The sequence below is a fragment of the Mercenaria mercenaria genome, chromosome 15 (assembly GCF_021730395.1).
Source record: "Mercenaria mercenaria strain notata chromosome 15, MADL_Memer_1, whole genome shotgun sequence".
Lineage (NCBI taxonomy): Eukaryota > Metazoa > Mollusca > Bivalvia > Venerida > Veneridae > Mercenaria > Mercenaria mercenaria.
The window spans coordinates 20,090,092-20,234,270 of record NC_069375.1 but is presented as its reverse complement, the minus strand read 5'-3'; the positions used below and the strand labels follow the sequence as shown (position 1 = coordinate 20,234,270).

General features: G+C 35.7%; 3 protein-coding genes and 3 long non-coding RNA genes across 9 annotated transcripts; 4 read left to right on the top strand and 2 right to left on the bottom strand.

Annotated features, from left to right (window-relative positions):
- Nucleotides 1–24,284: 24,284 nt before the first annotated feature.
- LOC123547928 (uncharacterized) lies at nucleotides 24,285–57,489 on the bottom strand. Of its 2 annotated transcripts, none has more exons than XM_053524725.1 (12): nucleotides 57,419–57,477; nucleotides 52,068–52,243; nucleotides 51,397–51,552; nucleotides 49,929–50,063; nucleotides 46,861–46,932; nucleotides 42,559–42,658; nucleotides 41,142–41,307; nucleotides 36,851–36,955; nucleotides 34,332–34,434; nucleotides 30,588–30,761; nucleotides 29,520–29,623; nucleotides 24,285–24,677 (listed from the first exon to the last, which is right to left on the bottom strand). In XM_053524725.1, the coding sequence occupies exons 2-12, from the start codon at nucleotides 52,237–52,239 to the stop codon at nucleotides 24,486–24,488; spliced, it is 1,479 nt and encodes a 492-aa protein (XP_053380700.1). In that variant the 5' UTR covers nucleotides 52,240–52,243; nucleotides 57,419–57,477; the 3' UTR covers nucleotides 24,285–24,485. The 2 variants fall into 2 exon arrangements, with proteins under 2 accessions (XP_053380700.1, XP_053380699.1); XM_053524724.1 differs by having other exon boundaries at nucleotides 24,297–24,677; nucleotides 57,339–57,489.
- A 22-nt stretch (nucleotides 57,490–57,511) lies between these two features.
- On the top strand, nucleotides 57,512–67,508 carry LOC123547953 (caspase recruitment domain-containing protein 9-like). The gene is made up of 5 exons (XM_045335200.2): nucleotides 57,512–57,641; nucleotides 58,109–58,182; nucleotides 59,133–59,217; nucleotides 59,942–60,062; nucleotides 64,712–67,508. The coding sequence occupies exons 1-5, from the start codon at nucleotides 57,597–57,599 to the stop codon at nucleotides 65,080–65,082; spliced, it is 696 nt and encodes a 231-aa protein (XP_045191135.2). The 5' UTR covers nucleotides 57,512–57,596; the 3' UTR covers nucleotides 65,083–67,508.
- Nucleotides 67,509–71,621: 4,113 nt separating this feature from the next.
- Nucleotides 71,622–81,853, bottom strand: LOC123547965 (microtubule nucleation factor SSNA1-like). The gene is made up of 3 exons (XM_045335211.2): nucleotides 81,697–81,853; nucleotides 76,240–76,439; nucleotides 71,622–75,326 (listed from the first exon to the last, which is right to left on the bottom strand). Exons 1-3 carry the CDS (start codon nucleotides 81,746–81,748, stop codon nucleotides 75,225–75,227), a joined length of 354 nt encoding a protein of 117 aa, XP_045191146.1. The 5' UTR covers nucleotides 81,749–81,853; the 3' UTR covers nucleotides 71,622–75,224.
- A 12,475-nt stretch (nucleotides 81,854–94,328) lies between these two features.
- LOC128548951 (uncharacterized) lies at nucleotides 94,329–121,885 on the top strand. 3 transcript variants are annotated; one of them, XR_008367374.1, is made up of 6 exons: nucleotides 94,329–94,401; nucleotides 107,208–107,461; nucleotides 117,361–117,427; nucleotides 119,105–119,589; nucleotides 120,547–120,613; nucleotides 121,562–121,885. It is a non-coding gene; the product is annotated as an uncharacterized LOC128548951 (long non-coding RNA). The 3 variants fall into 3 exon arrangements; XR_008367373.1 differs by lacking the exon at nucleotides 121,562–121,885 and having other exon boundaries at nucleotides 120,547–120,645; XR_008367372.1 differs by lacking the exons at nucleotides 120,547–120,613; nucleotides 121,562–121,885 and having other exon boundaries at nucleotides 119,105–120,173.
- A 2,368-nt stretch (nucleotides 121,886–124,253) lies between these two features.
- LOC128548680 (uncharacterized) lies at nucleotides 124,254–127,529 on the top strand. Its single transcript, XR_008367225.1, has 4 exons — nucleotides 124,254–124,772; nucleotides 125,334–125,511; nucleotides 125,814–125,911; nucleotides 127,097–127,529. It is a non-coding gene; the product is annotated as an uncharacterized LOC128548680 (long non-coding RNA).
- A 3,510-nt stretch (nucleotides 127,530–131,039) lies between these two features.
- On the top strand, nucleotides 131,040–138,908 carry LOC128548950 (uncharacterized). Its single transcript, XR_008367371.1, has 3 exons — nucleotides 131,040–131,168; nucleotides 133,529–133,610; nucleotides 133,931–138,908. It is a non-coding gene; the product is annotated as an uncharacterized LOC128548950 (long non-coding RNA).
- The last annotated feature ends 5,271 nt before the right edge of the window (nucleotides 138,909–144,179 follow it).

Below are 144,179 nucleotides of genomic sequence, written 5' to 3'. Positions count from 1 at the left end.
GTAGCAAGACCCTTACATATCCTTCAACTTCAGTTTTAAAACCTTAAAAAAACAGCATTTTTGATCCTACAGCCCAAAGAAACGACCCTATTTAGTTCATACTCACACACAACAAACCTTGTGACAAGAGCTATCGATGACCTTGACCTTCATATGATCTTCAACTTTAAACTTCATTCCTCAAAAAATGTCATTGATCATATTAGTACACCCGGAAGCCTGGTTAAGCGTTTTGAAAAATGCAGATCATTCTATAAATTTTCATTTTAAATAATTGGAAGTCAGTTAACAAAACCAATATTCTGGATTCTGCAACTGTTCTTTTCACAACACAAACTGATTTTTGCAAACGCTTATTTCTCTTGCATATCACAACCTCCGACAGCACTTCTATACTATGCAGGTCTCGCATGCATGTAGCCTTCATCAACGTGCCTGTATCATTGTGGTAAATCAGATACCGAGCCTCAGTGTCGGAGATTAGATTGAAGACTCATTATGCTTCAAACATGCAATTATCTCAGGTTTTCCCACATAGTATCACCCTTTGGAACCAACTGACTTGTGATATCGCAAAACCTTAATTCAATATCAAACCGCTGTTCCATGTTTCTTACCTTACTTTTTACCCTTTTCTCACTTACAACTTAAAATTTTAACGTCTGACTGAAATACTTTCATGGACATTTCTGACTTGTATTTAGTCAAGCCTCAAGGGCTGGTAGTATCCCTACTAATCAACCTGGGCCCTTGCAAAGAGTAAATACCTCTCTTACTGTCTTTGTTTCAATTTGTAGCATCAATAACAGATATATTTATATTAAAGTTTATAAAATGGCTTTACACTCGTCTAGATTTTCGTAGATTTTAATAAAAAACTGTCGCAAACTAGTTTCCCGTGAACGGCTCATCAGTGTGTTTAATTATATATATCACTAGAATTTGAAGGTATATATTACACTAGAAATGTCAGTGTAACAAGGGACGTAATTTTGACGTCGAACGGTAATTATAGGTATGTTTCTCAGTGAAACGGTATACAACGTACTTCAATAAATAACAAAATACCTCTAAAAGGTATCATTAATACGGATTTATGAATATCACATTTTTATTTTGAAAACATGCGACGTCTTTGATATCTTGCATAAGTGTTTATTGTGTTACGAATACATATTTTCATGCAAGGGTCTAGACATTGAAAACTGTATCGAAATTCTATTCTTTTCTTTGTTTCTTTATAGATAATGTGTAGCACTCTTCCACCTTTACTAGCAAGACGCAGATGTCGTAGGAAAACTGGTATGTTTTTGCAACTTTCCATGTTCAATTGTCGACCCTCATATCTCTGTGAAAGGCTAAAATAAACGGTCGATGAAACAAATTAATTGTTGGACTTGTAACTGGCCCACCACCAAAATATGAGGGGGTCAGTATGATAAATAGAGGAATACGGCTAATGCCTCAATCAATTTTCATAATACTGATCCACATATTTCCAGTGTGGGTCTGCAACAATTGCCCCTACCGCACCACTTCGTTAATCACATTGATCTCATGTTTCCTTGGAAATGTGGTAGCAACCGTCTCTACTCAATTTATTATTTTGACCCAACATCTTCCCAGGTAACAATTGCAACCCCAGTCAGCTCCATTTATAATATTGACCCCACACGTTTCCACAGAGGGTCAATAATAATCGCCCCCATACCATTTATCATACTGATCCAAAACGTTTCCACGGAGGATCTGTAACAATCGCCACCACTACATGGTCAGTAACAAATGGCTCTACTTTATTTATTATAGTGATCCCCGAGGGTCATCATTAACACACTCCATTTATCATAATGTTCCTACAAGATATCGTGGTGTCAGTAACAATCGCCCTACCCCATTTATCATACTTTCTATATTTCCTTGGAGGGTCAATAACAATCAACCTCATTCTATTTATCATACTAACCTCAAATGTTTCCCCAGAGGGTCAGTAACACTCGCCACCATGACATTTACCATACAGAGCCCCGATGTTTCCCCAAAGGGTCAGTAACACTCGCCCCCATGACATTTACCATACAGACCCCCGATGTTTCCCCGGAGGGTCAGTAACAATCGCCCCCATGACATTTATCACACTCATCCCACAATTTTCTCCAGAGGGTCAGTAACACTCGCCCCAATGACATTTACCATACAGACCCCCGATGTTTCCCTAGAGGGTCAGTAACACTCGCCCCCATGACATTTACCATACAGATCCCCGATGTTTCCCCAGAGGGTCAGTAACTTGCCCCCATGAGATTTATCATACAGATCCCCGATAATTCACCAGAGGGTCAGTAACAATCGCCCCCATGACATTTACCATACAGACCCATATTTCCCCAGAGGGTCAGTAACACTCGCCCCCATGACATTTACCATACAGATCCCCGATGTGTCCTCAGAGGGTCAATAACACTCGCCCCCATGACATTTACCATACAGGTCCGACATGTTTCTATGGAGGGTTAGTAACAATTGTCCCCATGAGATTTATCATTAACTAATCCCACATGTTTCCGTGGAGGGTTAGTAACAAATGTCCCCATGAGATTCATCATATACTAATCATATACTAATTCCACATGTTCCCGTGGTGGGTAAGTAACAATTGTCCCCATGAGATTTGTCATATACTAATCCCACATGTTCCCGTGGTGGGTGAGTAACAATTGTCCCCATGATATTTATCATATACTAATCCCACATGTTTTCATGGAGCGTTAGTAACAATTGTCCCCATGATATTTATCATAAACTAATCCAATATGTGTCCATGGAGGGTTAGTAACAAGTGTCCCCATGAGATTTATCATAAACTAATCCCACATGTTTCCATGGAGGGTTTGTAACAATTGTTCCCATGATATTTATCATGTAGTGCCCGTGTACGGTCTGGATAGCCTGAATCCGGCACAGCAAGAGTGATTTCCCTTGGCGCGGGCAGCACAAAAAGACGTTGCTGGTGTTGCTAGTCAATATTATTTGGCTATTGTTCCGAGCAGCATAAAGTACAGACTGATTCTACCTGATAAGTTTCCCACAGTTACAATATTGGTGGCAGCGGTTCATTTAGAACCCATATTTCGCCGACCAATAAATCGCTACCGAACTTCTGATTTTTAGGCTTGGCCAACTTGCCAGTCTAAAAGCGGTTGTGACTTGTGTTGGATCAGGGACCAGGTGAGGCGTAATTGAATAAAGTCGATTACGTTCTTAATCGAAAGCTTAAGTGTTATAGGTTGAATAATTGAAAAATTATTCGACATTTCCAGACAGTTTGTTGGGACTTACACCATCGGAAATCCCTATAGTTGGCATTGTAGTTTACCTTGGTTGAAGTTTAAGGATCCTTAAAAAAAATTGTTTGGATCATTCTAGAATTGAAATAATTAAAATTATTTCTGATTTTGTTGTTATTATTTTGATTTTCACCAAAGATATCACAACAAAAGAGTCCAAAAGGTATGTCAGTTACATCTGGTATTAGTGCACAAGTGGTTTCAATTAATTTTGCTACCACTGAGCAATTGAGAACGATACCTGGAATTAATACAAAGATTGCCAGTGCAATTTTGTCGGTGCGTGAGGCAACGGGGAACATAAGCCCGGAAGTCTTGTCCGTGTTGTGTCGTAAGAAATTTACAGAGTCTGAGCTGGGTCGAATTGATTTTACCTAGAATAAACTATGGCCACTTCAGGACAGTGATAAGGAGCCTAAGGCTAGAAAAGAGCCCAGTGCTTGGTCACATGTTAAGACCGGATATACTCTAGCTAGGCCTGGAGACTTGATCACCCCTAGACTGAGAATGCATGTTGTATCTTCTGGTATGCACAGGCCATTTTTGAAAACTCCAGCTGAATTCCTTGGGACACCAGCATCGGGCAGGAATAAGGTATTGTTACCAGAGACGAAACTGAATTTCAACCTTGGTGAAGGTAGCACTCCTTTTGGTGATGATGGTAATGCCAATGCAAGTAGGCCATCATCAGATGGGGGAGTGGGAGCCGACTATTGTCAGATGGCAAAGAAATTAAGTTCTTTGCAAAAGCATTTGACAATTGATGGTAAGGGCAGCTGGGAAGCTTTTGATTTAAAGTTTACCAGATATGCTGAGGCATGCGGATGGTCAGATGCTGAGAAATTTGAGGGCTTGTGTCTTACCGGCAAAGCTATGGACTATTATGTACTGATACATGATAGTGGTGAGGTGAACTCCTACCAGAGTTTACATGGTAAGCTTGAGGCGCGGTTTGGTGAGCACGAGTTGCCAGCTGCGGCTCAATTGCAATTTCAACAGGCTTGCCAGGAAGAGGGCGGGTCGTTAGGTGATTTTGCAGACCGGCTTTTGACACTTGCAGCAAATAGCGTTCAGAGGCCTGCCAAATTCGTTTGTGACTAATCAAGTCATAAGTCGTTTCTGTCAGGGCCTGTTAGATAAGGATGCAGGCAATCATGTGTTTATGCTTGATCCTACGAGTATCCAACAGGCCAAGCAGGTAGTCCGTAAATAGCAACAGGCACACATGGCTATATTTGGTATGTAAAAGCACCAACCTAAGTCGTTGGAAGAGGAGGAATGGTGCGAAGAGAAGGAACATGCTTTTGCAGTGGGAGAAATGGCCGGTAGTACACAAGGGGCACCAGATAATAGGACTGTCATGGGGGCACTTAAGCAATTAGAGCTTAAAATTGAAGAAGTCATGACAGTCAGATCCAGTAGAGGTGGATCTGATGAACTACCATAGAGGCTTTATAAAAGCAGAATCTGTTTTTGCTTTGACAGGCAAACTTCGGTTTGTGTGGCGGGGAGAGTGGGACAGAGCTTTTGAAGTTTTGATAAGAGGCTCTGATGCAACCGCCTGGGTTAGCCTTGCCGATGGGAATGGATGAGTTTGTGCTTGACACCAATGCATGGAATAAATAGATTAGTGCATGTGTACCATAGGTCCAGAGCAGCAAGGAGAAGGTCATTGCATATGGTAATTATGGTAGTTATGTTCTTATTTGGTAGACTGTATTATACAGAATGACCACTCAATTTTAAGGTGATTCATGGGGTTCCAAGAGTCTCAAGGTCAACTGGTGAGACGGTGGCCGGAGGAGCTGTCTCGGTTGAATATTGTACTGCAGCACGGGGTAGGTCGTGAGCATGATAAAGCTAACGCAATGTCTTGAATGCCGGCTGGAGGCATTGCAAAGAGTATCATGCTGGGACACGACTGGAGCAGTTATCTTGTGACAGGTGTAATTACTGTTAAGAAGACAACGAAAGTTAGGGTCCTTTAACCTTGTAGACAACGCAGTGCCGTTGGTCATAGGGGACACCGAAGCTTACATCATAGAGCATTTGAGGGACCTAAGACCAACAAGGGCATGGGTACGACTGTCTACGGGTATCTTGATGTAGACGACGCAGTGCCGTTGGTAAAGGGGTTACCTGGACTTTACATTACAGAGCATCCGGGGAACCTGAGACCAACAAGGGCATGGGTACAACTGTCTACGGGTATCACGATGGAACCACAGATGACACCGAGGATAAGAGTGGCAAGCCAGTCCTTACAATGGTAGTCTCAGATGCGGGATGACCCTTCTGAGAAAAGTAGCCTACCAGATGAAGTAATTTTCGGTGCTGGTAACAGTGCATGGTATACTTCCATGGTCTAAGACACCATGGTCTACTTCCATGGTGTATGGACTACCTCCTTTCAATAGGACGGGGAGGAGTGTAGTGCCCGCGTACGGTCTGGTACGGCCTACGGGGCGATAGCCTGAACCCGGCACAGCAAGAGTGATTTCCCTTGGCGCGGGCAGCACAAAAAGACGTTGCTAGTCAATATTATTTGGCTATTGTCCCAAACAGCATAAAGTACAGACTGACTCCACCTGGTAAGTTTCCCACAGTTACAATAATCATAAACTAATCCCACATGTTTCCATGGAGGGTTAGTAACAATTGTCCCCATGAGATTTATCATATACTAATCCCACATGTTTCCATGGAGGGTTAGTAACACTTGTCCCCCAGAGATTTATCTTATACTAATCCCACATACTAATATTTCCATAGAGGGTTAGTAACAATTGTCCCCATGAGATTTATCATATACTAATCCCACATGTTTCCATGGAGGGTTAGTAACAATTGTCCCCATGAGATTTATCATATACTAATCCCATATGTTTCCGTGGTGGGTGAGTAACAATCGCCGCCATTATATTTATCATACTGATCCCCGATGTTTGCGTGGAGGGTCAGTAACAATCAGACCGTCCCCTCCCAGCCTCTCTCGACTCCATTTATTATACTGACTGCAAAGTTTGAGATTTTCGGATGAAAACTTTAGGATACAAATTTATAAAAATGAAAATCTCCATTCGTAAAATTATTGCATCGGGTGTTCACTTTATGATATACATTTAGATCTTACAATGAAACAAACAAACAAATGTCCTCTTTACCTATGTGTTAATGCACCTGTGCATGTTACCCAGTAGACATCATTGTATAATGTGTTGATGAATGTCTTTTAAGGGCAAGGAATGCCTGACAATAAGTTAATTTCATATAAAAGCCATCCTAATGTACTATGTCATGTTATTGGTACTGATAAGTTTCTCAGCTATAACATTTCGGCCTGTGTGGTTCCAATACTACCGCTTTCATATCTTTTGGTATTGTGTAATCACGTCATAGATATGGTGCCTCCTTTTTAATTTTCTCTTTTGGCAGTTTCTTTGATATGCAGGCTCCATAACCTAAGATTCCCTTTCTACATTCCAGTTTGTTTATTGTTGCCCATTGTTTTCTCGTTAGTGGAAACCCATTATTTTAACTGGAGACCATGGAATTCTATGGAATTACACGCAAGTGTATCACTGAAGGTTCCATGAGCAGCGTCGTATGAACACATCTGCGGATGTCGCTAAATTGTTGTTTTCTTTTTTTTTTTACTTGTAGCATGTCAAAATATTCAGTTCTGCTTAACCCAGGGCTAGAGGTCGTGGACGGTATCATGCAATTCCACTACCATCTATGAACAGACTCAATCAAACCGGGCCTGTAGCATTTTCATTTTTGTCGTAGTGAGCGACCTGTGAAGTTTCCACATTTTCTATTTCATAACGCTGAAAGAATTGTTAAAATCGAACCACTACTGAAAAAGATAAGACAGTTCGAAATTTAAGAAAATGACTGATCATAGAGGAGGCCATTTTAGTGTGTTTGTGACATCACTTGCACACTGCAGAATTATTTATTTAGCAAATAACATTTTAACAATGAATAAATTCATTTCATATTTTCCTTGAGTACAACATGTAAAACATGGTAATTTTTTTCATCATAGCTGGAAAAAGTCTGTTACAGAAATAAATGAATAAAGTTCAAGTATGTATCTAAAAATTTGATAAATCTGCCATTTTATTTTTGTTGTCATAGAGACAAAATGGACGCAATTTTGATCAAATATTCAAATGCTCATAACTTCCTGAGTTTTAAAGCGATTTGGAAAATTCTTTTACATCTTTAAATGATTTACGAATTCCTGGCAGATGGAATTAACACGAGAACAACATTGCCATTTAAAATGGTTTATACCAATTACACCAGTTTTGCCAGCGCAACGTCATATCATATCTTTAAAATAAGAACCATTGAAAAGCATGATATAAAAGTTGCTATTCCATCAGAAAAGAATAACTTTTCTACGAAGTTGCATTTTTTCCAAATAATGATACTGACACAATGGTTTCGTAATGCGTTTTGAACACGTCAATCATTCGATGGCGCTGGTTCCATCTCGTCTGTCAAAAGTGCATACAGGCGAATGTAAACTGTCAGCAACGTGGACAAATTTTTAGTAATAAAGTATATTTTTTTTCAAATTAAACGGTACTGTTTGTCTCAAATCCTTAACAGTTTCGAATCGGTCCTGTTTCATCATTATCAAAAGTATTCTTATAAAAAACCGTTTTCTATGTATATGTAAGGTAGGCTCATTTCTAAGTGGAATTATATTCCCCGTTTATTGAAATATGGTTCCAGATTCTCACAGAAAGAACTAAAACAATTCATCCTCTTGGTTTGTTTACTTTTTTGCATTCTGCGCCTCCTCGGAAGTATCATTGGCACTGTCTTGAACTCAACTCCAAAAAGAGATGGAGCCAAGGCACTGTGCACAAGCCGTATGTACAATAATGATACACCCCATTTCAAGTAAAGAGCTTGAAAAATAAAGTAAAATATTACTGTTGCAGTTATTTCCTCTTATATTTCAAAGAAGAGCTATTAATTCTGATACAAAGCACTAATCAATTTTATTACAATAAACAGATATATGCGAGCCAAATCCATGTCAAAACGGCGGTCAGTGCATAAAAGGAATCCAAAATTATACATGCACGTGCCAACCTGGTTTTACCGGCGATAACTGCGGCGAAAGTATGTATTTTTCTGATGTATAATTTGTCTTTCTTCAGACCAGACTTATACGGAAGAGCATTAGTGCCAGATGCGTTTTATCTTTTAACTCGACTATGATTTCGAGATACTAGCTCGAAATATCGAGTTAGCAAGTCGAAGTTCCGTAGCTCGAAATTTCGACTAACTATCTCGAAATTTTGAGTTACTATTTCGAAATTTAAACTTACTAACTCGAAATTTCGGGTTATTAACTCGTACAAAAGCCTTTTGGTTTAAGATGATTCTTCTGTCAGTTTTTTTTAGATTTCTTGGACTTGCAGAAGTGAAACTCTAAATAAAATACTTAGAGGTTTCAGTGGTCGAATGGTTCAGGATGTTGTCTTCAAATCACATACACCTCATTGCTATGGACTTGAAACGTCATTTTGGGTGTAGAATTCCTTCATGCGAGGAAGCATCCTGTTGGCTTGTGGAAAGTCAACAGTTCTACCCAAGTGTCTGTTCATGTCTGAAACTATATAATACGAAGAAGCACCTGGGGTCTTTCTCAACTATGAAAAACTGGGAAGTCACCAATGACGTATAATGTGGGTGTGATGATCAACTCAACCAAAACAAGACACAATAGATAAATTATTTGATATTCTATGCTCAGCTAGATGACTTCCGTTGTCATAAGGTCAAAGGCAAAATTAACCACATACTAAGTAACTGGGGAGCCTCAGATAGGCTAGATCATACTATGAAATCATTATACCAATTCTTTCCCAATATGGGGGTATGTAGGAGGTCGGTCTGTTTTGTTTGGGTGGGTCGGTCGATCCGTTCTTACCCGACATTTTGAGTTAGTTACCCGAAATTTCGAGTTAGTAACCCGACATTTCGAGTTACTTAGTCGATATTTCGAGTAACGTAAATCGAAATTTCGAGATAGTAAGTCGAAATTTCGAGTTAGTATCTCGAAATTTTGAGTTAATAAATAAAACGCACCTGGCACTAATACTCTTCCGTAGACTAATATCAAATCAGAGAAATGTATAATAAGTAAGTGTACTTCTGCATGTTGGATAAGGTTTTTATACGCCCATGAAATGGGATTCATATGTGATGACCTGCGGTGGGCAGCAGGCTGGTGACGTTCACTGAAGTTGTCCGCTCTTTAACTTGAGAAGTTCTTTGGCCAAGTTCGATAAATAGCTGGATTGCCCCAAAGTAATTGAAGTCCTTGAAGTAACTGCCCTTGAACTAATATATACTAGCGGAAAAAAGAAACTGTGCATGTGTAAAATGTTCATGTATCGCTCAATTTTATAAATTTAAAGCTTGAAACTTTACACAGGTAAGCTGTGTATCCCTCTCGGTCATTTGCTGATGCAATAACCATGTCAACTAAGCTGGTGTTAAAAAAAGGTCAGATAAAACCCTGTTGATTTGTTTTGCGATTTCTTATATACCTCCTAAGTTATAGCATATTATACCCATGCACAGTTTCTTTTTTCCGCTAGTATATAAAAACAGTAAAATAACTAACTGTTTACTAAATGTAGTTTTCTCTTTCCATGTAACGTAAAAATTTCTACTATTTCAAGCATCTAACACTAATTAAGGTCATTCACAATCTTTAATTAAAGCGACTAACCCACGCATTGTGGTATCAGATTTTAAAAAATCAAGCTTTTGCTATATTCACCTATATGCTGCATATTCGATGTTCTTACAAAGTATTTTTCACCAAATTCTGTTGAAAATCGTTGATTTCCTAAAAAGTCAAAAACATTCGTCTAAAATTTTCTGATAAGGGTTTCCTGGTTTATAATCAAAGTACTGAAAGTACAGAAAGGCTGGCTACCACAAAACACTAAATAACTGTGTGGAGGAAAATATGTGCAAAATCTGAAATATTATGGGTTTTCCGTATCAAACTAGGGCGAGTGTAGGGTACTGTTAAGAGGAATCATCTTAATAGACTTGAGAAAGGTATCGTTAGGATATTACAGATAATAGATGGTGAAAATCACATAGTGTTCGCTTCATTGAGGATAACACAATTAGTGAGACAAACAGAACGCAATCTTCACTTGAGATCCTGAAAAAAAGAAGACAAAGATTAATATCTATCAGGAAAAGTCAGGTTCCGAGAACGCATCCCCCGTCAAACCGCAACCCCATAGCAGTGTATGTATGGATGTGTACACATAAACATATCTAAACTTAATAGACGGAGTAAAACTTATAGCGAAGAAGACAAAATGAACAACGGAAGGAACACAATAGGGCACTATCTTGTAATCGTCTATGGTAAACACACCTTTGGTAAATTTAAACCATTTTTGCTGCGTTTGTATCCTTATATTTGACCCCAACCATGGTTCCAAAGGCAACACTTAAAAGGCATGTTGAGTCGTTGAGTTTAATATAGACTTGCATATAAATAAGTAATTTTATAGTAGAAAAAAGATCATATTGATATACCGATAATCATGTTTAGAAAACTATCCAAAGGACAATGAAATTGCTTACAATGTGTAAGTTGTAAGGGGTACAAACAAGAAAAGTATTGAAGAGCAATACAACACTTCCTAGTGGTTAGGAACAATGCAGACAAAATGAGGTATTATAAAGAACAATAACTAGAAACAGAGGAACTAAAAAGGAAGAAGTAAAGATTGTGACAAAAATTACCTTACGTTGCCAAAATACTACCAATTTCATACGAAAATAAAAAAAAAACAATAAATTAGAAACCAGAGAAAAACAAACTTACACAAAGTATATAATGCAAACTGAAACAAAATGAAAATCGCACTCCCAACGAAAAGTATAATACAAATACCGTAACCGCTCGGCCAACGGTGTACTTCTAATATTGGAACGGGCCGTTATTTAGGTAGCGTTATTCGGTACGATAGTGGTTCTTACCTAAATAAAGCAAAGAAAAGCATGCTCACTTCCCTAATCGGTACACGAGTATATAAATTGACCCATCCGAAACTACATGCACACTTTAGTTTGCAGCCCACGTGATGATAGCGTCTAAAATACTGTCGCGTCTCGTTCTATATTTAATTTAAACATATTTTATTTCAAACATATGTGCATACTACATTTTACAATTTACAATATCGATATTAAACATGTTGAAAAAGGATACGATCCAAAAGCTAAGCTTATAAAGTTCTTCTCCTATATGGGATAAATTACAGTAAATTTGGCGGTATTATATAATTTGTTTGAAATGTGTTATCGAACAAACATTAAGCTAATATGCATTGAATAGAAAAATGACATGAAACAAAATATAAGTATAAAGTTAGGAATTAGCAAAGTTTTGAAAAGAATCGAGATTAGAAATCGAAGTTTATAGTATATATAACATTAAAAAAAGAGAGGAATTTTATGTATAAGAAGATTCCGTCCGTTAGTATGAACTGCTTAGACAAATAAATAATATTAGTATAATATAAAGCGTCCTACAGAAATGAGTGGAAAAAAGAAATAAATGTATGAGGTTTGATTTGGATTGATGAAGGTTTGGTACAAACTGGAATGTTAGTTAATGTAGTTTTAAGTACATGGAAAACGTTTACTTTCCCTGATGTAGTTTTAAACTGCTAGGAATATGCTACTGTTGATGTCGTCGCTAAGATTCTGGTCACCATACAGGAGTGTGTGCAGAGTGACAGTGCAGAAGCTGGAGGCTGTTTGAAGGAGTCATCTACGGATATCATTGTAATATGGACATTCAGAAAAGAAATGATGATTGCTCTCCAGTGCTTCCGCACTGACAAAGGGGTGAAGGAGAAATGTTTTTCTATATTTATCAGTGTTTACAAAATATAGCGTTGTAACGGTTTATAAAAGTTCATGAGAAAAACTGCAAAAATTCAAATGTTCCCGTAATTCTGGAAACTATAAACTAGTCAACCATTATGTTTCATGGAAATATATGAAACAGTGGCGGCATTTTGCCTTTCGGTGATAATTTATTTTAAAATTACAATTCACAATGTGTGGGTTAGTCGCTTTAAATGTAAGCATTTTTTTATTTTCACGTATATATGCGAGTTTAATACCTACTGATTATCATAATAATGCTAAAATATTCCAACTTAAGTTTTCACATCCGAGTTAACTACGCTGTTCGAAGACGCTCTTCAAAAATGTTCTACTGTTCTGTTTAATAATTATTGCTCTTAAATATGCCAAACCCGTAAGCACTCAAATTTTTATCTCTCTTCTATGGTTTCTCGAACAGATATAAATGAATGCAATCCCAACCCATGTCAAAACAATGGTCAGTGCACAGACGGAATCAACAATTACACATGCACCTGTGTACTAGGCTATCATGGGTATAACTGTGAAACAGGTTTGTTTTGTTCCTTATTTGCATTAATTTTATATTACGTGTTTATTTCGAATAAATGAAACTACTGAATTGATGCAACAGACAAATTCTTCTGTTCAACGACGTTTACCTTACTTCCTTCGGCAGGTCAGTGGAATAAAGATATACGGCGAATTACTATAGATTATAACTTGGTGAAAACGAACCACTTGCTTGCCCTTTCGAAGGTATCAGCAGTGTTTCATGTACAACAATATTTGGATTTTTTTCACTCTTAAAATATTATGATTACTTTTCGCATATTAGCCTCATAAGCGTTTTAACAAAAGAGTAATTAAAATACATGGGAACAGAATATTCGAGTACACACCAGAAGTAAATGTCTTTTCCCTGAGCCTTTACAAATTTCTGTATTTTGGGAAAGTTATTAAAACAAGCATGACGCAAAGAAATTACACTTGCATTGCTAGCGGAATACAGAATTTTCTGCGCGAGTATAGCATCAAAGTTAAAGGTAAAATCAGTTTCTTGTATGTTCAAGATTTTTGTCTCTCAATTCTCTGGCAAGCCTGTGTCCTTCGTGATAATGTAACAGAAGACAATACGTCTCAATCCCCGGACAAGGCGTTTATCCCCTGTCATAATTTAACAGAAGTCAGTTGGTTAGAATCCTCGGGCGAGACGGAACTCCTCCGTCACAATTCAGCATAAGACAATACGTCTGAATCTCCGGACAAGGCGTATGTTCCGTGACAAGAGAGGACAATGTGTATCAAGCTATTTCGTTCTCCGCCTGATCAATGTGGAAGTCTTCAGCTAGCTGCAGAAAATACGTTGGTATTTGTACAGAATTAGGCACACTGTTCCGGTTATCTTAAATTTGTTACAAAATTGAAATAACGTACATCTAAAACTCTTAAAACTCTAAAGAGAGATGATGTTTTAATTTTCAGAAACATATATAAACTTTGCAAAACTAAGTTTAGATACAGGTTATATTTATATTGCGTGTAATTTTTGAAACGCATACGGAATACTACGAACTCTTTCTCTCTCTCTGTTCTTTCTAATACTGTATCATTTTCAACAAAAAAGATTAATCATCAGTGTGTATTTCAAACCTGTATTAAATCACTGCTTATTACCCTAGCGAAAAATCAGCTTCAAACGGGTCTACGAGGGCACTATGTAAAAGATATAACAAATTGGCAATTGATTTGTTCCTAAAATATACCTCAATCCTCAATGCAATGAGTAAACAAACTACTTGATTAAATGTCCAGCCTTTTTCGCAAAAGAGCATTTTAATGTATGGCTCGAAGCAAAAAAGTAATGGCAAACACGTTAGACAAAGAAGCCTTTATAGCCAAACCCTTTCGTGCGTACATAGTTCTAAATTTTTGGACTCGTGGCAAAAATTTTGGAAAGAAAATTTTTTTAAAAAAAAAGCATTTTTGTTTAAAGGCCAATTTATAGAAATTTTTTAAAAACCGATCCGACCGGGAACCCACAAACTAACCCAAATCATAATTATGAAAATCACTGTAGGGAAATTTAAAAAGAAAAAAAGTTTCATTTACCATCAACAAAACACTTATTTAAACAACTTAAGAACTGCTATAGCCACATACCTCGCATTACATGTATGTACTTCATTTCAGTAAGCTATAATATTACTACTGCTATCATTCTAAACAAAATACGTTTCAGCACCATGCAGTAGGAACTATTTCTTTTTCCCCCTGTTTTTCCCTTCAGTTTTTCCCCCCAACGAAAAAATCAAAAAAACATTAGGAAACTTTGAAAAATTTTAACCCCAAAGCGTTTGCATCGTGTTAAAGCTTGTTTGTTTTGGGGGTTTTATAATGTTTTCTCCCTTTACAGAAAATTACAAAAGCTTTTTAAAAAAATTTGGGGCGCCATTTCTAAAAAAAATTTTTGCGACTGTTAAAGCTATCGTTTTATAAAATTTTCCTTTTTTCATGTTTGAAAATTTATCAATGAAATTTAAATTTAACCATTTTGCAAAACGATGTTTTACCATGGTCCCCCGGAAATTTCGTTGGGAAACCATGTCTGAATTTGAGAAGGAGAATTTTAAATTAACAAAAAGATGGTATTTTTTATTTTTATATTTACAACGCGGTGTTCAAAGTGTTACGAATTCACGCTAAAGGAGGGGCCAGAAAGGGGGGTACCCTGAAACCGTTAGCAAAACAAAAAGAACAGTGTGAGAAACATGACCATAATATCTTCACGCAAGGATATAATTCAAATTACCCAGGAACTGGTGGCTGCTGGTGTATACAACCAAAAACTGAATGAGAGTGATAGGTTTATGATTTTTTTTTAAAGAGAAAAGTATTTTTTAAAATAAAAATATGTATGATTTTTAAGGGAAAAAAAATTATATCTCACCCAGTGTTTTGCCCTTTGAATAAATCATTTTTTGGATTTCAGTTGCGAATGAATTTATCACGAGGGCAAAACCCCTCGTGATATAAAAAATTCCCGAAATTCTAAACCCGACAAACAATGATTTATTCAAGAGAAAAATCACTAAATGAGAAATTTTTTTGTTTCAAACACGTTACCGGTTTTTTTCAGAAAAACCTTTGACGACTTTCATTAAATTTTTCCCACTTTTTAAATTTCGGTTTTTTTTGGGAGCGCGCCGTTATGCTTTTGGACGCCTGACGAAAATTATTGTGACGCCCAGAAACTTTTATTTGTTCACTGTTTTCTGCCTTTTTTGGGTTTAAATAGGAAAATAAATTTGGTTCGGGGTTAAATATGAAACTTAAGAGGCATTTTGAGAAAAATTCGCCAACATGACGGGGGAAAACTGAATGAGTTTCTTTTTTTTAACCTTGTACAAACGGGCAGAGAAGGATAAAATTTGTGTTTAATTCTAAGGCCCTTTTCGAAAAAAAAACCTGGATTTTGACCCAGACCAGTTAACACCTAAGGCTGAAATCTACCAGCTGCTATGTTTACAACTTTATTGTCTTATTTTTACCCTTTTCAATATAAGGCTGGTGCAGTTTTGTCCTCGCCCCTTTATCCGTAAATTGACGAGGAAAATAAATGGGGGCCCCCTTCACGGGGACCCGAAAAAAAATGTCTTTTTTTTTACTTTTTACTTTAAAAATTTAATTTATTTTTGATTTTTTAAAAAAAAAGCCCCCTTTACTGTCTTTTTATTTTTCTTTTTGGGAATGACGAAAATATCTGCTTTTAAAAAACTTTTTAAAACACTGATAAAAATTTTTCCTTTTTGTCTTTACTTTTCATCATCGACACGGGTTTTCAAATTCCTTTCAACGATGGGGAGCGACCCTGAGCAGGGGTAGATTCTTTTACAAATTTCGTCAAAAAATCAAAAAAAAAATTTCTGAAAACCGGGTTTCTCAAAAAGGGGGGCCGGGGGTCTGGGGGGAAACACGTTTGATTTCAATCCAGAGGTCCGAGCTTCAAATTTCCGGGTTTCCGGGGCACTGGAAATTTTTGAGATGCTCTTGGTGTTTTTCCACCTAATTTTAAGAGGCCTGTACTGGTTTTTCCCCGGAAAGACGGCTTCGCGTTTTTGTGGGTGTAACCCCGGGGGCAGACTGTCTATCCGCTAAGATTTTAGGCTAAGTTACCCGGGCAAGCTGATCTACAAAGGATTTTTTTTCTCTTTTTTCTTACGTGTCCCTCGGGGTTCGGGCCCGCAGTCGAGGAGGGAATTTTTGCCCCCCTGTTTTGGCTGCGTTTGTATATGTAAAGCGCCTTTAAACCGTTTTTATAAATGAAAAGGGCGCTATTTAAATCGGGTAAAATTCAATCGTTTTAAAAACTTAACACAAGGCTTCTCCCCATATTTGATTGTGTTATTTTTCCCTTTTTTCCTTCGGGATATGGAGTCCATTAATTTCTTTTGTTTGTTTTGGGTTTAACCCCCGTTTTTAAAACTTTTTTTTCCCCTTTTAATAAAATGTATCGGGGGATTTAAACCCAAACCCAGTTTTCAGGTTTCTGTACCAGTTCAGACCTTTTTTCTCCCCTTTGAACTGCCAACTTCCCCACATAAATAAGGGGTTAGGGAAAAAAAGTTTTCAGAACGATGTCTTTTATAAAATTTCGTCAAAAGCATACCCTCGCCAAGAGCTCGAACTAACGGCCCCGGAAAATCCTTTAGATCTGCGCTCTCCCTTTTAAAGCTAAACGGGGGGCATACTTAATATCTTTGTCTCAAATTCCATTTAAAGTCAGTGCTATAGGGGGCTGTGGGTGTTTCATTTTCCCAATTTAAACCTTCAGGTTTTTTGGATTTCCCGTTCCCCAGGGAACAATCTTGGGGTCATACAATTTTCCCAGTTTTGATGGTGGGGGAAAAACCCCGGGTGCCCAAAACGTGCTTTTATTTTTCACCCCAACTACTTGGTTTTCCTCCATAAAAAATTCAACGCCCGAGGCTCGAATCACGACCCACTTCGTGGGTTTGGTTTCGGGAAAAAATGAGTCTGCTATTATTTTGTTTGGTTTCGCGTGCTTGTTTCCCAAACAAAAAACTCTTAATATAGACTTTATTAACTGTCACAAGAGCAATCTTAGATGCTGCTGTATGGTGGCCATAAAAGTCTCACCGTACCTGGATTTAGTGTTGTTATTTTCTGATCCTTTGGGACCATGGAGCCCATTCAAATCAAATATAACAAAATTTCCCGGCTTAACCCCGGTTTGCAAGAGCGGTAATGGTATTGCACTTCTTATTTTTTCTCATGAAAAGACCTTTTTCCCAAATTACCTTTCCTTTGAAAAGAATCAACCAAACCAAGTCGAATCTTTTTTTTGGTTTGGGTTTTGCATTCTCACAAAAAGGGGTTGGGGGTGGGGGTGGGGTTTTTAAAAGCCTTATTCGGTATCAGAAGTTGGCCTCCCCGGGGGAAATTACAGAACTCTACCTTTTTTTTTTTTTAAAATTGATGACACTTTTTTACAAAAAAATCTTTTTGAAATTTTTTCATTAAGGACTTTTGCTAAATTTTAAATGTTTTACGATGCTTTAAAAGGGGCACCCCGAGGAAGGGGCTCCCCTTAATTGGGTGTTAAAGGGTTTTCCAATGTGGATGACGATAGTGGACAATAAATTTTAAAACCCCGAGTCAAATTTTATTTTGTAATAAAAGATAGTGTGAAAGTGTAGGGAAAAACCCTTCCCTTTTTCAAAGCTTTAATTAAAAAAATAAACGGGTTTTTAATTCATGGAATATTTAAGCAGGAGTAATGCACTACGTTTTATATCGTGTGGTTTTTTATTGGGGGAATAACTTTTTTAAATTAGAACCCAATTCCCCATTTATAACTGGGGAGTTTAAAAAAATTTTTTTAAGCTAAAACTCTACGAAAAAAAAGAGGGAAAATTTAAAAAAAAACACTGATGCCACCCTTTAAAAACCTTCTTTTAAAGATAAAAAACAGTAAAAAATTAAAAGAAAAAAAAATAAATTTGTTCCCGGTTATAGCCTTGTGTCATTAAATGTATTTGATAATGGGAACAACTACTTTGGGGTTTGGAATAAAAACTCTTTCTTTTAATAATAGAAAAAGGTGAAATTTTAAAACCTGAAATTCTAAGAAAAAAATTAAGCAAAAAAATAATGAAATCCCGGGTGAAAGGGTTATGACCTTTTGTCCCTTTGTGTTATGGTTTGATGATGCTGAAAAAACTATTTTAGAAATACAGAGATAAAGAAAAATGATAAAAAACTACAACAAAAACTGTGGTTTTGGGAAAAGGGGCCCCCAGCGGGGAAATGCCAGGTCCTGTAGCATAGCTCTCAATGTGTTTTTTAAACGTTTAACTTAAAAAATTTTATGGGGAACAAATTAAAAACCCCTTTTTAAAATTGTTTCTTTTTTTACATCTTGTCTGGTTGAGGGGAAACCCCAAAACCCCAAAAAATGCCAGGTGCCCCTATTTCAAAATGCGGGAAAAATTTCCTATAGGACATCATGATCCTAGGTCAACTATTCTTGGGAACATTTGTTACGAAAGTTTTTGGGAAATTTTTTTCGCTTTTCTGAAAAAAAGAAAAGGGTAAAAAAATCGGGTTTGGGCCGAGTGAAATAAAAATTTGTTGTGTAAAAAACAAAAAAAACCTAATAGATGGGGAAAGATACTGGCAAAAACATTTTTTTTCAAGTTTGGTGAAAAAATGGGGATGAAAAATTGTTCGACTTAAGGTGGGGAAAAACTTTGTGCAGAAACAACACACGGGACGGGAATTTAAATCAATATGTCTCCCCCACCACTGTGTGGTGGGAGACATAATGAAGCTGCTATTGGCAGACAAGTCAAAATAGATAAATTTTTGGGCCCTTTTTGGGGCCAAACTCTGGAACCAATAATGGGATCTGACCGTTCAAGAAAGGAAAAAGAAAATCTTATGGGATAAAAAGTTTTGGGGGCAAGGTCGGGTTTTAAAATTTAAAAAAATTAACGAAGTGCTATTGTGCAGACAAGGTCAAAATAGCTATTCTGGGGCCCCTTTTGGGGGGCATAAATCTGAAACCGGTTTCTGGAATTGGCCCCGTTCAACAAAGGATCCAAAATCTTATAATGATTTCAAGTTTTGTGCAAGTTTGGGAAAAACCCAAAACATAATTAAAAACTGCTATTGGCAGACAAGGTCCAAAAAAGCTATTTTGGCCCTTTCGGGGGCCCTAACTTTGGAAAAACCCCTAATGGGGTTGGCTAGTTTAAAAAAAGGGAAACCCGATCTTTTGGTGATTAAATTGTGTTTTAAATTTGGTTTAAAAAAAAATCATAAATGAAACCTCTATCATGCAGACAAGAATTGTTTTTTGGAACGGACGGATGCCCGACGGACACATGCATGGACGGGGGGGGATCACAAAAAGTCACCCTTTTCACTATATGGGCGGTGAGCTAAAAAAGGGGGGCAGTATAAAGATCTTAAATTTCAGTTGGGGGTTTTTTTTTTTTTTAAAATATGTAAAAACAAATTAATTTTATTGTTTTTTTTGTTGGGTTGTAAGTTACTTGACCCCGAAACTTCGCTTTTCCCTGAAAAGGGGTGTCCCAGGAAAAACTCCAGGAAAATTTTTTAAAAGGGACAAGCAGGCCCTAGGGAGGGCCCCCCATTGTTTTTTCAATGAAACAAGGAGTGCGGTTTAATAAACCCCTTGTGCCCGCAATGGGATCCCGCACCTTTAAATCCAAAAAAGAGGTCAAGGGGCAAACTGAGGGCAGGTGATGTTTGAAGTTTTGGAAAGGTTAAAAGGTTACATCTGTATTTTGTATAAAATTTATTCTTGTAAGGGGGATTGTTGCTAGATGAAATGGTCCCTTTTTTTAACCAAAAAGATTTGGGCCCATATAAAGCAACCCAAAGGGCCAAAAAAGAGGTCAAGATCAAACGGGGGGTAAAGGTTTAAAAGGTTTAAAATAAGGGGAATTTTTCAAGGTTACTTTTGCATTTGTATAAAAGTCATTTGGGAAAGGGTATGATGCTAGAAAGAAACGGTCCCATTTGGTTAACCTTTTTACGGGCGGATGGGCAAACGAACGGATTTGGGCGGAAGGACAGGGGCAATCACTATATGCCCCCTGATTTAGTAGTTTATGGGGCATTTTAAAAACACATTTTGGTGAGAAAGGGGAAATGATCTTAAGGGCAGCGGCAATGGAAGCCCGTTTTTTTTTTTTCTGTGTATTCATACTCACTCGGGGAAAAATGGCTCAATCCCGTGTATCCCTTTAACAAAAAAAGGGAAAAGTATAACCTCCCCCGAGCAGACCTTCCCTTTTTTGCATAAACCTCTTTTTAAAAATCATCAAAAATTTCCCCAAGCGGGAAAAATACTATAAAATTTTTCCTCTCCAGAAAAAACAACCTTAAATAAAAGTTTAAAAATTTGTATCTCCAAAAAGGGGGTTGCTTACAGAGGTTGTACTGTATAACCTTAATGAAAATTTACAAATTTGGGCCCGGTTTCTTTTTGGGTTTTTTCTACTTTTTTTTGTTATCTTTTGTTAATAAGAAATCATTCCCTTTTTATTAAATATTAGTAATAAATTTAAGAGTGTTGTTAAAAATTTCAACCAAAATAATTAACAGGTTATCAGTACTTTTTAAAAAATGGGGCACAATGGTTTGGGGGTTTCCCGTCAAAAAAAAAAACAATTTTTTCTTTAAAAAAAATTTTTAAAAAAGAAACTTTATAAAAATTCATTTTTTTTTTTTACTACCCAAAAATGTTTATTTTACAAAGAATTTTTTTATATAAAGATAAAAAAGAAATGCCCCATTATTTATTTCGTTTCTTCCCTTTTTTAATTTATTCTTAAGTCTAAAAAATAGGTTTTCCCGGCCGAAAACTGTCAAAAATGGTGTATTATGGGATTTTACGACTATTTTATTTTGGTTTGGTTCGACGTTTCAACAAACAAAAAGGGATTGGGGGTCCCTTTTGGGGCAATCGGTTTTAAAAAGATTTTGATAATGAAAAAGTTTTTTTGATGTCGACTTTTTCCTTTGGTAACAGCATGGGGGGAAGTAAAGTTTTCGTTTTGTTGACTTTTTTGTAATGTCCCTTTTTTACCCGGGCTTGTTTTTTATCTGTGACACTGTTCTTTTTTGGGTTTTTCTTTCCTTTTTTCTTTTTTATGACTTTTAACTGCACTTTTCAAATTTTACATTAATTGCCAGAATTTGTTTCTTTTTGTTTTTTCTTCAGGGAAAGTCTAGTGTTTGATTTTCCAAGGGAAAAAAACTCATCCCTTTTTTAAAAGGACTTTTCTTTTTCCAGTTTCACCACCAATGTTTGGGGAATCAAAATGCTTATGTAATTTTAAAAACCTTTGCCCTGTATATTTTCTCCGAATGTTTTTTTTAAACCCCATGGGTTTTTTTAGCATGAAAGTTCTTAGATGGTTAAAGTTCTCAGCTTTAATTTTTAGCTGGTTTAGCACATGCAATTTTAAAAAAACTTGTCTGATTTTTTGAAATATTGTTTTTTTCTTCAACTGTGTGGGCTCGTCTGCTTCAAAATGCTTTTAATTAAAATCAACAAGATGGTTTTTTTTCAATTTCAATTTGCTCAAGGGCCCCTTATAGACTGGATAAAGAATATTCCTTTTTTCTTTGCATGGGAAAAAGTTTTGGGGAAGCTAAATTTGACAATGTTAAAACCCCTGGTTAAACACTGGAAAAACTGAATTTCCAATTTGATTTTTTGATCATCACCTGTTGAGTTTCCACTGTTTCTGCCTATGTCTGTTTTTTTTCAATTTTGACACAAAATGGGGAAATCTGACAAATGTCTGGCTTTAGGCCCTTTAGTTTCTATGGGCCTGAGAGATTCTGGGTTTGGTTTTATCAGAAAAATGAAAAAAAAACTTTATTCCCAGGGTTATTGAAAAAGGCCCCTGGGGAGTTCTTGGGGTTTTTTCGAATTTTCCCTAGAATTTTTTGACTTTACTGCATTTTGTTCATTTATTTCTTTGTCAATAGAAAGAAAATTTTGGTTTTTGGGCTTTAAAACCCTGGGGTTGCAAATTTTTTTCCTGACAGGTTGGACCAAATTTCCAAATTTTGTACAAAAGGGGTTAGAAAAGTTTGTGTTCTCTAGAATTAAATTATTTTCTTTATTTGTACAAAAAAGCTGTGAATTTGTCACAGCAACATCTTGACTTGTGTTCACTGGCATCAAAGGTTGAGTGACAACATACCTGCGGGGAAAATAATTTTTTTGAGAAAAACTGGGTGGGTTTCTCTCTGTGGAGCAAGTCTGAAAAAAATTATTTTGTATCTGAGATGGAAATTTTTTCCCCGCAAAAAAACATTTGTGTTGGAAAAGGAAAAAAAGGTTACTGGGGACAATCAGGTGTTTGATTCATTTTTGAAAAAGTTTTGGGGTTTCCCTTTGGGTTTGCTACACTTTCTAGAGTACTTGGGGGAAATATTTTTCTACTGACCCATTTGACAAATGTATTCTGTTTTACTCGATAATTTTCAGGACTTGACTTGATGATTGTTTTCAGTAGCCTTTGCTTTTGTTTTGCCACCCTTTTGGGTTTTTGATGGGTCAAAATGCTTGTTTTCAGTAAGTTTTTTCAAAAACAGGGACAGGTTGGGCTATAAAAATTTAACCGAATTTGTATGGAAAAAAAACAGGTTTTGTTTTTTATACTTTACTTGCAAAATTTTTCAGTTGAGTGATTTATCTTTCTTGTGTTTCAGGTTAAAAAATTTTAAAATAAAAAAAATTTGGGGTTTTATTTTCATTTTATCCTGCCCTGTGATGATGAAAGAAATCTTTCGGAATTGTCAGGTTTTCTGATCAGGGACTAGTTTACCTGTTCTCCACTTGTTTGGTTTATGCCCGAATTTTGGAAATTAAGTAATGTATCCCTTGATATTTGCCATTTGATTCCCGTCCCCCCCCCAAAAAAGTGGTGAATTTGGTTAAATAAGGAAAAATTTATCGTTTTTAAAACAAGAGCCCCTTGTATTTTTGGAGAGATTTGATTTGTAACATGACTTCCCATTTGATTATCTCTTAGCTCTAAGTTTTGAACAGTTTCATCTTGAGGAATTTGTGAAGGCTTAGCATGGCTGCCATTTCGATCCTGCGTTTCACTTACTGGCCCATGGCTGGGAATCATCTGTCCTTCTGGTCCATGTTTAAACACTGGTATAACAGGAAGAACCTGCTGGTCCCCAGTCAGCAAGTAGTTAGTCCCCGGTTTACATTTAAGGAAAAATTTTAAATGGATTGGTTCCACTTTTTTTTTTAAGTTTACTCCTTTGGGGAGGAGGCGGGAGCAACACTTGTTTTTACGTGAAACCCTTTACCAGAATGGGTGATGACTTGGGCCTGTTATAACATGACCTTTCCACCAAAAAACAGTTGGATTTAAGCCAAAAACAGCGGAAAAAAGGGTTTTGTTGTAATGTTCCCAAAGATAAACTGGTTGCCCTTTTTTCAAATGATTATGAGAGATTTCATCGGCTTGTACTGTTGTTGGGAAGATTGCTTTACAGTTCCCAAAATTTTCCCAAAAAAAAAAATTTTAAGAAAATAAATATTCATTTTATCCAAATAAATTAAACAAAATTATTAAAACAAATTACTAAATCTGGCCCTTTAAAACCTTAAACCCCAAAAAAAATTAAAAAAACCCCTTTTTAAAAAAATAAAAAAATAAAAACCTTTTAAAAAGGAAAAAAACCCCCTTATCCTCCATTTATAAATAAAATTTCTTTTCCTTTAAAATTCAATTTTAAAACTGTATACATTTTTAGAGACACACAATCTTCCCTTTAGCCCAAAAATTTCATCAATGACTTGAGATATCTACAAAAAGAATGCAAAACATGTCATGGGAAAAACAAAATACAGTCCTCAAACATTAAAGTTTTCTGCAATGTAAATCTGTGTTTACTACTGCATAATAAAACAAGTAACTACAGTTAAACCTGTATATAAATGCCATACACTTGGAAGCAAAACATTGTGTAGGAGATACTTATTCACTGGATATTAAACTGTTTAAATGAATGCGACAAAGTCTTTAGGCTCAGGTTATCTTTGTTCACAAAAGGTCTTTAACACAAATCTAACTGTATCTTATATACAAAATGCTGAGACATTTATCTGAACAAAAATATCCTTAAAGAAAACATCAAACGTTCAGAAGTTACCTGATACTGGTCTGGAACATTCACTTTCTTTTTGTTCATCATTAGATTCTGTAGATGCAAGGCAAGTTGTTGTTGTTGTAACTGTTTCTTGGCTATGTCCTGCATCCAGGCCACCTTATGTTGTCTCACTGCATTCAAAGTCTGTTAAAGTAAGGAAAATGTTTTGGTACTATTTTAAGCTTACATTATTTGAAATTATTTCATATCTATTCCTATTTAGTATTAACCTTTAGCCTGCTGCCAGCAAGTAATTCTGCCTTTGCAACCAGTGCAGACAAGATGAGCCTGCACATCCATGCAGTCTGATCATGGTCTGCACTGTTCGCTATTCGGTCTGTAAATTTTCAGTGAACACCCCTTCGAATAATAAATGGTAGTGCTTAAATTGAATGATGGACCAGTCCATTTTAGAAATTTAGCAGGCTAAATGTTATGCTACAGCTAAGGTATGATATCTTTCCTGCTAGAATGGATATATAAGCCAGATGTCTCTCTTTGCAATTTTTCAGATATAGGTAGGAACAGGGCTAGCACAACAGACCTTCAATAGAATACAGCATTCAGATTATCCAACAAAGACAAAATGTTTTCACTGTATAACTATTGAATTTTTTTTGCCACGAGAAAAATTGATGATTAAGCTGTAGCAAAATAAATAGTTACTAAAACCAATGGTATGGCTTGACAACCATGTACAGACAGGTACTATGTTAATTTCTTTTTATTAGACTAAGGATAATTGCAGCCTTAGTGTTTGTTTTATTTATTCTATTTAAGGCTCTGCCAAACTGTGTGGCAATCATAACTACATGACCATAACATACCCCTAATGCATGTTTTAGTTATTTTAGTGTTTGAAACAAGCAAATTCGATGAATTGGTATCCCCCGCCGAAAGTGCTTGTGGTGAGGAATGGCCAAAAAATATATCCAGCAAGAAGTTAAGGATGTAACTAAGAAGCAAGTAATTTCATTAGCCAAAATCATTTTAACAGAATATGAATGTTTTTCTTGGGGGAGAGTTGGGGGCAGTGGGGCTGACCAGGTGAGGGTACAAAATTTCACATGTTGATTACAAATATTGATGGAAAATTAAAAATGATGATTTTTTTTTGGGGGGGGGGGGGGGGGGGGGGGGGGGAGGTGACCAAGGCAAGGTGGTGACCAGGTGTGGGTACAGAAATTCACATGTTTATAATAAATTTTCATGGAAAAGAATGAAAGAAGTTTAATGAAATTCTACCAATTGGTTGGTTTGTTATGTACAAATCTGTAGATTTTTTGAACAATTAAAGGGCAATAACTCTAAGGAAAATTAACCAATTGAACAAAAAAATGACAGGCATCATCGAAGTATGTAGGTTCAGATTTATTTCAAGTTATCTTGAAATTCTATCAGCTTATTACTGAGAAATGGCTTCAGACATGGATTTTTCATTAAATGAAGGGCAATAACTCTAAGGGAAATTGACCAATCCAAAAAAAACTTGATGGGCATCATCGCAGTATGTTGGTGCATGTTTTCAAGTTTTATGAAATTCTACCAGATAGTTACTTAGAAATGGCTGCGGACGGACATTTTTTGGAATTTTTCATTAGATCAAGGGCAATAACTCTAAGGGAAATTGACCAATCAAAAAAAAACTTAGCCAAAGAACGTATTTTTCATTCCAAATATTAATCATCTAGTTGTGGTCAATGACACCCGAAGTGTTCAGTGATATTAATGGTGGCCTTTGTGGTGGTAAAAGTGTTGCCTTGACTAGTTTGGAGTGGTGTACGGGTTTGTGTACCACCTGACTGTGATAATTGCAATCAAATAAACAGTAACCAGATAAGGGTTTAAGGACAGACATATAAATAAGCAGTGATATCTTTCGCAGAATTTGTTCAGGAGCATAATAATAACAACCGCCCCAGTAACCTAGTGGCAGAGCGCCCACTTCAAGTGTGGAAGATTGTGGGTTTGATCCCTGGCTGCATCATACCAAAGACGTCAAAACTGGTACTAGTAGCTTCCTCTCTTGGCGCTCAGCATTAAGAGGATAGTGCAAGGACTGTTCAGCCCGTAGTTATTATAATGTGTTTGGGTGTGATATCTTGTCACATGTCTACGGCGGAATATTCCAAAGAGGCAGCACTATAAAGCTCTGCTACAAGTAGACACCGTCGTTTATATGACTGAACAAGAGAGTCAGAATGTCACATTATATGCCCGTCACAGCTAATTTCTTTACACTAGCACCTGTATTTGCAAATGGAATTTTAATTTTTGGTTGTTTAGTAATTATTGTAATTCTTTTTTTTTTTAAATCCACATAAAAACTCCTTACCAGGTAGAGATACTTTAAAATACACCTAAAATTTGAAAGTAACATCTATGTTGTACCACAGAAAAGTGGTCTTGGTTTTTCCCTACGGTCAATTATAAAAAAAAGTTACAATATAAGTTATTTATAGTAACAACTAAGAGAAGTTGATCTAAAAAAAAAAAATTCCCCCCAAAAAAATTGTAGGTCCACACAAAAATCCTTACCAGGTAGAGACAGGTCAAAATTGGATGTAACATGCATGTTGTACTACAGAAAAGTGGTCTCGATTTTTCCCTACGACTAGTAATGAAAAAGTTACAATATAAGCTATTTATAGTAAAAACAAAAGGAAGTAATTCTAAAGAAGGGACCTGCGCATGACACTTCATCTCATGATGGTGTACAATTGTGCCAAGCTACATCAAAATCCCTCCATGCATGAAGAAGAAATGTTTCGGACAAAGTCATTCTTGTATCAGACCTTTAGCCTCTAAGTGTGACCTTGACCTTAGATCAAGGGACCTGGTTCTTACACATGACACTCCGTCTCTTGGTGGTGAACATTTGTGCCAAGTTATATCAAAATCCCTCCATGCATGAAGAAGAAATGCTCTAGACAAAGTTTTAATTCTTGTATCCTTTGACCTCTGTGACCTTGACGTTAGACCTAGGGACCTGGTTCTTCCACACGGCACTCCGTCTCATGATGGTGAACAATTGTGTCAAGTTTCATCAAAATCCCTCCATGCATGAAGAAGATATGCACCGGACAAAGTCATTCTTGAATTTGACCTTTGACCTCTAAGTGTGACCTTGACCTTAGACCTAGGGACCTGGTTCTTGCGCATGACACTCCGTCTCATCATGGTGAACAACTGTGCCAAGTTTCATCAACATCCCTCCATGCATGAAGAAGATATGCTCCGGACAAAGTCTGTGGACGCCTATGGCAAGCCAATCATCCATTAATTACGAGAACCCCGGTTCACGGTCGAAAAACTAGGATTAACGATCGATAAACTAGGTTTTTCGAATGTAAAACTAGGTTTTTCAAATACTAACCTATATTTTCGAGCGAAAACATAAGATACCGGGCGTAAACCATAGTTTACGCTCGTGAACCCAGGTTTACGTTCGATAAACTAGGTTTCTCGATTGAACAATGAATTTCGGTCGTTATCCTAAGTTTACGAGCGTGAACCTATATTTACGAGTTTAAACCTGGGTACACACGCGTGAACCATGATTTACGAACATGAACCTATGTTAACGACCGTAAACTTGGGTTTATGACCGTGAACATGGGTTTACGACCATAAATATAGGTTCACGTTCGTGAACATAGGATAACGACCGAAATTCATAGTTCAATCGAAAAACCTAGTTTATCGAACGTAAACCTGGGTTCACGTTTGTAAACTATGGTTCACGCTCGTAAAACCAAGTTCACGGTCGTAAACATAGGTTCTCGCTCGTAAACTATGGTTCACGGCAAGCCAATTATCCAATAATTACGTTCTTGGCCGAAAAACTAGGATTATCAAATATTAACCTATATTTACAAGCGAAAACACTGGATAACAGGTGTAAACCATAGTTTACGTTCTTGAACCCATATTTACGTTCGATAAACTAGGTTTCTCGATTGAACAATAAATTTCGGTTGTTATCCTAAGTTTACGAGCGTGAACCTAGGTTTACGACGTGAACCATAGTTTACGAATGTGAACCTAGGTTTACGACCGGAAATCATAGTTTTGTTCGAGAAATCTAGTTTCACGGTCGTAAACATAGGTTCATGCCCGTAATCCTACGTTCACGTGCGTAAATATAGATTCATGTCCGTAAACTATGGTTTATGGTCACGGCCGTAAACCTAAGTTCACACTCGTAAACCTATGTTCACGCTCGTAAACACAGGTTCACGATCGTAAACATAGGTTTACGGCCGAAATTGATAGTTGATTTGATAATCCTAGTATATCGATCGTAAACCATGGTTTACATTCAATAAACTAGGTTTTTCAATTGAACTATGAATTTCGGTCGTTATCCTATGTTTACGACCGTAAACTTGGGTTTACGAACGTGAACCTATGTTTACGAGCGTGAACTATTGTTTACGACATTATCCTATGTTTTCGCTCAAAAAAAATAGGTTAGTATTCAAAAAACCTGGTTTTATGTTCGAAAAACCTGGTTTATCGAACGTAAACCTAATTTCACACTCGTATACCCAAGTTCACGTTCGTAAACATAGGTTCACGTTCGAAAATATAAGTTCACGTCCGTAAACTATGGTTCACAGTCGTAAACATTGGTTCACGTCCGTAAACATAGGTTCATGGCCGTAAACCCATGTTCACGCCCAAATTTCATTGTTGATTCTATAATCCTAATATATCGACCGTAAACCATGGTTAACGTTTCATAAACTAGGTTTCTCGATTGAACTATCAGTTTCGGTCGTTATCCTATGTTTACGATCGTTATCCTATGTTTATGCTCGTTTACGAGCGTGAACCTATGTTTACGACCGTGAACTTGGGTTTACAATTGTGAACCTACATTTACGAGCGTGAACTATGGTTACGTCCCGTTTTTCAAAAACTGTTGAATAAGATGTTAAACCCAAACCAACACACTCAGGAACATAATAAAGTTTAACATACTGCTGCATCAATAACTGTGTTTTGATTGGTTTGTCCATGTGATGATGTCACTTCCTGTGCTAGACTTTCAGCAGACACGGTACTTGAACTTGTATCCTTGTTTCCTGAAGTAAATAAAGACTGACTGCAGTAATAAACTGATCACTTATAAATCCAACATTTGCGAATAAATGACTGTGCATTACATAAATAAATATGTACAGAATAAATGACTGTGCATAAATTAAATAAATATGCACAGAATAAATGACTGTGCATAAAATAAATAAATCTGCAAAGAATAAATGACTGTGCATAAAAGAAATAAATCTGCACAGAATAAATGACTGCGCATAAAATAGATAAATCTGTGCAGAATAAATGACTGTGCATAAAATAGATAAATCTGTACAGAATAATTTACTGTGCATAAAATAAATAAATCTGCACAGAATAAACGACTGTGAGTAGTATAAATAACTGTGTGCAGAACAAATGACTGGGAGGAGAATAAGTGAAAATAAATCAGACCATCTTTTAATTTATACTTGTATATTTTAGCTCAATTTTGATGAAAGCTTTAAGCTTATTAATACATCCCTCTCAGATCAACTTCCTAGAAAATCTGCAATAGTGTCAGATCCTAGTTGGACCCATACCCACCACCTCTGATTTAGCTGCCGACACCTTAAGTTAGATAGGCCACCTCATCCCCTTAAGCATATTTATAAAATATATGATTACTACTGTGTTGAAAATCTCTTCCTATCTGACAAATACTGGATATTTTTTAATGATTTTTCACTTAAATATGTAAACATAGTCCTGTTGTATTGGTCCACCAGATAAAGCTGTACAAAAATGGTTACTATATCATGCATATTCAAAATTTTGGAGAATTGTGATTCCTTTGTTAAGCTGATTTAAGGTGATTGTCACTGCAAGATATAACAATTACTCTGTTACAACTCTTTAATATGACCCTTCCAACTTGACATGGGATTTTATATACTTTACAATTCCTACTTTCATTTATTTCATTACTTGTATCACATTTATTTCTTGGTTCAGGTTTGCTAAAAGACAAACCTTCAGATGTTTTGGTTTGTTTATAATGTTCCTGCCAGACTCGCTTCATGCCATGTTCAGGTGGGTCTCTTATCCCTCCCGTGTCAATCATTTGGTTATATACCCTAGCAATCGTCGTCTGTGAGCATCCCGTTACCATGGAAATAAAACTATAACAGTTGATGTGTGTAGCACCTGAAAGCAGATAATAAAACATAATTGCTTGGTGTTTAGGGAGCCTGTTTGATTATATTTTGACCTCTCATAACTCCTAAAGACTTCACTCACCAGTTAAAAATGGTATGGGATGGTGGTTCCTAAATAGAACGTGCATATAAAAGGAAGTAGAAGAACAAATCATTAAATCATCTTTAACTTTGTTTTGATCTGTAAAATAGTTTCCTTAACTTAATTAACTATATTAACTAAAATGTAATTACTTGCTGAAACCACATGGCAGTTTTTACTTGATATTTTAATGACATAAAATGCACTCTAGAATTTTTCATGGAAACTTAGGCCCTACACCACCACTACAAATTAGAGTTGCTTATTGACTAGACTTTACAGTGTATTTGTTTGACTGAAAAGTATAATAAAATCTGCGAAAAGCCTCTTTGTAAGCATAGACTCCACCATCTTTTGTTTTATTTAATCAGTGACAACTTTCTTCAAGAAAATGCATGTTAGAGACATTTAATATAGGTCCCGCTGTGTTCTTCAGTCCCTGGAAGTACAGTCAAGCCTGTAATAAGCAGTCAGTCAATGGAAAGATAGAGTCAGGCTGCTTAAAACATTTTGCAATTAGAACAAACTATAGCTATCACTAATGGTGATGAATGTAAGACCCACATGCACTAACACAGTACATTGCAATATGACGCACACAGGATTGCATAATTATGTGGACTGTATGCATATAGACTGTATATATACAGTATAGTAACAAACAAGAGCTGTCTCCGTAGGATGACACATGCCCCCGATGGCACTTTGAATGAATAGTTATGGCCGATGTTAGAGTTTAGGACCTTTGACCTACAGACCTGGGTCTTGCGCGCGACACATCGTCTTACTGTGTCACACATTCATGCATAGTTATTTTAAAATCCATGCATGAATGACAAAGATATGGACCGGACATGCCCATCAATGCACTATCATGAAAAATGATCTTTAACGTCTAAGTGTGACCTTGACCTTTGAGCTACGGACCTGGGTCTTGCGTGTGACATGTCGTCTTATTGTGGTACACATTCATGCCAAGTTATTTGAAAATCCATCCATCGATGACAAAGATATGGACCGGAAACGCCCATCAATGCACTATCCTTTAACGTCTAAGTGTGACCTTGACCTTTGAGCTACGGACCTGGGTCTTGCGCACTGCACGTCGTCTTACTGTGATACACATTCATGCCAAGTTATTTGAAAATCCATCCATCGATGACAAAGATATGGACCGGACACGCCCATCAATGCACTATCCTTTAACGTCTAAGTGTGACCTTGACCTTTGAGCTACGGACCTGGGTCTTGCGCACTGCACGTCGTCTTACTGTGGTACACATTCATGCCAAGTTATTTGAAAATCCATCCATCGATGACAAAGATATGGACCGGACACGCCCATCAATGCACTATCCTTTAACGTCTAAGTGTGACCTTGACCTTTGAGCTACGGACCTGGGTCTTGCGCACTGCACGTCGTCTTACTGTGGTACACATTCATGCCAAGTTATTTGAAAATCCATCCATCGATGACAAAGATATGGACCGGACACGAAAATTGCGGACAGACCGACAGACCGACAGACTGACAGACCGACAGACCGACAGACGGTTCAAAAACTATATGCCTCCCTTCGGGGGCATAAAAACAAAGTCCCATAACTATGCAGAATATTTATCTAAAAGAACGTAACATGCACCATGCACAATTAGGGTTGGTACTGATCACTTGTGTGAAGTTTCATTAAATCGTGTGCAAGGGTTCGGAAGATTAGGCGTGCACAAGATTGCATATGCAGACTGTATGTACACAGTATGCTAACAAGAAACAAAGTCCCATAACTCTGCAGAATATTTATTTAAAAGAACGTAACATGCACCATGCACAACTAGGGTTGGTACTGATCACTTGTGTGAAGTTTCATTCATTAAATTGTGTGCAAGGGTTTGGAAGATTAGGCGCGCACAAGATAGCATATGCAGACTGTATGTACATAGTATGTTAACAAAAAACAAAGTCCCATAACTCTGCAATTTTTTTTCAAGAACCTAACATACCCCATGCACAACTACTGTTGTTACTGATCACTTGTGTGAAGTTTCATTGAACTGTGTCAAGGGGATGAGGAGAGATGATGCGCATAAGACTGTGTCTACGCACAGACGGACAACCTGAAACCAGTATACCTCCCCCCGCACCCCCACTTACAATTTTTTTGTTTGGAGGTTACAAAAATCAATTTGCAAACTTAGCTGACCAGCTATTTCAGGCAAGTGGCTGCTTAATACAGGTGGCCACTAATGCAGGTTTGGGTGTATATCAGTGTTTTATAGAATACTTGCTGGGTGTGCTTATGCCTAATTTTAGAGTAATCATCAAACTTCATTCGCTCGATCTCAACACCACCAGCAAAATTTGTTCTAGTTATCGGTAGTTTGAGCCATCGAACAAAATACAATATACTGGAATTTTGCCAGGACCGGACAATGAGTTCAAGCAAAGACTGGTGTACAAATTATCAGAGTTCGAGCAAACGAAGTTTGACTGACTATCTTAATGAGAATATTTGTATTCTTTACTTCACAGCAGTTAATACAATCACTTTCAAAGTCAAATGATCTAGACGTCTGACCTGTCTGGAAAAGTAAATGAAGGACATCTGACCTGTCTGGTAAAGTAAATGAAGGTCCTGGCTGAATGCAAGTAGGAAAACTGGCAAGAGCTAAAATTGTGTATGGTTTCCCCAACAAAGCAATTAGAATTTAATGCAGATTATCATAGCATAATAGTAAACTTGCAGCTTTATTTGTCCAGTAAAATGATATAAAGTTGGGTTTTTTTGTTTTCTCTTCATCTTATAAATATTTTTGCATTTTCTGCCTAGATCACGTGTCCAAAGTAAGGCCATAATGTATTTTTGAAGGCAAGTGAGAATTTACTAAAATCACTATCATTTTTTTTTCTAAAATATGTTATATAATCTATTCTATTTCAATCCAAGAAGCAACCATTTGAAACCACAATGATATGGTCTTAATGATTTCTTAAAACCACTAACCTCTTTATACTATCCAAATGTGTTTATTCCAAGACCTACTTTCCTGATGATTCAATCAATACAAACAGAAACGTGGATTAAATGTTTTTAATTTATCTTCAGAATACATAATAGTACTATTACCTTAGTTATGTATCAGACAGAAGTTATTATCTTATCAGCATACATATCATACCCTTAACTACAGTGAAGTCAGTCTTAGGCTGCCACACAATACAGCAAGTAAAACTGGTCTTTAAGTGAATTTGACTGTTAAATAAAGGTTAACATAAAAACATGAAAAGAATATCTAGAAACAGGGACTTTGAAAGCACAGCTGTATATTACAAGAAACTGTTTAATGAAGATGGCCACCAGAACTTGGGTTTTTTTTTTTTTGTTTTCTCTTCATCTTACAAATATTTTTGCATTTTCAGTTACAAACAAGTATTCTCTACAGAGACATAATTGATCCTTAGTTGAAGCCAATACATACCTGCTGGGGTTAACATCTCTGCCATTACTCTACGGGCTTCCTGTTGTCCTTGTAACGCCCGATCCCTCCAGTCCTGTAACAGTCTTTTATGTGTCAATGCCAACTGAAATGTTAATACAGAGCATCACATACATGTATTTGTTGTACAGATGTTGTTGCTCTCAAGAGGTTATTTGACCCTTACCGTGCTAAACTGACCATCTTCCAATGTGGACAGTACCATTAACTATTAAAAGGGTGCTTACCAAAAAGATACTGACCAAATGATAAACAGTGCAGACCATGATCAGACTGCATGGATGTGCAGGCTGATCATGGTCTACACTGGTCACAAAGGCAGAATCAATCGTGTCTAGCATGATAAGAGTTAATAGAAGTTTACTAAAAGTTTTGCTGACAAAAAGATCTGTCTTTAAGGGAGGATTTTGCTCTTGAGAAGTGTCATTAAACGAGGGTATACTTTACTTATAAACTTCTGATCATTGCTGTAACATGCACTGCCCAGAAACTTCTATTTGTTAGGTTGTAACACAACTGAGATCATCTTAAAAAGAACTCAATTTCCACTGTCAGTATTCCTTTAGGCAAGGATGGCCATGTATAAACTTAAGTTGGATGGCTTACTTATATGAAAAGAAACTGACTCCTGATGAGGCTGAAATCAAATGGTAATAGGACAAGCAAAATTCCCAGAAACATAGCAGGTAACTCTTAACAACTGAGAGAGTGATTCTCAGTAATAGAAGCAATTATTCCAAGTGACAGAGCAAATGATTCTCTGTGATAAGGCAAGTAATTCTCAGTAACAGAACTACAAGAACTTCAAGTTGTTCTCAGTAACCGGGCAAGAAGTTCTAAACTAGATGCCCACGGGCAACATGTCGAGCCCATCAGCTGTCAAAAGGACTGGGAGTAAATGCACACAACACTCTGTCTCATTAAGGCATACATTTATGCCAAATAAAAAAAAAGTTACAATATTAGTTATTTGTAGTAACAACAAAGGGAAGTAAATCTTAAAAAAAAAAAAATTCTAAGTCCACACAAGATCCTTACCAGTAGATATAGGTCAAAATACACCTCAAAATTGGATGTAACATGCATGTTGTACTACAGAAAAGTGGTCTTGATTTTTCCCTACGACCAGTAATAAAAAAAGTTACAGTATAAGCTATTTATAGTAACAACAAAGGGAAGTAATTCTAGGTTCTTGCACATGGCACTCTGTCTCATGATGGTGAACAATTGTGCCAAGTTACATCAAATCCCTCAATGCATGAAAAAGAAATGCTCCAGACAAAGTCATTCTTGTATCTGACCTTTGACCTCTAAGAGTGACCTTGACCTTAGACCTAAGGACCTGGTTCTTGCACATGACACTCCGTCTCATGGTGGTGAACATTTGTGCCAAGTTACATCAAAATCTCTCCATGCATGAAGAAGAAATGCTCCAGACAAAGTTGTCATTCTTGTATACTTTGAATTCTTAGTGTGACCTTGACCTTAGACCTAGGGATCTGATTTTTGCGCAAGACACTCCGTCTCATGATGGTGAACAATTGTGCCAAGTTACATCAAAATCCCTCCATGCATGAAGAAGAAATGCTCCGGACAAAGTCATTATTGTATTTGACCTTTGACCTCTAAGTGTGACCTTGACATTTGAGATAGGAACCTGGGGTTTGCGCATGACACTCCGTCTCAATGAGGTTAACACTCACACCAAATATACAAGATTGCTTCATGCATGTCAAAGTTATGGTCTGGACAAACAAATCCGGACAGACGCATGCACACATGCACATACACCGAACAGCCATTTGGACAACTATATCTTCACTTCTGCAAGCAGGCTCGACAAAAATAGGGCAAGATATTCCAAGTGACAGATCTGACAGAGCAAGTAATTCTCAATATAAATAGCACAGGTAATTAACAGAGATATGGCAAGTAATTCGCAGTGACAGGGATGTAATCAGGCAAGTAATTCCTAGTGATACAACAACTGATTCTCTGGAATAGGGCAAATAATTCTCAGTTTCAAAGCTGCAAGTAGTTCTCAGTAACAGGGCAAGCTATTCCAAGTGACAGGAAGTATTCTGAGTGATAGGACAAGTAATTCTCAATATAAATAGCACAGATAATTCTCAGTGATATGGCAAATAATTCTCAGTGATATGGCAAATAATTCTCAGTGATATGGCAAATAATTTTCAGAGATATGGCAAATAATACTCAGTGATACCACAAACAATTCTCAGTGATTTGGAAAGTGATTCCCAGGGACAGGGCAATTAATTCTCAGAGTGCAACCATAGCCACTCAGCCTCACCAAGTACCTTTTCTCTCCTAAATGCTCAAAAGTACTGGTTTATCTATATGACAGTGGCACCTTGTTAACTGTGATGGCTGATACTACTTCACAAGGGGAACATTTAACTTTGTTTAGATTGTAAGAGACTTTTTATCTGATAAAGTACAGTTACTGATATATCATACACTAGATTTGACAGACATACCATGACACAGTTATCAGAACAGCAATGGCGATCCATCATGGTGTGTAAATCTGGCAATTGTCCTAGAGCAGCTTTCCCCCTTGTTCTCTCTACTCTACATGGTCTCTGAAACAACATCATTCACATCTCCAAATTTGTGTCAACTCTTTTTCTTAAAATCTGGATAATACATATACTTTAATTTAACACTTCTCCCTAAAATTCAAGCCTAGCTAGAGCCCTGCATTATCACCTTCACATCAAGAAAAGCAAACTTTCAAACAAGAGGGCCATGATGGCTCTAGATCGCTCATCTGAGTTACACTGCTTGCATGAACAGTTTTGGTACATGGTTCTGCAAGGAAAATGTCTGTGAAATTATACTGAAATAGTGCCAGTGTTTTCTGACAAGAATATTTCAAAAGTATCTACAGAGTAAGTTTCAAAGACCGCACACCCTCGGGACTAGAAGAATAGTCCGGTTTTTTGGGAGTTTCCGGTATTTGGAAGTACAGAGTGTTTTGGACAAATACAACTGCATATCATAAGTCGTTCTTTGTAATTTGGAGCAAGTTCAGACTTGTAAATTATTTTAATTTTGTCCTGGGGACAATTCAGTTTTACCGTGTTTCTATGTTGTCTTAATAACCTTAATTATGAAAATGATGAAGATTTCGTAAAAAGCTGGGATTCTACAAGAGCTGTCCATAAGACAGCGCGCTCGACTTTTCTCAGTGCTTGACTCTGAATTAGAGCTTTGCCAGTAAAAAAAATTTCAAGTTAAAAAGGGACATAACTCTGTCAAAATTCAAATCAGAGTTATGGGAATTGTGTCTCCTGGTGTAGACCTTGATGGTTAATAAGTATTTTAAGTTTCATATCAAAAGCTTTAATTATAAGTAACAGAGATATTTGACTTTATGAAAAATTTTAAACAAAAATTTTAAGTTAAGAAGGGGCATAATTCTGTCAAAATTCAAAACAGAGTTATGACGATTGTTTTTTCCTGGTGTAGACTTTGATGGTAAAAAAGTATTTTAAGTTTCAAGTCAATAGCTTTGATAGTAACAGAGATATTTGACTTTATTAAAAACTTTAACCAAAAATTCTAAGTTAAAAATTCTGGTCCAGTGGTGAGCATGCATGCTCTATATGCGCGAGGTCCGGAGTTCGAATGCCCACATATGCCCTTTATTTTTGTCTATAAGCCCAGTATATTTGTAACAAATTTTGGAGCAGAAATCTTTAATGTGTATTGTTTACCAATGTAAACTTTGAACAAAACTTTAGATTCAAATTCAAAGGCATGGAAGAGCATGTGTTGCTTATCTCCCTTTCACAGCCCTAGACTTTTATGAGTTTGGTAAACAGCAGAATATAAACTGCTAATCAATTCTTTAATGAAAGATCATTATCTACTTATCAAGATCTTTGGCGTTGTTTGATCCTTTGATTGACAGATTGTGATTCTAATGCGTATCAATATAATCAGTCAACACTAATTGGTATACAATGGAATCACAGAATGATAAAATTTTCCCGTAGGCACAGATTTGCATTCGAACAAATATCTACTTGTTTGTGTCTTGCGATTTTTGTAAGTTCTGGTATTTAGAAGTACAGTCTATATAGGAAATAGAAGGAGAAAAATCAGCACAAAAATGCCATCTAATTTTCAGAAGTTTCCAGTTTTTCGAAGGTCATTATTCAGAAGTTCCACTGTACTAAATATATATGGGCAGGTAATGTGTATGCGTGTGTTGGCGAGGAGGTGGGGTAAGAAGTTGGGGGAATGATGTGATATGACAATATCAAACAATTGAGTTTTCCACTACATATCAAACATGAAGAGTTTTCCATTACATACATATAAGGAAATGTGACCACACACACCAGCTGCCATTTTTTGATGAAACAGAATAATTTGTACAATCTTCATAAAAGGTCACACAAGAAACATTTGTGTAAAATTGTTTTAAAACTGGGTCTGCTATTTCTGACAAGAACATTTTTAGTTTCCAACATATACATATAGGGAAAAATTGTCAACTCCCCCTGATGGCCGTGTTTTGCAACAAATCAAAATAATTTGAACAATCTTGGGAGAAGGTCACACAAGAACCATTTGTGTGAAATTATTTTAACATTCTGAGCAGTTTCACACAAGAAGATTTTTGAAGTTTCCAATATATACATATAAGGAAAAAATGTCAACTCCCCCTGGTGGCCAAGTTTTATAACAAATCAAAATAATTTGAATAATCTGGTTATCGGGTCACACAAGGATCATTTGTGTAAAATAATTTTAAAACCTGGACAGCAGTTTCACACAAGAAGATATCTAAAGTTTCCACTATCTACATAATTATAGGGAAAAGTGACCATGCCACTCGGTGGCCATATTTTTTGACAAATCAGAATAATTGATTAATCTTAGTAGAAGGTTACATAAGGACCATTTGTGTGAAATCATTTCAATATCAGACCAGCAGTTTAGAAGGAGATGTCATTTGAACTGTTTGAACACTTTTGGTAGAGCACCACCAAAGGAACATCAAGGCCAAGTTTCAACAAAATCCATTCAGTGGTTTTGGAGGATAAGTCAATTAAAGGAATTGCTGAAGACTGACAGATGCATCATGGATACAGCGTAAAAATTCCTGGATAACTTGAACATTTTGTTAATTCTTTTGCAGTATTAATCAATCTGTGTTGTACTGTAAATAATACAAGAAGATCATGATGACCCTGGATCGCTCACCTGAGTAATATGAGCTACATGTTTCAAATGTCAAACTGATGATTTTTAGAAAAATTTTTGGAAGATTTTCCGATGTACAATCAAGTAACCCCTAGGGCAGGGCCAATTTTACCCCGGGGTCATGATTTGAACAAAGTTTGTAGAAGTCTACTAAGCAATATTACATCTCAAATATCTAAGATCTAGGCCTTCTGGTTTATGTTTAGCAAATTTATGAAGATTTCTCTATGTACAATCAAGTAACCCCTGGCCTGGGTCAATTTGACCCTAGGGGGTCAAGATTTGAACAGATTTTGTAGAGGTCCAATAGACAATGCTACATGTCAAATATCTAAGCTCTAGGCCTTCTGGTTTATTTTTAGAAAATTTTGAAGTTTTTCTATGTACAATCAAGTAACCCCATGGGGTGGGGTCAATTTGACCCCGGTCATGATTTGAATAAATCTTGTAGAAGTCTACTAGGCAATGCTACATGTCAAATACCTAAGATCTAGGCCTTCTAGTTTATTTTTAGAATTCTTTTTAAGATTTTCCTATGTAAAATCAAGTGACCCCTGGGGCCGGGTCAATTTTGACCCCGGGGGACATGATTTGAATAAATTTTGTAGAGGTCCACTAGGTAATGCTACAAGTGAAATATCTAAACTCTAGGCCTTCTGGTTTATTTTTAAAAATTTTTTGAAGATTTTCCTATGTAAAATCAAGTGACCCCTGGGACAGGGTCAATTTTGGCCCAAGGGTCAAGATTTGAATAAATGTCATAGAGGTCCACTAGGCAATGCTACATGTGAAATGTCTAAGCTCTAGGCTTTCTGGTTTATTTTAAGAAAATTTTTGAAGATTTTCCTATGTAAAATCAAGTGACCCCTGGGGCGGGGTCAATTTTGACCCCGGGGTCATGATTTGAACAAACTTGGTAGAGGTCCACTAGGCAATGCTACATGTCAAATATCTAAGCTCTAGGGCTTCTGGTTTTTGAGAAGAAGATTTTTTAAGACTTTCCTATGTAAAATCAAGTGACCCCTGGGGCGGGGTCAATTTTGACCCCAGGGGTCATGATTTGAACAAATTTTGTAGAGGTCCACTAGGCAATGCTACATGTGAAATATCTAAGCTCTAGGCTTTCTGGTTTATTTTAGAAATTTTTTGAAGATTTTCCTATGTAAAATCAAGTGTCCCCTGGGCTGGGGTCAAATATTGACCCGGGGTCATGATTTGAACAAACTTGGTAGAGGTCCACTAGGCAATGCTTCACATCAAATATCTCAGCTCTAGGGCTTCTGGTTCTTGAGAAGAAGATTTTTAAATTTTTTCTTTCGGTTGCCATGGCAACCAGAGTTCTGCATGGAATTCAATTCTTTGAATAATTTTGAAAGGGGGCCACCCCAGGATCATTCCTGTGAAGTTTGGTGTAATTCTGCCCAGTGGTTTTCAAGAAGATTTTTTTACAAATTGTTGACGCATGACGCACGACAGACATCAAGCGGTCACAATAGCTCACCTTGTCACTTTGTGACAGGTGAGCTAATAATATATGGAAAAGCCACTTACATTTTCTGTTTTCAATCTTTTATGAAGAAAGTTGTTGGAATACATCAATATTTTTTGTGTAGCTCTCTCACAAAGCCTCATGTCTTCCTTCAATACACGTCTTTGATTGAGAACAAACTCTTCATAACGTTTCGATTTCTTGTGACCATTCCCTAATCCTATAAGCCTGTGAGAAATATGCATATATTTTCTTTAAATAGTGAAATCTGATGGGTAAACAAAAAAATTAAAAAATCAAACCTGTATATAATGAAAACTGATTATCAGTTAATCTCTCAAAATAGGTAAAACAGTACTGCTTAAAGGAAAACAGGACAAAAATGGTGACATTTAATGCAGACTGTGGTCTCCATTAAAAGAAAAGAGAGAAATAATTCTGAACAGGTTAAACTATTTTGTTTGTTTTATTGTTTTTGGTTTAACACCGTTTTTCAACAGTATTTCAGTCATGTAACAGCAGGCAGTTAACCTAACCAGTGTTCCTGGATTCTGTACCAGTACAAACCTGTTCTCCGTCAAGTAACTGCCAACTTCCCCACATGAATTATCAGAGGTGGAGGGCGAATGATTTCAGACACAATGTCTTTTATCAAATCTTCACGGAGACCATACGCCCCGCCCGGGGATCGAACTCGCGACCCCGCGATCTGTAGACCAACGCTCTCCCTACTGAGCTAATCGGGCGTTAGGTTAAACTGTATTGCAACAACATAGCTCCCTTGTAAAAATCAGATTTTGCCGTTATTCACTCTACAGCTGTTTGTCTTCAAATTAACTATTTACCAAAGAGATATTTTGCTACTTATAGTCTTGTCACAGTGTTTCAACAGTAAGTCATGTTTCTGTGAACATTTTACAATGTAAAACAATTTTTATTTGACAAGTTATAGTAAAATTTTGGTGTTGACAAAATATCTGATTTTACAGTAAGTCATAGACTACTTTTTCCATTCACATCTTAAATTATTGAGTTATTCATCAGAAACAGCTGTAAGACCATTTAAATCTTCATTGATCAATATCCAATTATTCTGGTTACCTTTAAACTTTCATATTCTGCAAAGGAAAATATGTTTTGAATTTTTCTCACCAAGGTGTCATAGACAAAATGTTTGCTATTTGAATACCATATGTTCATTAAATAATAATGCAGTCCAAATCTGTTCCCTTTAAATCAAATCTATTCCAATTCCTTTGAGTCTTTTAACCGATATCAAATACATTAAGAGGTCACCTTGCCATATGAGAAAGGTAGACTCAAGCAGATTTTGCCCATTTAAAGCATATGTTGTGATTCATCATTAAAATATCTGCTAATCCAACATGCTGATGTATTACAGATCTTTATGAAAACTAAGATTTAAACTTCTTAACATAGTAAAACAACATAAACAGTTAAATATGCAACATATCTTACTTGACTTTCTTGTTATCCTCTGTGACAGGGTAAGACTTCTCCTTTCTAAGTTCTATAGCTTCTTTCATCAAGCTGATAAACACAGGTACATGTGAATTTCCTAAGTTAGAAAGTAACGATGCATTTTTTCACTATGATAAGAACTGTCACTGCAAGAGATACAAGCTCAAAAGTAGGATTTGACACAAAAACCTGATCAAATGACAGCAGTAAAATTGACATAGAATAAGTAAAACAAGAGATCACAGAGTGATCTTGGCGCCCACCATTGAGCCATTTTTGATTGTTCCAAATTTCAAGACTAGCTCAAGGTCAAAATCAAGGTCAAATTTCATTTCAGTACACATCACTGTGCATGTGGTCCATGCATGTGGTCTAATTTTGAAAGCTGTAGCTTCAGAAATGTGAAAGTAGGTCACAAGATCAATTTCAAGGTCAAAGTTCATTTCGGTATACAAAACTATGCATGTGCTTCAAATTTGGAGGCTGCAGCTTGAGAAATGTGAAAGTAGGTACTAGATAAATGATAATAGGTCACTAGGTCAATGTCAATGTCAAAGTTTTTTTTTGGTAAACAAAACTATGCATGTGGTCCAAGTTTGAAGGCTGTAGCTTGAGAAATGTGAAAGTAGGTCGCTAGGTCAAAATCAAGGTCAAATTTCATTTCGGAACACAAAACTATGCATGTGGTCCAAATTTGAAGCCTGTACCTTTAAAAATGTGAAAGTAGGTCACTAGGTCAATGTCAAGGTCAAAGTTTTTTTCGGTGCACAAAACTATGCATGTGGTCCAAATTTTAAGGCTGTAGCTACAGAAATGTGGAAGTAGGTCACTAGGTCACTGTTCATCTTGCCACTCAAAACTATACATGTGGTCCAAATTTGAATGTTGTAGGTTATTGACAAGAAGATTTTAAAAGCTTTTCCCTATACAGGTCTATATAAACCATGTGACCCCCAGGGCGGGGCCATATTTGACCCTAGGGGGATAACTTGAACAACCTTAGTAGGAGACCACTAGATGATGTCACATACAAAATATTAAAGCCCTAGGTCCTGTGGTTTTGAACAAGAGGTTTTTCAAAGTTTTTCCCTATTTAAGTCTATATAAACCATGTGACCCCCAGGGCGGGGCCATATTTGACCCTAGGGGGATAATTTGAACAATCTTAGTAGTAGACCACTAGATGATGTCACATGCAAAATATCAAAGCCCTAGGCCCTGTGGTTTTGGACAAGAGGTTTTTTCAAAGTTTTTCCCTATATAAGTATATATAAACCATGTGACCCTGGGGCACGGCCACATTTGACCCCAGGGATATAATTTGAATCATCTTGGTAGAGGACCACTAGATGATGCTTCATACCAAATATCAAAGCCCTAGGCTCTGTGGTTTTGGATATGAAGATTTTCAAAATTTTTCCCTATATGAAATCTATGTAAATTATAAAAATAAACAAAGGGCCATAACTCACTCAAAAATTGTTGAACCAGTCTGATTTTCAGGGGGACACAACTAGGGTACCAATACATCATTCTGATAAAGTTTGGTCAAAATCCCCCCCCCGTAGTTTCTCAGGAGATGCGATAACGAGAAATTGTTAACGGACGGACGGACGCACATTCCTACAGATTAACCTTTATTGGGTATTTCTTTTGTTAAAAAGTACCCAATATGCTACAAAAAGTACCCAATAAACACTACGGAATGAATAGAATTGACCATTACCTATTGTTCTCTATACCCAACAAATGTTCATTTGTGGGCTCGGAATGACGGACGGACGGACCACGGACGCAGAGTGATTTGAATAGCCCACCATCTGATGATGGTGGGCTAATAAGTAAACACTGTCTTTATCAACCCGAAACTAATTTGCAACTAAAGATCACCAAAACATTTACCTCAGACCTACAGATTCAGTCATGAACAACTTGCCGATGAAGTTTGAAATTTTTGGAATGGTGTGTTCTTTAGGTATTAATCAGAAACCAATTTCTAGCTTAAGGTCACCACAACCTTGTCCTTGGGTAACCAACCTCAAAATTAATAAGGGTCAGCTGCCAGTAACAACCAACCTGCCTAACAAGTTTGAGGATCCTGCATCAAAGTTATCTACTGGAAACCAACTTTCAGTCTTACAGTGACTATTGTTCAAGTTTGCATATTGCTGCATTGTCCACAGAACTGTATACCATTTTTCTATTTTTTATAGTCTTTATTAGAAAAAAAATGTGTGTGTTAAAAGAAACAATACAAGGGGACCAAAGTGGTCATAAGTAAAGGCTCCCATTTAAACAAATTTGAGAAAGAACATTAAAATATTCTACAATCCAAGTTTAATGAAGATGCATACAGTCATTCATGAGAAGCTGTTTAAAAATATTTTTTTTCTATTTTTAGCTGTTCAGCCCCTAAAAATGGCCAAGTGCCCCCATTTTAGCTTTAAAAGTCTTAAAAGGGGCCAGGTGCTCCAATCTGAATAAAACTGAGAGAGGACCTGGTAATGGTGCTAACAACCAAGTTTTACGAGAATCCATCAACAAATTTAGGAGAAAGGCATTTACAGACAGTTCCATGTTTACCTACAGCAGCCTCTAAAAAAAACCTCGCTACTTAATTTGAACAAAATTGATAGAGGACCTTATAATGATGCTACAGTCCAAGTTAGATGAAGATCCATCAAGCAGTTCATGAGGAGAAGTCTTTTACAGGTTTTTCTATTTTTATTTCAAGTGCCCCCATTTGAACAAATTTCAGAGAGGACCTTTTAATCATGTTACAGACCAATGTTGATAAAGATCTATCAAGTGATTTATGTGGAGAAGTTGTTTGAAGGTTATAATGATGCTACAGATCAAGTTTGATGAAGATTCATCAAATGGTTCATGAGAAGAAGTCACTTGAAAGTATTTCTATCTCTGGCTCTAACTACCCCTAAAAAGGGCAAAGTGTCCCCATTTGAACAAACATAAGAGAAGACCTTATAAATGATGCTACAGATCAAGTTTGACGAAGATCCATCCTGTGGTACATGAGAAGAAACTGTTTAAAGGTGTTTCTATTTGAAATTCTGGCAGCATCTAGAAGGTGCCAATTGGAACTACATTTGTATTTGAACAAATTTGAGAGGGGACCATCCCAGGAGTCTACACACCAAATTTGGTGTAATTTTGACAAATAGTTTCGGAGAAGAAAATGTTCAAGTAAAAACTACGGATGCCTGACCATCCACCTGTACTAATATGGTAACTCACCCTGAACAAAGATCAGGTGCTAAAAAGCTAAACAGAGGATAAATCATCTACATTTTCATCAGTAAAATGATCTGTAATAGTTATTTTGTTCAATCATCAGCATTAAAAAAAATATAGTCCTACAAAACTGAAGTATCGTTTTGGGCATTTTTTGTTCAACATTAATTTGTTTGTTTGTTTGTGTTGGGTTCAACAGCATATTTAAACAGTATCTGAGTTATGTAACGGAGGGCAGTTAACCTAACCAGCGTTCCTGGATTCTGTACCAGTACAATCCTATTCTCCGCCAAGTAACTGCCAACTTCCCCCCATGAATAAGAGGTGGAGGATGAATGATTTCAGACACAATGTCTTTTATCAAACCATCACAGAGAACATACGGCCCGCCCGGGGATCAAACTCACAACCCCACAATCCGTAGATCTGCACTTTCCCTACTGAGCTAAGTGGGCGGTCAACATTATATACATGTAGTTTCTGTACAAAATCAAGGTTGAAAATAATTCTAACAGATTTTCAAATTGAATATTAATATATTTTATGGAAACAACCAATAGAAATGTCCTTACATCAGAATATTCTCTTTGTCTGCCTGGTCATTTCAGTAAGCAAAGCTTAAGACACTAACTCAAAAGCTTGCTAGTCTTATCCCCTGGAAGATCAACTGTTTTCCATGTATATTTGACAAAAGTTAATATTTTCTGAAAGCTTTCAGTTCCCTGATTAACGCTTAGAAGTTGTCTATTACTTGCAGAGAACAAATCATGAAGATGTAATATCCTGGAATACTGATTTAAATTGGGTACTGGCCACTGTTCTATAACTCAAATACTTTTGAGAAATAATGTTTAAACAGAATCACAAGCAAACTGCCAGTGACTATGAAATTCTTTATATTCACTACACAATTTTTTTTTTTTCAAGATTAGCCTTCTTTAAAGAGACACATATTTCAATATGACTTAACATTTTGGAGTATGATAATGAGAGTTGTGATAATCTATAGCATCTGACATGTTTATTGTTATGGGAAGTTCCCCATACCTGTAGACTGGATATATTTCTGCAAACATCCACAGAGCTTCTTCTGACTGAGCGGACAAAACAACTTCTCAACTGTATAATATAAACAAATAAATTTAGTTACATACATAATACACAACGTAATATCAAAATTTATCCTAAAGTCCATGAAACTGTAAAAAAAAATCAAAACAAAATTTTTTTTTTTAATATTTCTTATTTCAGACTATTAATGTCAATACTGTAGCAATTAAAAAAACAAGAGCACCGCCGTGAGGGTGCTGACGCTCATCTGATTTTTTTTGTATAATAGAACTATTGTCCTACCCATGATTTTCTAAGTATAAAAAGGGCCATCATTCTTGCAAAAAGCAGGATAGAGTTATGTTTCTTGATGTACAGTGTCCACTTATGATGGTGAAAAACTGTTGCAAGTTTTAAAGCAATAGCTTTGATAGTTTATGAGAAAAGTATACTTAAACATAATACTCAACCAAGAAAATGATTTTCTAAGTCCAAAAGGGGCAATTATTATTGCAAAAAGCAGGATGGAGTTATGTTGCTTGCTGTACAGGGTCAGCTTATGATGGTGAACAAGTGTTGCAAGTTTCAAAGCAATAGCTTTGATAGTTTAAGAGAAAAAGTTCACCTAAACATAAAACTTAACCAAGAAATCTGATATTTTCTAAGTCCAAAAGGGGCCATAAATCTTGCAAAAAGCAGGATGGAGTTATGTTTCTTGCTGTACAGGGTCAGCTTATGATGGTGAACAAGTGTTGCAAGTTTTAAAGCAATAGCTTTGATAGTTTAGGATTAAAGCTGACCTAAACATAAAACTTAACCAAGAAAACTGATTTTCTAAGTCCAAAAGGGGCAATAATTCTTGCAAAAAGCAAGATGGAGTTATGTTTCTTGATGTACAGGGTCTGCTTATGATGGTAAACAAGTATTCCAAGTTTCAAAGCAATAGCTTTGATAGTTTGATAGTTTAGGAGAAAAGTTGACCTAAACATAAAACTTAACCAAGAAATCTGATATTTTCTAAGTACAAAAGGGGCCATAAATCTTGCAAAAAGCAAGATGCAGTTATGTTTCTTGCTATATAGGGTCAGTTTATGATGGTGAACAAGTATTCCAAGTTTCAAAGTAATACCTTTGATAGTTTAGGAGAAAAGCTGACCTGAACATAAAACTTAACCAGGCAACGCCGACGCCGACGCAGACGCCGACGCCGATAACCGTTCAAGTGATGACAATAACTCATCATTTTTTTTCAAAAAATCAGATGAGCTAATAACATTTGATTTCAAAATTTCAATCCACCTGCCTAGTGCCCATCTGCTTGCATAATGACTTTCAGCATTCTAATAACTATTGACAATATCTAGAGCAATAACTTAACTGAAGCATGTAGGTTCTAGTTCTTAAGTTTCAACGCACCATAGTGTCCAACAACACAAAATATTTCGCCAGTAAAGGTAGTTGGCATTACCACAAAATGATATTTTGCATTAACAAGACCTGTCCATAAGACAGCCAATGCTCCACTATTCGAATTATTGTTCCAGAAGCAGGAAAATATTACCCTAAATGTTAAAATATCTATAGAGTTTCAATCAAGTATCTGCATTAGTTTTGGAGATAGTAACTTGCATGCAAAGCTTTAACCAGAAGTTTTAAGTTCAGAAGGGGACATAATTTGACCAAAATGCATGTCAGGGTTATGGGACTTGATGCAATCAACTAGTTTTATAACTCCGAAGGCACATGTGAATTAAGTTTCAATTTAATATCTGGGTTTGTTCTGCAGATAGTAACTTGCATGCAGAATTTTCCAAATCCAACAGGGGGCATAATTTGCCCACACATGTCAGAGTTATGGTACTTGACCCTGTGAGGTTGATAATAATTATTGATCTAGAAAAATAAATAATAAGTTTCAAATCTATATGCCTTTAAGTAATAGCTGTATGTACTTGCACGCAAAACTTTAACCAGGATTTTCTAAGTCCAAAAGGGGGCATACTTCAGCCAAAATGAAAGTCACAGTTATGGGACTTGCTGCTATCAACTAGTTTTATAATCCCGAAGACACACTGTGAAATTTCAATTCATTATCTGCATAAGTTTTGGAGATAGTAACTTGCATGTAAAACTTTAACCAGGAATTTCTAAGTCCAAAAGGGGGCATAATTTGCCCAATATACATGTCAGAGTTATGGAACTTGACCCAGTGAGGTTGGTAATTGATCTAGAAAAAGAAAAAAATAAGTTTCAAATCTATATGCCTTTTAGTAATAGCTGTATGTACTTGCACGCAAAACTTTAACCAGGATTTTCTAAGTCCAAAAGAGGGCATAATTTGGCCAAAATGCAGGTCAGAGTTATGGGACTTGATGCTATCAACTAGTTTTATAACCATGAAGACACATGTAAAGTTTCAATTCAATATCTGCATTAGTTTTAGAGATAGTAACTTGCATGAAAAACTTTAAGTCCAAAAGGGGGCATAATTTCCTCAAAATACATGTCAGAGTTATGGGACTTGACCCAGTGAGGTTGGTAATTGATCTAGAAAAAGGAAAAGTAAGTTTTAAAGCTATATGCCTTTAAATGATAGCCATATGTACTTGCATGCAAAACTTTAACCAAGGTGTGACGCCAACGCCGACACCAGGGTGAGTAGAACAGCTAGACTATTCTTTGAATAGTCGAGATAAAAAATTAACAGAATATTCTAGCCAATTTCTGTTTCAAACTATTGGCCCTAGAAATCTGCCAATGTGTAGTTATAGCAGTGTACAATTCAGATTATCTTTTATATTTTGTTTCCTGTGCTCTGCCCAACCCAAAGAGTTTACCATTTTGTTCTCTGCAGGTGACTGAATGTTTTACATAGCTTGAGTTTGTGTATCTGTTTAATTTCTCTGCCACAAATTATATTCATTGCAATTTTTGTGCAACTAATGTAATCTTCGTTTTTCAATATCTGGCCCTGGTAGAATTCAGAAAATACTTCCTGTATTTTCTAACAGTTCTCGCCGCCCATTTATTAGTGATGGTCTCACTGAAAATCCCGAACAACTTACCTAATGGATCATCAAACTCTGTCTTGACTGTTTTGATAAAATGATCAACTTCCTGAAGGTATTCTTTCTTTTCTTCCTCTGTTGGTACAGTAGCAGTCTTGACAACTCGACGCTGAGGACGATCAAATATTTGAACTGAAATATACCAGCATCAAAAGAAAACAACTCAACACTAAGGACGTTCAAATATTTGAACTGAAATGATGCTGAGGTTGATCAAAATTAATATCTAAATTGAAATTTATCAGCATCCAAAGGAAAAGGGCAACTTGCAATGCCCCAAAAAATTTTTAGGGGGCAAAAAAATGCAAAACATTACACTTTCTGCTAATAGCCCTTTTATACTGCTAAACTGGTGGAATGCTAAATTGGTGGAATGCTGTTTGTCGAAACAAACTATGTTTTGAGAAAATTTCGTAAAACATGTAACATAACTCCATGGCATGACAGATTCACTTTGTCTGTCTGAGCCATGCAGCATAGTTTCCTTTCTAATAAAATAGTAGTTTATGACAATTGTCAAAACTAGAATGTGTACTTGCAAGAATGTAGGAAATGTTTGTTTAAAACCGTTCACTATTCTGATCTTAAGCCACTTGGTTGAATATATATATTATAAGATTCTTTCACTGGCGGTAGGTGCAGATGGAAATTTCCGCCTCCAGGGTGGTAATGTTTTTGGTGGTAACGCGGCTCTGCCGAGTTACCACTTAAAAACAGTTACCCAAGAGCCACATATTTCCATCTGCATCTACCATCAGTGACTGGATCTTTTTCTTGCATGCCAATGATGTCATATTCAACAGATAACAGTAAAAATAAACTCAAACATATGGTCTTCTTATAGCACTTTTTTCTTACAGTAACGTATTAACAAAACGCGGGATTTTATGACTGTAAACAGGAAGTACATTATAACGTTACAAAGACGAAAAAAACGTAATAGGTCTGGAGTTTTTATATCATCTGCAGTAAAAGGCTCTGTTTTTCTTCATAAAATTATGTTTTTTGAATCAACAAACACATTACAAGGTACAAAGAGAAACTATCAAGGTACATGTATTTGATTTGTATCCTGTTTTACGTAAAACAAAATTATCACTACACAATTCTACTATATAGATTTAGTTCGTTCTATATCATTTACAGCATGAGAGTCATCTTACACCATGACTCTCACACCTCAGGGTGTAAGACAGAGTTTTCTAGCACTGGTGAAATCACTAGAAATCCCAGACTGGTATGCAAGAAAGACAGTTCTGCAATACAACTTACTGTAAAATCATGATAGGTCATTGGGATGTTGTGGTTACTTAAATCTATGCATAATTCTTATTCAAATGAAATAGCCAGTTTGGCCAAAGTCATTAACCTTTATCCTGCTAAATTCTGAAAGGGACTGGTCTATCATTCAGTTTGGGCAGTACCATTTAGGATGTTCACTGAAAATTTACTGGGTTCTACATACCACATGCATTACACAACATCATCTCCCTTCCTGTGTTTCTATCTGTCCGTACTTTTGGAAGAGGTGTATGCCTTGATCGTCCAGTTTTCTTCACACCTTTTGATATGGGATTAACTACATATGGAGACTTGCAAAGATGACAGGAAAAAGGTTCTCCTAAATTGAAGAAAGGAAAACATGTCCTTTGATACAAACTTCAAAAATAGAATGCCAAAATTTCTGAGCTTATTTTACTGACATAAGTATAAATTGTATATTCTAAAAAGGTATGATTTTTTTTCCCCAAAAATTTCGTTCATTTCTTCTTAGGATATGATAGGTTTAAAAGTCAAACTGATATAACAAGTTACCTTTTAAAAGTCAAATGGATTCAAAATCTGCATGATTTTACAGTTACCTTTAAAAAGTCAAACAGAATCAAACCTGTGCTTTTACCAGTTACTTTTAAGAAGTCAAACAAATTTAAAACCTGCATGCTTTCACCAGTTACCACTGAAAAATTGTTTGATTAAAAAACTGTGTGATTTAACTTTTTTTGTAGAGGTATACCACATGTAGATCTTATATCATCACTGTTGCTAAAATATGGAACTTGGCAGGTTAAGACAAACAAGAGCCTAACTAATACATTTCATTGTTTTTACTTAGACGAGCTAAAACAAATCGAATACCATTTGGGAGAACATCATAAAGTCTGTTGGAGTACAATTTTGATCTGTTCTGTGACTTCTGGCCTTCAGGTTTGTTCTTTTTTCCACCTTCTCTCTTTCCTTCTGGGGAGTAAGATTCTTTTCTTTTCCTTTTTCTTTCACTTCTTCTGCTTGTCCCTTCAGATGACTCCATTATTCTAAAACAACAAGGCAAAGTTATTTAAGCATTTTCTTACTACCAGTTCATAACCTTTTGTACTCAACTCTTCTTTATAATTTCCATCCAATTCAAATATAGGACCGGTATCATTTGACAGAATGGTTACAGAACTGTTAATTGATACCAGGGATTCATAGGTAGGTGCTACTTTAAAAGCTTAATCCACAATTGTTTTCTAGTAGTTTGAAAACATGCTGAAATTTACAAAATAAGGGCCCAGACAGTTGCAGTCAAGAAATCTCATCTCATCACAACTACAAACCTAAATTACTTAATCCCCATGTGTCACACTCAGTACTTTTCTAACTCCTACTTTCCAAGGACCATCCAACTCTGGAACTCCCTACCAACCTATGTCAAATCTAGCTCCGGTTTCAGTATTTTTAAATAGAGGCTGGCAGTGGTCAATTACATAACTGCATTGCTTCTGTCCTATTTTAACTGTAGCATACTGTTTTTAAGCTTTTATTCTCTTAACATTTGTAAAATATCATTTCTTTAACAACAGCTACTGTTTCTCTGACAGTGCAGCCGAGATGTAGATGTACAGTCAACTCTCCAATAGCGGATCACTGCCAATAGCAGGTCACTTGAAAATAAAATGAGCATCTCTCTTACACGTAGTAGAGTATACAATATTTAAGTATCCAGTTATATAGACTTACCACCCAGCAATTCTTAGACAAAAGAAAATGGATATAATTTAATGTGTTTGAGTTCCATGAGTAGATAACTCTTGCAACCATGTTTCCTCACTTGGATTTTATCACTCTTGAATTCTTCAAAGTAGAATATTTTTTATCATACCTCAAAGTTTCTTAGATATTTTAAACCATACAAATTTGGTATCATTTTGAAGAGTGAAACACACTTTCATAGGAGTAATGTGATTATGAATTTTTGATTGACTTCAATGAGAAAAGTGCCATCAAGCAGAGGCCGCCATATTCAACCAACAGAGAAACACCCAATTCAGGGATAATCAAAAGTTTGTTTATATTCTGCTTAAAAGTACAAATCAATGCTTGATTTGATGTTGTAATGGTTTGAACTGGCAAATTAAGTTAAATAAATAAGGTTCTGTGCATCAATATTTTGATTTTAGTTTTAGATTAATAGTTGGTGCCAATTTAAAAGTAAGGACGTAAAAAAAAACACTCGCCCGATCGTCCGAGTACACAGCGAGGTCCACTCGTCCTACTCAGACTTAACTCGCCAATGCGAGCAGGCGAGTGGAATTTTACACCCTTGTTAATGCCGATAAATGTGCGGCAAAACACGATATTTTGCACGCGTTAAACTCCCTTCCTGTGAAATTACGTCCAGGTGAATACACTAATTTTATTTTCTTTGGGGCTGTAAACAGCCGACCGGCGGAAAAAATAAAATAAAACTCGGGAAAATGAGTTTTAATTTTATTCCACTTTTGCAATATTTAGGACCGGCGCTCCCGTAAAACGAAAAATAAAAAAACTCTGGCCTTATGCATAGAAACACAAATGTGAAAACTAGCGCTGTAGTCTTTTACCTAGTATCTTCCATTTTTTAAATGGCAGAGGCGTAGCCAGCGATACACACTTACGCACGTGCGTAACATCAATTTGAAAAGTGAAAAAATAAATATGGCTAAAAATGGCATCAAAGTCCTTAATGCCTGGAGCCATGGGAACTGTTGATTTCTAAATCTTGATTAAATCTACTCAATACAGTAATTTGATCTACCGGGGGGGTTGAACCTCTATATGCAGCCCATCTGGGCATACCAGAGGCTTAAAGCACTGGTATTGGCAATAGGGGTAAATCGACTTCAAGGGGAGGGGTGCGGTCATGGCTGTTTGTTACAATAAGGCTGTAAATATATCATTGTTCATTGATGATATCGTTCTAATAACTATTATTTTTATTATTATGTACAACGCCATTGAATATATCGTTTATAAAAAAGGTGTTTCATCAAATGTTCAGTTTCAGTTTTGTGATTGAATATGTCATGTTTTGTTATTTTCCTACATATCTACGATATATCACGTTTAATTGTAAAGCGCCTTTGAACGTATATTCCATATGAAAAGGGTGCTCAACAAATCTGGTATAATAATAATAATATAAAAATAATCTAATCTTGTAGATCTAGATCTTGGTTCTCAGTAACATTCAACTTAATCTGTGCCATTGCATGACATATTATATATTTGAAACCAAGAAAGGTAAGCTGTCTTTACAAAATTTAATCAAGTATGTGAGAGTTGTCCTTCTTGAAAAGTTTGTGAGCGGTAAAATTTAAATATCATCACGGTAAACCCACCATATCCGGATGTGTTTGCCAAGAAAACGCTGCCGCTGACTGCTTTGGTAAAGAAAATGATATTGACCTCCAAATGGAATGATGTACACCAGTTCGGATTTCCAAGGAGATCTAGCTATTAAATAAAATTAGTAAATTCTACTGGTCAAACTGGGATGTTTACCTAATGCCTGAAGGGACCTTACTGGCGGGTCAACATGTATCTATCATTTGTTGACCATTTACTGACAGAACTTCAGCAACAACTTCTACATGGAAATCAGAGGTATGCCACACAGTACCTTCTGCCAAAGCACATACGTGATCTTATTGACCAACAAGCCAAGGCGATCTTTATAGCAACACAGGAAGACCTGACCATCAACAAAGAAATGTTTGAGAGAGAATGTCAGAGTTGGAAAACCCGATGTGAGCATACACAGATTCAACCAACACTGTCTCTGGTAAAGCGTACTGAACGATCTTCTGGAAACCCTGTACCCAAATGTTGCTCACATAAAAATTTCCATCTATTGCTTGCAATGCCAGTATCGACTGCCACAGCAGAACAATCATTCAGTAGCATGTAACATCTCAAAATTTCACTTGAGATCCAACGTGATTACTGAATGCATGTCTGGGCTGTCAATCGAATGTTCACAGAGACAGAGAACTGAATATGCAGTTTCAGTACTGTTGTACACCGATTTGCCCAGAGGAAGAATAGGTGTCTGGCCTTAACTGAAAAGAATGATATCAAGATAAAAGATAAAAGGATGGACAGATAAAGTTAGCAATAGCTTTTAAAAACATTTAAAACCCGTGTGCTACTAACTTACTAAGCCTAGATAATAAAACCAAGCACTCGGTAACTACAAAGTCAGCGGCTTAATAACCTATATAATTCGCATCTCAAAGTTGAAAAGAAAAAATAAAGTCTAATAAACTTTAATAACGGAGTTATAAAATCAAATAAATGATTCAAAAAATTAAATCTTATTCAGCGCCTCCAATTAATCCCTCCAACCTCCTCCGTCCATGCATAACATTCATTCGAGCCTGGCTACGCCCCTGAATGGATAGGAAATATGATTAACTAGGTGACCCCCTATTGGCATAATTAAGTGATCCCTATTGGTGAATCAGACAGGTTCAAATATTTCATCATTACTAATCAGACATAAAAGATAGATTCAAATTCAAAAATTTATATGAATGTGAGCAGGAATAAGTTTGTATATATCTATTTAAATGCCCCTGATGCGAGCAATTGTTCTTAGTGTTATTAAGTTTAGATATCATGAAAGTCTAAACTTTTCACTACATGCTAAAAGTGTAGTGACCAGCTATATTGGCCAGTATCCCTGTTTCTCGTATTCTCAGGGTTTCTCATATTCACGTTTTTTGCCTTAAAGTTGTCAAATAATTTAATGTTTGTTATTTTCTAGACAGGAATGGTACAAATTTGACACAATGAAAATTTCAAGTGATTTGAACGCATCTTGACGAAACTATTAGCATTTTTCCAAAAAATCCTTATTTTTTTCTGGTGGTGTTAGCAAATTTGCCATAAATTATTGATTATGCAATTAATTGTCATATTTCTTGATGTATTTACTACAGAATATATCTTTTTATTACACAATGGTAATTTTAATGTTTTAAATTCTACAACTTATTTGTGATGAAAAGTCAAATTTAAATCCATGGGAATACAAGAAACTCTTGCTCCATTTCTGCGGGTGAGGGTGGTATCAAATACAGTAACAAAATAATTAAATGGGATTATTTCTGTAGCATTTTATGACTCCATCTGAAAGACATGTGAATTTTCTACAAAAAAACACCCGAATGCTGTTTAAGAAATGGTTAATCTGTTACTGGGAATAAAAACAACCCCTTAAGTCCACGAGAATATGAGAAAACAGGATAATCTGTAGAATTGATACAAAATGCGTTTTATGATTTATGATTGTCACCTATACTCAGAAGTTACATGTTAAAATGCAAAGAAATATTCACTTAACTGAACCAGGTACGAAAGACAGGAGAGTCCTAACCCCAAGTGTCTCATATGGATTTTGGCAATTTGGCACTGGTAATAACTAACTAAAATATGTGTAGTGGTATACTGGGTATACCAATTACCGTGAGTCTTATATTCAGTGTACTCTATTTATAACAAAACGGATGTATGAAAGGATAAATTTTGTTCTGTTTAATTAATTTATATTTTAGCTTTAGACTTTTGGCAAAAAAATCATCAAAACACCAGGTAAAAGTTCCACTATTGTCATTTAAAGAACAGAGGTGGGCAATTTTAGCATTTTCTGGCATATACCTATTACCGTGAATTTCAACTTTCAATCTAAAGAAGTTGTTAAATTGATCTAAGACAAAGAAAGCAGTTCTATTTTACAATAGGCCAAACTAAATATGAAACAGATATGGCAGAAAAAAGCAACTTCATTGAAAAAATTGCGGAGAAAAATTGCAAAGTTTAACTATAATGACCAGTCAATTAGCTAAATTCCTTATTTTCTGGGATCATTGTGAAATAAAGAGAAAGACACTCCAATTTTCAAAAATAGTTTTGCTAAAAATCTAAGCACATTGAGCATGAATAATGAGAGAAAAAATATAAAGCACTTTTCATGTTAAGTGTCAAAATGGGACATTCGCGGTAATATGTATATCCCGGTAATTGGTATACCCAGTATACATTAATAGAAATCAAAACTTTAAGCTTGTAACTGGACTTGCAATTGAAAAACACAACAAAATCTACCTTCAGAATGATATGCGAGCAGATGGCAGATATGCATAACCACAAATGAATCTTAATCGTGTAATATTCAATGAATTTACATATGTTTTTATTCTCCTAACCAGAGCTGCAATGCTTGACCTTCATCCGGGAATTTTCAATAAGGGAAGTTACCTAAAATTAATATACACAATAGAGTGATGTCCCTTTACAAACCAGGAAGTAAGAAGTTTTGGAAATATGAATCAGTTTCTATCCCGATTTACACTTACTTAAAAGATGTCATGCTCTGATGAAGAAATACTGGCTTGTTTGAAAGCTAGTGTAAGTCATTTCCTGCAACAAAAACTCAGATCTTTCTTAAATTTCATGAAAATCATCTGACAAGACTGTTAAATGGGAATGATTTTTTGAAAATGCCTAGATCCTAGTTTGGCTGAAATAAATGGGGAATTTTGGGTCCTACTGGGTGGAGTAAAGCATGGATAATTCAAACATTTACTCAACAGATGATTTTGTTTTTTCAGTTGAGTTCCCCCATTATCCTTCAGTTACCGTAAAGTCAACTCTGGATAATATTTTTTAGGCAGTGGTTAGGGGTCCAGTGACCAGACCTCTAGACCCGTAGCCTGTGGTAAAAAATTATGTTACTTTATTAAATAATGTTATTTTCCTGATCTTATATAAACTTTGTCAGAATGTTTGTCATCAAATCTGAAGAAGTAACTCAGGTGAGGGATACGGGGCCTTCATGGGCTTCTTGTTACCTAATGTTTTCATATCTCTTTCAGGTTCTAGATGAAAACAGGCCTCTGCTGTGCAAAACCTTGGATCCAAAACTACATTACCCTTACCTGCGGTCAAAGTAAGATAATCGGTGTTAATACAGATTTTATTAAAATTTGGTGCACTATAAATATAAACAGAGATAAAACAAGGCTCACTTATATGACACAAAATACAGGGGTCATGTATAGGCCCAATCCCAGTGTTTTAGTATGAACCAGTCATAACAAAAATCAGAGGCAGGACTAAGAAACGGCCTGCTTTGTTTATTGTATAATATCAACCTGTTTACAAAAGAAACATTGTTTGAATTATTAGACAAAGAATAGATAAATATAGTATGTTAAAATCATAATGTTCAATCACAGTAGATGAAATGTAGAAGCGCTCTTTCTTTGTTGCAACAAAGGTTTTGACGTCATCGCACGTTAATGTGACATCATTCTGACGTAAGAGTGTTTTAACAGAGATAAGCAGATTAGAATGTACAAGATATGTTTTATTTCAAAGTGTCTTTTTATTATTTTATATTATATATAGTTACTGATATTTTCTTATAATTTTCAACCCAACAATTAGTCTCTTTAAGTCTTTTTTTATACCAGTATCTTTGCTTCTAAGTACGTCTGTCTTTATTAATGGTTTTCTGAAGAAGATAAAGGTAATAGTATTAGACATAAATTTATATCAATAAATACTTCTCAGTGTTTTCCATATCAAATTTAATATTCTACAGTCCATAAAATAAACAAATGTGTTTATAAACATGGACGGATCCAAACGGAAGGAAAGAAAATTTTTGTAGAAATATTTCGATGGCAGAATGCAATACATATCTGTAGCGTGGACCAACTTATAAACCGGGCCAGTCTATTTTATAAGTACAACAACACGGTTGACCCATTTAAATGAGTTGTAGCTCATTTTCCTGCTATTACATAACTGAAATACTGTTGAAAAACAGTGTTAAACTCGAAACAAAATATACCTCATTGTATATTATTTTTAAAGATGTTTAAATGTTTTCAGGTACGTGTTGAGTGAAGATGATGAGGAACTGATAGAAGTACAACAACTGAAGAAACTCAAAGTCCACAAATTTATTGATATTCTGGTAAATCTTATTTTTATTATGCAGCTTAACTAAAACTGAAATATGGGGAACTAAGTTTCAAAACTTCCTTGTCTTGATTGTTCACTTTTGAGCACACTTTTGAAATTAACCTTGTCTTGATTGGTCAATTTTGAGCCCACTTTTGAAAGTAACTAATGAGAAGTGAAAGAGTTTAACAACTTTTGACAAAGACAGAAAACTCCAGGATACATTAACAGATTCACCTTGTTGTTTGCCACTGAACTTGATCAAAATTAGACTTGATTATTGCTAGATGCAGTTTATTAAATCAGAATTTTTCGATTTATTAATTCTAGTTAATTTAAGAGTTTATTTCATGCATTTATTATACAAGTTTTACAGAACAGTTCACAACAGTTACTGGAAATAACGATCTGTTTTACAATATGCCAGATGTGCATGCCCTAGGGCCACCATGGCCAAAAAGTGCATGCCCTAGGGCCACCATGGCCAAGCGATCAGACTAAGAATCAGTATCCCTTACCCTTTATGCTGTGGATTTAAACTTTAACCCTGCAAGGGATGTAAAATATTGATATCAGAGGAAGCCGCAGAAGACAGGTAATGTTAAAGATGAGACCTATAATTATGTCAGTGTTACACAAAATCCACCAATACAGTTGCCAGAGTTAACATACACACACATTCTTAATCAGTTATAAAGATATAAAGTATAGAGATAAAAAGTCAGTACCTTTTGCAGATGAAGAAAGGAAGAAAAGGATTTGATGAGTTGGTCATATCTATTATACAGGAGAGAACACAGATATTTCTTGCAGAAGCACTTAATAAAGCTTTCGAGGAGAAAAGAAAAAGACTGCAAGGTAACATCAAAACACATGTTTATATGAGCCGTGCCATGGGAAAACCAACATAGTGGGTTTGCAACCAGCATGGATCCAGACCAGCCTGCGCAGTCTGGTCAGGATCCATGCTGTTCGCTTTTAAAGTCTACTGCAATTAGAGAAACCGTTAGCGAACAGCATGGATCCTGACTAGACTGCGCGGATGCGCAGGCTGGTCTGGATCCATGCTGGTCGCAAAGCCACTATATTGGTTTTCCCATGACGTGGCTCATATAATGCTTGTGAATAGTAGCCTAGGAGATAGGCATCAGTAATCAGATCTCCCCATTTTAAGCTCAACTGAGCGTCCATCGCCATGTGTCATCGACAGTTTGACAGTTAACACTATAGAGGTTACAATTTTAGTCCAATCTTATTGAACCTTGGTCAAAATGTCACCCTCAATAAAAATTGGATGAGTTATTTAATTATGTGGGATCAAATACTAATAATTAATAGGCAAACATTGTTCATACTCTAGAGGCCACATATTGTACTTTATCTTTATGAAACTTTGTCAGAATGTTTGTCTCTTTAAAAGCTAGATGGATTACCTGAGGTCAAAAACTAGGTCACTAGGTAAAATCATAAAAAAAATGTCACATTTTATGTTTGATCTTCTTAAAACTGTGTCAGAATGTTTGTCGTTATTAAATATAGGTCAGGTTTCAAACTGGGTTACCACCCTTACAGAAGAAAAAGGCCTGCTGCGTACTCTTGCTGTGTACATACAGCGTATATGATGCGTACATGATGTGTACTGAAATCAATAGTACGCAGGATATACACCGCACATACACCGATAGTACGTTTGTAGTACACTTTTGACATGCAAATGAGCTCTGCCGCGTACTACTTGCTGCGTACATGCTGTGGACTACATAGTACACAGGATGTACGCTGGAGGAATTTAGTATGCGGGAAATAGTACGCAGCATGTACGCGGCACATACACTTTTCACATGCAAATGAGCCTGCGGTGTACTACCCCTGCAGCGTACATGCTGTGTACTCCTGCGGCGTACATGCTGTGTACTCCTGTAGCGTACATGCTGTGTACTCCTGGCCCGAGTCCTGCGGCGTACATGCTGTGTACTCCTGCTGCATACATGCTGTGTACTCTTGTGGCGAAACTGCTGTGATAATGTAAATTCCTTACCCCACCAACTTTCGTATGCAAATGCTGATCATTTGGACTGAAAAAAACAGAAAAAAGATAAGTGACATGCATCAATAAGTACTTACCCTTACCAAAATAATGTAGATTGATGTTATCAAATAAATTAGTATGCTTTTCTCCATCCACTTTTCAATGAAATAAATCAATTTTTGTAGCATGTAATTTGGTAAACATTTGAAGAAAATGGCGTAACTGCATCAAGGGGAAACAACTTTAATGCAACTAAATATAAGTATTATGATTTATTATAGACGATGTGTGCGTAGTATGTATTTATTTTGATTAAAATCCATCTGAGAAAATCTAGGACTGGAATTATATAAGCATTTATACACTTTTACGTCTGTAAAAAGTAGCGCACCAAAAAATTTTGGATTGATTTTTTCCAATGGGGCGAGCGCAATTAGCCAAAAACGTTCTGAAAATATACGAGCGGCAAATCCGATGAACAACTTTTTAATTTGGTGAGGCCTTAATGAGTTAACATAATGAGCATTAAAGCCTTTATAAAACATGATAGAATGGTGTTTTGCTTAAGAGTATTCAAAAAACAGTGAGAGCTATTAATTCTTCTGATTCGGGCACTATTGAGACATTATCTTGGTAATTATTTCATGTATTACAAAATGTAATGCAACGAAGTTCAAATAAGGCTTTTCAATTATCCAAGTTAGAAAGCTCCAGGATTAATTCAAAATGAAAAAGAATATATTTTTACACTGCATGCAAGGTGCAGCTCAGAAATCACTAAGATGTAAGCTTCACAAATGAACATTGCAAATAGTTCGACAAATTTTCATTGTTCAGAATACCGGTAATCTGAACTATTCTATGCTATTAAGATAAAAGTTACACGGAAATCAAGTTCTTGCTTCCAAAAAAAAAAATGTACAAATCCTTCCTGCATGAAGTGTACTTCAGACTTTTACCTAAAAAATTCAAAGTATAAACACCAAAAGAAAATGAACAAGTCCCTCCCGCATATATGAAGTTTACTTCAGACTTTAACTTATAAAAAAAAAAACTAAGTATAAATGCCAAAAGAAATTGTACAAGTCTTTCCCGCGTATATGAAGTGTACTGCACAAATTTCAAAGTATCTGCGGTGTACATGCAGTGTACTATTTTCTTGTACAAGTCCCTCCTGCGTACATGCAGTGTACTCCTTAAATTTTCAGAGTCTGTGCTGCGTACTTGAAGTGTACCTCCTGCGTACATGCTGTGTACTCCTCGAAATAGTACGCGGCATGTACGCGGCATGCGGTGTATGTAAAATGTACTCCTCTGGCGTACTACTGTGTTCGCGGCATATACACAGCAAATACGCAGCATGTACACCACAGAGGCTTGCTTCTGTAAGGGCAGTGGTCAAAAACTAGGACACTAGGTTAAATCATAGAAAAAACCTTGTAACCTCTAGAGGCCACACTGGGTTACCAGTGGTCAAAAACTAGGACACTAGATTAAATCATAGAAAAAACCTTGTAAATACTCTAGTGGCCACATTTTCTGTTTGATCTTCTTATGAATTTCGCAGAATATCGGTATAAAATCTAAATGAAATTAAAAACTGGATTGCTTGAGATAAAAAACAAGGTAATTAGGTCAAATCATGGAAAAAGGCCTCATTTTGGTCTTTAGTCTTCTGAAAACTTTGTCAGAATGTTTGTCTTTATGAAATCTGTGTCAAGTTGAGAACTAGGTTATGAAGTAAGAAACTAGGTCACTAGGTCAAATTATGGAAAGACCTTGTTAACACTCTAGAGGCCACATTTTCAGTTTGATCTTCTTAAAACTTTGTATGAATGTTTGTCTCTATAAAATCTAGGTCAAATTCAAAAACTAAGTAATTTATGTCAAAAACTAGCTCACATGGTCAAGTCTTAGAAAGATATAATTGTTAATACTCAAAAGGCCACATTTCGTCCTGATCTTGATCAGACTTGAGTGGAATGTTTTTTTATTCAGATAAATTTGTAACTTGGTCACTTAGGAAAGACTAGGTCATTAGGTCAGATCACAGAAAACCTTTGATTACACTGTAGATTTGAATTTGATCCTCATAAATGTTTGTCAGAATGTTTGTCTTTATGGAGTCTATGTCAAGTTCAAAAGTTGGGTACTTGAGGTCAAAAACTATATCACTAGGTCAAATCATTGAAAAACTGGGGAAATCATCTACCTGATTTACATAAGATATTGTCAAAATGCCTCTATGAAATCTTGGCCAAATTAGATACTAGATTAACTAGTTCAGGTAAGCAATATGGGACTTTCAGGGCCCTGTTGTATTGAGGACACATTGCTTTTGCCCAACTGTCTGTCTGTTCACATTTAGCATATACTTTGTTCATCACCAAAACCACATTCAAGTTCAGTAAAGTTTCACAGGTGATACTTATAAAGCCTACGTGTGCATACTGTTAGGACAATTCGCTTGGATTTTTTGGTGGAGCTAAAGGTTATTAGTTTAACAAAATAAAATATGAACTCCTGCTTTCTTTTCATCTGCACCAAAATTTGGTTTTTGCATGTAAGCTTGTATTTAAGTCACCGCTCATGGAAATAGATTTGAACTGCATGCACTTCCCTAAAGAGACATTTAATCTTTTGATTAACCTTTGAACCCTTGCCGTGCTAAATTTCTGTAATGAACTTGTCAATCTTTCAATTTGGACAGTACCTTTAACTGTTATAAAGGGATGCTTATCAAAAAAGATACTGACAGAATAGTGAACAGTGCAGGTCATGACTGCATGGATGTGTGCAGGCTTATCATGATCTACACTGGTCGCAAAGGCAGAACCAATCATGTCCAGCATGGAAAGGGTTAAGGTAGTTTTGCATTGTGTGGATCAATTTTTTCTACAGTGAAGAATTTTATCAAACCATGACATTTCATACATTCAAAATATACTAAGAAATAAGGAATTCTGCAAATAAGAAAGCCAGGATCATATGCTTGATTTCTTGCTAGATTAATTTGAAAAATATAGACCTCATGCAAGTTTTCATAATAGAAGTCTATGCATGGGAAAATCCCAATTTTGATGACAAAGTCTGGTCAGGACCCATGCTGTTTGCTTTCAAAGCCTATTGCAATTATAGAAACCGTTAGCAAACAGCATGGATCCTGACCAGACTGCGCGGATGCGCAGGCTGGTCTGGATCCATGCTGGTCGCAAAGCCACAATGTTGGTTTTCTCATGGCACCGCTCATATTTCAAGGTATGAATGAAGTTTTTAAATTATTTTGTTATCATTTTAACTGTGTGGAACTGCCTTAGTGACTGGTGAGACCTGCTTCAAAACTGACAGCAAGTATCATTTAAATGTTGACTACATTTTGATATTAGTGTCCCTTTACCTGTAAACTAGAGAAATACCTAAATGGTCCATTTGAAAGACACATTTTCAAGTGATTATATGAAAAAAATGATTATTTCAGCACTAAGAGCCTCAAGCAGTAATACAGGGAGCCCTGCAGGAGTAGCCACAGATCATGGACATGGACTGGACCAGAAGATAGAAGATTTAAGCATAAGTACCTCAAGTATAATGAACTTACCCAAATTTACTGACTCTCAGCCAGATATAGGTAACAGAAATTCTGCTCCATTACCAGACAGTTGGAGTAATTCATTATCAGACTTAGGGGTGGATACAGACACACTGCCAAAACCTGTGATGCCAAAGAGTAATGGAGATGACTTGAAGTTTGTAAGAAAGAAGAGTTGTGAAAATTCTTTTGATGAAGATTTAAATGATATTAAGTCTCTCCCAGACAGCATATCATCTGAGAGTGAATCAAAAGCTTAACTTTTGATGCAATAAATTGAAAATATCATAAAGTACTGATCGCTAGATGTCACAGCAAAATACTTGAGTAACTTAGGGATTTGAACAGTTCAGTGGCTGGGAACCACACAAGGAGTTGATGCTCAAGTCTTCGAGGAGTTGATGCTCAAGTGAGCAGTGTTTTAGTTTATATAGATACATAAGAATCAGAATGTTTTGTCATATCTCATAATTTAATAGTAGAGGCTAGAAGGTGACGGAAATCATACAGAAAATACAGTGACTATGGAGGAAAGAAATCATATTGGAAATACAGTGACCATAGAGGATGGAAACTAGATAGAAAATATAGTAGCTATGGGGGATAGAAATCATAAAGAAAAATACAGTAACTAGGGAAGATAAGAAATCACACAGAAAATACAGTAAATGTGGAGGGTGGAAATCACATAGAAAAATAAATTTACTACAGAGGATAGAAATCATGCAGAAAATACAGCAGTTATGGAGGATAGAAATCTTATAGATAATACAAGTAACTTTTGAAGATAGAAATCATACAGAAAAGTACAGTTACTATGTAAGATAGAAATCATATAGAAAATACAGTAGCTATGGAGGATAGAAATCATATAGAAAAGACAGCAATATTGGGGATAGAAATCATATAGAAAATACAATAACTATGAAGGATAGAAATCATACAGAAAAATACAGTGACTTGACTTGAGGATGGAAATCACAGTCATGTTGTTTGAAAATATATTATACAATAATTTAACCCTTAGCCTGCTGGCGGCAAGTGTTTCTGCCTTGGCGACCAGTACAGACCAAGATCAGCCTGCACATCCGTGCAGTCTGATCATGGTCTGCACTGTTCGCTATTCAGTCAATAAATTTTCAGTGAACATCCCTTCGAATAATAAATTGTTTTGCCCAAACTGAATGATGTACCGGTCCATTTTAGAAATTCAGCAAGGTAAGGGTTAAAGAATAGTTCTGTATGTTCTTACTTTTTGAAACACCCCAACTTTGATAAGCATATGAGCCGTGCCATGAGAAAACCAACATAGTGGGTTTGCGACCAGCATGGATCCAGACCAGCCTGCGCATCCGCGCAGTCTGGTCAGGTTCCATGCTGTTCGCTTTTAAAGCCTATTGGAATTGGAGAAACTGTTAGCGAACAGCATGGATCCTGACCAGACTGCGCGGATGAGCAGGCTGGTCTGGATCCATGCTGGTCGCAAACCCACTATGTTGGTTTTCTCATGGCACGGCTCAATTATGGAGTCAGTTGATTCAAAGACACAATATAATTATGCTAGCATACAAGCGAGGATTTGTAGGTGTAATTCTATAGCCTTGCCAATACACTCAAGAAAGTATTTTGTTGATGCAAATCTAAATGAATACTCATAGCATTTTACTCTGTTTTATTTAATTTGTTTCCTTAAATGTCCGTTTTGCTTAATTATCGTTGAAAAAATGTTTTAGAACTAAACCAACATAATTGTTTTTTACCTGAAACAGTATAATGAGAATATTAAAATCCTGTGTCGAATATATGAACAAACTCACTCCCAACCCCTTTCTACACATACACAAACTTGGACAATATCCTTCCCCTCTCCACCCCCACCCTTTGACAGATTTTTTACTCTATTATATCCAGATTTTAATTTTTTGTAAAAGTGTTAAAGCCTTCTTGATTTGTCAAATATACATGTACATGGCAGTACATCTGGTTTACCATATATGGCTGTTTGGAAAACTTTGAAAATGTTCTCTTTTAAATCTGCAGGCCGGGTTTCAAAAAATAATTCGGCAGTTGTTTCTTGGATGACTATAAAAATATTGTTTCATGTTTGAGTTGTGATGCTCCAGTGATCAGTCTAGGGTCATCATGGTCCTCTTGTTTAAGTTTAAATGATTTAACTGTTAGTTATTGACGTAGATCTGTGACGTGACATTCTTTCCCATGGCTTTTAAAACCCTTGTCATGTTGTAGGTTTTTTCATACACTGGTACATTTACATTACTTCGCAAAAAAAAACAAGATCAGTGTTTGTCATGTATATATTTTTACCATATTTGTCATGTTTGATGTGTTTTATAATGCTGTAAAGGCCATCAGCTTTGCCTAGAAAATTTGAAAAAAAAAAAGTTTTAGGGCTTTTACTTTACTTGAGCGTTATATCGCAAAGTTTTATTTTTAGAAGATTTTGTGTCTGCATGTATGTTGTGAATGTGGTTGTTCCCACAGATCTCAAAAACCTCAGGGTAGTTCTGATTTTTATTGCCTCATTGATGCTATACCACATACATGTATAAAGTTTTAGTAGAGCATGCTAAAAATCTTTAATTTCTTTGTATGTTAACTTCTAGAGCTATCTTTATAGAATTTATTGCTCTGTGTGGTTAATGTCTAAATTAAGTAATGAGATGCTGATTTTGTTTGTTGATCTTTGGTTCCAGACTTTTGTTCAGTCTGCTAAATGGCAGAGTGTGTATCATTTACCAGTTTATCATTTTGTCTATACATGTATACACATCAGTGTTTCTACAGATTTTTTGTGCCCAAAATTCTTTTAGGGGCACTTAGATTTACTCTCATCTAACATCTGTTGGTCACTCTGAATATGTGTCATGCCTACCTCTACAAGTATTTTACCCAGTGTCATCAAACGTTATAGTATTGTTATTCAGTCTGACTGTTTGTCTGGATGACCTCTAGGTCATGTTCAATAATATAATTATGGGCAACGTGGAGTCAGAAACTAGGTCACCAGGTCAAATTAAAGAAAAAGTTTGTTAACAATCTAGAGGCGACATTTATGACCCTATCTTCTTGAAACTTAGTCAGAATGTTTATCTTGATGATCTTTAGGCGGAATTTGAAACTTTGGTCATTTCGGCTCAAAAACAAGGTCACTAGGTAAGGTCAAATGAAAATCTGTTAACACTAGTATTTTAAGTTTGAAACTAATGAGTATTGGTCAAAATGTTTGTTTTGATGACCTCTAGGTCAAGTTAGAATCTGGGTGAAAAACTAGGTCACCTGATCAAATCAAAGGAAGGACTTGTTAATATTCTAGAAGACTTATTTATGAATCTATCTCAGAATGATTGTCTTGATGACCGTAAGGTCAGGTTCATATTTTGATCATTTAGGGTTTAGCACTGGGTCACCTTAGTAGTCAAGTCAAAGAAAAAGCTTAATGTTAACAGTCTTGAGGCCACATTTTTGACCCTATCTTCATGAAACTTGGTCAGAATGTTTATCTTGATGATTATAGTCCAGATTTGAAACTGAGTCAACCAGGTTGCCTGCTGTAATCAAAGGAAAAGTTTGTGAACACTGTAGAGGCCATTTTCTGACCCTATCTTCATGAAACTCGTGTCAGAATATTTATCTTAATGAAAATAAAATGTTAAAATAATTCCAGTATTGATAATGGAAGCTGACAGTCTGGGCCCTGCAAACTTGGCTTCTAGCATCCTTGCTCTGATTCCTCTCAAATTTGTTTCAATGGTTCTGCTTTGCCCATAATTGGCCATCAGAGCTATAATAGAAAAACCTTTAAATAACTTCTTATCATAAACTGCTTGATGGATCTTAACAAAACTTCACCTGTATCATCCTTGCATAGACATTTCTTTAAACAACATCTGATGAACCATTTCATGGACTAAACTTAATCTGTAACACTGTGCTTAGATGTCCATCAAGTTTATCCAATTAGTTACTTCCAACAGCCTGTTTTGGGCCATCACAGTATACAACATGTATAACCAAAAAAAAAATGTTTGAAATAACTCTTAATAAATTGCTTAATGGACTTGGTCTGAAACAAGGCAAAAAAGGTCAAAGTCTCATTGGAGCAGTTCCTGTGGTCCCTGCCTGCTTTCCTTATAAATTCTGTTTGGATCGCTCAAAATCCAAAATAACTAAAGTCTTTTGCTCATCCCTGGTGTTTTACCATAAGATTCTTTCTCTGGTTTTAGGTGTAGATGGGAATATTCGGCCTCGGGGGGTAACTGAGGTGAAAAGAAATTTCTGTCTGGTATGCAAGAGTGTATCTTTTTTTTTCCTTTTGTCCATATAGTACATTTATCAATTTTTATACCCCCACCAAACATGTTTGAGGGGGGTATATAGGAGGCAGTTTTGTCGCGTCCCGTCGCGTCCCGTCCCGTCGCGTCCCGAAATCTATTATCTCAGTTATTACCAAATGGATTTGATTCAAACTTAAAATACATGTTCCACCTTATCACCCACATCATGTGACACAAGGTGCATAACTCTTGACACCAAGTTTTCATGAATTATGTCCCCTTTTACTTAGAATTTAAGGTTAATTTTGTTGTATTTTCACTATATCTCAGTTATTACTAAATGGATTTGATTCAAACTTAAAATAGATGTTCCACCTCATCACCCACATCATGTGCCCACATCATGTGACACAAGGTGTATAACTCTGACACCAAGTTTTCATGAATTATGTCCCCTTTTACTTAGAATTTAAGGTTAATTTTGTTGTATTTTCACTATATCTCAGTTATTACTAAATGGATTTGATTCAAACTTAAAATAGTTGTTCCACCTCATCACCCAGATGATGTGACATAAGGTGCTTAACTCTGACATAAATTTTTTATGAATTATGTCCCCTTTTACTTTAAATTTAAGGTTGATTTTGATGTATTTTCACTATATCTCAATTATTACAAAATGGATTTGATTCAAACTTAAAATAGATGTTCCACCTCATCACCCACATCATGTGACACAAGGTGCATAACTCTGACACCAATTTTTCATGAATTATGTCCCTTTTTACTTAGAATTTAAGGTAAATTTTGATGTATTTTCACTATATCTGAGTTACTACTGAATGGATTCGATCCAGACTTAAAATAGATGTTCCACCTCATCACCCACATCATGTGACACAAGGTGCATAACTCTGACACTAATTTTTCTTGAATTGTTTCCCCTTTTACCTAGAACTTTAAGGTTAATTTTGATGTATTTTCACTATATCTCATTCTGATTGGCTTAGAGCCAAAGGGAAGTAACCTTTTTTTAACTTTTGTACTGAGTTTCTTCCCCTTAAATTCCAGGAATTCGTCTAATTGTAGAAATCCTATTTTTAGACTTTCAGTATTTTAGTTATTTTTCTAACTTTTTTATTATAAGTCCTATGTAGAAAGTAAAAACATTTTTCTGTGGTAACATGGGTCGGTAAGACCCTTTTTTGTATTCACTTTTAGTGTATCTCTAATATTAGAGATTTAATATATTTACTTGTATTACTATCCTAGTATTATACTAGTATTACTTATATGTGGAAGCCCAGGATGAAGTACTCCAAAGTATTTTTAAGATTCCTTATGGTTTCCATTCTTCTGTGACAAGACCGTATGGTGGGGGTATGAGTCACTCCTGTGACAGTTCTAGTTAAATTGAGAAACACGTCTATTTTTCTTTGTGGGAAAACACAAGGTTCTCCAGGTGAGAGATCACCATATCTTTTCCAAGGGTAAAGGTTATACATGTATATGCTGACATCATACTTCCACTTCAGATAATGACATCATGCATGGGGAGATTTTTAAATTGCAGTCTCTTTGAAAACTTTACAGAGATAATAACTAGACAAGAAAAATGATCTAAATGTCTGTCTGTCAGGCCGGTGTTTTTTCAACCCTCAGGACTGTGTGTATAAACAAGAGCTGTCACAGGTGACAGGGCACTCAACTATTTCGATGCTGAATAGTGGAATTGGGCACATCAAGCCTAAAATTCTAAGTAAAAAGGGGAGGATAATTCATGGAATATTGGAGCAAGAGTTATGACCCTTGTGCCATATGATATGGGTGATGATGAGAAATAACTATTTTAAGTCTGAAACAAATTCATCAAGTAATTACTGGGATAAAGAGAAAGTGCATCAAAACTTGAACAAAGGTGCGGATGTGGAAGGATGCCAACGCAGGGTCGAGTAGGGAAGCTCTCCATACTTGGTATAGTTCAGCTAAAAACCTCACTAGTGCTTGGTTTTCCATTTGATGCTGCCCCTTAGGTTTCAGATATTCATATCTTACACAGATCCTTATAACCTTAAGAAAAAGATAAACTGTTACACTGCACATGAAATAAAACAGGAACTTAGACATTGTTGTGCACCTCTGAACGTCATGAAGTCATTTCAGTTTCCTGCATTTTGTTCAACTAAGAAAAAAGTGCTGTAGGGTAAAGTGTTTTGCTTTATTATCTGTGAACAGAGACTTGTTTATACTGCTTGTGTAGCTACCTCGATGCCGAATATTTCCATCATGAAGATTGTACATTCTTGGGAAGTATTAAGAATGTTCTTATTATGTGATGTCATACAATAAAATCCAAAAGAAAATCCATTGGCAGCAAAGAATACAACCAAGCAAAATCATAGCAGACTGGGCTTGATTTTTCATGAGGTAATGGAAAGTGCAGCATCCCCTAGCACTGGCTCAAGTGGAATTCTACTACACAGAATCTGATACTGAATGGGTAACTGAACAAGATTGTTTTTTAGTTAATTTCACACCTTTACCTGTCAATATTACAGTATTTCACATAATTTACATATCTATTATTGTGTAAAAGACCTCAGTTTTTTTAACAATCTTTATAAAACTTTCGGTCTTGACATATTCATCAATGGTCAAGTTAAGATTGTTCAAACATCACCAGGGTTACGACCCTTGATTAAGTAAAACATATATGGCCCTTTTGTCCAGTTTACCAGGAACCTACATATTGTAACAAGAACTGTCAGTTGACAGCGCGCTCGACTATTCTCAGTGCTTGATAGTATAAGCAATGAGTAAAACTTTAACATTACAATAAGCATATTTTAAGTCAAAAAGGGGCCATAATTCAGTCAAAATGCTTGATAGAGTTGCCTCCTCCTTTTTACAGACTGGGGTCATGATGGTAAACAATTATGCAAAATATGAAAGCAATATCTCAATGGACTTTGAAAGTATTTGGGGAGCAATATCTCAATGGACTTTGAAAATATTTGGGGTGGTACGCAAACTTTAACATTACAGTAAGCATATTCTAAGTCGAAAAGGGGCCATAATTCAGTCAAAATGCTTGATAGAGTTGTCTGCTCCTGTTTACAGAATGAGGTCATGATGGTTAACAAGTATGCAAAATATGAAAGCAATATCTCAATGGACTTTGAAAATATTTGGGGTGGTACGCAAACTTTAACATTTGTGTGACGCTCACGCTAACGCTCACATGGACGCCCGGGCGAGTAGGATAGCTCCCCTATTCTTTGAATAGTCGAGCTAAAAATTACTTACAATCTCTTTTTCAGTGTGTGCACGAGTTGTAAGATATTTTTAAAACTACATGAACAGGCCATAACAGATCAATTAATTCCATCTTTTTCAAATTTTTTCACTTACAATGCAGGCTTCTGGCAAACTGGACAGAAAATAAGACATTTCTAAAGTAAAACAAAACTATATTGTAATAATCAAATGCATTTATTGATATAAAAACAACGTGAAGAAAAATATATAATATAATACACAAATGTACAAATACACGAAAACTGACAGTTAGCTGGACACCTTTTATGAAGAATATCAGGAGAAATTTGGTATGAGAATGTGAAGTCAACCACAAACAACGTGAACAGTGACAGAAACGCGGTCTCTGAAATTATCAGGGCAGGAAAGTCGGAACATAAACAACAGTATTACCAAAACCTACAATCTGAAGGCTAATGTGGAATATATAAAGTAACAAACAACATTTTTCTAGTCTTTAAGATCCTGGTCAGTAAGGCAGTGTGTTTCTTTACAATGTACCGCAAGTGTATGCTTAACCTTTAGCCTGCTAAATTTCTAAAATGAACTGGCCTATCATTCAATTTGGGCAGTACCACTTATTATTCAAAGAGGTGTTCACTGAAAATTTACTGACTAAATAGCAAACAGTGCAGACCATGATCAGCCTGCATGAATGTGCAGGCTGATCTTGGTCTGCATTGGTCACAAAGGCAGAATTACATGTCACCAGCAGGCTAAAGGTTAATTTAGAGTACAATTATGACTGTGTTAAAAAAAAAACTGGCATTAAGATTTGTGTTTTCTTCACATAAGTATGCTTTCAGCAAACACTTGAGTAACCAAAATAAGACATAGAGACTTCTGCTGATTTATCTATTTATATATGACATGCTTTACATAACATGTTAGGAAATAAACAGCAAAATCGGTCTTTATTTCTCTCTAAACAAACAAGCAATTCCCGGTAAAGAAACATACTATGTCAAGTAAAATGGTTATCATTAAATATATTGTAAAAACCATCTACTTGAAACTTTAAAGGGAAATGTCTTGTATAACAGCATCAAATATTTTGAAACAGACGGTAAGTCCGATAGTATAAATATTACATTTACAAAATAATTTTCAAAGAACAGTACAGTATTACATAAAAAACATGAATATAGCTTTGAATTCACAATGTAAGGCACATATGGAAACAGCATCCATAGATTAAGTATGTTGTATTCATAACTAATGAACATGTTAGAGGATGCACATCCTTTTAAACCTTAACTTTCTATATTTCTAAAACAAAATGAACTGGTCTACCATTCAATTTAGACAGTACCATTTATTATTCGAAGGTTTGTTCACTGAAAATTTACTGACCATATAGCGAACAGTGCAGATTATGATCAGCCTGCACAGCAGAACCACTTGCCAACAAATGTTAAACGATAGTATCCATGATCGTAAATTATCATAACCCAGAAACTCAAATACATGCATTCTTCATTACAATTTCTTACACTGCCCCCATACATATAATAAACACAGCATATATATATTTTATACTTAAAATAAATAATTAAACTGCATTTCACTACTTGTTTACAATTTAGTTTATTCTTTCAATTAAAATGTTTTAAATTTAATACCAAAATATAATCGAACTTTGAAATAACAAATCTTTAAAGTACATACACATACACAGATAGCATTACTGTAGCTCAAATGGCGAATGATTTAATGCGCATTACAGTTCATACATTCCACCAGCAACATTTAGAGAGCAGCACATTTATGACCCAGTCTTCAAATTGTCAAAAATTACATAAATTTTTGTCAACCAATAGATAAAATATTGCTTGTTTTTCAAAATATTATATTTTACAGCCTGCAAACTTAGGGGAACTCTGTCAGAGCATTAGCAACAACTAGACAGACATAACTGGTGCCCCCTTGATGTTAGACAAAACATTTTTTAGAAATATGTAACCAACAGTATGACAATGCCAGAAATCTCAAAAAAGAGGGATACAGTGTGTGAATGAGTGGTTATGGACACAGAAAAAAGTCAGCTCAACTTAACCCTTATCATGCTTAACAGGACTGACTCTGCCTTTGCAACCAGTGCAGATCATGATCAGTCTGCACAACACCCCTTTAAACAGTTAATGGTACTGTCAAAATTGAAGGATAGACAAGTTCATTATAGAAATTTAGCAGGGTAAGGGTTAAGGAGAGGGATTTCCTACACTGAAATAATAGAAAACTTTTTGATCATTTATCAGGACAAGGTAAGTAAGAGGTAGCTATCAGAGAGAGACTGTTTATAGAATATCTTCTTTTGCAAAGCTAAGCTAAAATTATCAAGACTACTGTTCATTTTAAAACTTAATACATAATAATAATTCTAATGAAAATCTCTGTCCAGCTTTCAAGTGTTCAGTCAACAAAATAAAACTGAACACTCGTTTAAATTTTGACATAAATATGTAAACATTATACAAGTCTGTTCTCTTTTTAATGTTTTCCCATTGAAATCATTCAAAAAAGTCATATTTATTTGAAGCAATATTCCAAAAATTTAGTATATTTTTTCGAAATTACTAAATAAAACATTCAGCAGACTTTCATAATACCGGTAGTCATAAAATATGGTATTTCCGAACAAAATGTCATGATTTCTTCCAAAAAAATAGTTTTCCTATTCAAACTTGCTACATTTTATACTGAAACTTAAGTGTAAATCATTTCATACCGTTAAATAAAAAAAAAAGACAGTTTATATCACAATAATTTCTGAAATGCTATGAAGTATATCAGGACATGGCAGTGCCGCTGGATTTTACTGTAGATTTTTCTCGTAAACTCTGTGATTCTCTTTTGAGGACATTCAACAAGGTCTGTGAACTTTCTAAAATCTGAAAATAAAAACAAATGGTTGTTACTAAATTAAGATAATAAAGTTTATCTCTTTCAAAATCTGTTACTGAAACTTATTTTAGTTAACATTACTACTAGTTATGAAGAAAAAACAAGTAAACACGAGTAAATATGAACAGGCAGAAAAAAATCCATATTGTACCTTTTAAAATCCGCATTGTACCTTACCGTATTGTATGCTGCCAGACTACTTTCATTAATATACACGACCTGACACAGTTCTATAAACAGCGCACATAAAAACCTCACTTAGTTCCATTTTAATATCAATAAACAGTGAACAAAACGATAGAGGTATATAATAAAAGAGTCAATATAACAGTAGCTTGATCTGAGATTTTGTGTTCCGCTCTTGTTGATTTTGCAAGGTCGGATCACACTTGTTGCTTGCGCGCCTAGTGAGATCCGATCTGGTAAAAATCCACTCAAGCTGAATACAGTACCCCAGATTGCACTACAATTGTAATAACCTTATTTTATATGCTAAAGATATTCATGCTGTATAGTTGGAGTGCTGTAGGCCAAATCATTTTCCAGCTAAAGATCCATCACTATTTCAGTCTGAAGAAAACTATGACACTGACTTTTGACTTTCTGACCTGTAAATTATACTTGTCATCTATTGACCATAGACAATCATAACATGTGGTCATATTCTGACTACATCATACATGCAATCATCTCTTGAAAACTGACAACTGTAGGCCAAAGCATTCTCCAGTTCTTAAAGTAACTGTAACCTTGACCTCTATGGTTAAAATACAAGTTTCCGACAACAGTTCGCTACATGTAACATGAATTTAGTCTTGCGCTTCTACAAGATTGCATAATGTAATGTGACAATGGTAAAAATGCAGTCTAAGTAAACTCTGATTATCAAAGAGTCTGTACCTTCATGTAAGCACCCTCAGTTTCAGCTATAGTTTTGTCAAATTCATTTCTAGAAGCCATCTTTTTACTCAAACTCTCATTCACTTTGGCAAGTCTCTCTGTCAATATTCTAATGTCATTCTGAAGCTTTTGTTTCTCCTCCTCTTCCTGCATTATCTGTTTATGAAGCTCATCTCTCTTGCCACACAAGTCATTGATACCTGAAACAATAAATACACAGATCATCTCTCTTGCCACACAAGTCAATGATACCTGTTATAACTAGAAAATGCTTTTAAAGATAAGCGCATGTCTCCCCAAATGCATAGTCTTATAGTCAAAGAGACACTGATGGTTGGCTGCAATAGGGATCATCTACTTGGTATGTCCAATCATCCCACTAAGGTTCAACATTCTGGGCCTAGTGGTTCTCAATTCATGAATTTGAATCGGTTTTCCATGTTCAGGCCCCTGTGACCATGAACTTTAATCAATAAAGGTCATCTACTCTGCATGTCCAATCATGAAGTTTCAACATTCTGGGTCAAGTGGTTCTCAAATAATTAATTACTGACCGGAAATGGGTTTCCATGTTCAAGTCCCTGTGACCTTGACCTTTTATAGGGTGACACCAAAATCAATAGGGGTCATCTACTCTGCATGACAAATAATCTATATAGTTTCAATATTCTGGGTCAAGTGGTTCTCAAGTAACTGACCAGAAATGGTTTTTCTTGTTCAGGTCCCTGTGGCCTTGACCTTTGATAGTGACCACAAAATCATCAGGGACCATCTACTCTGCATGACCAATCATCCTATGAAGTTTCAACATTCTGGGTCAAGTTGTTCTCAAGTTATTGATCCGAATCAGTTTTCCATGTTCATGCCCCTGTGACCTTGACCTTGAATGGAGTGACCCCAAAAACAATAGGGGTAGCCTACTCTATAAGCCCTACCACCTAATGAAATCTCAAGGTTCTAGGTCAAAATTTTCTGTAGTTTTTGACTGGGTATGAAGTGTGACGGATGGATGGAAGAACTGTCAGGGCCAAAACAATATAATCTCCCCCAGTGTAGTGGGGGGGGGGGGGCACAGATATAATAATTTATAATACAACGTATAGGGTATAGTGGATTACTACTGCCAAATCGTAGCTGCATTACAAAACATGCTGAACTAGTTTTGTAATAGCCAAGGGTGTGGTATTACGCTATATAAACAGAAGTAATAAGGAGGATATTAAGTTCTAGCGAGACCTTTCTAGAGTCACCTTCTACTTTGCAAAAAACATTCATATGTATTAGTATTATTCAGGGTTTTGATTTTAATCACAATTCAGCAGTCTTTAATTTATTTGAATATTTGTCTGAAATTCAATGTTTCGACCTGTATCATGTTCATTTTTCATTTAAAACCAGAAAAATGAATATAATAAGAAAAAAAGAAATTCGAGTTTTTATAAAGTCGGCCTCTGTTTGCTTTCATAGCTGCTATTGAACGTCATGTTATGCTTCATGTGCATTTTTGAAGAGATTAATGATAAAGAAATGTGTAAAAATAGTTTAATTACTTCTTTTCATATCAAAATAACAGCAAAACATCGTCAAAATATTTGTTCGGCTACTGGTTTACCTTACAGGGAAATTAACTTCTTTTTGCGACCCCATGGATGATGGAACCCATATTTTACATCACAACGCGATGCTGATTACAACATCAGATGCAGAAGGAGCTGAAGTTTGTGCAGTGTGGACTTTATTTAGTTCGAATATTTTTTTAGGAAATAATGGAGCCGAAATATGAAAATGTGTCCGGAAAATGGTTCCCAACCAGTATATTTATAATTTCGGCAAATATTGAAACTACATCCTACAAATCTTTGTTTCAACTGCTTAAAAAGTGTAGAAAATGGAGGATATTTTGTATCAGTGATAAAAAGCAATATGTAATTCATGAAAATTTACACATGTGTATTTTAAATCATTATCATTTTTTATTTAGGACACATTTTGCAAAGTTTGACAGCTGTGATGTAGTTAGTAAGGTTACACAACCTGTGCAAAAACCTCCCTGTTTAAACAAAGCGCATGCTTATTAAATAATAAACAAAATACGCCGATGCTGGTGCCCCACTGATTCAGGTAACTGTACGATATTTGTTTTCAAAATGAAGAGTACCCTTATAAGGTCACAACTGCAATGGTGGCCTAAGTATTGCAGACAGTAATACCCATTGGAAGCTTTTGTGTATAATTTGTGCTCAGAATTTGTTGCATGGTTTATTTTATGTCAGATCAAAAGAAAAATGAATAAGAAATATTTTGAAGTAAAAGGTGCGCGAGTCTATGGCATTTCATTTGAGGAAATTATAGTGTGACAGACTTCTGGCACGATTCCTGGTTAGGTTTCAGTACTAGTCAAAATAATTGGACGTTCAGTTTGTTTTATATAAATTTGTGACTGGCAATCTAAACATCAAAACTTTGAAGGAACAAAATAATGGAGGATGAATCACAGTACACAGTCATATAAAGTTATTGGTTTTTTCACTTATACATATTGGCATGTATCAAGGCTCCAGATAATTTTTTTCGCCTTTATGAGATGAGTATTTTCTTATGATATTTTTTGTGAATGAGTGAAATGGTAAAATCTGAAACTGACTTATCCTGAAAATTTTTAAATGTGAAAAAAACCCAACAGAAATCAGTTTTATAATATATCTATTGGATGAACTTTTTTGCAGTTCAGATTCAATTCAACATTAAAGTTTTTGCTTCTTTTTTCTCCCTTGGCTTGCTTTGGCTAATTCACACGTGCTACAGAATCCAATAGAATATTCAATATACCTTTAGCTATGTTTTGGGGATCATCTTTGTTGTTTAAAGAATGCGTAGTGTTTGTTCACTTTTATATATTCTTAGAAAGAGACATTTTTGTTGTTTACTCCGCACCAGAAGTTGATATTTTAAATCGACACCGCTTTAAAATACACTACCGTACCATCAATATTAATTCCCAACAATTTGATTTACGCACGCATTGAATGTATAATATAGTTTAACATAGATTTGCAGAGTACCATTCAAAGCGTGTGTACGTTCAACGTGGGAGAATTAATGCCGACCGTACACTGTTACATTTATATAAAATGATAAAGCATCCAGACGTTTCAGATTTTGTTTACGCTAGTAAAAAGTAATTGCGTGCGTTCCTGTAATTTCATATACATTTTTATATGCACTGTAAGGTTAGTATCCAATTACAACAGGGCGCCTAGCTATGAGACATCACATGAACAGAGATTATAAAACAAGAGCACCGCCTTGCGGGTGCTGACGCTCATCTGATTTTTTTTGTGTAATAGAAATATTGTCCTACCCACGATTTTCTAAGTATAAAATGGGCCATCATGCTTGCAAAAAGCAGGATAGAGTTATGTTTCTTGATGTACAGTGTCCACTTATGATGGTGAAAAACTGTTGCAAGTTTTAAAGCAATAGCTTTGATAGTTTATGAGAAAAGTCAACTTAAACATAATACTCAACCAAGAAAACTGATTTTCTCAGTCAAAAAGGGGCAATAATTATTGCAAAAAGCAGGATGGAGTTATGTTGCTTGCTATACAGGGTCAGCTTATGATGGTGAACAAGTGTTGCAAGTTTCAAAGCAATAGCTTTGATAGTTTAAGAGAAAAAGTTGACCTAAACATAAAACTTAACCAAGAAATCTGATATTTTCTAAGTCCAAAAGGGGCCATAAATCTTGCAAAAAGCAGGATGGAGTTATGTTTCTTGCTGTACAGGGTCAGCTTATGATGGTGAACAAGTGTTGCAAGTTTTAAAGCAATAGCTTTGATAGTTTAGGATAAAAGCTGACCTAAACATAAAACTTAACCAAGAAAACTGATTTTCTAAGTCCAAAAGGGGCAATAATTCTTGCAAAAAGCAAGATGGAGTTATGTTTCTTGATGTACAGGGTCTGCTTATGATGGTGAACAAGTATTCCAAGTTTCAAAGCAATAGTATTGATAGTTTAGGAGAAAAGTTGACCTAAACATAAAACTTAACCAAGAAATCTGATATTTTCTAAGTACAAAAGGGGCCATAAATCTTGCAAAAAGCAAGATGGAGTTATGTTTCTTGCTATACAGGGTCAGCTTATGATGGTGAACAAGTATTCCAAGTTTCAAAGCAATAGCTTTGATAGTTTAGGAGAAAAGCTAACCTAAACATAAAACTTAACCAGGCAACGCCGACGCAGACGCCGACGCCGACGCCGACAACCGCTCAAGTGATGACAATAACTCATCATTTTTTTTCAAAAATCAGATGAGCTAATAATGACATTTTTATATAGTTAAAAATTATCAGACATGCGTATATGCATTATTTCAAAGGGTAATTTACGCTAATAGCCATCTTATCTGGAGCCCTGGTGTATATATGTGAATCGTATACAGTACATCCATAGGTTTAAATCACCAGAAAATTCGTAATTTTGGATATTATTTAATAATTTATACATAAATCAATGAGTAATTGAATACCCTTTTGATACTTGTAAGTTTTATTTGAATTTATAGACAATTCATGAAATAATCCGCATTTAAACCTATAGCATGTAAATACTGGCAGCGATGAACATTTCATCAGAAATGGCTTCAACTATTTTGGTCTTTCGAGTGTTTGACGCGGGTGGAGATATTGCCCATGGATATGAAAAAATTATCTCAGTATTTCCTAGGATCATGTCAAATTAGTTGGACTAGTTTCAGTAACGGATTCATATCAGCTCAGAGATCCATGACAGCATATAATCATCTCTGAGCTGATCTTTTTAAGCCATTGTCACAAAGAAGTATAAAATACACAGAATGGCAACTGGCTGTACTCTCGCGTGATCTCACGTCCGAGTGTGATTCGGCGTTATCTTAGTAAAGCGAGCATGGAGTTGCAATTTGTACCTTTAAAACTACATGTAAAATACGTGTTTGCTTCTAAAACATCATTTGTTTAATATGAAATAGTCATAAGCACAAAATACACGTTTCTTACTTTAAAAAAAGCGTGGTCATACGGTGATAATTGATTAATTTACAATGTCGGTCTTTCGCATACAAAATGGCGCGTGGAGAACTTCGGGTAACGAGATCTCATTTGCAGCCGCGGGATGTTGGCGAGATTTGCTCTATATGCCTTTCAAGTGGCCGATCTATTTATTTTTATAACTCTTTGTCATGACCGTCCTGTCGATAGAAACTTCCCATGAAGGGATCGAAATACCTATTTTCATCATGTTTTTCTATCAGATTGGCTTTATTTCATATCCTGAAGTTCCAAAAAGCATTTAGATTAGTTTTGGAGTTATTTGTCTAAAAAATATAAACATGCAAAATAACTCGACTGCCTGAAGTCGGTAGCTAGGAGTGTTGTGGGCTTAATCTGCAGTTTTAAGTAGAAAAACATCTAACTTACACTTAACAAGCTCATTGTTATAACTTTGCAAGGCTGCACCTTGTTGTGACATTTTAAATATTTAACAATATACGGGTTTATTGCAGCGGAATTAGAATTCAAACTTGTCTCGACAGAATTTTTTGTTTATAAGTTACGGAAGTGTGTAGACGTCATCAAGTTTTGGGTATGTAAGGTTTGGTAACTCTTCCTTAGTTATAGGTCATAAGCCGCTAATATTTATGACGCTAATTCTCAATAAGATAGAACAATTGAGATTTAGAATAAATGAAAAATCAGCTGCTGTAATTTTCAATTAATTAGAGCGTATTTTGAAGCCATGGGTGTGTAGAATCAAATACCAAAATAAATTCCAACAATCTCTTTTTAATTTTTTAATGAAAGCTATTTGAATAAAGGCACTGTAATTTCAGCAGTAACGTTAGTTTCATTACCACCAGTAATAATTATTGTAATATATAAATGAAAGTTTGTATAGAACAACCCGTTTTGCAAATGCCTTTTGAAAAGGTAGTCGTATATACAGCTAAAGGTTGTTCACAAAAGCGCTGACATTGATTATTAACTGTACATGGCAAACTGAAAATAAAGTGTTTTACAAAACAAACACAAAAAAATACAAATACAATAATTTTGTATTTTTTCAAAACGTGTAACTACAAGATGTTTTAATATATTAAACCAAGTGTCTAACAATGAGTTATTTAAACATCTAAACTAGAGAAAACAACTGTTATATAGGTTACTTATCTGATACTTGCCATGAAAAAAAAATCAAGAATAAAATGCCTCTGAATAGTAACGTATGTTTTGCTCAAAACCAGAAACTGAGGTGTTTTTATGGATGAATACTACGTTTTATGCTAATATGAATGTGTACGTAAATAGTCGCATCATATCAATTCCACTGTATTGAAATGTAAAACAATGTGACTGAAATGTTTATTATAATGTATTGCTTAACATTTGTCTACGAAAATGGTAAGTTGAACCGATTAAAATAAGTTTAACTTCGTTTGCTAATATCCAAATTTAGTAAGAATGTGACATGTTTTCTTTGTTTTTCATGTAACGTATGTTTCAAGTTAAGTAAGAATTATTAGTGAAAGACGGTCAACATATTACTGCAGAATAATTCATATCAGACAACAGTTTAGTGGAAAACCTTTCAGACTAACAATTCAAAATTGCATAAGAATGGATCTATAAAAAGATACACAGGTTTACCAGGATCATGCATACGTTGGCTATGTCAATGGTATAGTTTTATGTTTTATGTCTTTAAAAGCAAAACGCTTTGTCTCAGCCCTTTATACAGCAAACATAAATTGTCATAATGTTCCTATTATTGTGTCGTTGGGTAATTTCTGCTTGCTGTAAAGTATGTTACATTTCTACAGTTTCGTGAAACATCTCTGCTTCAGCAGTGTCCGACATCGGTAATTGAAACATTCTCTTTGACTTTCTAGACGCGATCGGGTGGCTAATTTTAAACAGTATATGGGACTTTTCTCTCAAGACAACATCTTCATTGCTGTGCCATGGGAACAACGCTTTCTTTTTCTGCACGAAAGTAACCTTGTAATCATAATCATCGACATCCGGATGTACCTTCACACTCTCGCCAACATACTAGTCTCCTTCATAAACAGCTGCGATGTAGTCGCCTGTATCGTAATATGTACTTGGGGAACTAGATTTCAACTTTTGTGTTATCTGATTTCCCAGTGTCCAGTACTGTGTATGAGTCACACATACAGCATGAAGCAGGAACATCTTACCATCTGAGGCCTTCTTACGCTCACTGTAGTGCGTCTGAATCTCGGCTGAATCTGAATCTGGCATTCTGAAACATACGTTACCGTAAGAGACTAAAGGTCGTATTAAATAAAATATTCTAAATAATGTTTCATGTTGTAATAAATTGCATGTAACTAATAGAATACTTCTATTCTAATAAAAAATAATTCGGAACTTACTCCCATTTTTAAAAGATTTATTTTTACATCTACTCAAAGATGTAAATTGTAAAATGTACATTAATGAACTTTTCTGTTATAATACATCTTTGCAACGAGTTTCTAGTACGACTTTTTTTAATATTTAACAATACTATGCAGGGGACTGTAATAACAACTTATAATATTAATGAAATTCCAGACCCTTTATGGCCAGAATGAGAGATTTATTTGATGAAACAAACGTTACCATAGGTAACGTATGTTTCTGTACTTTTGACGACCATATCTCTGTATGAATGCTTCGAGTACGAATTTACGCCGTCTGTTTACATAAAAAATATTCCAACAGTATGGACAACACATAAATCCACATAAAATGAGTGTTTCAGCAAAGAATGTACACTTACCTTCAGGGCAGGTATTTCAGGATAATTCGGTATTTAGCATGTACATTTCCCAGCAAAAAATCAAAACGATAGCGCCCTCAAAGCATGGTTGCCATTTTCTTGAGGACGTCAGTGTACAAATAAAACATTTACTGCATTCGTAATGCAGTATACCATTGATTTTATACATTTTTGATAACGTATGTTTCATAACGTATGTTTCATTTCGACTTTGCGATGTTGTAAAAAATGGCTGTGTGGGTGTTATTCTGAGGCTTTAACCCCGATTAAAATATAAACCCTGAAATATAATATCCTTTAATAGTACATATATAGCTTAAAAGTTGACCTCCAAAACCAGGGTAACGTTTGTTTCATTCTTAAATGTCCTTGTGAAATTTTTAGCAAAAATTTAAAATATTCGGAAAATGCAAGTTCTTGTAATGTTTCTGAGGGTAATTCAATATATATTTATGTACTGACATTTGTTCGAGGCAGAAATGTTTATTAATATACCCTGCTTTGACTTCTGCACAGTGATGATAAGAAAGGAATCACTTTCTTCCTGCATTTTGGCGACATCAGATTATTTTATACAGCAAAAGGGTTTTGTCATTGGGAAGACTGATTGGCACGCGCAAATAATCAGTAAACATACTTTTTTCACACTAATAGTAAGAAAATGCATTAGTTTGCCCGTTAACAATGTAGTAAAGGCGGCAAGTTGAAAAATGGATGTGGCGACAGTAACGTATGTTACGTTTTTGGGGACTGGAAGAGCTAGTGTGCCAGAATTACACTGCACATTAAGAAAATTGACCATGTTTCCATTTGCCGACATTGACATCTACAATAAAATTTTATCAATGGCATGTCGGATCTTTCCAATTAAGAGATATCCTTTGGAACATCAAATGGCACGTTTTATTGAGAATCAGCGATAACCGATAATTAGGCTGAACACAACTAAATCCGGTTGTTCTTTATTTCATATAAAATCCACTCGCTTCATAACGGTTTTTCGACATTTTCCAGCATATCCGATTTTCAGAGACTTATATTCCTATAAAGAACTATATCACTACTTTAGAAAAACAAAAAGGAAAGTGGGTGTTAACCTTTCATATAAGAAAACTACAGTTCGTTAAATACAACCAGCTGAATTTACTACTTTTCGCTTCTTACAATTTCTGTTTTCGAGACATGAAATTCTTACGCCACCATTTTCACCTAGCGCCGCCCAGTGATAGTCGGAAATCGACGGTTGGGTGAAAGATGTAGATGTAGATGTAGATGCGATAGGAACATGCCGATTTTGATAGAATACAAAGTGATGCATACTGAAACGCGGTAGGGTAAAAGTAAACACGTTGCTGTCGAGAAAAGGCACTCTATCATCACATCAAGTCAGAAAAAGATGCCCACGCTCTCCAGAAAGATCTTGATGGCCTCCAATGATGGGAGAAGGACTGGCTGATGGAATTCCACCCACAGAAATGTCAGATCATGCACATAAGAAACAAACGAAAACCTATCAATCCACCCTACAACATCCACGGACATATTCTTGAAGTAGTTGACTCAGCAAAATATTTAGGCCTTAACATTAACAAGTCACTAAACTGCAACCATCATATCAACGCTGTCACCAAGAAAACCACAACACCCGATCTTTCCTCCAACGTAATATCCAACAATGCCCCAGGAAGACCAAGGAGCTCTGCTACACTACCCTGGTGAGGCCTCTCGTGGAATACACCAATATCATCTGGGACCCATTCGCTGATATCAACATTCGAAAGCTGGAAATGGTGCAACGAAGATCAGCGAGAATGGTCTTCTCCTATTGCAGAAGGACCAGTAACGTTACACCCATGCTGCAGCAGCTCCAGTGGCTGACCCTCCAGGAGCGTAGAGCCCAGGCAAAGGTGACGATGATGTACCGCATAGTTTATCATCTTATTAACGTCCCCACCACACACCTTATACAAATTTATTACAGACTTTTCTTTCACCGCCACGCTTGTATGAAGATACGCCAGTAGGCGTCGGTACATTATTGGAAGAAGAAGAAGAAAGGAAAAATGATTAGCATTATTTATATTTGGACTACTTGCTTACATTTGATTTGGTAGTGATCAGCCTATAAAACAGGAATACTTTTAAAAACATTTGCCTTATTTTATAATAATTCAGTTTTTACTAATTTGTTTTAGCTCGATTGTGATGAAAGCTTCAAGCTTATTTGGATATGGACACGTTAGATATATGGGACAAGTATTGGCAAACGTTGCTGCCAAATTAAAGATTACAAATCATAATTACAAAAAATATATAAGAATATAATAATTTTATTAGATATGTCTCAAAACAGTAAGAATTGTTTTGTCAGTGGTTAAATTTGAAAAAAAAAGTGAAATAAGCAGCTTTAAAAAGATCTTACAACTCGTGCACATACTGAAAAAGAGATTTAAGAAGTTTTAATGATGTTGCACTTTGGGAACGTGACTTTTCCTGTCAGGATATTATACATTTTCAATAAAATATTCGGTAGTCATAGCCTCTACTCCGTCTAAACAGCTTATCGCATGTATAGATCTACGAATTCGGCTACCCATATTGGGCCTGCAGTCAGTCACCTGATCAAGGCTAAAATATTTTCAGGCTGTAATATGTATACAGGACAATTTTAAATATTAGTTTGTAAATTGTGGCCTTTGGTGCATTTTTGGGACTAGATTCTGAGCACCCAAATATCACTTTTATCTTTAACTCCATTGTCAGTCTAGTCATGACACCTCTGAAGAAAAGATTAGATCTACGTTCATTTAAACCGACACATTTTAAAACATTTGCCTTTGTTCCTAATCTTCGTAACAAGAGCAAACCCGCCAGGCTTACTGTCAATACTGAAAATAGCAGAAAGAACAATATATGCAGAAAGAATACGTATGACTAGGTTCACCCATTAGATAGGCAGCGCCTATTTTTATATTACGTAATCACTGTCTGCTGACTACTGGTGTTTTAAAAATTGTCCTTCCTGTCATAGTGGCTCAGCTAATATAGAATCATTTTTAAGCATACGAATGAATGTGATAAACAAGCTTTGCCTAAGGAACGATATAAATATGAGAATTATTATGTTATATTTGTCAAAGATATGCATTGACAATGATACATTTAGACAAAAATTATTGGGAATACAAATGTGTAGGATCAGTTCTACCCCCCTTTGTCTATTTTGCTTGCGTTGGTATTAAACGAATTCCGAAGCAACACGCGTTTCTAAACTTGCAGTTCTGTTCCGTTTGCTGAAATATCTATTCTAACATTAATCAAATGCAAAAAAAAAAAAAAAATAAAAAAATAAAAAAATAGAAATTATAACGAAATTTAGAACGTTTCATTCTCAAACTTTTAATAGTTTCATTAGCATGTTGTCTTTTTTTCAAAGAGGGGGACCAACTCTTCTAGCCTTAAATCTCAGATACATAACACACTTTTTGTTGTAACAAGGTTTAGTGAACATGTTTAAAATATAAGTGTTTTATCAAAGAATCAAAAACAAAATCACATGAAACATAGCTTACGAAAAAATAATGAAAGCGTATTATGAATTTTGTAATGTAGCACAAAAAATGTGAGAGTTATACAACTTTGAATTGGCTACAGTTAGACAGTTTAACATTACTACAGACATATATTAGTAAAATGTAAACGCCCCTCATGAGTGGAAATCTAAAACGACTTTGTGAAAAGATCCTCTGGAAGCATAGAATGGCACCAAGCAACAGAATTGCAGACTCCGTTTTACCTAGTTTTCATGAGAGGTAATGAAAGACTGAAAGACTCTGCAGCCGCTATAGGGCACTGAATACTGTTTTGTGTTAAAATTTGCAATGCAACCAACTAAAATAAAAGCAGACTCGATCTGTTCATGAGGGATGGTGCAATGTGCAACACCGTTAACCTGTACATTTCAATTCCGCTCTACAAAGTAATTGCGCCGTTATATAGCCTGACATTTTTGTCTGTATTTATTAACATTTAGCTATGCAAAGTCTCTTTGGAAATCAAACCTAATAATTTGATATTTGTGATCTGTGAATTTTATACCGCCACATTATAGGCATACTCGTTTAAACTTTGAATAACTTGACTGACTTATTTGTGCATTAACCTAAGGCCTGTATGACAAATGAGAAACAAAGAAAACATAAAAGTTCCATTATTTTTGATATTTGGACTTGAGTTTGTCATCCTCACTAGTATCATGTACCTATCCACGAATGAAAATAAAATGTACTTTGTATTCAGTTTCAAGCCCTTCCTTTCTTGCAATTGTTTCCACAATCAAAACTGACGAATACATATAAATAAAAACCCAAACCAAAGAAGTATAAAATATTTTTATAGCTCTTTGCCCAAACACACGACAACATTAAAAATAAGACCGACAGTTTTATTCACAAAAGATTTCCATGTAAATCCCAAAAGAAGTTAACATTAGCAACAGAATGATAATACCAATTAAAGAAAAAAAAACTGTAAAAAGAACAAAATCCACTTGTAAATTAGAATCGCCCTTGAAAAAAGTACCAAATAATACTGATGCTCAGCTAACGAATACAGAGGCTTAGCCAAGTTAGCACTCCAAATTAATGGCACTCCAAAAAAATTCAGCTGCATAATTATAACCTAGAAAAAGAAAGAAGATGAGAAAGTGTTTTAAAATGACTTAAATTTTCAAAATGCTAAGCATGATGTATATATTGTAATACATATTGATTACATGAAAATTAGGCGGGGCCAGTGTTTACAGAGCGTGTTTTCGTCATTGGATAGATAAGATTAACCCAGGAAGAGAAAGAAAGCCACTGAGCCCTAAACCCAAAACATTTGATAAAAAGATTAACCCAGGAAGAGAAAGAAATTCACTAAGCACTCACCCCAAAACAAATAGATGACAGAAAAGTGGACTAGCCGGCCAAAGAATCTAATTGCGATTTTGTTCTTACATATTTAGTAAATCATAACTATATCCAAACTATATCCAACATAATCATGAATAATAGAATAATTCGCACTAAAACGACACAACTGCCAAATTACAAACTAATATTGTACAGCTTAGTTATTGTATGTGTATTTGTATTTGATAAAACTGCATGTAAATGTTTTAAGTTTCTTTCAGGTCCAATACCACTGGCAATGTCCCTTTCAACAGTTAACATGAAAAAGAATTACTATAATCACTTCCAATTAATCGCTATAATTTTTCAATAAAATCGCAATAAATCGTTCACATCATTATGGGCAGTTTTCAATAAATTGTTCAATATGAAAATGAAACCTTGACTATAGATGTCGGTATATTTCTACACAAATGATGAATATGAGTTTAAGAACAATTTATTGATAATGCTGGACTTATTTAATATGAATCTTATACACGTCCATTATGAACTGGAAGGGAAAACTCTTGTTTATTCGTGTGACATTTTCTGAAGTTACAACAGAAATTGGTGATTGCGTTTGATTACGGTAACATCACGACGGTACTTTACACACTTACTGATGAAATCCAAGACGAATTATCTCAACAATATATAAACTATTTAAGACTCGTAAACTCCCTTGAACGGTAAAAATAAATGAAACTAACAGCGGTGTGTAAACCCAGATACTGTGTATGTCGTATAATCACATCGCTATTTCCGTTTGTTTCTACACTGTGGAATGAGCAGGTATTGTTCCTTCAGAGGGGTATTAGTATTAAGCCATGTTATTGGATGTATTATGAAGATCAACACTATAATAGAAGAAATAAGTTATAGACTGTCTGTCTGTGTGTCTGTCTGTGTTCGTCCGTCTGTACCCATTATAAGATGTTCTAGCGCTTGTAAGCGGTGAAAATCCAGGATTTTCAATCCGTGTTTTTCCGTTAATTTCACCTAATTGTATAAAGAAGGACAGGATAGAAATATCTTAAAGAAATAACATTTATTAATTAGCTAGAGATGTGTTAATTGATATGAAGATTTAATGTCTTATGCCGGCTCGATTCCGTCGGTAAAGTAATGGGATAATAAACTTAAGATATTCTTCGAAATTTGGCACAGACTCAATGGTGACCTAGCATTATGGTTGTTGTCTTTACATGTAACCAGACATAGAACTACATGATCATACCATATATATAAATATATTGCAGCACGGGGGGTCAACACAGCACGAAAACATAGTGAATGTTTTCATATTTTATGAAAGATAGGTGCCGTTTCCAAACTTTTATGGATTCCGTGAAAAAGTCTATAAGTTATGAAACAGTAGAAATGGGCTTAGGCAAAATACGAAAAATATGTCAATACTGCGCATGCTCTAACGGAACGCACCAGAACGATATTTTCACATTTGGCGTTGTTTCGTTCCGTCGTTGTGGCGGGGGCGCCAGAACGACAGAACGCCAAGACGACGTTTTTTAGGGAGCCGTTTGTAAGTGTCGTTCTTCCGTTCTGTCGTGTTGCATTCTTCGTTATATCGTTTTGGCGGGGGCGCCAGAACGAGAGAACGAAACAACGCCAAAAGAGGAAAACGTCGTTCTTTCGTTATGGCGGGGGCGCCAGAACGACAGGACGACACTGGCAGAAATCAGCCACCATAGGGAGCCGATGCTCATCGTCTCCCAGGTAAAGATTATAAGAATCTTTCACTGGTCGCGGGTAAAGATGGGAATATCCGGCACGAGGGTAACTGTTTAGGCGGTAACGAGGCTTCCAGCCGAGTTACCGCCTAAACTGTTACCCGAGTGCCGGATATTCCCATCTTTACCCGCGACCAGTGATTGATTCTTTTTCTTGCATACCGATTTCAAGAAATAATAATAAAAATAAAATCAATCGAACGGCTTTCCTTTTAGAACTATTTCTTATAGCAGTGTATTTAAACAAAGCGCGGGAAACCAACGTCCGTAAAGAGGAAAGACGTCATGACGTTTCAAAACAAATAACAATGTTTAGTTCCGGTTTTGTTTTATCAGTTGCAGCGTAACGTTATGAATTTTTGATAAAATAACGTGATTTGAATCGAGAAATATACTATCAAGAACTAATAGGAACAGTCAAGGTACTGAATTTTTATTCCGTTTTTTAAATAAAATATCAATTACTACATAAATCTTCTACATATATGTAGTTCGTAATACGTCATTTACAGCACGAGAGTCATCTTACACCCCGGGGTGTAAGATGGAGTTTTCCAGCACCGGTAAAAATACCGGAAATCCCCGTCTGGTATGCAAGAAAAGAAGATATACACCATGTACACGAAATAGACTGGTGCATGGTTTTCGTATAATTTTGATGCTTACAAATGAGTAAGTATCTTTTTTTCAGTGAGCACAATCCCTTTGCAAAGTGCTTCCTTTAAAGAAAACAACAAAATGTGCTCACAGATAACTCGAAGTGTGCCTTCGACGAGATACAAATATGGTGACAGTAAAATTGTGGCAGTACATGGAAAATAATAAGATATGTCTATGTAATTTACACAGAAGAGACATGCAGATTATGGATTAGTTTTCGCTGAGTCTCTTTTGCTTCTTTTTTTTTAAGTCTATTTCTCTTATTACACGTGTGACATAATAACAACTTTAGGGTTTGGTTGTGCGGATTACAAATACATTTATTCTTTCACTATTTGAACATGATTTTATCTTATTTCAATCTAATCTCTGTTCATTGTACTAAATACTGTTTATGCCGTAAAGAATTAATTTGTTCATAATACGTTATTTAAATTTATGTCTTTCACTTTACTGTCTATGTTACGTATTTAGGATGAATTTTATATTGTTATGTTAGAGGACCATATGTAAGAGTGGCTGTAGCCAAATATGTTATCCTATTTAAATTAACGTTTATTATTATTATTATTATGATAAAAGTAGATAAAGCTCGTCAAATTAAGGTAATTTGAAACCAAAAAAGAACACTACATGAATGGAAACGATTGAGAAAAAAAGTTCTCTAAAAAAGTTCCCCCATGCGATTCGAACTTGTTTCGTTTAGTGTCAGAAACCCTACTGCTCTACCAACTGCGCCACTCCGTCATTTGTTAATCGTATTATTAGTTTAAACAGTATTTATTGAGAAAACTGCACATATCACAATATACATGAATTTTGTATATAAATGGATTAGAAAACAAGTTTACAAAAACTTATAAATCGTTTTGTTAATATATAAGTATGTTGTATACAGTTTATTAACGTATTTAAAAGAATTGATTAAATTTTACCCGTCAGGCTTAGGGGTCAGTGACTAACAATAGTGAACATATTTAAGAGGCCCGTCTGTAGGAAATTAATCTTTTTTTACATTGAATTCGAGGAAATCGACAAAAACGCAATTCGACACCCTCTAAAAGAAACTAACGAGTTTGTAAACTGTAGGGCCTATTCGATAACACTACTTGTCGTTCAACGATTCCAGCAAAAGTTAGATTTTTTTTATGATTATATACCGAATAGATTTGGAAAATTAGGGAGTCCTTGTCAGTATATCAAACATGACAACCAACTTTATCTAACATTACGAGTTTTCTTTTTTCAAAATTAATCCACAAAATTGAGTTTGCATTGTCATAGAAACGTTTCCAACGACACTATAATGACTTTTGTAAAGGGAGATTAATTAGAATATTACATATGATAAAACCGTAATAATAATAATAATATAATAGTAGCTGTATTTAATAAAGGTAGCAGAAAAGTGTAAATACATTCTAATATGAAAATGAAACTTATACATGTACTTATTTTCAGTATGACTTTTCAGTTAACAACAACAACAGCAACAAATATTTATATAAATATAAATTTATATATATATAAAATGACTTCACATGCCTTTACAACTGTATTTAATTATAAAAATACAAACTAGTTTCGCCCATATATATAAAGAATAAAAAAAGTGCATCAGTGATTGATTAATTAAAAAGGCGTCCCAGTTATGCCGACAGATACTTACATAATATATGAAAATTAAAGAGAATAACGTGAAACAACGACAACAAACGTAAACGGCGTATATGTAAAACCGCGAAGAAAATATGTTTCAGAATTGGACTGTAACATGAACAAATGTTAACTTTGGTAGGTATTTTATTCCAAATATGTAACACTGAAGTACGAGAACGAATCTTTCGAGGTTTTATACGCGAAATAAGATGTTTCTGGCCCTTTGGGCGGTCTTTTTGGTATTATTTGTACTTTGTTTATATAACATTTATCTTTTCCCAAAACAGTACAACAGTAATCGAGAATGGGAAGGATATATATGCATTATAGTACAGCAATTTTACTTCTTCGTTTAGATAAAAGGTAATATTTTTCAGGAGTGCCACTTTTACATACATTGTCTATCTGAGCATGCCAGTTAAGTGTATAAATTCCTTATTTCTTTGCATATTTTCTAGCTTTGTGTCGTTTATCAGTTTAATTTTAGATCGAAGAACCGATTATACATTTTGTTTTTCTTCGGGTGTAAGGACATGTTGTTTAAATTGGCACTGCTCAGATAAGACTTGAAATGACTTGGTGTATTTCCAGAATAATGGTATAATATCAACTATTCAAGTAATATTCATGGTGGACAAGATCAAACGCCAGTTTTCTTAAATCAGGGAAAATCGTTCCCATTATTTTTCCACTATTAATATCTTTGATCGAAGCATCAGTTTGGCAAACTGCAACACCATGACAAAACAAGGACAAATACATGATCATCATCATCATCATCATTATTATCAAAGAAGTATTTTTTATAGCTCTTTGTTATTATTATCATTATCATTATCATTATTATTTAGTTGTAAGTTATGTATCACTTTGAACTGGATGTCAGGGCTATACTGATACAATGTACCAGTACAACAGTTAAAACTCTATATTAAGTGAGATGATAACTTAGTGTACCACTGTCCACAGATAGCATTCTGAAAGTAGGCTATTAAGCATTTGGCGTTCCCTCATATTTGTACTCTTAACGTGCGGATTCTAATATTTGTTATTATCAAACCTGTCCTTCCATCCCAATTAGTCCAATAATAGGACGCTTGAGGGACGACAGCTATAAATAACAGATCATAAATATTAAGTCATCCGATAAGCCAAATACAAGTAAGGCTAATCCCCAATCCTTCCGACGGGCCTCACGGCTAAAATCCAGTATAAAAGCATGATTTCCCGCGCTGCGTTCAGTTTTTTTTTGCAGTTATGGCGGCGGTTAAAAGTTTCTAGCTGTGTGTTTTTGCGTTCTTTGTTTGCTGGGACAATTTTGGCACGAGTGGGGGTAAGTAATAATTTTTATTTACATTGTACTGAGGTTTATAGGGGCCATGCCGTTTTTAGAATCAACAAAGTTAGAAATTTCGATCATACAACAGTACCGGCCTGCAGACCTTGATTTTAGAAAATACTTTTTCAACTTAATTGTTTAGCTGTTTAGTACTCCCTTGGAAAAACCTAAAAAAAAGGAAAGAAGAGAAGAATCGACGTTATTTAAAGAATGATAATTATGTTAATAATCTTGATTTTATTATTTTTCCCAGATGAGCTCATAAAAATGTGAAAATAAGTGGTATATTGTGTATAAAATTGCAGTGGAAAAGGTTTTCTTAAATGATCCGAAAATGCCAAATGAAGTGCTGAATTCCAAAATTTTTCACTGTGAATAGAATGACCGGATAGCACGGAAACACCGGAAAGCACTCAAATTTCTTATAGAAAACATATAAGGGATGTTGTGGGCAAGTTTTCAATGGTTTAAATCAATTTTTCAGGGTTGAGGGGGTATGCCTCCGGGCCCCTCTAGCTGGTCAGCTACTTTTTTGTTATACTTGAATATGCCTAACATCCAAAAAAAAAACCATCAAATTATTTAGTGTATAAGGACACATGTTTGTCATAGTAAGGTTTCGGTTGGACCCCTCCTGAGAAAATTGGCTGGAATCTGCACACAGGTGCTAGACACGTAACCAAATATTTTACTTATAGGCCTATATATGTCTCGTATATACATATATAGGCCTATGAGTAAAATATTTGGTTACGTGTCTAGCACCTGTGGATCCGCGCATGTTATAGACCTTTTGGCTGTGTTTTTAGAACATTTATTATCTTTTTTTTCTAAAGGATTGGTTGAACTAGAACGCACAGATTTGTGTATTATCTACAGAACACTTTTATAGTCAGCGTACCTGTTTTCAAACCCCCTTGAACTTATACTTTTTTCAAACTATGATATTTACCTTCAGGCCATGAATGATACAATCACTGGCACTTGCAGGTAATTGGTATAGAGATGGTACCTAAAAAAAATCATCTTTATAAAAAAATTTTCAGAATGAAATGATCAGGCTGGTAATATTGCCCAGTCGGGCTTTCTACATAAAAACTAACATTTTTTGAAAAATTATAAAGACATTTCTTTCAAACTTGGTCCATTTATTATATAATTTTCTTGCCTCCAGTTTTTTTAAAATTACTTCCCTTTTTCAGATTTTTATGATTCATAATTTTTGAAGTCCAAAAACAAATGTTAAAATGCAATGTTTAAAACAGAAAAGGGTTCAATGGCTTTCTATTGCCCGAAACTTGTGCGCCAATACCTTTATTCTATACATTTAGGGTTAATACTTCATTTCTAGTGCAGATGTTTGAGTATTTTTTTACAACTAATATTTTTGCTTTTTCTGGGATATATTTTATAATCCTGAAGTCCTTCACTTGTATAGTTCTTTGAAAATATGTCTCCAAAAGCAAAATTCACAGCATTCAAAGTTGAAATTATCTTCATGAATGTGCTGGTGTAAACAAAAATAAACCCCGGATGTGTGTTTTACGGTGCGGATTTGACTGTGAATTTTTTTAAAAACAATTTTACTTACTAATATATTGATTAAAAGATATGTTGATATATAAATTTACAGATGATATATTGATTTATATATGATCTGTTAATTACTGTGTGTGCATGCTCTACCTGTTTAAGTGAAAGCACAGTAAAATGTTTACATTCATGTACTGGCGCAATAATTTAGAGCATTAGAAAGCCATTGAACCCTTTTTAGCTCGACTATTCGACCTGTATTGATTTTAAGTTCCAAAGGTCAGTGACCCGGAACATCTAAACCTTTTCCGGACAATAACTTGAGAACGCTTGGGCCGAGGATCATGAAACTTCATAGGGATGTTGATCATGACCAGCAGATGACCTCTATTGGTTTTGAGGTCAGTAGGTCAACTGTCAAGCATGTTCACCTTTGAATTTGGCTTAGTTCTGTGACAAGGCCATATTGTGGGGGTATAATTTGTCACTCCTGTGACAACTCTAGTTTGCATCTATTTATAAATTATAGCCTCATTTCGGAGCATTCTTCCGAAAAAAACCTAAGATGCGCGATGGGTTTGTATTTAGTCAGAAAACATACTTTCGGTTTGAAATAGGCAAATTTTAAAGGTTTTTGTTTATCTGTTATTCTTGAACAAATTCATGACTATTCAGATCCGATGCAGTGGGCCATATTTTCTGTAAATATGAAAGCTCAGCTACAAACTCTGGTTTTCATATGATACTCTTTCTGGTGTCAGTGAGGACCTTTAAACTCATTCTAAACACAAATTCATTGTCAAATGTTGAATATTCCCCTTTTAAGACTTATCCGAATTTTAGTGGGAAATGTTGTGGATGGGCACTTTTTATCCCCCACTGAAGTTTTGGCATTGTCTCTTCATCTGTCAGTCTTTCTATCCGGATCCATATTTTTGATCTTTTTCTTTTTAGCTCACCTGTCACATAGTGACAAGGTGAGCTTTTGTGATCACCCGTCGTCTGTCGTTAGTCCGTGCGTCCGTCAACAATTTCTTGTCTGCATGATAGTGGTTTCATTTATGATTTTATTTTAACCAAACTTGCACACAACTTGTATCACCATAAGATCTCGGTTCCTGTCTTGAACTGGCCAGATCTCATTATGGGCCAAAATTAGCTATTTTGAGCTTGTCTGCACAGTAGCAGCTTTATTTATGATTTGATTTTTACCAAACTTGCACACAACTTGTATCACCATAAGATCTTGGTTCCTTTCTGGAACTGGCCAGATTCCTTAATAGGTTCCAGAGTTATGGCCCCTGAAGGGGTCAGAATTAGCTATTTTGACATTGTCTGCACAATAGCAGCTTCATTTATGATTTGATTTTAACCAAACTTGCACAAAACTTGTGTCACCATAAGATCTTGGTTCCTTTTTTGAACCGGTCAGATCCCATAATGGGTTCCAGAGTTATGGTCCCTGAAAGGGTCGGAATTAGCTATTTTGACCTTGTCTGCACAATAGCAGCTTCATTTATGATTTGAATTTAATTAAACTTGCACAAAACTTGTGTCACAAAAAGATCTTGGTTCCATTCTTGAACCGGCCAGAGAGCTCGCCCGCTTAGCTCAGTAGGTAAGAGCATTGGTCTACGGATCTCAGGGTCACGAGTTCGAACCTCGAGCGGGGCGTATGTTCTCCGTGACTATTTGATAAACAACATTGTGTCTGATATCATTAGTCCTCCACCTCTGATTCATGTGGGGAAGTTGGCAGTTACTTGCAGAAAACAGGTTTGTGCTGGTACAGTATCTAGGAACTCTGGTTAGGTTAACTGCCCACCGTTACATGACTGAAATACTGTTGAAAAACAGCGCTAAACCCAAAACGAACAAATGAACCAGCTAGGTCCCATAATGGATTCCAGAGTTATGGCCCCTGAAAGGACCAAAATTGGCTATTTTGACCTTGTCTGCACAATAGCAGCTTCATTTATAATTTTATTTTAACCAAACTTGCACACAACTTGTATCCCCATAAGATCTCGATTCTTTTTTATACGCCCGCAGGGACGTATTATGTTATCGCCTCGGTGTCTGTCTGTCTGTGTGTTGGTTAGCGATTTCCCTTCCGCTCTGTCACTCTTGAACTCCCTGATGGATTTCAGAGAAACATGACACAAATGTTCACTCATTGAAAGGATGTGCAGAGCGCATGTTTTGGATGGCTAAATTCAATGTCAAGGTCACACTTAGGGGCCAAAGGTCAAATGACTTTGTTTTATGTGAATATTGCTCTGCATTGCGGTGCTCCTTTTTTTATTAGCTCACCTGTCACATAGTGACAAGGTGAGCTTTTGTGATCACCCTTCATCCGTCGTCAGTCCATCTGTCAACAATTTCTTGTCTGTACGATAGAGGTTTCATTTATGATTTTATTTTTTAACCAAACTTGCACACAACTTGTATCACCATAAGATCTCGGTTTCTTTGTTGAACTGGCCAGATTCGATTATGGGTTCTAGAGTTATGGTCCCTGAAAAGCCAGAATTAGCTATTTTGACCTTGTCTGCACAATAGCAGCTTCATTTATGATTTTATTTTAACCAAACTGGCACACAACTTGTATCACCATAAGATCTCGGTTCTTTTCTTGAACTGGCGAGATTCCTTGGGTTCCAGAGTGATGGCCCCTGAAAGGACCAGAATGAGCTATTTTGACCTTGTCTGCACAATAGCAGCTTCATTTATGATTTGAATTTAATCAAACTTGCACAAAACTTGTGTCACCATAAGATCTTGGTTCCTTTCTTGAACCGTCCAGATCCCATTATGGGTTCCAGAGTGTTGGGCCCTGAAAGGGCCAAAATTAGCTATTTTGACCTTGTCTGCACAATAGCAGTTTCATTTATGATTTGATTTTAACCAAACTTGCACACAACTTGTATCACCACAAGATCTTGGTTCGTTTCTTGAACTAGCCAGATTCCGTCGTGGGTTCCAGAGTTATGGCCCCTTAAAAGTCCAAAATTGGCTATTTTGTCCTTTGCAGTCATATAGAGACTCATTTATGGTTTTATTTGATACAAACTTCCAAAATATCTTCAACAACAATAAATCTTGGATTCCATGACAAATCAGACCCAATCGTAGGTTCCAGAGTTATTTTATATCTGATTACCTCCCCTGATTGTAATCAAAATGGATTTATATCAGTAAGTACTTATAGGACTTTTTTGAAATTTCATTATTGTCATTAGTTGGACTGAGACAATCAGGGTAGGTAACTATGGACTGATTTTATGTCAAATTATCTCCCTTTATTTCAAATTAAAATGGGTATATCTCCGTAACTAATGAAGATACTGATCTGAAATTTCATTTATGTCGACAGATTTATTTGGCAGATCCTTCTTTTGTTCACTTTCAATATTTTTTTTTAATTACTTCCCTTTTACTTTACTATAAATAGCTTATTTTTAGTAACTTTTTTATTATTGGCTGTACGAGACCACTTTTCTTTGGTACAGTATGGATGGTACCGCCATATTTTTTCTGAGGACCTTCTTGTCCTCAAGTGCATTGATAACAGGTGAGCGATATAGGGCCATCATGGCCCTCTTGTTTGGCAGATCCTTTTGTTCGTTTACTATATTTTTTTAGCTCGACTATTCGAAGAATAGTCTAGCTATTCTACTCTCCCTGGCGTCGGCGTCGGCGTCACACCTTGGTTTTAAAAGTTTTGCATGCAAGTACATACAGCTATCATTTAAAGGCATAATTATGGCTTTGAAACTTATTTATTCTTTTTCTTAACATGTATTTTGAGCAAATTATGCCCCCTTTTGGACTTAGAAAATTCTGGTTAAAGTTTTACATGCAAGTTACTATCTCCAAAACTAATGCAGATATTGAATTGAAACTTCACATGTGTCTTCAGGGTTATAAAACTAGTTGATAGCACCAAGTCCCATAACTCTGACCTTCATTTTGGCCAAATTATGCCATCTTTTGGACTTAGAAAATTCTGGTTAAAGTTTTGAGTGCAAGTACATACAGCTATTATTAAAAGGCATATAGATTTGAAACTTATTTTTTCTTTTTCTAGATCAATTACCTATCTCACTGGGTCAAGTCCCATAACTCTGACATGTATTTTGGCCAAATTATGCCCCCTTTTGGACTTAGAAAATTCTGGTTAAAGTTTTGCGTGCAAGTACATACAGCTATTACTAAAAGGCATATAGGTTTGAAACTTATTTTTTCTTTTTCTAGATCAATTACCTACCTCACTGGGTCAAGTCCCATAACTCTGACATGTATTTTGGGCAAATTATGCCCCCTTTTGGACTTAGAAAATCCTGGTTAAAGTTTTACATGCAAGTAACTATCTCCAAAACTACTACAGATATTAAATTGAAACTTCACATGTGTCTTCGGGGTTATAAAACTAGTTGATAGCACCATGTCCCATAACTCTGACATGTATTTTGGGCAAATTATGCCCCCTTTTGGACTTAGAAAATCCTGGTTAAAGTTTTACATGCAAGTAACTTTCTCCAAAACTACTGTAGATATTAAATTGAAACTTCACATGACTGTGTCTTCGGGGTTATAAAACTAGTTGATAGCACCAAGTCCCATAACTCTGACATGTATTTTGGGAATTTGCCCCCTTTTGGACTTAGAAAATCCTCGTTAAAGTTTGCGTGCAAGTACATACAGCTATTACCAAAAGGCATATAGCTTTGAAACTTATTTATTCTGTTTCTAGGTCAATTACCAACCTCACTGGGTCAAGTTTCATAACTCTTAACATGTATTTTGAGCAAATTATTGCCCCCTTTTTGACTTAGAAAATTCTGGTTAAAGTTTTACATGCAAGTTAATATCCCCAAAACTAATGCAGATATTAAATTGAAACTTAACATGTTTCTTTGGGGTTATAAAACTAGTTGATAACATCAAGTCCCATAACTCTGATAAGTATTTTGGTCAAATTATGTCCCCTTTCGAACTTAAAACTTGATATTTAACATTTTGGGTGATAATTTCCTGCTTCTGTGACAATATTTCGAATAGCCGAGCTTGGCTGTCTTACGGACAGCTCTTGTTTTATTACTTCCCTTTTATGTTACTATAAATAGCTTATTTAGTAACCTTTTTATCATAGGCCGTAGGGAAAAACTGAGACCACTTTTCTGTGTACAACATGGATGGTACCTCCAATTTTTAGGTGTATTTTGACATATCTGTACCTTGTAAGAATTTTTTCTTTTTGTTTTTGGTTAAAGCAATGGTACTCAGGTGAGCGATATAGGGCCATCATGGCCCTCTTGTTTTATTTTTCAAACCTTCCATGAATATTTATTAACATGTGAAGTTGTACACACCTCTTCCTGATTTAAATTTTGACAGAATTATGCCCCTTTTTATACGCCTGTTTGAAAAACGGGACGTATTATGGGAACGCCCCTGGCGGGCGGGCGGGCGGGTTGGCGGGCGGCGTCCACAGACCTTGTCCGGAGCATATCTTCTACATGCATGAAGGGATTTTGATGAAACTTGGCACAGTTGTTCACCATCATGAGACGGAGTGTCATGCGCAAGAACCAGGTCACACTTAGAGGTCAAAGGTCAAATTCAAGAATGACTTTGTCCGGAGCATATCTTCTTCATGCATAGAGGGATTTTGATGAAAGTTGGCACAATTGTTCATCATCATGAGAAGGAGTGTCATGCGCAAGAACCAGGTCCCTAGGTCTAAGGTCAAGGTCACACTTAGAGGTCAAAAGATACAAGAATGAAAACTTTGTCCGGAGCATTTCTTCTTCATGCATAGAGGGATTTTGATATAACTTGGCACAAATGTTCACCAGCATGAGGCGGAGTGTCATGCGCAAGAACCAGGTCTCTAGGTCTAAGGTCAAGGTCACACTTAGAGGTCAAAGGATACAAGAATGAAAACCTTGTCCGGAGCATTTCTTCTTCATGCATAGAGGGATTTTGATATAACTTGGCACAAATGTTCACCACCACGAGACGTAGTGTCATGCGCAAGAACCAGGTCCCTAGGTCTAAGGTCAAGGTCACACTTAGAGGCCAAAGGTCAGATACAAGAATGACTTTGTCCGAAGCATTTCTTCTTCATGCATGAGGGATTTTGATGTAACTTGACACAATTATACATCATCATGAGACGAAGTGTCATGTGCAGTTACCTTCTTTAGAATTACTTCCCTTTGTTGTTACTATAAATAGCTTATATTGTAAGTTTTTCATTACTAGTCGTAGGGAAAAATAGAGACCACTTTTCTGTAGTACAACATGCATGCTACATCCAATTTTGAGGTGTATTTTGACCAGTCTCTACCTGGTAAAGATTTTTGTGAGGACTTACATTTTTTTTTTTTTTTTTTTTTTTTTTTTTTTAAGATTAACTTCCCTTAGTTGTTACTATAAATAACTTATATTGTAACTTTTTTATAATTGAGCGTAGGGAAAAACCAAGACCACTTTTCTGTGGTACAACATAGATGTTACTTTCCAATTTTAGGTGTATTTTAAGGTATCTCTACCTGGTAAGGAGTTTTTTTGTGAACTAAGAAAAACAAAACACTTAGTTATTACAAAAATTACCACAAAATTAAAATTCCATTTGCAAATACAGGTGCTAGAGTAAAGAAATTTGCTGTGACGGGCGTATATTGTGACATTCTTGCACTCTTGTTAACTCTAATTTTTTGTTAAAATTTTTGATAAAATCAAATATCTCTGTTACTATTAAAGCTTTTGATTCTTGACTTGAAACTGTAAATGGTTATTTACTATCAAAATCTACACCAGGAGACACAATTCCCATAACTCTGATTTGAATTTTGACAGAGTTACTGTTATGTCCTTTTTATACGCCCGTTTGAAAAACGGGACGTATTATGGGAACGCCCCTGGCGGGCGGGCAAGCGGCGTCCACAGACCTTGTCCGGAGCATGTCTTCTACATGCATGAAGGGATTTTGATGAAACTTGGCACAGTTGTTCACCATCATAAGATGGAGTGTCATGCGCAAGAACCAGGTCCCTAGGTCTAAGGTCAAGGTCACACTTAGAGGTCAAAGGTCAAATTCAAGAATGACTTTGTCCGGAGCATATCTTCTTCATGCATAGAGGGATTTTGATGAAAGTTGGCACAATTGTTCATCATCATGAGAAGGAGTGTCATGCGCAAGAACCAGGTCCCTAGGTCTAAGGTCAAGGTCACACTTAGAGGTCAAAGGATACAAGAATGAAAACTTTGTCCGGAGCATTTCTTCTTTATGCATAGAGGGATTTTGATATAACTTGGCACAAATGTTCACCACCATGAGGCGGAGTGCCATGCGCAAGAACCAGGTCTCTAGGTCTAAGGTCAAGGTCACACTTAGAGGTCAAAGGATACAAGAATGAAAACCTTGTCCAGAGCATGTCTTCTTCATGCATAGAGGGATTTTGATATAACTTGGCACAAATGTTCACCACCACGAGACGTAGTGTCGTGCGCAAGAACCAGGTCCCTAGGTCTAAGGTCAAGGTCACACTTAGAGGCCAAAGGTCAGATACAAGAATGACTGTCCAAAGCATTTCTTCTTCATGCATGGAGGGATTTTGATGTAACTTGACACAATTATACACCATCATGAGACGAAGTGTCATGCGCAGTTCCCTTCTTTCGAATTACTTCCCTTTGTTGTTACTATAAATAGCTTATATTGTAACTTTTTCATTACTAGTCATAGGGAAAAATAGAGACCACTTTTCTGTAGTACAATATGCATGCTACATCCAATTTTGAGGTGTATTATGACCAGTCTCTACCTGGTAAAGATTTTTGTGAGGACTTACTTTTTTTTTTTTTTTTTTTTTTTTTGTTTTTTTAAGATTAACTTCCCTTAGTTGTTACTATAAATAACTTATATTGTAACTTTTTTATAATTGACTGTAGGGAAAACCCAAGACCACTTTTCTGTGGTACAACATAGATGTTACTTTCCAATTTTAGGTGTATTTTAAGGTATCTCTACCTGGTAAGGAGTTTTTTTGTGGACTTAGAAAAACAAAACACTTAGTTATTACTAAACAACCACAAAGTTAAAATTCCATTTGCAAATACAGGTGCTAGAGTAAAGAAATTTGCTGTGACGGGCCTATATTGTGACATTCTTGCACTCTTGTTTAACTTGGATTTTTCTTTTACTGGCAAAGCTAATTCAGAGTCAAGCACTGAAAAAAGTCGAGCATGTTGTCTTGTTTATTTTCCAATTTGGAAATAAGGGAGACCTGAGGTCAATTTGACAAATTAAATTTTAAAGAAATTACTGTATTGATAAAACTAAGTGTATGTTCTTGTGTCTTGAATTGCTTGCATACATAAAACTATTTTTAATATGTTTATGAAAAAATTAATTTCATGTCAAAGTTTAATTTTAGTTATAAGATGTTTGCAACACAAACCTTTAAAAACTTTGTGTATTTTTCACTTAATAAAGAATCATTTCTCTGGCCCAGCTCACAGGGGTTTGGCTCATGCCTAGGTCCAGGCCCTACCCTATAAGAAAAATCCGAAGGGACATAGAACTTGGCTCTAGGTGAAACGATTTTCCTGTGTTTTTCTTATAGCGTAGGGCCTGGACCTAGGCATGAATCGAACAGCTGTGGCCTACCTGAGTAAAATTCAAATGAGAACTGTCGACCAATTGCAAAATTTCATAGGCAATAAAATAATCCTTATGTTTTATGACTCGGGTCAGGTACATTTTGACATATATGCAGCTTAAACTTTATTTTTTTGACTAAGTTGAAGGCCATAAGTCTGGTCTTGCAAAGTGAAAAAACTGGTCAACAATTCACATTCTGGATGACATCCCTAAATCAAGGGCCATAACTCTGGTCTTGCAAAATGAAAAAAAAAAACGTGTGTACAAATGCACAAATTCATATGATGGATAATATTCGTACATGATTACATGACTCAAGGTCCATATTTTATTATTTTTTTTAAATATATGCAACACAAGTACTTCATGTGTATTTTTCACTAAGTCAGGGACCTTAAATCCAACCTGGCTAAGTGAAATCCCAAACAGAACACAAGTGGACAACTTCACATGCAAGTGGACAACTTCACATGCTATATAACATTTCATGACTCTTAAGTCAAATACTTTTTGAGATGCATGTGATACAAACTTGTATCCCATTTATACATATTTTTGACAATCAAGAGCCATAACTCTGGTCTGACTGATATAAATCCAGAACTTTACATGCTGAATAATATTCCTATGAAGTTTCATGACCCTATAATGTCATATACTTTTTGAGATGTGCAGCACAACTTATGACTTTTTGTGCAAACTGTGAAATCATTTAATTTCGTGGGCATGAAATTTAGTGGTTTTGGTTCAAACGGCAATTCCGTGGGGATATAGATTTAAACTTTTGAACATAAAATGAATGGGAATTTTACTTGTTCTTTGGGATTAAATTTTATGGATTGACTCGACCACGAAATCCACGAAAATTAGTCCCCCATGAATATTAATAATTCCACAGTATCTGTTTTACTGTGTCAAATGTCATAATTCTGGTCTGACTGTTTGCTTTGACAAAACCCCATATGCACAACTTCACATGCTGAATAGTATTCCTGTAATGTTTCATAATACTGCATCAACCTTTTCAGACAAATGCAACACAAAGTTAGGCCCTTTTCATGCTTATTTTTGTACCCCCCACAACAAAGTTGTAAGATTGGTATACTGGTTTCAGGTTGTCTGTCTGTCCATCCGTCTGTCTGTCCGTAGACACAATCTTGTGCGCACCATCTCTTCTCATCCCCTTGACACAATTTAATGAAACTTCACACAAGTGATCAGTTACAACAGCAGTTGTGCATGGGGCATGTTAGGTTCTTTCAGAAAAAAAGGCAGAGTTATGGGACTTTGTTTTTTGTTACTATACATAGACACAATCTTGTGCCCACCATCTCTCCTAATCCCCTTGACACAATTTAATGAAACTTTGCTTAGCCCGCGAATTCTTCTAGTTCATTTGAGTTTTGGTTTGGCACTTGCATAATATACACCACAAAAACAGATTATGAATATGTATGAATTTAAATGAACCTGACTAACGTATTGTTGAAGTGTTTACATGATAGACAGTCAAACGTATGGTCCGATCCGCTGACAAATTAGTAGGAGACTAAAAGTAAAATGCAACAAGATCATTTTCTTTGTATTACAAACAACCTTTTAATAGAAAATAATAAAATCAACAACTGAATGAAAGCACTGCAGTACAGGCAAATCCCTATGAACGGGTATGAGTAAGGAAAATCATGTATCAAATTTATGCTACACAACCTAAACAACGTATATTCGACTAAATTTCTTGATAGACAGTCATCCGGGGTAACTGGTAAGAGACTAAAAGTAAAACATAAAAAGCAAGCAAAAACATATGACAGAAAAAAAAACTAAAAAAAAACAACCTATAATTAAATATTGATGTTTGTTTGTTTGTTTTGGGTTTAACACCGTTTTTCAACAGTACCGTATTTCAGTCAGGTAACGGCGGGCAGTTAACCTAACCAGTGTTCCTGGATTCTGTACCAGTACAAACCTGTTCTCTGCAAGTAACTGCCAACTTCCCCACATGAATCAGAGGTGGAGGATTGTTACCGGTCTTTGCCCGGCTTGTGGACACTATATCTTGCCGAGTTTAAATAAAATATATAATATTGTATTGTAAGCAAAATTTCACATGCTGAATAATATGTTTCTTAATACTTATCGAGACAAATGCATCACAAAATTAGGCCCTTTTTATGCCTATTTTCCACCAGTCAAGGGCCATAGGTGTGGTCTGACTCTTAGATCCAAATTAAAACCCCTGGTGCACTGCTTCCTATGCTGAATAACAATCCTGCAAGGTTTGATGACTCTGGGTCAAATACTTTTTGAGATATGAATGGTACAAATTGGGATGGACAGACAAGGGCAACTCTAGGGCCCCCATGCATACCCCCAAAAAATGTTTCATACTTACTCAGTGGCAAAAGAAAGATCAACCATAAATACTTAGCATGTACGCAAGCATGCCATGCATGTACCAGGGTGTGGATAATATCCCTTGAAGAATATAATTATTGATTAGAAAAGAAGTGGCACTTAGTTCTTACTGATTGCTATGTCATACTTAAACAGAATGAAATGAACTTATGAATGTAAACTTTCCTCTTTTCAGGTGTGAAGGACTTGTCAGCTGTCTAGGTCGTTGGGGAACTGCCACTGGTATGTGGTGAGGAGGTAGGCATGGTTGTGGATGAGACCCAGTCACTAGACGAGGCCTTTTCTGCTGACCAGGTGTCAAATGGGGTTCCCTTGGTGCCAGCCTATAGGACATTCTTTGGGGATGGGAAGATCTTCAGTTTCCAGAGTTGGCTCTGACTGAGGCAGGACCAGTGGAGGTTCTTCTACCCAGATATAGTTCTTTCCAAGGTGGGTCTTGCTTTTCTGCAGATTGAGCCTGGTCTTCCAGACCTTCTTGACTAGGTTGTATTCCTGTTTAGTGTTTCAGCCAGATCTCTCATAGAAAATGCTGACCTTCTGATAGTTATTTGGTGTACCAAGCAAGTTAGTAAGATTTCTTTAAGTTCTAAAAGCACTGCCTAAAATCATTTGTCCTAGACCTTTTATTCAGGATCCAGGAACACCAGAACTGTCTGCTGTTCAAAAACAGTACTCGACCCATTAAAACACTTTTTAGCTTGACTATTCTAAGAATAAGTATAGCGCTATCCTACTCACTATGGCATCAGTGTCTGCGTCGGCGTCATACCTTGGTTAAGTTTTTCGTACCAGTCCACTTTTTGACAGTCTTTTGAGATAAAGCTTTGAAACTTTCAACACTTGTTTACCTTCACCATGTCCAGTTGTAGGCAAGAGTACATAACTCTATCAAGGATTTTGGATGAATTATGGTCCTTTTAACTCAGAAATCTTGGTTAAGTTTTTCGTACCAGTTCACATTTTGTGTAAAATGTTTGACATATGGCTTTGAAACTTTTATCCCTTGTTTATTATAACAGTCTGTATCTGTAGACAAGAGTACATAACTGTTTCAACTATTTTGACTGAATCATGGCCCTATTTGGACTTGGAAATTTGTACAATTTGTGTACAAGTCTATGTTTTGTCAAACTATTTGACATGTGGCTTTGAAAGTTTGCACAAATATTCATCATCATGATTTATATCTGTAGGCAAGAGTACTTAACTCTTTCAACTATTTTGACTGAATTATGACCCTTTTTAGCTCGACTGTACGAAGTACAAGTAGAGCTATCCTACTCGACGTCCCCACCTTGGTTGAAGTTTTTTTTACACTTTCGCTTTTTTCAACATCTCTGTAATTACTTGATGGATTTGATTCAAACTTGAAATAGTTATTCCTCATCATCACCCACATCATCTGGCATAAGGGCCATAACTCTGGCACCAATATTTCATGATTTATCTCCCCTTTCCACTTAGTTTTTAAGGTTAAAGTTTTGATGCACTTTCACTCTATCTGTTATTACTGAATGGATTTGATTCAAACTTAAAACAATTGTTCAACATCATCACCCGCATCATATGACACAAGATGCATAACTCTGGCACAAATTTTTCATGAATTATTCCCTCTTTTTACATAGAATTTCAGGTTAAAGTTTTGATGCACTTTCACTCTCTGGGGGGGGGGTATATTGTTTTGCAGATGTCGGTAGATCTGTATGTAGAACAATCCGATTCCGGATGATAACTCAAGAATGCTTGGGCCTAGAATCATGAAAGTTGATAGGGAGGTTGGTCATCACCAGCAGATGACCCCTATTGATTTTGAGATCTGTATATCGAAGGTCAAGGTCACAGTGACTGTCGGTCTGTATGTAGAACAATCCGATTCCGGATGATAACTCAAGAATGCTTGGGCCTATAATCATGAAAGTTGATAGGGAGGTTGGTCATCACCAGCAGATGACCCCTATTGATTTTGAGATCTGTATATCAAAGGTCAAGGTCACAGTGACCCTGATTAGTAAAACGGTTTCCAGATGATAACTCGAGAACGCTTGGGCCTAGGATCATGAAAGATGAAAGGCAGGTTGATCATCACTCGCAGATGACCCCTATTGATTTTGAGATCTGTATATCAAAGGTCATGGTCACAGTGACCCTGATTAGTAAAACAGATTAGTGAAACTTGAAATAAATATGAACCAACGTACTTTGATGGTGCCTATCATTTGTTTTTATTAGCTCACCTGTCACAAAGTGACAAGGTGAGCTTTTGTGATCGCGCGGTGTCCGTCGTCCGTCCGTCCGTCCGTAAACTTTTGCTTGTGACCACTCTAGAGGTCACATTTTTCATGGGATCTTTATGAAAGTTGGTCAGAATGTTCATCTTGATGATATCTAGGTCAAGTTCGAAACTGGGTCACGTGCCTTCAAAAACTAGGTCAGTAGGTCTAAAAATAGAAAAACCTTGTGACCTCTCTAGAGGCCATATATTTCACAAGATCTTCATGAAAATTGGTCTGAATGTTCACCTTGATGATATCTAGGTCAAGTTCGAAACTGGGTCACGTGCCTTCAAAAACTAGGTCAGTAGGTCTAAAAATAGAAAAACCTTGTGACCTCTCTAGAGGCCATATATTTCACAAGATCTTCATGAAAATTGGTCAGAACGTTCATCTTGATGATATCTAGGTCAAGGTCGAAACTGGGTCATGTACCCTCAAAAACTAGGTCAGTAGGTCAAATAATAGAAAAACCTTGTGACCTCTCTAAAGGCCACATTTTTCATGGGATCTGTATGAAAGTTGGTCTGAATGTTCACCTTGATGATATCTAGGTCAAGTTCGAAACTGGGTCACGTGCCATCAAAAACTAGGTCAGTAGGTCTAAAAATAGAAAAACCTTGTGACCTCTCTAGAGGCCATATATTTCATGAGATCTTCATGAAAATTGGTCAGAATGTTCACCTTGATGATATCTAGGTCAAGTTCGAAAGTGGGTCACGTGCCCTCAGAAACTAGGTCAGTAGGTCAAATAATAGAAAAACCTTGTGACCTCTCTAGAGGCCATATTTTTCATGGGATCTGTATGGAAGTTGGTCTGAATGTTCATCTTGATGATATCTAGGTCAGTTTTGAAAGTGGGTCACGTGCCATCAAAAACTAGGTCAGTAGGTCAAATAATAGAAAAACCTTGTGACCTCTCTAAAGGCCATATTTTTCATGGGATCTGTATGAAAGTTGGTCAGAATGTTCATCTTGATGATATCTAGGTCAAGTTCGAAACAAGGTCATGTGCGGTCAAAAACTAGGTCAGTAGGTCTAAAAATAGAAAAACCTTGTGACCTCTCTAGAGGCCATACTTATGAATGGATCTCCATAAAAATTGGTCAGAATGTTCACCTTGATGAGATCTAGGTCAAGTTTGAAACTGGGTCACGTGCCTTCAAAAACTAGGTCAGTAGGTCAAATAATAAAAAAACCTTGTGACCTCTCTAGAGGCCATACTTTTCATGGGATCTGTATGAAAGTTGGTCTGAATGTTCATCTTGATGATATCTAGGTCAAGTTTGAAACTGGGTCAACTGCGGTCAAAAACTAGTTCAGTAGGTCTAAAATTAGAAAAATCTTTTGACCTCTCTAGAGGCCATATTTTTGAATGGATCTTCATGAAAATTGATCTGAATGTTCACCTTGATGATATCTAGGTAAGTTTCGAAACTGGGTCATGTGCGGTCAAAAGCTAGGCCAGTAGGTATAAAAATAGAAAAACCTTGTGACCTCTCTAGAGGCCATATTTTTCATGAGATCTTCATGAAAATTAGTGAGAATGTTCACCTTGATGATATCTAGATAAAATTCAAAACAGGGTCACGTACCTTCGAAAACTAGGTCAATAGGTCAAATAATAGAAAAACCTTGTGACCTCTCTAGAGACCATAGTTTTCAATGGATCTTCTTGAAAATTGGTCAGAATTTTTATCTTGATAATATCTAGGTCAAGTTCAAAACTGGGTCACATGAGATCAAAAACTAGGTCACTATGTCAAATAATAGAAAAAACGACTTCATACTCAAAACTGGGTCATGTGGGAAGAGGTGAGCGATTCAGGACCATCATGGTCCTCTTGTTAATTGATTTTCCTTACAGTTATTGCCCTTTAATTGTTTAAAAATCTACAGATTTGTACATAACAAACCAACCAGTTGGTAGAATTTCATTAAACTTCTTTCATTCTTTTTTCATGAACATTTATTATAAACATGTGAAGTTGTGTACCCACACCTGGTCACCACCTTGCCTTGGTCACCCCCACCCCCTCCAAAAAAAAAAAAGAATTTTTTTTTTTCATTACTTTTTATTACTTTTTTTTTTCAAACCTTGATCAACATGTGATGTTCTGTACCCTCACCCAGTCACCTTCCCCCCCCCCCCCACCACCACCAGTTTTCTGTTAAATTGATTTTGACTAAGGAAATTATTTGCCTCTAAAGTCACATCCTTAACTTTTTGCCTGATATATTGTTTTGCCATTCTTCACAACAAACCCTTTCGGCGGGGGATACCAATTCATCAAATTTGCTTGTTCAAATTTGGACCACCTCTGTTGTTTTAAGTGGCAAGATGAACCTTGACATGAGTTGACCTTGATCTTGACCTAGTGACCTACTTTCACATTTCATTAGCTACAGCCTTCAAATTTGGACCACATGCATAGGTTTGTGTACCGAAATAAAATTTGACCTTGATTTTGACCTAGTGACCTACTTTCACATTTTTCAAGCTACATCCTTCAAATTTGGACCACATGCATAGCTTTGTGTACCCAAATGAACTGATCTTGAGATTGACCTAGTGACCTACTTTCACATTTCTGAATCTACAGGCTTTAAATTTGGATTGCATGCATATTTTTGTGTTCTGAATTAAAATTTGACATTGATTTTTACCTAGCATCTACTTTCACATTCCTCAAGCTACAGCCTCCAAATTTGAAGCACAGGCATAGTTCTGTTTACAGAAATGAACTTTGACCTTGAAATTGATCTAGTGACCTACTTTCACATTTCTCAAGCCACAGCTTTCAAATTTGGACCACATGCACAGTGTTTTGTACCAAAATGAAATTTAACATTGATTTTGATCTTGTGCTAGTCTTGAAATTTTGAACATTAAAAAATAGCTCAGTGGTCGGTGCCAAGATCACTCTGTGATCTCTTGTTAGGTTAATAAGTTAAAGGTCAAGGTCAGATTGGACCAGAACAGTAGGACTTTTGTTTACAGTGAGCTCATAATTTCTGCTCCTTGTGCAATTACTGAATGCATCAAGGGGGACCATTTCGTGTTCGACGAGCTCTTGTTACTGAATGGATTTGATTCGAACTAAAATAGTTGTTCAGCACTATCACCGATGCCATATAACACAAGGTGCATAACTCTGGCACCAATTTTTCATGAATTATTCCCCCTTTTTACTTAGAATTTCAGGTTAAAGTTTTGATGCACTTTCGCTCTATCACTGTTATTACTGAATGGATTTGATTCAAACTTAAAATAGTTGTTCAACATCATCACCCACACCATTTAACCTAAGTTGCATAACTCTGGCACCAATATTTCATGAATTATGCCTCCTTTTTAGCTCACCTGAGCCAAAGGCTCATGGTGAGCTATTGTGACCGCTTCATGTCCGGCGTGCGTCGTCCAGCGTCCGTCCGTCAACATTTCCTAAAAAAATCTTCTTCTTGAAAACCACTGGGCAGAATTACACCAAACTACACAGGAATGATCCTTGGGTGGCCCCCTTTCAAAATTGTTCAAAGAACTGAATTCCATGCAGAACTCGGGTTGCCATGGCAACCGAAAGGAAAAACTTTAAAAATCTTCTTGTCCAAAACCACAGGGCCTAGGGCTTTGATATCTGGTGTGTAGCATCATCTAGTGGTCCTCTACCAAAATTGTTCAAATTATCCCCCTAGGGTCAAATATGGCCCCGCCCTGGGGGTCACATGGTTTACATAGACTTATATAGGGGAAACTTTGAAAATCTTCTTGTACAAAACCACATGGCCTAGGGCTTTGATACTTGGTATGTAGCATCATCTAGTGGTCCTCTACCAAGATTGTTCAAGTTATTCCCCTAGGATCAAATATGGCATCGCCCCGGGGGTCACATGGTTTATATAGAGTTATATAGGGAAAACTTTGAAAATCTTCTTGTACAAAAGGACATGGCATAGGGCTTTGATATTTGGTATGTAGCATCATCTAGTGGTCCTCTACCAAGATTATTCAAATTATCCCCCTAGGGTTAAATATGGCCCCGCCCCGGGGGTCACACGGTTTATATAGAGTTATATAGGGAAAACTTTGAAAATCTTCTTGTACAAAACCACATGGGCTAGGGCTTTGATATTTGGTATGTAGCATCATCTAGTGGTACTCTACCAAGATTGTTCAAATTATCCACCTAGGTTCAAATATGGCCCCGCACCGGGGGTCGCAAGTTTTACATAGACTTATATAGGAAAAAAAGTTTAAAAATCTTCTTATCTGAAATCGCAACTCTTAGACCTTTGATATTTGGTTTGTAGCATTGTCTTATGGTCCTCAATCAAAATTGTTCAAATTGTACCCCTGGGGTGAAAAGAGGCCCTGACCTGGGGGTCCCAAGTTTTATATAGACTTGTATAGGAAAAAGATTTAAAAATCTTCTTGTCAGAAACCATACAACCTAGGCTTTTGATATTTGGTATGATGCATTGTCTAGTAGTCCTCTACCAAAATTGTTCAAATTATGCTAAAAGAGGCCCCGCCCTGGGGTCACTTAGTTATTATGTGAGTTATATAGGAAAAATACTTAAAAAATCATCTGATTCTATTTCCAAGACTATTTAATTATAATTACCTGATGACCCCAAGTAATATGGTGTCACTTGATTGTGACCTTGACCTACTGACCTACTTTCTTGTTTTTTAAGATACAGCCTTGAAATATTGATGACTTACACAGTTTTGCACACAAATTGTAAAACTGAATTTCATTGACCATGAATGTGACCTACTGACTTTCTTAATATTTATGATCAGTTTGACATTTGAAACATATAGCTGATATTACTCAGGTGAGCGATTCAGAGTCATCATGACCCTCTTGTACTTAGAATTAAATGTTAATTTAGATGCATTTTCACTATTTCTCAGTTATTATGAAATGCATTTCATTCAAGCTTTAAGTAGTTGTTCCACTTTATCACCCACATCATATGACACAAGATGCATAACTCTTGCACCAATATTTTATTAATGATGCCCCCTTTTTGTTTAGGTTTTACTTATATAGTATTTTGATACACTTTATCTGTACCTCTCTTATTACTTAATATTTTTGACACAGACTCAGGCAATTGTGCAATATCTTCATTCACCATTGGAGTTAATAAACACTCCAGTGACAGCTCCAGTTTCCTCAGATCAGCCCAGTTTCACTATCCAGCATCAAAATAGTCAAGCACGCTGTCTCCTGTGACAGCTGTTGTTTGATTTGGAAATTGGTTCAATTTTCGCACAAGTCCATGTTTTGTCAAAACTATTTGACATCTTGCTTTGAAACTTTGAACACTTGTTTATCATCATGATTTCCATCTGTAGGCAAGAGTACATAACTGTGTCAACTATTTGGCTGAATTATGACCCTTTTTGGACTTGGAAATTGGTTAGTTTTCATACAAGTCAACGTTTTGTCAAAGCTATTTGACATGTGGCTTTGAAACTTTGAACACTAGTTTATCATCATGATTCTGTCTGTAGGCAAGAGTACATAATTCTGTCAACTATTTTCGCTAAATTATGGCTCTTTTTGGACTTGGAAATCATGAAAGATTTTAGTACCAGTCTATATTATGCCTAACCTGTTTGTCATATGGCTTTGGAACTTTGACCACTTGTTTACCTTCATAGTCTACGTACCTAGGACAAGGACTTGAGCTGAGTTATGGTCCTTTTCTGGACATAGAAATTAGTAAGGTTTCGCACACCATTCGATATTTTGTCTATCAACTGTTTGGTATATGGCTTTGACACTTTGAACACTTGCTTACCAACATGGTCACACATTGCATTATAGTGCAAAACTTATCCAAATCCACAAATGCAGATAAATTGTTTGTCTTATCTGTTCCTTTTCTTTTGTCTGAAAATCTCAGGTAATATTTTGACCGTATACTTCTATCAATGCTTCGAATAGTCGAGCGCACTGTCAACAGACAGCTGTTGTTAGGAGAAGATCTTGGTACTTTTATTCCTATAGTGTTCCTGCCCTTCTGAGGAATGGCTGGTAATTGTCTCGGTATTTTAATGTATAATTTGTATATATATGTATATAGATATTAGATGATATGGTAATATTGTTAAAGAATTAGATTTGAAACTGCCTAGCTGGATATGGAGAGCACAGATACGCGGATCATTTGGATGAGCGTTTGATACATATGACCTCTTGACGATTTGATAAAAAGTGATATTGTAATATATACAGCATTGCAGTTCTATAAAAGTGGTATTGAATACATATATGTCCTCTGACGATTTGAAATAAGCTGTATCGTAATGAATAAAGCATTGTAGTTCTGTAACGGTGGTATGAAATAACAATGTGTAATTTATGTATATCATAATACCTATAATTCCGGTTGTAGAAGGTCTTTTTCTTAGTTATTTCAAATATTCTTCTTTCTTGCTGTCCCCTAAAATGTGAAACCTAATACTAGTAGCTTAAGTATGATACAATTAGACATGTTTGTAAATTTTACCATGTTTTTGTGTTACTGCTTTTTAGGTTGCATGTTGACTGCAACACACTACTAACACAGGTGTTGGATGCCACAGCTGACACTGCTCTAAAGGTAATAGACACCTTTTTTACATACCATTTATCCTCTGACAATTTAATAAAAAGTGGTATTATTATATATAAAACATTGCAGTTTTAACTTTTAACAGTGTAATTTATGTACATCTTAATATCTATAATTCCGGTTGTAGAAGGTGTTTTTTTTATTGGTTATTTCAATATTCCTCTTCTTGCTGTTCCCCCCAAATGTGAAACATAGGATAAGTATTAGCTCACCTGTCACATCGCCCTCAACGCAACGGTCTACTTATTATAAATTTTATAAGATCATCTATTGTTACGTTGAGTGCGACAAGTGACAATGACTTTTGTGATCACCGTTCGTCTGACGTCCTTTGGATAGGGAACTCTGCAATTGCAAAGCCATTCTAGGTGCCCTTTTCTTTTTCAGCTAGAAGGAACTAAATTGTGTAGATAGGGAAGATCTCTCAAGTATAAGGTTATGTAAGTATCAGGCAGATAATGCGCTCCTTTGGAAAGGCATTTGATGCCTGTAACTATGTAGCCAGGTAATGCATCTCCTATGGGGAAGGCATTTGTAGCCTGAACTCTGCAGCCGGATAATGCCTCTCATATTGAAAGGCATTTGAAGCCTCGAGTATACAGCCGGATAATGCACTCCTATGGAAAGCATTCGAAGTAATGAAGTATGCAGCTGGATAATGCCTCATCCTATGGAAAACCATTCGAAGTCTGCTAAAAAATAATATAAGTGGTCTTTAGAATCAAATGGTTGGTATCAAGAACAGTAAGTAATTGCAAGTTGTGAAGAGATCAGGACATTACATCGGCCAGGCTCACATTTTGAGGGACAGTGAAAATTGTTCAAGCTAAATCTCTTAAGCACTGAGTGTTAAATTCTTTTTCTGAATGAAAATTGAGTTATGTCTTTTGCAACCGGAATTACAGAGATAATGTTTTTATATGCAATATTTTATGTTTGTGTTGTATAGATTTTTTTTCTATTTTCAGAGGGACCTGTAGTTGGGAGAGCTGATAGTTTGTTTTCAGTTTTGTACATATTTTAATGTTATGACATGTTTTAAAATCTGAATAAAATGAATAAATACCATTTTTTATATACGTTATGATTTAATTGCGTGCTTAGGCGGCATAGTGGGAACGAGGGCGGGACGCGCGTTTTTTTTTCCATTGCTTTGGTGGATTTTTGGAAGGTGTTGATTTTTGTCAGTTATTTGTTCGGAGGCAGTTGGTTTTTGTTTGGAGTTGTTGGTTTTTATAGGTTTTGGAGATGGTTTGTTTTTGTTCAGAGGTGGGACATTGGGCTGATTTCTTTCCAAACAAAGGAAGCTGTGAATCAGCTGCTGTGAATTCAGCCAAAAAATGGGTTAGTTTGTGTTTTTAAGTATGATATAATTGGACATGTTTGTAAATTTTACCATGTTTTTGTGTTACTGCTTTTTAGGTTGCATGTTGACTGCAACAGACTACTAACACAGGTGTTGGATGCCACAGCTGACACTGCTCTAAAGGTAATAGGCACCTTTTTTTACATACCATTTATCCTCTGACAATTTAATAAAAAGTGGTATTATAATAATATATAAAACATTGCAGTTTTAATTTTTATGCCCCCGAAGGGAGGCATATAGTTTTTGAACCGTCTGTCTGTCGGTCTGTCAGTCTGTCCGCAATTTTCGTGTCCGGTCCATATCTTTGTCATCGATGGATGGATTTTCAAATAACTTGGCATGAATGTGTACCACAGTAAGACGACGTGTCGCACGCAAGACCCAAGTCCGTAGCTCAAAGGTCAAGGTCACACTTAGACGTTAAAGGATAGTGCATTGATGGGCGTGTCCGGTCCATATCTTTGTCATCGATGGACGGATTTTCAATAACTTGCATGAATGTGTACCACAGTAAGACGACGTGTCGCGCGCCAAGACCCAGGTCCGTAGCTCAAAGGTCAAGGTCACACTTAGACATTAAAGGATAGTGCATTGATGGCGTGTCCGGTCCATATCTTTGTCATCGATGGATGGATTTTCAAATAACTTGGCATGATTTGTACCACAGTAAGACGACGTGTCGCGCGCAAGACTCAGATCCGTAGCTCAAAGGTCAAGGTCACACTTAGACGTTAAAGGTCATTTTTCATGATAGTGCATTTATAGGCGTGTCCGGTCCATATCTTTGTCATTCATGCATGGATTTTAAAATATCTACGCATGAATGTGTGACACAGTAAGACGACATGTCGCGCGCAAGACCCAGTTCCGTAGGTCAAAGGTCCTAAACTCTAACATCGGCCATAACTATATATTCATTCAAAGTGCCATCGGGGGCATGTGTCATCCTATGGAGACAGCTCTTGTTTAACAGTGTGATTTATGTACATCTTAATATCTATAATTCCGGTTGTAGAAGGTGTTTTTATTGGTTATTTCAATATTCCTCTTTCTTGCTGTTCACCCAAAATGTGAAACCTAGGGTAGGTATTAGCTCACCTGTCACATCATCACCTCAACGCAACAGTTGTATATCTTATTATAAATTTATAATAAGATATAACTTTGTTGCGTTGAGGTGACGACATATTGACAAGGTGAGCTTTTGTGATCACCGTTCGTCCGAGGTCCTTTGGATAGGGAACTCTGCAATTGCAGAGCCATTCTTAGGTGTCCATTTCTCTTTCAGCTAGATAGGGAACTAAATTGTGTAGATAGGGAAGATCTCAAGTATAATGCATCTCCTATGGAAAGGCATTTGTAGCCTGTAACTCTGCAGCCGGATAATGCCTCTCATATTGAAAGGCATTTGAAGCCTCGAGTATACAGCCGGATAATGCCACTCCTATGGAAAGCATTCGAAGTATGTAAGTATGCAGCTGGATAATGCCTCTCCTATGGAAAACCATTCGAAGTCTGCTAAAAAATAATATAAGTGGTCTTTAGAATCAAATGGTTGGTATCAAGAACAGTAAGTAATTGCAAGTTGTGAAAGAGGATCAGGACATTACATCGGCCAGGCTCACATTTTGAGGGACAGTGAAAATTGTTCAAGCTAAATCTCTTAAGCTACTGAGTGTTAAATTCTTTTTCTGAATGAAAATTGAGTTATGTCTTTTGCAACCGGAATTACAGAGATAATGTTTTTATTGCAATATTTTTATGTTTGTGTCGTATAGATTTTTTTTCTATTTTCAGAGGGATCTGTAGTTGGGAGAGCTGATAGTTTGTTTTCAGTTTTGTACATATTTTAATGTTATCACATGTTTTAAAATCTGAATAAAATGAATAAATACCATTTTTTTTATATACGTCATGATTTAATTGCGTGCGTAGGTGGCATTGTGGGAATGAGGGCGGGACGCGCGGTTTTTTTTTTCCATTGCTTTGGTGGATTTTTGGAAGGTGTTGATTTTTGTAGGTTATTTGTTCGGAGGCAGTTGGTTTTTGTTTGGAGATGGTTTATTTTTGTTCAGAGGTGGGACATTTGGATGATTTCTTTTAAAACAAAGGAAGCTGTGAATTCAGCAAACAAATAGATTAGTTTGTGTTTTAAGTATGATATAATTAGACATGTTTGTAAATTTTACCATGTTTTTGTGTTACTGCTTTTTAGGTTGCATGTTGACTGCAACAGACTACTAACACAGGTGTTGGATGCCACAGCTGACACTGCTCTAAAGGTAATAGACACCTTTTTTACATACCATTTATCCTCTGACAATTTAATAAAGTGGTATTATAATATATAAAACATTGCAGTTTTTTTAACAGTGTAATTTATGTACATCTTAATATCTATAATTCCGGTTGCAGAAGGTGTTTTTTATTGGTTATTTCAATATTCCTCTTTCATGCTGTTCCCCAAAAATGTGAAACCTAGGGTAAGTATTAGCTCACCTGTCATATCGTCACCTCAACGCAACAGTTGTATATCTTATTATAAATTTATAATAAAATACAACTTTGTTGCGTTGAGGTGACGACATAGTGACAAGGTGAGCTTTTGTGATCACCGTTCGTCCGAGGTCCTTTGGATAGGGAACTCTGCAATTGCATAGCCATTCTTAGGTGCCCATTTCTCTTTCAGCTAGATAGGGAACTAAATTGTGTAGATAGGGAAGATCTCTCAAGTATAAGGTTATGTAAGTATGCAGGCGGATAATGCCTCTCCTGTGGAAAGGCATTTGAATCCTGCTAAAAAATAATATAACTGGTCTTTAGAATCAAATGGATGGTGTCAAGAGCAGTAAGTAATTGCAAGTTGTGAAAGAGGATTAAGACATTACATCAGACAGGCTCACTTTTTGGCGGACAGTGAAAATTGTTTAAGCTAAATCTCTTAAGCTACTGGGTATTTAATTCTTTTTCTGAATGAAAATTGCGTTATGCCTATTGCAACCGGAATTAGAGAGATAATGTTTTTATGTTTGTGTCATATAGCTTTTTATTTTCTTTTTAGAGGGATCTGCAATTGGGAGAGCTGATTGTTTTTGTTCAGAGGTGGGGCATCCGATGATTTCTTTTAAGACAAAGGAAGGTGTGAATTCAGCAAACAAATAGATTAGTTTGTGTTTTAAGTATGATATAATTAGACATGTTTGTAAATTTTACCATGTTTTTGTGTTACTGCTTTTTAGGTTGCATGTTGACTGCAACAGACTACTAACACAGGTGTTGGATGCCACAGCTGACACTGCTCTAAAGGTAATAGACACCTTTTTTACATACCATTTATCCTCTGACAATTTAATAAAAAGTGGTAATATAATATATAAAACATTGCAGTTTTAACTTTTTAACAGTGTAATTTATGTACATCTTAATATCTATAATTCCGGTTGTAGAAGGTGTTTTTTATTGGTTATTTCAATATTCCTCTTTCTTGCTGTTCCCCCAAAATGTGAAACCTAGGGTAAGTATTAGCTCACCTGTCACGTCATCACCTCAACGCAACAGTTGTATCGTATTATAAATTTATAATAAGATACAACTTTGTTGCGTTGAGGTGACGACATATTGACAAGGTGAGCTTTTGTGATCACCGTTCGTCCGACGTCCTTTGGATAGGGAACTCTGCAATTGCAGAGCCATTCTTAGGTGTCCATTTCTCTTTCAGCTAGATAGGGAACTAAATTGTGTAGATAGGAAAGATCTCTCAAGTATAAGGTTATGTAAGTATGCAGGCGGATAATGCCTCTCCTGTGGAAAGGCATTTGAATCCTGCTAAAAATAATGTAACTGGTCTTTAGAATCAAATGGGTGGTGTCAAGAGCAGTAAGTAATTGCAAGTTGTGAAAGAGGATTAAGACATTACTTTGGACAGGCTCACATTTTGGCGGACAGTGAAAATTGTTTAAGCTAAATCTCTTAAGCTGCTGGGTGTTTAATTCTTTTTCTGAATGAAAATTGAGTTATGTCTATGCAACCGGAATTACAGAGATAATTTTTTTGTTTGTGTCATATAGCTTTTTATTTTCTCTTTTTAGAGGGATCTGCAATTGGGAGAACTGATTGTTTTTGTTCAGAGGTAGGGCATCCGATGATTTCTTTTAAGACAAATGAAGCTGGGAATCAGATTAGTTTGTGTTTTAATTATGATATAATTCTACATGTTTATAAATTTTAACATGTTTTTGTGTTACTGTTTTTTAGGTTGCATGTTAACTGCAACAGACTACTAACACAGGTGTTGGATGCCACAGCTGACACTGCTCTAATGGTAATAGACACTTACTTTTTACACAGAAAGCTCCAAGTTTGGAAAGCTGATGGTTGGTATGTGTGTGTTTTGGCTTTTATGTATTAAATGTTTTAATACCTGTTTTAAAATATGAATACATCAATATTCCATTTTTGTGTTTTTATGTTTGTTTTATGTATGCTGCAATAGTCTTTAATTTTATCTTTTTACATAGAAAGCTTGGTGCTTCTGAGGGATCTACCTTTCAGATTATGTTTACATTAGCAAGCTGATGGTTTGTGTGTGTCTTCTTTTTTTACACGTATGTATCACCTAAAATTTTAACCTACCTTTTATAATATGATTATGAAAAGAATGTAAAGACATTTTTTTGGTGTTTTTTTTTTTTTTAAATTCTTGTTTAATGTATGCTGTTGTATAACTTTTGTCTTTTTTTACATAGCTTGAAATGGGCATGCGGATGATCGGCATTTGTGTACTTGCTGTCTTACTAGTATGTATATCTTGATGTTTTTTTGTTTTTTTTTTATAAATATACATAGATGTATAAATACCATATATATATTTTAATTTTTAAGTGTTTTTTGCTTTATCTGTGATATAGTTGCGTGCATAGGTTGCATTGTGTGAACGAGGGCAGGACGCGCATTTTTTTTGGTTTGCTGTGGTTTAGGTCTGTATAATTCAGGTTTTAGGGTAAGTTTGTTTTTGTTTTTGGATAGGGAACTCTGCACTGACAGAAGAATTCTTAGATACCTTTCTCTTTCAGCTGGATATCGAACTAAATATCTTAGATAGGCTTCAGATGTGCAAGGTGATGGTTTGTACTTCTGTTTTACAGGTATGTATATTTTGATGTTTTAACATGTTTTATAATATGAATTGGATGTATAAATACCATTTTTGTGTTTTTAGCTCACCTGTCACAAAGTGACAAGGTGAGCTTTTGTGATCGCGCGGTGTCCGTCGTCCGTCCGTGCGTCCGTAAACTTTTGCTTGTGACCACTCTAGAGGTCACATTTTTCATGGGATCTTTATGAAAGTTGGTCAGAATGTTCATCTTGATGATATCTAGGTCAAGTTCGAAACTGGGTCATGTGCCATCAAAAACTAGGTCAGTCGGTCTAAAAATAGAAAAACCTTGTGACCTCTCTAGAGGCCATATATTTCACAAGATCTTCATGAAAATTGGTCAGAATGTTCACCTTGATGATATCTAGGTCAAGTTCGAAACTGGGTCACGTGGGGTCAAAAACTAGGTCAGTAGGTCTAAAAATAGAAAAACCTTGTGACCTCTCTAGAGGCCATAATTTTCATGAGATCTTCATGAATATTGGTCAGAATGTTTATCTTGATGATATCTAGGTCAAGTTTGAAACTGGTCACGTAGGTCAAAAACTAGGTCATTAGGTCTAAAAATAGAAAAACCTTATGACCTCTCTAGAGGCCATATTTCTCAATGCATCTTCATGAAAATTGGTCAGAATGTTCATCTTGATGATATCTAGGTCAAGTTTGAAACTGGGTCACGTGGGTTAAAAACTAGGTCAGTAGATCTAAAAATAGAATAAACCTTGTGACCTCTCTGAGGCCATATTTTCATGAGATCTTCATGAATATTGGTCAGAATGTTCACCGTGATGATATCTAGGTCAAGTTCGAAACTGGGTCATATGGGGTCAAAAACTAGGTCAGTAGATCTGAAAAATAGAAAAACCTTGTGACCTCTCTAGTGGCCATATTTCTCAATGGATCTTCATGAAAATTGGTCAGAATGTTCACCTTGATGATATCTAGGTCGAGTTTGAAACTGGGTCATGTGCGGTCAAAAAACTAGGTCAGTAGGTCTAAAAATAGGAAAACCTTGTGACCTCTCTAGAGGCGATATTTTTCAATGGATCTTCATGAAAATGGTCAGAATGTTTACCTTGAAGATATCTAGGTCAAGTTCGAAACTGGGTCACGTGGGGTTAAAAACTAGTCAGTAGATCTAAAAATAGAAAAACCTTGTGACCTCTGTAGAGGCCATATTTTTCATGAGATCTTCATGAATATTGGTCAGAATGTTCATCTTGATGATATCTAAGTCAGATTCAAAACTGGGTCACGTGGGGTCAAAAACTAGTCAGTAGTCTAAAAATAGAAAAAAACCTGTGACTTTCTAGAGGCCATATTTCTCAATGGATCTTCATGAAAATTGGTGAGAATGTTCAGCTTGATGATATCTAGGTCAGGGTTGTAACTGGGTCATGTGCGGTCAAAAACTAGGTCAGTAGGTCGAAAAATAGAAAAACCTTGTGACCTCTCTAGAGGCCATATTTTTCACGAGATCTTCATGAAAATTGGTGAGAATGTTCACCTTGATGATATCTAGGTCAAGTTTAAAAGTGGGTCACATGCCTTCAAAAACTAGGTCATTAGGTCAAATATAGAAAAACCTTGTGACCTCTCAGAGGCCATGTTTTTTCAATGGATCTTCATGAAAATTGGTCAGAATTTTTTATCTTGATGATATCTAGGTCACATGTGCTCAAAAACTAGGTCACTATGTCAAATAATAGAAATAACGATGTCATACTCAGTTGAACACTGGGTCATGTGGAGATAGGTGAGCGATTCAGGACCATCATGGTCCTCTTGTTTATTTTAGTTTTATGTATGCTGTTACAAATTCTTATTTTGTCTTTTTACACGGAAAGCTTCAACTTGATGTGTGTGTGTGTGTTCGGGTGTTTTCAACAATTTCAGTAATATAAACCACGGTAAGTTGATGGTTTGTATTAAATTAGTATGTTTTATGTATATTTTAATGTTTTACCACACATTTTAAAATATGTTTTAACATATGTTTTAAACTAATGAATAGAGTGTATAGATACCATTTTCATGTTATGTATGCTGTTTTATAATTTTTGTTTTGTCTTTTTAACACAGAAAGCTGCGAATTGACAGGCTGATGGTTTGTATTTGTGCACTGTATTTTACCAGTATTTCTCATGTCAGCATAAAATAGCAATTGTTTTGTATTATTGTTTTTTTAGGTTGCATGTTAACTGCAACAGACTACAAACACAGGTGTTGGATGCCACAGCTGACACTGCTCTCAACTAGAGAAATGAAAGTAATGGACATCTAAACTGTGTTTGTTCTGCCAAACTGAAGGTAACAGACTTTTGTTTTATGTTCAAGGTTGCTTGGCAGTCAAGCTGTTTTGTCAGGATTGAAGTAAAGTATGTAAAGTGCTTGTGCCTGTGTTTTGTTCTAATCTTGTTGCTTTTTGTTAGGAGATGGAAAGTGTTCCTTTTGGATTTTGTCAAAGTTAGCAAAGTTTTGTTATAATTTTATATTTTGTATGTATCATTGTTTTATAAAAATGTTGTATTTGATTTTATATAAAGGTAATCTGTGTTACATATAGTATGCCACAATTTTAGTGTTTCTGTTTAACCTTTACCCTGCTAAATTTCTAAAATAGACTGGTCCATCATTCAAATTTGGGAAGTACCACTTATTATTTGAAGGGGTGTTCACAAAAATTTAATGACTGAATAGTAAACAATGCAGACCAAGGTGATCCTGCACAAATTGCTAAAGCAGAATTACTTGCGACCAGAAGGCCAACAGTTAAATGTTGTTTTTTATTACGGTAGTAATGATGTCATACAAGTGTAGACTGCATTTTACCATTGTGATGTAGATTTGTTGTCTATATTTATTTCACAGGCAAAGCCTGATGCTTGATGTCTTATTTTATGGTCATTATTAGAAGTGAAGTTCAAGCATATGTAACTTTGGACTATTCTGGCACAGAAGAATATGGGCCTCTTGCCATCAAACCCAGAAGGAGCAATGACTGTTAAAATCAATACAGATTTTGCATTTTGCAAAGGATGAAGTTGAGGTATGTGTATTTTTTTTAGTTCAAATTTTTGTTCAGTCTCAACATCCGGAATCGCCCTTTAAAAGAAAAAATGCAAATACATAAAGTTTTAAAGCTGGACTTAATAACATGTTATGCATTATCTTGTTCCATTTATTTTCACTTTATTTTGTCCTCTGTGTAAAATGGTACTAAATTCTGAGTTACTATGATTGATCAGTACTAGTGATTTTGTTACAAGACAGAAAATACAATATTGTTAACTGTTAAGGTACAAAATCTTTAGTTTGTATATACTGTACAATCTGTTCTAAATGTTTTAGGGTTATGAGGATGATGATGATAGTTTAAATGGGAAATGGTGATCAAACACACACAGTTCACATGATGATACTGGAGAGAATGGAGTGACAAGCAGATGGTATACATATATACTTATTTTTCTTTTTAATTGTCAATAGCCAACATTACAGGTTGAAGTCCCATCACTCTGACATTTATTTTGAGCAAATTATGCCCCCTTTTGAACTTTAAAAATTCTGGTTAAAGTTTTGCATGCATGATAATATAGAATGTTAATTGAAATTATTGCACTTGTTTGGAAAAATTTGGTTAAGGTTTTGCAGGTTATTATCATTTCAAATATTCATGTGCACTGTCTTTTTGACAGCTTTGTTTTGCCCTTCCACTCACATACATACAACCCTCACCCACCCAAACATAAACTCCCTACAAAAATTTCTTCCACTTTCAGTTTGTGCCTTTGTATCTTGTCACCACAAAAGCTGTCACCCTCCCCTGTCTGCAGCTGCCACATTACTGTACCACACCCAGGCCAAACCTGAACACACAAATAGTCTTTATATATTTTACCTTCTTTTGCACATATTACACTGACAAAAAGATGTGCTTGATTGGCCGGTAATTGGGTGCTGTAAAATTCTCTATGGATACTTTTTTGATGAGTGATATCATTTTCCATTTTTAGCTCATCTGATTTTTTGGGGAAAAAATGAGTTACTGTCATCACTTGAGCGGCGTCGGCGTTGCCTGGTTTTTTATGTTTAGGTCAGCTTTTCTCCTAAACTATCAAAGCTATTGCTTTGAAACTTGCAACACTTGTTCACTATCATAAGCTGACCCTGTAAAGTAGGCAACATAACTCCATCCTGCTTTTTGCAATAATTATTGCCCCTTTTGGACTTAGAAAATCATATCCTTGGTTGAGTATTATGTTTGTCAACTTTTCTCATTAACTATCAAAGCTATTGCTTTAAAACTTGCAACAGTTTTTCACAATCATAAGCGGACGCTGTACATCAATAAACATAACTCTATCTTGCTTTTTGCAAGAATGATGGCCCTTTTTAGACTTGGAAAATCATGGGTAGGACAATATTTCTGTTATACAAAAAAATCAGATGTCAGCACCCCCAAGGCAGTGCTCTTGTTAGTTTAACTGATTGGTCAAATAAACCCTAAGATAATTAGCTTGGATATATAGTTACATCCTTATCACGGCACCTTCTTAGATGTAAAAGTATGTGCATATATTGCTTGGTTTTGCTGAACTGTTGTCGAGTTGTGCTCTCCTGTTTACTTTCAGTAGAAGAAAAAGTCCAGCTGCAAATTTTCCAAGAAGATAGTCCAGCAATCAATTGTCTTGGAAGATACAGTATGGATGTGGACCTGTAGTAACTAAAGGTATAGTCTCTGTGCATTCACAGAGAGAAATCATTCATTCACAGTAATATTGCAGAAAGAAAAAAAAAATTAAATTAAATAACTTAAAACGAGCAAAATCATTTTTAGCTCGACTATTAGCTATTCTACTCACCCTTGAGTCAGCGTAAAAACTAATGCAGATACTGGATTGAAGCTCTATAGATATTTTAACATTTAAGGTAATATTTCTGCTTCTGGGACAACAATTTGAATAGTTGAGCATTGGCTGTCTTACGGACAGCTCTTCTTTAGGTTTACAGTAGTTGCTTTGGAATTTAAAAAAATTTAAAAGGGTGAATTTTGCCCATAAAGAATGAAGGATTTCTAATGCTACCTGATTTAAGGTTTGTCTTTGATTGATTCACACTAGCACTTTACTTCATATTATTGAAGTGAATGTATGTGAATCTGAACAGTGACAGACTTGAAATCTGGAGGTCCCAAGTCCTCAGAAAAGCAGAGGGGAAATTGCCTCATTTTTTTCAAAATTGTTATTTACATAATGTGAATTGTTAATGAAGACATTTTGTTTGTATTTTGCTATTTCTAGAAAACGTCATAAAAATTAAATAACTTTGACCAGTTACTTCTGTTGAGGAAGCTACATCCTGACAGACCCCCAGGTGTCATGACGAAGTACACCAAGAAATAACTTGTGCTCTGTCAGGTATGATGGGAAATTTGATCTTGTATATTTCAAAAACTGCTTCCAAGATTTTGACTTCAATGTTTTCTTATGAAACCAGCTCCAAAGTTTTCATTTAAACTTTCATCACAGAATGCCTTCTTGCCATTGATATAGCTTTAACTTATGGTAAGGAGCAACCAGTCACATTCTTCAATGGAGAAGACTAAAAATATTCAACTTGAATAAAACGGACCACATGTATGCTGAATAGCAAAAGAAACTATCCAGATGTAATACTTTTATCTGGTATATTTTGAAATAAAAAAATTAGTTCTTCAAATTTGAATTGTTTCTTCGTACTAAAATTACACTTGAAGAGTTTCACGTGATAAATTTACAAAAATTAATGAACTGTGAAGTCAGTAGTCCCACAATAGCCATTTGAAAGGCTATATCTTCTGCGCGTCAGTTGCATGGTAACATCCTAATTGGGTACTCGCGCTTAATTTGATTCAGTTGTGTGGTGGAACCAACAATATTTTTTAAACTTGGTTCTGTTTTTCCAGTTAGCCAATCATGAAAAACACATGTGATTTATAAATTAAAGTTTCTAATAAAAAATACCCCAGTTAATATAAAACTTGATAGTTTCTTTTGCTGTTCAGTATATTTCAGAAGTCTGAAGTCTACCATTCGGATACAAAGGACCCATCACTATATTTAATTATCATTTGAAGGGGTGTTTACTAAAAATTTACTGACTGAATAGCGAACAGTGCAGACCATGATCAGACTGCACGGATGTGCAGGCTGATCTTGGTCTGCACTGGTCGCAAAGGCAGAATCACTTGCCCCTAGCAGGCTTAAGGTTAAGAACTAATTTAAGGGCAATTCTTGACAGTTGCTACTGAGCAACCTTTCCTGCAGTTTCTGGTCTGTTACATAGTAATTGTCTTTTGGGGTTAAATACAAGGTTGAATTGTTGCAGACAGTACTGGATACTTTGAGTTAATTGAATGAAAATGTTTTAAGCTGGTAAAAAGCAACAAGGTTAGTTTCTGTCATGCAGTGAAAACAGATGCACAGGGGTGTAGCTAGGGGTCTGAGAAGATGTTTGCAGATCATTTTGAGGGGTACAGGGGCATATTGCTTTGGGAAGTTTTGTTTTCAAGAATGTCTTTGGTCCAATCTCGAAGCATTTTCGCAATAAAACTGACCAGATTCGATCTATTAAATACCCAAAAGTTTGAGAAAATTTATTTTCTAAAGTGCCTATTACAGAAAAAAAGTATTGCTATGTACGTGTATTACTAACTCTTCCAAACACTTCGTGTCTGAAATCATTAGTCCTCCACCTCTGATTCATGTGGGGAAGTTGGCAGTTACTTGCGGAGAACAGGTTTGTACTGGCACAGAATCCAGAAACACTGGTTAGGTTGACTACCTGCCGTTACATGACTGAAATACTGTTGAAAAACGGCGTTAAACCCAAAACAAACTTCCAAACACTTAAAATATCGATGAATATAGATAAATTACCCAAGAATGCTTTTGAATTGGCAGTATAGATACTTAATTTTAAAGTTGATATTCATAGATAAAATACTTTAATTACATATACAAGGTACACCTATTTAATACATAATATTTAAGAATGACATTCACAGCATTCAGCTAACATGCAACAATTTCAAGCAAGTTTGTCAATAATAACCAGTGTTAACACACTTGAAATTCAGTCTTCGATTTAATGTTATTTACGATTTCTTGTTGGAAAGTTGTCATTTTCCCATTTCATTTCACAAGTCCATATATTTTTAGAAATCGTAATTGTGACAATGTAGGTAAAACATATCAGATAGTTGTCTTGTAAATTAGATTTTGCTTTCAATACTTTTATTGGCTACACTTTACAGAACAAAACAGAACTCCCTGGGATTAAAATAGATTTTACCGTACAATACCCCTTAGCACTAATACATGAAGGTGATTAAATTTGTTAGTCACTGGCAAACCATCTGGTACGAGTGGCCATCATTGTGAAACCTTTACAATGCTTGTAAAACTAACTTTAGAAATTCCTAAGAGAGTAAGTTGTTCAAAGTTGGAGTTGACAAGAGGAGCATGCTTTCCTACTGAAATGGCACAAAATGGACTTTTTGAGTGTGTTCAGTTTTGGTATCTTAATTAGACACTTTCATATTTAATGCTCACAAGTAAAGAGAGTTTTAATACTGTTAGTTAACTGTCTCAAACCAGCGAGTATTTGGGTTAGTCGTACATGAATCTTTAAGCATTCATTTCTACAATCTTAACCCGGCTAAATTTCTAAAATGGATTGGTCCATCATTCAACTTGGGCAGTACCACTTGTTTATCAAAGGGGTGTTCACTAAAAACTTACTGACTGAAAAGCGAACTGGTCGCAAATGCAGAATCACTTGCTGCCAGCAGGCTAAAGATTAAAAAAATGATTTCCATTTGTATTAAAATATATACATACAGATAGACAGAAAAATATTCATTTGAAAAATTTTGTAATGTAAGTATATTAATTGAACATACTCGAAATGTCTGTTTTGTGCAATTACAACTAACGGTGTGGAGACAGTTAACCAGACAAAGTATTTAAAAGACTAAGAACATGAAAGCAGTATCTCTATCCCTGTTTAAACTGCATTTTAAGGCTATACCATGTTATGATTTATTTATACTTCTGTTGTAGGTTTAGGAAATCATATGAACCTAAAATATGTTAAATTTCTTAAGGAATCCTTTTCAAAAACTGTTTCATCATATTTGTAACGGGGTTTCTCTATTTCAGTATTATAGCAGTATGTATTATTGAAAGCATTCTTTTTTTATTACCTCCCTTTATGGCTAGCATAATATAAGTTCATGTGCAACAATGAAAATAGTTCTAATCACACATATATTCTCTATTTAGACAGCTGCCTTATCTGCTTTTAATATAAAAGCACTTTTGAACTTTAAAAGAGCCCTAATCCTGAGATACACTCCATACTCTTTCCTCCTTCGTACCTCCGGCAGTAGTTTTAACTTTTGGGTGGCATGCCATTCAGTAAGAATATACTACTGATTTATGGTAAATGTGTTCTAGATGAAATCTTTGTATTAGGTGTATACTTGTTGAAAATTATTAACATTGTCCATGTAACTTGATTCTCCACAGTGTGTTTTCTATCTCTGTAATGCATGGTGATGATGATGATGATTGCGATGATGTTGATGATAGACAATTAATAATGATGACAGGGCTGTTGGGTGTATTCAAGCATAACAAAGGAAATGGACACCTTGTTGGAGTAAGATTGATTTACCGAGTATTGAGCAATGACAATTTATTCATCTAATTACTGCAAGATTAAGGCAGTTAAAAGCTTCAACATATTCAAAACACTAGAAAATAGTAATGATTAACTCGTTCTACCAAGTGTGCTTTTTAAAGGCTGGAAGGGACATATTATTTTATACCCCTGGTGTCCATCTGTCAGTCCGTCTGTTAGCAATTTTGCGTCTGCTCTGTAATTCTTGAACCCCTTGAAGGATTTCAAAGAAACTTGACACAAATGTTCACCACACCAGGACGACATGCAGAGCACATGTTTTGGATGTCTCACTTTAAGGTCAACATGGTTCATACACATTCTTTCAGACAAAATTCCCTGACTTTTCCCTGACATGAAAGCATTTTTTCCTGACTTTTTGGTTTGGTACGATACAAACCAAGTCACCTAGTATGACTTTTGTTATCTTAAAATGTGCACATTTAGTGGTTCAATTTTAAATGAAAAATAGAACGTTGGCCTCCACCACCCCTACAGCCAACCCTTACCTCCTTTTTTGACAAACATTTACATTGTTTAATATTTTGTTTGTTTATTCCAAATCAACTGGATATGGAGCTGGTGATTATACAAAACACACTGGCAAGCAAAATGACATGAATTATCATGCATTAAAAAGTAATCAAATACACTGTTTCAAACAAACAAATATTTTTATGTTATGACCAATAGACAATAAAGCAATTACTTTTGGAAACCTGAACATATTAGCCAAATCGAACTGTTTTTCTGAACATTACAAATTGTTGCCTAACCAGATCAAAAAATTCCCTGACATTTCAAAATTTCCCTGACATTTTGTAAAATTCCCTGATAATTCCCAGACCTTGAAAAAAAATTTTTTTCCCTGACACGTATGAACCCTGGTCAAGGTCACACTTAGGAGTTAAAGGTCATATCACTTTGTTTCGTGTACACTCTGTAACTCTTGAACTGCTTAAAGGATTTCAAAGAAACTTGGCACAAATGTTCACCACACTGAGACGACCTGCAGAGCGCATGTTTCGGATGACTTGCTTCAAGGTCAAGGTCACACTTAGGGGTTAAAGGTCATATATGACTTTGCTTTGTGTATATTGCTCTGCATTGCAGTGCTCTTGCTTTTATTTGGCAGATCCCTTTTTAGCTCTACTATACAAAGTATGGAGAGCTATCCTACTCGACCTGGCGTCGGCGTCCCTCCACATTCGCACTTCGGTTAAAGTTTTTATGCACTTTCTCTTTATCTTTGTTATTACTTGATGGATTTACTACAGACTTAAAACAGTTGTTCCTCATCATCACCCACATCATATGGCAAAAGGTCCATAACTCTGGCACCAATAATTCATGAATTATCCCCCCTTTTTTACTTAGAATTTCAGGTTAAAGTTTTGGTGCACTTTCACTCTATCTCAGTTTTTACTAAATGGATTTGATTCAAACTTAAAACAGTTGTTCCTCATCATCACCCACATCATATGGCAAAAGGTCCATAACTCTGGCACCAATAATTCATGAATTATCCCCCCTTTTTACTTAGAATTTCAGGTTAAAGTTTTGGTGCACTTTCACTCTATCTCAGTTTTTACTAAATGGATTTGATTCAAACTTAAAATAGTTGTTCAACATCATTACCCACATCATATGGCACAAGAGTCATAACTCTGGCACCAATATTTCATGAATTACCCCCCCCCCCTTTTTACTAAGAATTTCAGGTTAAAGTTTTGATGCTCTTTCACTCCAACTCAGTTATTAGTGAATGGATTTGATTCAGACTTAAAATAGTTGGTCAACATTTTCACTCACATCATATGACACAAGGGCCATAACTCTTGCACCATTATTTCATGAATTTAACCCATTTTACTTAGAATTAATTAGATATATAGAAAATAATTAGAATAAATAAAAGGTTAATTTTGATGCAGTTTCTCTATATCTGAAGTTACTACAAAATGGATTTGATTCAACATGACACAAGATTCATCACTGTTGCATCAATATTTCATGAATTATGCCCCCCTTTTTGCTAAAAATTATACTTAATATTTACTTTTTTGATACACTTGATTCTTATCTCTCTAATACTTAATACTTTTGACACAAACTCAAGCTATTATCCAATATTACATCCACGTTGGAGTCATTAAACACTCCAGTGACAGCTTCAGTTGGTCAGATGTGCCCAGTTTTACTACCCAGCATCGAAATAGTCAAGTGCGCTGTCTCCTGTGACAGCTCTAGTTTGTTCACTTACATTAATTTTTTATAATCACTTCCCTTTTATTTTACTATAAATAGCTTATTTTGAAACTTTTTATTATTGGTTGTAGGGAAAAACCAAGACCACTTTTCTGTGATACAAGATGGATGGTACCTCCAATTTTTTGGTGTATTTTAACATACCTGTACCTGGTAAGGATTTTTTTTGTGGACTCCGATTTTTTCTTAAAATTTCTTCCATTTGTTGTTCCTGTCCTTTGGGCTCCAACAGTCAAGTTCTTTAAATTTTGCTCCCATCCTCTGATGTAACCCTTTGGGTGTATATTGCCCTACTTGGTGGAGCTCTTGTTTTCCTTAATTATAGCTAAATCTATCATGTAACTATGCACATTTGACAGTTTAAAACAATCAAACAGTAATGATCAATATATAATATAATAAAAATATAAAGTTGAACATAATATAATAGAAAGTCTGCACTAGTGTAACATTTTTGTTATTTACCATTTCAGAGGAATGTGGAAGTTGGATCATACTGGAAGATATATAAGTGTTTGCCGTAGGAGCCAGTAAAGTCCCTCCTTTAGGATTTGATCAAGAACCTTCGTTAAGTTTCTTACATGACCAGGAAGTCTTTCTGAAAACCAACACCTGTACCATGGATATTAAAGGACTATGCAACTTTTAAATCAAACATGGCGTTTGGTATTCCTAATTCACCTGACTTTGGACTGGAGTCTTTCACAATTTCAGCAGAGATGTTCTAGAGTTTATAGGGAATTTCTCATTATCTGGGAAACATTTTAACAAATGAGCCATGCCATGGTAAAACCAACATAGTGGGTATGCGACCAGCATGGATCCAGACCAGCCTGCGCATCTGCGCAGTCTGGTCAGGATCCATGCTGTTTGCTAACAGTTTCTCCAATTCCAATAGGCTTTAAAAGCGAACAGCATGGAGCCTGACCAGACTGCGCGGATGCGCAGGCTGGTCTGGATCCATGCTGGTCGCATACCCACTATGTTGGTTTTCTCATGGCACGGTTCAAATTATGAACAGATACAGAAAATTAATGTCAAAGCAAATTTTTGTACATAGGAGCACTCTGGAAAGTTGATGTTTGTTGCATATAATTCATCATGGACAGCAAACTTAATATATTCTCCAGATTATAAAAGTGACATTATATGTGTAATAAAATAAGCAAATAGTTTTGAAGTTTGTCAGCTGATAAAACTGTGTAAGCATAGGAAGACACATCAAAAGAACTTGGTGTCTTTGTGTAGGGCCACTTGCTAAAATAATTTCTTTTTACCAAAAGGCAGATATGCAACTGTTCAACTGACATTTTAAAGCAGTTTCACCAGTATATGCTTCTTAGGAGCAAAATCAAATAGACTGATTATTCAACATACTGTTAAAGTTGTGAATTAAGGGTATCTTGATGTACAGACACTAGGTAGTTTTTTAACCTTTAGCTTCCTAAATTTCTATAATGGACTGGTTCATCATTCCAATTTGGGCTGTATCATTTATCATTTGAAGGGGTGTTCACTGAAAATTTACAGACTGCAAGGATGTGCAGGCTGATCTTGGTCTGCACTGGTCGCAAGGGCAGAATCACTTGCAGCCAGCAGGCTAAAGGTTAAGATGCCTCAGTTGGTATTCATATATCTCAAGGTGAACATTTTTCATATCAACCTCTTAGAAATGCAATATTTATTTCATTGTACCGAAAACATACAGAAGTCAAAACATTGATTGGAAAATCAACATATTGAGTTAAATGATTTATTGAAATTATTATTAAAAGGTAGACTGTTAACACTCATTTTTAGCTTGAATTTTCGAAGCAAAAGAGAGCTATTGCAGTCTCACCCCAGCATTGGCGTCGTAGTTCAAACAGGTTATAGCTTTTGATAAAGTAAAATATCTCCGTTACTATCAAAGCTATTGACTTGAAACTTAAAATATTGATTTGCTATCAAAGTCTACACCAGGAGAATCAATCCTCATAACTCTAATTTGAATTTTACAGAGTTATGCCCCTTTTTAACTTAAAATTTTTCGGTTAAAGTTTATGATAAAGTCAAATATCTGTTACTAACAAAGCTTTGACTTATTATTTGGTTAAAGTTTTTGATAAAGTCAAATATCTCTGTTACTATCAAAGCTTTTGATTTGAAACTTAAAACAGTTATTTACAATCAAAGTCTACACCAGGAGAAACAGTCCCATATTTCTGTTCGATTTTCACAGAGTTATGCCCCTTTTTAACTTAGAATTACTTGATAAAGTCAAATATCTCTGTTACTATCAAAACCTTTGACTTGAAACTTAAAATTGTTACATACTATCAAAGTCTACAACAGGAGAAACAATCCCCATAACTCTGATTTGAATTTTTACAGAGTAATGCCCCTTTTTTAACTTTGAATTTTTTGGTTAAAGTTCTATAAAGTTTTTACTGGCATAGCACTAATTCAGAGTCAAGCACTGAGAAATGTCAAGTTTGCTGTCTTATGGGCAGCATTTGTATTAAATACAGTAGGAATCTTTACTGGACAGCACTCCAAAAATGTGCTGATTTTACCATAAGGTTTTAATGCTGCCCGAAGGGGTGGGGGCGTAGTCGTCACCTTGTCCGTCTGTCCAAATTTGTGTCATTCATATCTCTAAAAGTATTTGACCCAGTCATCAGAACTCACAGGATTGTTATTAAGCATGAGATGGGACCAGGGGTTTTAATTTGGATCTCATACAGTCAGACTTGAATTATGGCCCTTGACTGAATGAAAACTACACATTAAGTGTTTGTGTTGCATATATCTTAAAAATTCACCTAAAATCATGAAATCATGTAGGAATATTATCTATCATGTAAATTTGTGCACATGAGATTTTGTGTGTGTGTGTTTTTTTTTCACAGTGCAAGGCCAGAGTTATGGCCCTTGACTTAGTAAAAAAAAAAATAGAAATTATGCAGCATGTTTGTCAAAATTTATTTGACCTAGAGTCATTAAGCATTAGAGGACTGTTAATCCCCCGCCGTGGCGGAGGGATTATAGGAATGGTCTGCGTCCGTCCTTCCGTCCTTCCGTCCGTAACAAATTCGTGTCCGGTCCATATCTCCTAAACCCCTTGAAGGATTTTCATGAAACTTGGGTCAAATGATCACCTCATCAAGACGATGTGCAGAACCCATGAGTCAGCCTTGTCGGTTCAAGGTCAAGGTCATAACTCAAGGTCAAAGGTTTGAGCCTGCCATTTTGTGTCCGCTCTATATCTCCTAAACCCCTTGAAGGAATTTTATAAAACTTGGGTCAAATGATCACCTCATCAAGACGATGTGCAGAACCCATGAGTCAGCCATGCCGGCTCAAGGTCAAGGTCACAACTCAAGGTCAAAGGTTTGAGCCTTCCATTTTGTGTCCGCTCTATATCTCTTAAACCCCTTGAAGGAATTTTATAAAACTTGGGTCAAATGATCACCTCATCAAGACGATGTGCAGAATCCATGAGTCAGTCATGCCGGCTCAAGGTCAAGGTCACAACTTAGGGTCAAAGGTTTGAACCTTCCATTTTGTGTCCGCTCTATATCTCCTAAACCCCTTGAAGGATTTTCATCAAACTTGGGTCAAACGATCACCTCATCAAGGCGATGTGCAGAACTTATGAGTCAGCCATGTCAGCTCAAGGTCAAGGTCACAACTGAAGGTCAAAGGTTTGAGCCTTCCATTTCGTGTCCACTCTATATCTCCTAAACCCCTTGAAGGAATTTTATAAAACCTGGGTCAAATGATTACCTCATCAAGACGATGTGCAGAAATTATGAGTCAACCATGCCAGCTCAAGGTCAAGGTCACAACTTAGGGTCGAAGGTTTGAGCCTTCCATTTGGTGTCCACTCTGTATCTCCTTAACCCCTTGAAGGATTTTCATCAAACTTTGGTCAAATGATCACCTCATCAAGAACTCATGAGTCAGCCATGTCAACTCAAGGTCAAGGTCACAACTGAAGGTCAAAGGTTTCAGCTCTGTATCTCCTAAACCCCTTGAAGGATTTTCATGAAACTTTGGTCAAATGATCACCTCATCAAGACGTTGTGCAGAATTCATGAGTCAGCCATGTCAGTTCAAGGTCAAGGTCACAGCTAAAATCAAAGGTTTTACCCTTTCACTATCCATAGCAGTGGCGGGGGATTTAGCTTTCTTTCAGACTGCCTTGTTTAATAGGCTATGAAATTTTGCTCCGGGTGTTCTCTTTGTGATTTTACTCAGCTAGGCCCGAGTTATGGTCCTTCACCAAGTGAAAAATACACATAAAGTTCCTAAAGGTTTTTGTTGCAAACATCTTAATAAATATTTAACCCTTAGTCATAAAACCATGTACAGTGACAGGAGTTGGGGTGGGGGGGGGGGGACCTGTATCGTATAGTCACCCTATTATAAGACACACATCTCGTTTTATTTTGATGTGCCAGAGCTTACACTACATTTATAACTTTCAACATTTTCAAGAAATAGTCAAAGAGTCATAAAAAAACATTAGATACAATCTGTATTTTGGGAACAACTTTGGATCATGCACATACATTTAGATATATTGCAAAGATAGTCATACATATTTAGCGTTGTGTTTTCTCAACCCTTGTTCCTTTAAACAATAATTTATACAGTTAATGATGCCCCATTTGATGCTTAAACATTTAGTATTTTAGCTGTCACACAGTATGACCACATATCCAAAGTGCATTATCAAATTAGTATGGGTTTCTTTTAGTCATCTTTGTTTTGCTAGAAAGCTTTCTTGTTTCAGTTTGCACTTCCTGCTTGGATTTACTGTTTCAAGTTTTATTTCCTATTCCGGATGGTATTTTCTGTTTCAAGTTGTTTTTACAATACTCATTTCTCTGTAAAACTGTTTAACTTTAATGAATAACTGAAATTATTACTTTTGTGGCGGTTTAGTTTTCTCTTTAACCCTAAACATGCTTGACATGATTGGTTCTGCCTTTTGTGACCAGTGTAGATCATTATCAGCCTGGACATCCGTGCAGTCTGATCATGATCTGCACTGTTTGCTATTCATTCTGTATCTTGGGTAAGCATCCATTTTAACAGTTAATAATAATAATATTATTATTATTGTACTGTCAAAATTGGAAGATGGACAAGTTCATTATAGAAATTTAGCAGGGTAAGGGTTAAAGCAGATAGTGTATTGACAGTAAATTTACATTTTACTCTGAAATCAAGACAACTTTTAAAACACTTATGATATATCGAAGACAGCTCCAAACAGAAAAATTTAACTTGTGTATTTGAGTTTTGGAGGCATTTTAGTAACTAACAGTGGGGAACACTGGTACTGATGATAAACCCGGACAGATGAAAAAGTCGACCACCTTGGATATATTTGACTGCAATTGGTTATTTATAAAAATGAACACACCATCAAATAGCAAGCACAAGCACCTACAACACCAACTGGTGTAAATTCTGTACATGTATAAATAAATGACTTGCATTCATCTGTATAAAAAATATTTATCAAACTTACTGGGGAAGAGTGTATTTTTTGTGCATGCTCAATGTCGACACATGAAGGTCTGACATTGGGTCAGCTTTCATTACTAGTACTTGATCAGGAATGACTGTTGCAGCATTTTGGGGAAAGTTTCAATATAATACTATGAAGAAAATTTGTAAATGACAAAGCGGTTGAATTTATCATCAGTCAAGGTTCATACAGTCCCCATTTTACCAATCCCTTTCAGGGCCTCACGTCATGTAAGTTTGCTTAGTAAATATAAATTTGAGTTATGTAAAGTTTTCAGCAAATGTTAAGCTTTATTTTGATACCGACCATTGATTACAATTTGCAGAAATAAAAAAGTTACAGGTAAAAAACCTCATTTTCTGTTTGGGTTTATCATCAGTAACAGTACCCAATCATTTTTTACGTTTTGATGCTTGCAACATCCACTTTATCACTGTACATTATTAATAATTCTTTTGATTGCAAATTAAGTTAAACCCCACAAAAAGTAAATGATCTGACAATATTTCAGTATATATATTGCAAACAATGATTCTTGTCTTCACACTTTTATTTGGTTGTAAATTTTACTTTGAATGAAAAGATTGAAATATATACCTGTTTGGTTTTAAAAATGTTTCTATATTTTTCCCAGAGTCACCAGCATTTCTATATAAGAAATCATTTAATGTACACTGTTCAAAACATTTTCAGCTAGTAAAAACCTCTTGACCTTCATTCAGCCTGCTGGCAGCCAGTGATTCTGCCTTGAGATCAGTGCAGATCAAGATCCATGCAGGCTTGAATTTGTAAATTTTCAGTGAACATCCCTTTGAATAATAAATGGTATTGCAAGAATTGAATGATGGACCAGTACATTTTAGAAATTAAGCAGGCTAGATGTTAAAGCTGCTTGTCTCTAGATTTCTGTCGGATATTTCGAAATTTAGAAAGTCTTATTAATAATTAGTTATTGCAATAAAAAGAAAACATGAAGTGATAAGCTATTTTTTTCCTATAAAACACGCATTCAGTTGAGATTATACTTAGAATACTCAAATAACTTCAGTCATGCTATTAAAATACATGCAAAAGGAATTTGGCTATAATTTATATATAGAATATATACGTATACTTTTTATTGGTTTATATTATGCGTTTCAGTTGACCAGGCAGGGCCGGGTTTTGCGATGGTCCACTGCATTATTGTGCCTGATTTCTTATTCCTTGGCCATCTACCTTACATTGTAATCAATGTAGTGTTGAATTTTATTTGTCCGTTACCGAAAGATTATTGAATTAAACAATTATATCGCACTACCTATTTTGCTCATTTTTTTGAGATTACCATTATTTGCTTAAGTGAGACTCACTCAGATTAACTTCGCTCCGCCAGGTAACTGAGGTCGAATAAAATGCACAAAATACCAGTTGCTGCTTTTGAAATTGAAATTTTAATTTTCATCTTGATACATGTTCCTATGTAACAATGTCTTTGAAAAGTAAACAGATAAACTGTTATTGTCTTCATAGTTCATTTAAGCTGGTCTGTGCAGGAAATGCTAGGGGTGAGCTATTGTGATCACACATTGCCTGTCGTATGTGCAGGAATTGCTTGGGGTAAGTTATTGTGATCACACATTGCCCGTCGTACATTTTTAGCTCCACTATTCAGAGAATAGGAGTTCTATTCTACTTGCCATGATAAAGTTTTTTCGGCAGCCTTTGTTTTTCATTGTTACTATTGCTTATTATGTTACTGTAACTTCACATTAACATTGTTCAGCATGCAATCAAAGTATGTGCAGTGGCTAGGCTCATAATACCCAAGGTCAAGGTCACCAAGGTGTTACGGTATACTTGGGTTATTTTTAAAGTTAAAGTTTTTCGGCAACCTTTGTTTTTCTGTTATTTCTTTGTTACTGTTGCTTATATCTTACTAAAACTTCACATAATCATATTCCGGCATAAAAACAAAGAATAAGCAGGGGCTGGGTCCATTATACTTAAGGTCAAGGTCACCAAGGTGTTATACTTAGGTTATTTTTAAGGTTAAAGTTTTTCGGCAACCTTTGTTTTTCTTTCATATCTTTGTTACTATTGCTTATATCTTACTGTAAGTTCACATAAACAATGTCCAGCATAAAAACAAAGTATGTGTAGGGGCTGGGCCATTATACCCAAGTTCAAGGTCACCAAGGTGTTATACATTTTGTACTTGGAATTATTATCATGTTAAATTTTTTCGAAAGCTTCATTTATAGAAATATCTTTAGTACTTTAAAAGAAAATGACCTGAAATTAAAAGTACTTCTTTATAATCTTCATCAGCATGTGTGGCTACAATCCCCATAACTCTAAATGTATTTTTGACAGAATTATGCCCCTTTCATACTTACAGATTTTTTGCAGTCTTCGCTTTCTGGATATAACTTCAATAGTACAATATATAAGATAATGATGTGAAACTAAAATAAGACTGTATCTTTATTATCATCATCTGCTATAATAATAAATAACATGAATAAATAAAATAAAAATAAATAAAAAATAGAAATATAATTTGAGTTCAGCAAAGTCTTTATACTTTGTGCATGTAGTTTCTTGACTGTTTTGTTTTTCTGATATAATTTAATTCCATCAAAATAAAGAATGTCAGTACTCCTTCCATACTTGACCTTTAAGCCCTCTGAGTAGTACGGTCTTTTTATATCTTGGTATATCTTCCTTTTAAAGTAGAGGTCTCTTATTAAAACATAAATTCATTTGATTGTCAAATCGCCAAATAGTGGAGCACGCTGTCTTATGGACAGCTCTTGTTATTTGAGCTTTTTATTGAGTAAATAAATTCTGTAAAAAGATCCTTTGCAAGCACAGAATCCAGCCAAAAAGAATAATATCAGACTCAGTTTGATTGAGTCTGTCCATGAGACGTAACTGAAAGTGCAACACCTCTCATGCCCCCTAGCACCGGCTTAAGTGGAACTCTATTACACAGGTATTGAATGGATTCCATGATCCCAGACAACCAGAAAATATAACAACACTGAATCCAAGTGAAGGGAGACCTTTTACATTCGCCACATGGCACTTAAAGACTGCTGTTGTGATAGTTCATAAAATCTGCAAGAAGATCTTTTGGAAGCATAGAATGCAACCAAGCAAGATAATTGAAAACTCTGTTTGATTGATTCTGTTCATGAGAGGTAATGGAAAGTGCAACACGCTGAGGGTGTGCATTTTAAGTGCTGAAAATCAAAGGCTTAGTACAGAATGGTTGTAATTTGTATGACATAAAGAACTCATCAACCCCACAGTATTGTATCAAACTTAAGTATAAAAAATAAAACGCAATCTTTGGTACCATTCTCTAGGAACCTCCGATATGATTGAAGTCTCTTACGATTTCTAAAAGATTACAACAGAAGATATTCCCAATTTTGTTTTAGAGACAACCAAAATACAACAGACTGCATATTTTTGTTAATATATACTATTATTGTTAATATATATTATTACCCAGAATGTATTATTTTACAAATCTAAATTATGATGTGCATTTATTGACTTTGTAACGAATAAAAAGGTCTGCATGTTAAATCATTTGTTGAACAGTCTACAGATATGCGAGTTCGATGTTGGCCCAGATATTTATTTATTTATTTATTTATTGACATTTAAGATCAATAGCATAAAACACAACACAAGGCAATAAATATAATATCACAGCATATATAAAAAAACAATTTCTTTACACAGTTACGGAAAAAAATCTATATTAAAGACTTGGGTAAGATGCATACAGTTTTAATAAAACAGAAAATTCTAAGCCAGGTGTTATCCTTTAGAGAAAGCTGGAGAACTATGGATAACCCATTAAGCTAAAAGCTTATTTTCAACAGGGGATTACTAAAAGTATGCATAACATATTACATAAAATTTATCACAATTAATACGTTTTTTTTTGTTATCAACTTATCACATTTGTGTTTAACTTATTTATCACAGATACACTTTTCACATATAGAATCAGTAATATACAAAATCACTTTTACTTTCTGAAGTTTGCTTATCCAAAAGAAATTTCTTAACTAACCATTTGAAAGTTTTAATATTCTTAACATTTTTTATGTTTTCAGGAAGAAAATTCCATTCCTTACATCCAGTATAACAAAATGTCTGTTTGCTAGTGTTATTATTAATACTAGGTAACATAAAATCCTTCTGAGTGGATCTGGAACTTTTAACAAAATTATCACTCAGGTATGATAGACAAGTGCCATAAAACACTCTATGCATATGATTGAGTCGTAGTTGCTTCACTCTATTTTCTACATTTAACATATTTAGATGCACATAATCTTGCCAAGTAACAGAATCCCTAGGAGAATAACCCTTTATGAATCTAATAATTTTGTTTTGCATTACCTTTAATTTGTGTTTTAAACGTTTATTCAGACCTTCATACCAGGACGAACAAGAATAATCAAGGGACCAATAATCAAAATGACATTGTAAAAGTGCAGAACATAAAAGTTTCCTTGTGTTAAAATCCAGACATCTATTTTGTCTATATAAGATTTAAATTGCAGTCAATCAATCCCATTTTATCCCAACCAGAAATCTAACTTAATTAAACCCCCAGTCTCACACTCAGTACTTTTCTAACTTCTACTTCCTAAGGACCGTCCAATTTAGGTACTCCCTATGTCAAATATAGTCCAGAGAGGCTGGCGGTGGTCAATATGTAGTTGCATCGCTTCTGTCCTATTTTAGCTGTAGCATACTGTCTTTTTAACTCTTACATATCATTTCTTAAACAACTGTTTCTCTGACAGAGCCGCCGAAAGTTGGGTGGGGGAAGGATGTAGGACTTAGATGTGGACAATTTTTAAGCTTTGAAGGAGCCATCTGTGGCTGCTGTGTGTGCGACATCGGGCAACATCATGTTCCACTGACCTACTGATCTAGAAAAAGGTTAATTAATTTATACGGGAAAACCAAAGGTTTTTCCGTCTATAGATAATGTGTATGTGTATATATGTCAAAGTAAACCTATATACCGTTCAATTTGGGAATATGTTCTATACCTTCACCGGTTGTCCTATCTATCCCATAATTCCCGGAACTGCTGATGTCATTCGACAAAATAAAGTTTTTTACGAACAATCATCAGCAGACAAGTTATTCTTATTCTGTCGTATTTTAACGAGTTGAAA

Excerpts from the sequence above, each read along its gene's own strand:
- LOC123547928 (XM_053524724.1), bottom strand. The coding sequence starts at position 52,239 with ATGGAGTCATCTGAAGGGACAAGCAGAAGAAGTGAAAGAAAAAGGAAA. Across the intron at positions 29,624-30,587 it reads ACAAACCAAAACATCTGAAG|GAAACAAGGATACAAGTTCA; the intron begins GTTTGTCTTTTA and ends TATTTACTTCAG. Across the intron at positions 24,678-29,519 it reads ACACAGTTATTGATGCAGCA|ACTTTGAATGCAGTGAGACA; the intron begins GTATGTTAAACT and ends TTACTTTAACAG.
- LOC123547953 (XM_045335200.2), top strand. The coding sequence starts at position 57,597 with ATGTCATGCTCTGATGAAGAAATACTGGCTTGTTTGAAAGCTAGT. Across the intron at positions 57,642-58,108 it reads TGGCTTGTTTGAAAGCTAGT|GTTCTAGATGAAAACAGGCC; the intron begins GTAAGTCATTTC and ends TATCTCTTTCAG. Across the intron at positions 58,183-59,132 it reads TACCCTTACCTGCGGTCAAA|GTACGTGTTGAGTGAAGATG; the intron begins GTAAGATAATCG and ends AAATGTTTTCAG.
- LOC123547965 (XM_045335211.2), bottom strand. The coding sequence starts at position 81,748 with ATGTCACAACAAGGTGCAGCCTTGCAAAGTTATAACAATGAGCTTGTT. Across the intron at positions 76,440-81,696 it reads TAACAATGAGCTTGTTAAGT|GTATCAATGACTTGTGTGGC; the intron begins GTAAGTTAGATG and ends TTATTGTTTCAG. Across the intron at positions 75,327-76,239 it reads CTGAGGGTGCTTACATGAAG|ATTTTAGAAAGTTCACAGAC; the intron begins GTACAGACTCTT and ends TTTTATTTTCAG.